Here is a 141,807-nt window from a genome sequence, read left to right as displayed (position 1 = left end):
GGGGAGGGGAGGGGAGGGGAGGGGAGGGGAGAGAAAGAGTCTTGGAATCCAAGGGAGTTAAGAAGCAATAGCCAGGAAGTGCCCCAACCTAGAAGGAATTCTGGCGGGTGGGTTGCAGGCTGGCTGTCATCCAGAATTACATCTTCGTAAGCAGAAGCAGAGATTTAAGGCTCCAGGACGCCTTCTCATCATTAATAGCAGATTGGCACTTTCCCATCATCACCAGTACATACAGCAAAATCACCTCTGTGGCAGAGCATCAGGCATCCTCCTTCCAGATGGCTGGAGAGGCCTCCAGCTCATCCAGGCAGGAAGAGACAATTATATGGAGGGAGAATTATGACGCTTAATCACGGAAATGAGATGGGGGAAAGTCATGAGAGAAACCAAAGTGGAGACCCCTGGGACGCTGAATTGCTAGTTCCTTGTGGAAATTACAGTAGCTGGAGTGCAAGGTTTAGACAAATGCCTTATGAGTGAAATGTAAGAGATCACTAGTCCGCAGATAAGAAAATTAGATATTTGAAAGCAGCAGAGATGAGCAAAGGAGAGTCAGCAATCTTCACAATGTGCAAACAAAGTCCATCAAGTCAACTAAAATCAAACAAAGGCTATTAAGAGAAACGTAGAAGCAGGGCAGAAAACTGGTCCCTGGGTGGGAAGGAAAGAAGAATTCAAACAAGTCTTGTTTCTCTGCCTTCTCTGCTGCTGTCTGGTAATGACCTTGAGGGTTCTCAAGGTTAAGAGGATGCATTCTTCTAAGGCTATGAAGTTGATACAGGAGCTACTAGCCACATGTGGCTATTTAATTATTTTAAATTAAATAAAATTTAAAATTTAGTTTTTCAGTGGAACTGGGTGCTTAGGCAAGTCACATTCCTCCCTGGCCTCAGAATCCCTACCGATAAGTAAGGAGGCTGACAAGAAGGTCTGTGAGATCTCTTCTCATTCCAGTGTTCTCTGTTCTGCAGTCTGCCTTGGAAAACAACTCAGGAGGAGCATCACACCTACACAGTCAAAAACATGTCCCAGAGCTGTCCCATCCCCAGTCACAGCAGTCTGGGAGCAGTCTGTAACTGAAGGCGTAGAATGTGCAAGGTACTCCATTAAGAGCTTTATCCCTGGCTGGTGTAGCTCAGTGGTTGAGCGCGGGCTTGCGAACCACACGATCACGGTTCGATTCCCAGTCAGGGCACATGCCTGGGTTGCAGGCCAGTTCCCAGCAGGGGACTCACGAGAGGCAACCGTACATTGATGTTTCTATCCCTCTCTCCTTCCCTTCCCCTCTAAAGATAAATAAATAAAAATCTTTTTTTTAAAAAAGAGCTTTACATCTATTCAATTCTTGAACCCCCTACAGTAGATGTGGAAACTGAGGCTCAGAGAGGTAAAGTCACTATCTCAAGGTCACAAAGCAGGTAAGTGTCAGAGCCAGGATTTACATGCAGGCAGGCCCCAGCATCTGTGCTCTTGACCTCTGACAACTCACAACATCAAGGACCACCACCAGCACTCATTCAACATAAACATGTTCTGCCCAACCAGCACCCCAGTCCTGGCCACACCGTAAAGAAGCAGGAGACTAAGAGAGGTAAGGAGAAGAGACAAGGAGGGAAGGAGGGAAGGAGGGAAGGAGGGAAGGAGGGAAGGAGTGAGGAAAGGAGATAGGGAGGGAAAGACACACAGACAGATGGCTTGAGTTGTCAGCCAGTGGTGCCTATAAGTCAGGGAACTGCACCATCTGGTTTTCCAGTCTGACACCTGTCCAGGCAATGGCTGAGCTACTCCCTTTTTTTTTTTTTTTTTTTTGCAGGGAGGAGAGAGAAGGGAAGACAGAAAGGGTGGACAGGGGCTGGGGATGAGGATACATGAAGCCCTATTGGTTAGACCCTGGTAGAAGCACTTCTGGCCTGTACTGATTCATTCGATCTCCACCACAAGCCCATGAGACAGGCACTTCATGATCCTCACTGTGCAAGTGAGGAAAGTGAGGGATGGAAGGGTGTTCTCCTGAGTCTCATCTCTAATTAGTGAATTATCTTCAGTTTCCATGATCATGAATTACCACTATAACAGGTGCTAATTCATGGCGGAATGAAAGTACCACTGTACTAGGAGTTAGGAGATCTGATTCTGGGGCCACTGCTGCCCCAGCAAATTCTGATCTTCAGCAGGTTCTTTCCTATTTCTCAGCCAACATTTCCCCATTTATAAAATGACCCACCTGGTATAAATGATGAATGCATGTAATAGCAGCAGTAGTGGTAATATTAAAAGTAGTAGTAACAGTAGTTGTAGTCACAGAAGAAGTGATAGTAGATGCAATAGTAATGCAAGTAATAGTAGTAGTAATATAAGTGACAATAATATAAGTAGTAGTCATAGAAGTAGGAGTAATAGAAAAGAGAAGAAATAGTAACAGTAGTACTAATAGAAGAAATCATAGTAGTAACAATAGTAGTTATAGTAATAAATATAGTAGTGACAGTGCCTAGGTAATAGAATTTGACAAAGCAATAGTAGTGCTGGGAACAGAATAAGTCATAGCAGTAGTAGTAGTAATGAAAGAAGTAATAGTAATGATAGTAGTAGTAGCAGTAAAAGAAGTAGTCATTGAGGAGGAGGAGGAGGAGGAAAACTGCCAGCATTCACTGACGACTTCCTAGGGGCCAGGCACCATGCCAAGAGGCCAAGTGTGTGCACTCACTCCCTACATCTCTCTTGTTAAATAACTACCTATAATTATGCCCATTTTACAGATGGGAAAACTGAGACTTAGAGATGCTGACCTATGTGAGGAGGTGGTAGAGTTTGTACCTTGAAGGTCAGCTGTGTTGCCAGTGACTGGGTGCCCCAACCCAGGCCAAGCTGCCTCTCCAAGGCCTCCTACAGGGGGGCTCCAGAGGGAGTTGTGTCCTTTCAGCTTTTACAGTGCTCATTCCAAAAGTCTTGTTACAAAATCTAATAATCTGATCCCTTGTCTTCTGAATTAGAAGGAAACTTAGAACTCACTTCTCTCAGATAAGGTTCTTTACAAATATTTTCCATGGAATGCCTTCTTTGCTTTGTTTGAAAGATCAGCATGAGACTGGTTGTCACCCAACACCCTGTTGACATTTCCTTTTTAAAGAACATAACATACATTCTTGGGCTAGATTCAAACATTCTTACATTTTGGGTTTTTTTTATGTGTGTAACTATTTATAGAAAAATATAATCATTGAAAATGTTACTTGAAAGCCCACATTCTCTCTTCCTCTTTGATGAAAGGCATAAAATGTCAGCCCTCCACAATTCTAGGATCCTTGCCCCCTCCCCCCACTGACCCAGCCCTAAGGACTGGCACAAAGTTTCAGAATAATAATTAAGAATATTAATTCAGCATTTAGTGTACATCAGACATTGTGTAAAGCATTTGACATGCATCTTTTCTTTTAAATCTCTCCATAGCCTTATGAAACAGTGTGTCAGCCCCATTTACAAATGGTGAACCTAAAGCTTCCAATCACTAAGAAATTCTCCCAAACTCAGGAGTGACAGAAAAGGAAATCTTGAAGGTAGGTCTGTTTTAACCCAAACCAGGACTCCCATATTGACTGTGTATAGCTACCAATAACCAGCTAAGGGAATTTAAGTAACTACAGAAGGACTGAAAATTTCATTCAGCAAATGACCTCCACCACATACACACAAAATAAGCATGAGAGGTAAATGGTAGCACCCACCTAAATAAGATGGGAGGGTAGAGGCTCTGTGAATGTCTTTGCAGTCATTCAATTGTTGTTTATCCAGCAAACATGTACTGATCACCTGGAATGCCAAGCAAAGCCCTAGGAACTAGAGACACAAGGAGAACTAAGACAGATAAAGTCCCTGCCCTCCTGGGAGCTCACAGTTGAGTGGGAGACAGCAAGTCAATAGACAGCTACAATTCAGTGGAAGGATAAAACACTTAGCTTAACACGAAGGATTAGAACAACCTGGAAGGTGACCTCATACAGGCTAGGGGAAGAGTACAGTCAAGGAAGGCTTCCTGCAAGTGGTGACACTACACTGCTATTTGAAGAACAAACAGAAGTCAGCCAGGAGGATAAGGTGGACTAGGAAACAATGTCCTGAGCAGAGAGAATGCCACACACAAAGACTTGGAGGAAAGAGGGAGGAAGGCAAGATGGGGAAGTGCAGATTACCTGGATGGATACGGACCATAGGTCTTGGTCTGTGGGAGCCATTGTTCCCTCTTGCATCCCTCCCCGACACATAGCGCCACAACAGAGCAACATTGGGTTGACCTGCTTTGGCAAATACCTAAGGCTCTGCCCATTACTACGTAACAGGCCCACTGAAACAAACAAACAAAAATATAGCCCAAACGGAAGAGCAGGTCAAAGCTCCAAAAGCAGAACTAAGTGATGAAAAGATAGCCCACCTCTCAGATGCAGAGTTCAAAACATTGGTAATTAGGATGCTCACAGAAATAGTTGAGTATGGTTGCAAAATAGAGGAAGAAGTGAAGGCTATGCAAAGTGAAATGATAAAACATATACAGGGAACTAACAGTGAAGGGAAGGAAACTGGGACTCAAATCAATGATCTGGAACAACAACAACAAAAAAAAAGAAATAAACATCCAACCAGAACAGAATGAAGAAACGAGAGTTCAAAAAAAAAATGAGCAGAGGCTTAGGAACCTATGGAATAACTTTAAACATTCCAATATCTGAATTATAGGGATGCCAGAAGGAGAAGAAGAGCAAGAAATTAAAAACTTATTTGAAAAAATAATGAAGGACAACTTCCCTAACCTGGCAAAGGCAATAGTCTTCCAGGAAGTCCAGGAAGCTCAGAGAGTCCCAAAGAAGTTGAGCCCAAGGAAGAACACAACAAGGCACATCATCATTACATTACCCAAAATTAAAGATGAGAGAATCTTAAAAGTATTGAAAGAAAAGGAGACAGTTACCTACAAAGGAGTTCTATCAGACTATCAGCTGACTTCTCAAAAGAAACCTTACAGGCAAGAAGGGGCTGGAAAGAAGTATTCAAAGCTATGAAAAGCAAGGACCTACATTCAAGATTACTCTACCCAGCAAAACTATCATTTAGAATGGGAAGGCAGACAAAGTGCTTCCCAGATAAAATCAAGTTAAAGGAGTTCATCATCACCCAGCCTTTATTATATGAAATGTTACAGGGACTTATCTAAGAAAAAGAAGAAGACCAAAAGAATGAACAGTAAAATGATGACAAACACACAACTAGTTGTTTTGTCAAACAACTGTTTGTTTGACAAAAACAAACTAAGTAAACAACTAGAACAGGAAAAGAATCACAGAAATGGAGATCACATAGAGGGTTATAAGCGGGGAGGGGGAAAGGGGAGAATGGAGAATAGGTAAAAGGAATAAGAAGCATAAATGGTAGGTACAAAATAGACAGGGGGAGGTTAAGAATAGTATGAGAAATGGAGAAGCCAAAGAACTTATATGTACGACCCATGGATATGTACTAAGGGCGGTGGGGGCGGGGGGGAGAATGCTGGTAGGAGGGTGTTGCTGGGCAGAGGGGAATAGAGGGGAGAAAAAATGGAAAAACTATAATAGCATAATCAATAAAATATATATTTTAAAGTGTTAGACAATAAGGGAACTTATTATTTCACCTATGAGGAAATTCACTGAAGGACCCGGAATCACTGAATTCGGCAGCTCAATGATGTCATCACATTCCAGGTTTCTCCCCACCCCCTACATTTTTATTCTCTCATTGTCTTGCTACAGATCCTGGTGTCATACACAGAACTAACATCCACCAGAAGAAAAGGGACTTATTCTGCCCTATTGTCTTCCCTCAAGTGCCCACTTCCCACAAGATTTTCCTTCACATCTCATTGGCCAGAAATTAGTCACATGTCCTGTATAAGTAGGCCAGAATTTGGTTTAAAAGAAAAAGAGAATTGCTTAGACTAGATTCACTGTGGGGAATGGAGAAAGTGCCTGGCCCATGATTCTATACAGAAGGGCAAAAGTGGACTCACGGGGGTTCCGCAAGTCACAAAAGGTGGGAGTGGTTGAAAAATGAATAGGGGCCATTGTCTTCTGCAGCAACTGTGTGCCTGGCAGACAGTAGGAGTTCCATAAACATTTTCTGAAAGCGGAAAAGGACAAGCAAGTTGGGATGATTGTAAGAGGTGGGGCAGTGTAGGGGCTGTAGCCATGTATTCAACAGAATCCTTTGAGTTGCAAGAAATAAACACCCAATTCAAAACTACTTTCAGAGAAGAATAAGTTATATTTACTTGGCTCATAGAATTGAGATGTCTGAGATTGTGCTGGCTTCAGGACTTGGTTGGATTCAAATAGTATTTTCAAGAATCTGTCTCAATTCATCTCTGGACTCTGCTTTTCACAAGATGGTTGACAGCAGCTCCAGGCCCAGGTGCTCCCAGCTCACCCACCCCAGGAGAAAGGAGGCTGTCTGCCCCAACCTCCAGCACAAGTCCCTGATCTGACGCTCAGTGGCCTGGCTCACAGCCTGTGCCCATCCCAGCCTGACCCAGTCCCTGTGGCCACGAGCAGCTGATTGGTTGGCTCATGGGCAGGGGAAAAAGATGGAGCGGGGGTACTCAGAGGTACGAAGCAGAAGGGAACATGGAGGCAGAGCAGGCACAGGGTAAGGAAAAGGGCAGAGGCTGGTAAAAGGAAGTGACTTGGGCCCTGGCTGGTGTGGCTCAGTGGATTGAGCATCAGACTGTGAACCAAAGGAAGTGGCTTGGCCTCTATGGCACTTTGCATTGTTTCCTCACAGCTTCCACCTGGTTGTTTTCTGGCAGGTAGGAAACAAGTGAACAGTCTGCGCACTTGACTAGTCTCCTCTCCCTGCTAAGCATCCAAAAGCACTTCCGAGAATCATTCCACACCACGAGTGGAGTGCGTGGATGGGGAAAGAAGTTCATGTTTAATGGATGGGCCCGAACGGTTTTCAAAGAATCTCAGTGTAAAAACCTCATTTCATCTAGATTTAGAATGGGAATACAGGAGATTATTAATGAAGTTGAATTCTTCACAGCCACAGTGAAAATGAAGGGAGAAACATAATTAGTGCCACCTGGATAAAAGCTGGCAATTTAATCACCAGGCTCTTATTCGGATGGGGAGGGGTGGGGACAGAGCAAACGCAGTAGATGTTTTCTAATAGCGCAGCCTGGGTTACATCCCAAGATGCCTGCCCATTGGGAAGAGGAGTTGGGTTAGACACGTGAGTGGACTTGGTGTAGTTTGGAACCACCATTAAGTACACTAATTTCAAGAGGATTTCCAAGATGGGCCCCTTCTGCATTAAACATCATAGTCCCTTCAGCCCCCTAGGGTGATCACACGAAAAACATAGAACACACTGCAATGTAGATTTGATGGGACAAGTTCTTTGGCCCAATTTTTCTACCATAAGGCCTTTGACCTTGCTAATCTCCCCAGCTTGAAAGCTTCTTGCTATGATCTGTGTGTGGCTGGCTCATGCTTGGTCTTCAGATCTCAAATATTCCCTCTTCAGAGAGGCCGAGCCACATGAACTACTTCACATGACACTCTGTGAATTCTTGGCACCTCACCAGCTGATATGCATGTGGTTTGTTGGCATGTTCATAGACTTGTTCATCTTTTGGCTCAAGGTTGGCCCCATATGCTTAGACCTCAGTATATGGCCGGTACCTCTACCAGCACTCAAATATTTGTTGAAAAGATGAGCTGATTATCTCTGGGCTCTTCCCCCGATGCGTAATTCAGAAAGGGGCCATAGCAGACCCCTCACTCCTGTATCCCTTTGTGCCTCCAAACCCTTGCATAGACTGCTCCCTCTAGAGGGAGTGCACATCCTACCACACTCATGGGCAACCTAATGAACCCCACTCATTCTTCAGGGCCTAGGCCAATGTCAACTCCCTTCTATAGCTTGCCTCAACTCCCACATCAGCCTGTGATGGTGTCAATTCTGCTCCCACTGCCCCCATCAATGGCAGTGCTCCTGCCTCTCTCTGATCTCACTCAGGAAGGCAACAGGTAGACCATGATAGAAACAGCATAGATAAGAGTCAGCCCCATGTTAAAATCTTGGTTCCAATGCCTACTAGCTCTGGCTGCTAGGGAAAATGCATAGCTTTTCTGGGCCTCAGTTTCCTCATTGGAAAAATGTAGATCACAATAGCACTAACTAATAGAATTTCTAGGAGGACTAACTGAGATCAACTACAGAAAATGTCCAGTCCAGCACTTCATATCATTGTTTTAGAATTCTGGCATTAATCACAGAGATTTGTGGATGTGTGTGTACTGACAGGTTGTGAATTCCTCAGAGGGTAGGGGGACAACATGCTCTTTCTCTTTGTATTCTCATGCCTCGAACATAGTAGGTACTCATAAATGCTTGTCAATTTAAATTGGATGCCACCCTTACATGACCCAGGCATTTGAGTGGCTTCAATATTCCTTCTCTGTGACCTGCAGCTGTCTGAAGAAAGCAAACCCATATGGCTCACATCTTAAGCAAAACTTTAAGAAATGTTGCCAGCCATGAGAAAATGACCATGCCCTGCATTCCCACACCAAACAGGATTGATTTCAATCAAATGTCAAGTCTGCACTCTGCCCTTCTGACCCATGTTTGTCAGTGTGAGCAATCAAAAAGTTACTAAGAGAAATTGCACAGAACAATCAGGAAATAACATTTGCTTGGTATCTGAGCCTCTCATCCCTCTCTATGGATTTATCTTCATGGTCACTTCTCAAGCAGAGGTCTGTCCTCGCACTCCTCCCCCCCGAAAAAAAAATTGTTCAGAAAACACAAGACCTAATGTCCTAGCTCTTTGCTGCCTAAAATCGCCAACTGTTCCCTTCTTCGGCCTCAGGAACTGTGTCAACTTTAAGATCCTAACCACAGGGCCACAGAGGAGCCAGACATGCTAACAAAATATTATTTGCTTCCCTGGTTTCTAGTGCATTCTACAGGAACCTTCAGCTCCCAGAGTCCCAAGACTGCAAATTCCTACCCCAACCCGTAACTTCCCCACTCACCCGGGCACCAGTCATACTCTCAGACACCTAAGGTGGCTCCAACGTCTCATTCCAAGTGTTGACTATGCTTTCTTTTTTCCAGCATTATGAATGTGCTCCTTTTTTAAAACATATTTTTCTTGGAAAGATCTGTATGTCCTCATGACAAGTCTTTCAGACTTCATATTATGCCCCTTAAAAAGTCAGCCATAACTGATCAAATAGCTTCAGTGCATACATGTAACAGGAAGGCAACAAGATCGATTACTTTGTTCAAAGATGGTAGAGGGTTTGGGAAGGGAAGGCAGTGATGGGCATAAGGTCACAGATGGGCCATCCAGGGACCATTCTTCATTCAGCAAGTTATCGCTTACTTGGAATACCTCTTCCATTCCATGGATTTTAGGCATATTTTCTTGTTCAATGAGAAAATGGAAGGAATTTTGAGACCTTTCATTTTTCTCATTCTTGTCATATAAACATGAAGAAACTGCCCTCTCTAAAAAGGCTGCTAAGTTAGGGCAGCCCAGGGATATTTCAAGCCTGAATTTCTGGCCATTTCTCTCTGTTTTATGTGGCTTCCTGCTCTCACATCTGATGAAAATAGCTCTTTCCATAGCAACACCACATAGAGATATGGCAGATTTTGGGTTCTTTTTAAAGCAATGCTGTTTATCTTGAAACTGAACCGAGTTCTCCCCTTTTTACTCTCACTTCTCAATCACACCAGTGTTGGCAAGCTCCCTTGATGCTTGTGATGGCGTGTGAGGACACCTCAGCCATCTTTACCAAGAGACTATAGTTCTTTCTCTAGCCCCCCATCTGACATTAATCCCATGTACTTGTAAACAGTTCTTAACTTTGAGTGCTTGAGTCCAAGGGTAGTTCTTAGCTTGATGTTCAAGGCCATTTTCACAGTTGGCCCAACCTGCTTGTAAGTTTCCATGTCCTAACACTGCTACATTTTACCTGGAAGGTAAACAATACCAAGCTGCTTATCTGGGACTCAAATGTACCTGGATTTCATGGCCAGCCCACCACTGCATTACAGTCAAGTTCAACATATCAACTCCAGCCAAACACATACATACTAACACATGCATAAACACAAATACACAGACACTCAAATACACTCCCTATAAGATTCAGACAGTAAAGAAGAATTTTACTGAAGGTCTGTGGAGAGAAAACTAAAGAAGGGCATTAGATGGTGTATCATTTGGCCAAATCCTTTAATAATTCCTTTAAAACTATTTCCTCAGAGTACCCTACCCTATGATAACTGCTAAGAGTATCCCTCCCCTCTTTATGCAAAAACTGTTCTGTGATTGAAGTTAACTCTCCATAGCCTGTCCTCTGCTCAAATATCCACTGGACAAAACAAGAGCCAGTAAACTAGCTGACAGGTTTCAGTGAAACCAGATTACTAGGCATATCTTGGTGACCCAGCATTTTCAGTGAGAGGTGGCTGCTGATGCTCAATTTGCTGTGTAGAGTTTACAAATACATCAGGCAGAGTTTACAAATACTCTGACTCCATGAGTGCACATGCTGTTCCCTCCTCCTGGAATGCCCTTCCCACATCGCTTATCTGATGAACCATTTAAGGCTTTAAGACCCAGGTCAAGAAGCACTACTTCTGAGAAACTATGGGGATTTCAGACAGGTTTCCTCATGCAAAGGGGAAGAAAATAGGAAAGTCCAGAGCTGACTGACCACTGTGACTCAGCTTGACCTCAGTGTTTCATCCTCGTTGACAATTCCTTTGACTCTATTATACCATAAATTCCTTAAAGGGGGAGTCTTCCTACTTAAATCTCAGCTCAGCACAGTGCATAGCAGAGAATATAAATGTACCAGTAAATGTTTGTTAGATATAATTTTACTTTAACCACACACCTAAGAGGAGAGTGAGGGCACATGAGTATACAAATAGAAATCACTGAGCAAATTCTACCTTCTTTCCGAGCCACAGGCTATATTGTGTGCATGCTGTAAGCACTTCCCGTGCGTTCACTCATTCAGACATCACAATAATCCTATGAAGTGAACACCACTATCATCCATATTTTACAGATGGTGAAATTGAAATTTAAATGTCCCTTCCACAGATTTTTTTATTGTTCCAAATACTTGTTGCTTACCCTTGGTGTCTTTCCCTGTAGGAAGATTATATGTTCATGTGGGGGGCTCCAATCGTGGGACCCCCTGCTGCCACAGATGAGAATAAGTCTACCAAGACATGATCTGCTTGGGAAGGAAAGGTGGCTGATCTCTCAAAGGAGAAGGGCCCAGAGCCTTTTCCTCAATGGGCTTTCATTAGGTTCATTTTGCACAGTAATACAGGTAGTATTGTTAGGTAGTAACATTGTATTGTTAGGTAGTAAGTATCAATCAGTAGATAACATACAAAAAACTCTGAGGGCTTATTCTGAGTCAGGGTCTGTTACCTAAAGGGCTACAAAACTTTGGGAAACAAACTCATTTCCTGCTCAGACCTTTATCACTTAATTGAGAGCATTCTTAACAAAGCAGGTTTCACAGGATTTTATGTATTCTTTCTTAGGCCTGATCACCCAGGGAGCGCACCCTCTGTCATTGTTTCAGGCTTAAGTCAGGCAGGGGAAGTAAGGCAGCCAAGAAATTAGACTTCTAGCAGACAGAATGAGGACTCAGGCTATGTCAAAGCCGAGGGGCGAGGGTTCATTACCCTCTTTCTCCATAACCCCCCAAGTCCTTCCCTGGGGCCTCCCCGTGATTGTGCCTGTGTTAGGTTGTTCCCCCTTTGGGGAATCTTACCTGTCATTGGCTATCCAATCAAGCACTGGGGGCCAGTTATGGATGAAGTAAAAGGAGTAGAAGTGGCACTCCTGCCAGGGAGGTTAGCTTTGTCTCCTTAGTGGCTTATGGTCCAAAGATTGCTCACTCAGCCTTAGACATGGGGAGTGTTACAGCTTCTAAAACCAGGCAGGGCGGTTCCCAACATGTTCAGGCATGGCTATGTGACTTGCTTTGACCTACAAAGAGTAAAAAGTTATGTGTCATTTCCAAAGCTGCTAGAATCACTGTCTCCTCTCCTTGCCCTATGAGCAGCCTCTGCTCCATCACCCTAGCCCCAGAATAAAGATGACATGGAATAGAAATGGAGCTGACCCTGTGATCAAACAGGATGGCAAAAAATAAGCCTTTGTTTTGACCACTTTTGGGGAGTCATTTTTTTACCTCAGTATAACTTAGCTTAAGCTGACAAATGAACTGCACAAACTTGATCTTTTTTTCAGTGAGATTAATATTCATATATCCACATAAGCCATGAATCTGGAATTTGTCTCTGATGCCTTGTCTTCCTCCCCATCCTCCTACAAAAAATTCCGAGTCCTGTCAGTTCACTTCCTAAATCTCCTAGGACTGAAATGTCCCCATGTCTCTCCTCATCTGCAATACCACCTTCTTAGGTCAGGCCACCATCCTCCCTCCCCTTGATTGTTGAAATGATATATCTGAACTTCTCAGCCCCACATTCCACCACCTTTTCCTCCCTCCATACTACCCTCCACAGATGCTCTAAGGAGCATCAATCATGCTACGCTCACACTTGGAAATCTTTGGTGACTTCCTATTGTTCTCGGGAGACTGAGCAAGGTCCTTAACTTGGTGACAGGGCCCTCCCTCTATTACCTGGCTCCTGCTCACCTCCCCGTCTCATCTCGCCCCACCCTCTCACTTAGTCTCAGTGACCCAGCCACTCTGACCATCTTTCCACTCTTACACAAGTGTCTTATCTTCCACCTTCAAGTCTTGCACAGGTAGAAGAAATGCTGTTGTCTCAGGTTTAAGTCAGGCAGAGGAAGTAAGGCAGCCAAGAGATTAGAAGACTTCTCACAGACAGAATGAGGACTCAGGCTATGTCAAAGCCGAGGGGTGAGGGTCCGTCGCCCCCTTTTTTCATAGCCCCTTTCATAGAAGGAATGCTGTTCCTTCTACCTGGAGTTCTCTCTTTACCACCTGCCATCATTTTCCATCCCACTACTCAAATGCCACTTCCTTGGGGAAGCCTCCAGGACCCCCATAGTTTGGGTCTGGCCCCTTAATGAGGTCTTTCATTGGACCATGTACTTCCCTTTCATAATATTTTTCACAGTTGCAATTTTAGATGTATTTATAGGATTGTTTTATGAACCTGCCTTCCCAACTAGATTATAAGTTTCATGTTAATGAGAATCACACCAAATTCATCTTTTAATATGGATACCCAACAATTTCTGAAACATGGAAGATGCTCAAATAGTTGGTGAGTGAACAAAGGATTAAAATAAAGACCCTTTCCATGTCAATATTCTGAGGTTCCTTGTAGTGCTTCAAAAATACACCCACATACTATCCCTCCTAAGTAGAAAAAAGACAGTCCTCCCCATTTGGTTTGTTGGGTCAGAAAACCCCAGATACAGTAGTAATATTTTGTCAGGGTTTCTAAAGGTCCTTTCACATGCAAACTCATCTGTTTAGGCCCTCTGGCCATGCAAATAAGTTGAACTCAGGACTGCTCTGGACACTGGCCCTGGCAAAAGCAAGTAAGATGAACATGAGTACTGACAAGCAGGGCTGGATCTCTGTAGTCTCAAAGTTAACTTGGTCATGAGCTAAAATGGACTGTTTGTCTCTTGGAATGTGTACAGATGGTGACCAGAAATGGAGCACTAGTTGATATTTTCCCTCAACAAGCAGCCAGGGATTTGGGCATCCCAGGGGCATGGTCTGAGCAGTTTCATATAAACAGTACCAGAGGCCCATAGCAGGGCCCCTGTGTTTTTCTAGGCCACTGATCATGACATTGGCTGTGCCACTGCTCTTACTGATGGTGTTCAGAGGAAGGAGGCCTGGGCCAGCTGCCAACAGATGCTCTGTGATCAGCAAGGCTGTTTATTTCACAGAGTTCCAACCTGAGTTCCAGAAAGCAGCCTTGTTGAAGTTCACAGGACAGGGAAGCCCAAGCATGAGCAGCATGGTACAATGAAAAGAACCAAGGTTTGCCTGTGCTCCTGGGTTCAAATCCCAGCATAGCCACTTACAAGTAATATAAAATCAGGCAAGTCACTGCATTTCTCTGAGCCCCAGTATCCTCATCTGTTGAATGGGGAGAAGGGTAAGGATGATTCTACCTCTGGGATGATTAGATGCATCTGAAGCACCTAGCACATAGAAGGTACTCTATAAACATCCCCATCTTCTCTCCATCCCTAATTCATCTTCCAGGATTGTAGCAGAGTCAAATTCTCAGATTTTACCTAAATAGCTAAAAGAGTGAGTCCTTAAACCTCATACTCTCATCCTCAATTTCATGGAAAAGATGAAGGTTTTTTGGTTGCTAGAAGTACAACAATTAGGGGTGAACTTTATAAGAACCAATGGAACATTAGAGAAATGATTGAGTATTAAGAAGTATCTCTCTTCATGTTGCAAAAGCAATAATACCAATGTATATCTTTTCTTGAGTGCCTCCCAGGACCAGACACTGAGCCAAATGATCTGAATCTCCGCCCGCAGTATGACCTTGGACAAATTACCTAGCTACACCTAACAGCATCTACTGCAGAATAGGGATAATAATGACATAGGGCTTCATCATAGGTCTGCTTTGAACAATAAGTGAAATATTCTATTTCATTTAGGTTAATTAAAACTGAGTTCATAGAAAGTCTTCACTAAATGATAGATCCTGTTTTCATGGTGAACATGCTGGAGCAAGTGTGAGTGGTTACCAAGAGCAGGTTGCACATACTTGTCTCCAACGAGGCACTTAGTGACATCATATAACTTGAAATCAGCTCTGCCCTGGCCCATGTGGCTCATTTGGTTGGAGTGTCACCCCATGAACTGAAAGGCTGTAGGTTTGATTCCTGGTCAGGGCACATGCCTGGGTTGTGAGTTCGTCCGGGTCAGGGCATGAGTGGGAGGCAGCCAACTGGTGCTTCTCTCACATTGATGTTTCTCTATCTCTCCCTTCCTCTTTCTTTGCAATCAGTGAATATATCATTTAGTAATAATTTTTTTAAAAAAGAAAAATTAGCTATAGTGGAATTTATACCACAGAAATCATAAAACACTACAAATAAGGTTTTCACACAGTTTGTTATCAACTATTTATAAGCACAACATTCTAATTATTCTTTCTATTTTACCCATGAAGAAAATGATGCTTCTGGAGAGGTTAAGTGAACTTTCCCAAGGTCACATGATCAGTAAATGGCAGAGTAGGGGGTTAAATCAAGTTTGTTTGACATCAAATTTCAGGGTTTTTTCATAATAGATGTGCTAATATATAAAGAAGGAAGAGGAAGCAACTTGCATTTGTAATAGGTTCCACATATAACATGATTCTAACAGAGAATCAAAATATCTACTATTTTTAATTTACCAAACACCTTTATAACATTTACTTTTACTCTCTAATGGTGCTTTACAAGTATTAATCCATTAAATCCTAGTAATGACTTATGAGATCCTTCTTATTTTCATCCCACTTTCTAGATGAGAAAACTGAGGCAGAGGGAATCTAAGTATGTTCAGGGTCATGCAGCAGAACAGAGATGCAATCCAGAATCTCTAACTGCAGCATCTGTGCTCTTAGCCACAATGCTAGACTGTGCCTCTGTGTTAACAAGGAGCTTTGCTTCAAGCTGCAGCACAAAATCTGCCCCATTCCTTTGCCTCGGAAACTTAGTGGCACTGTTTTTTCACTCCTTGAATCAACCAAAAAAAAAATATTTACAGAGGCTTCATGATTGCACCACGAGAGCACAAGTCAGTTTGCACAAGGGCCGAGCATGTGGACTTCTTCCATCAGCGAAATTCTAATTATTCCACAGCCTCCCCTTTGGAGTAAGCCCTCCTGTTGCTGAGGGTTGACGGCTGGAGCCTCTGACAGCACAGCCTGAGGCAGTATGTAGGAAAGATCTACACTGTCTTTTTAACCTTTTATTACAGAAATTTTCAAGCATCCACAAAACTAAAGAAATCGGACATTTTCAATCTAAGGGCTGATTTCCTTACCTAATGAACAGTGTTCAACTCGTGCATTTAGGAAGTAAATGAAGCGAGCCCAAATAGATTCCAATCCCAATCATTCCTCCCCACGTGAACTACTGTGACCTTGGACCAGGTGATGGTATCACTGCCCAGAAAATTGTGGTCGACTTTAGATGGGTCTCCTGGCTTCCATTCCTGCTGTCCTAAACCCTTTTTTCCACAAAGCAAACACAGTGAACCTTACAAAGTATAAACTGAATTGTATAACATCCCTACCAGAGCCCTCCAGTGGCTTCCTGTCACACAGGAATCAGATCCAAACTTTTGCCATGGCCCAGGACACCTCAAGAGATCAGCCATCAGCCAATATCCTCAACCTCATCTCCCTCCATCTCCCTTTATTCTCTCAGTTCCTGACAATGGGCTTTCTTTCAGTTACTCCACCAGGCCAAGTTCCTTTTAACCTCAGGACCTTTGCTATTTCCTACCTTAATTTTTCCCCCCAATGGTGATATGGCTTGCTCCTCATAATTATCCAAGGCTAAACTTAAATATCACCTCCTCGGAGCACCTTCCTTGATCGCCTCATTTAAAGGGCTTCTCTAGCATGTTCTGTTCACACTTTATTTCCTTCAGAGAACTTGTCACTTGCTTATGCATTTCTTGTTTTAGTTGTTATTCTCTATCTCTCCTAGCTAGAATATAAATTGCATGAGAGCTAATTTTGTCAAGTTCATAATTGTCTCCCCAGTGACTGAAACGGTGTCCAGTACCTGACAGGTATTTAATCGATACTTGTTGGATTAACTAATGATAAGTAATGAAAACAAAATATTCGATGACACCCACCCAATGTCTGACAGTCTTGGAGTTCTTTTCCCGAGTAGCAGGGTTGTTATGGAAATGTCCCATGGTATCTTTTCTGAATGAGGAAGTGGTCTCCAAAACTGAGTAACATCCAGCTAGAAGTCCTCAGGAAAGCAAAGTCATTTGTGAGACTAAGAGGTACCTGCCATTCTGCCCACATTACATCTTCAGATTGGAAAAAGGAGGCAACAGACAGAACATCCTGCTAGTGAGGCCTTTGTATAAGTGTGGCAGGACCTGTGACTTGCTTCTCCCTGAAAGAATAGGCAAAGGCAACGGCACTGCGTTAGACAAGACTCCATCTCAGCAGGCTGGAGGGAGAGAGACACTCTCTGCTTCGCTGGCTGCCATGCTGTGAGAGGGCCATGTGTCAAGGACCTGCAGGTGACTTCTAGAAGCTGAGTGAGCCCCAGATGACAACCAGAGACAGACAAACAGGGACCTCAGTCCCACAACCACAGAAGGTGGATTCTTCCCACAACCTGAGGGATCTCAGAGTGGTTCTTCCTACAGTCAGACCTCTGATGAGACCACAGCCTGGTAGACACCTGGATCGCTGGTGGTAAGATTCTGAGCAGGGGACGCAGCTAAGGTGTACTCCAGACCCACAGACACCATGAGGTCACTAACACTTCTGTTGTTGTAAGCCACTAAATATGTAGTAAATTGTCACACAGAAATAGAAAACATACCCAGAGGAGATTAAAGTCATTCACTCATTTACAGGAAAAAAGGCCCCTTTACTAAAGATGGTGGCACTAAGGCCAAGTCAGAGGCACTCAGAGTTTACAGAGTCTTCAAACAAGAAAATGAAGAATAGGATTTTTTATTTATCATTTCAAAGACAAACTTTGTTAGACAATGGCCAATATAGTTGGAACATCCCCTGGTCGTTTGCATTAACTTAAGCAAAATGTCCTCATGGTCTTGTCTTCTGGAGCAACAGGGAAAACGGAGTTGGGGAGACTTGCTCCCTGCCCTAGCCAGGCCTGCAGGGAGAGAGTTAAAAGGGCTGTGTGCATCCTGAGGAGAGAACAGGGTAGCTGAGACGTGAGGGCCTGTGAGGAAGGGCAAGAAGGAAACATCGTACTGTGCATGACATGGCCCCAAATGTCAAGGGGGCTTAGCCAGAAAGGATCCCGGATGGGCCCCAGTGTGGCAGCTACCCTCTCTTTTGTCTCTCTCTGCCTCTCCCTGGGGACAGCTATAAACATCTGCAAACCACCGACTTGCTTGGGCAGGAGCTTACGGTGTGCTGGGGCACACATAGTCTTGGCCTCCCTGGCACTGCATTCACTGGCTGAGCTGGGCTCACTGGGAGGTCCATGAGGATGCAGGACAGCACTGGCACTGGGCTGAATTATGAGCCTGGGTTAGGTCTTAAGTCCAACCACTTCCCAAACTCCCAGGTAAGTTTCATAACACTTATTATGAACCGATGGAGACCATCTTCATCTCTCACAAGTCATTAAAGTCAGTGCCTTGAGACGGCTGACACCAGGCACCAAGCAAATTTTGGAAGTGAAAGTACAAGACATAGCATAGATGCAATAATAATAATAATAATAACAATTAATAAACCATCATTAATAGAGCCAAGGGACCCATCTACTTCCTAGGACATTATCTTCACATTGACTGGTGATTTCCATCCACAACGGGGAGTGTTTTCCTCCTGGAGGTGGTACTCCGCTGCCTGGCTACGACTGGGGTGTGTCTCGGGAAGACTCCAGTTATACCTTGGGTTCAATGGTCTTCCAGGAGCAAGGAGAACACACATCAATGGGCTAAGGAGGAGGCAAAGGGGAGAGGAGCTCTCTGGGAAAACAGGGCTGTAGAACCAAGAAGATGAGTGGGATTGAGGGGCAAGAGGTGTTGGAACAGGCTTGGCATGGAATCAGAGCAGAAAGGGCTAGATCGAGCTTAGGCTGGATCATCACTCACAATCAGCAGCTTGCCTTCAGTAATAACTATTTGGCTTGAGAAGTGGTTCCCCAAATATAGCTCCTGAGTGAACCACATCAGCATCACTTAGAAATTTGTTCAAAGTACAAATTCTTGGGCATTACTGCAAACCTCCTACATCAGAAATTCGGGAGGCAGGGCCCACCAATCTGTGTTAACGAGCCCTCCATGGAGTTTTAATGCATGCTAGAGTTTGAGAACCACTGATCTTGGGTACCCAGTGCCCTCACATTGTCTCCCAGGTGTCCAAATGCTACTCCACTGGGAAAAATAATGGGGCTTTGCCTGTATTCTTCTCACCTGCCCTCTTGGAATTGTATGAGTCCTACCTGCCAGGCCTCCTCATCACTGCTCTCCATTCTCCCTGGTCTGAGTCACCTAATAGTTAGGTGTTTATGCTTGTCACAGATCGAATTATTGATCCAAATTTGTCATCCCTCCCTATAACTGGTGCCTTTTGCCATGAAGTAATATAGTCCCTCCACAAAAGGCAAAACATATCAGCCCACCCTTTTTCTTTGGGCTTGGTCATGTGACTTGCTTTGGCCACCAGAATTTTAGCAGATGTGATGCAAGCATGGACTTAAAATGTGCTTGTGCACATTCCAGCTTACCCTCTGACATCTCTGCCCTGCCCATGAGAGGAGCTCCCCCAGGGACCCAACATGACCTCAGCCTTGACCTAGAATGGACACATGTACAGCAGAGCCCGTGCCATCACATAGTGCAATGAACAGACCTATAAGCAAAATGTGCACCACACGACCCCAGGTTGACTTGTTACCCTGCATTAGCTGACCAGTACATTAGGCACCTGTGGATTTGGGTGCTGGTCTACCTGGCGATCTATTTCCCTATGACATTAGACTCCTAAAATCCCAGTGTCTTATGGCAGAGTAGACTTTCAGGCCCTTTCAAAGAGACAATAAGGAATAAATTTAAGGGGGATCAGTTTGGAACACGGGGAGCTCTCCACTCCTCTCTTACCAACTAGGTCTCTCCCACGAGACACTATTCAGTCAGACAATGAGAAAGACACCGAGGACCTAGTGGGGGACAAGATAGGAGGGAGAGGCAAGAAATGGTTTGGACAGAAAGGGACAAAATGTTAGGATGAGAAAAAAGTGACCAGCGATAAGTGTCATGTCTTGTCCTGGCTATCTCCCAGAGCGACAGCCCCCAAAGGGAATTTGTAGGTGTCTCTGCTCCAGACAAACCCATCTCCATTAACCCTCACTCTGGTCATGCTGCCTTGTCATCGCCTCTTACTTTGCCAGCCTGAGCTGGAGCAGGGTGAAAGCTGCATCTCCTTGGTAGGAGGTAGGTGGGGACCATTTGCATTGAGCAAATTGCTCCCATCCCGATTCCTATACAGCAATCGGTTGTTGCTGAAGTCCCTTCAGGGGGGGTCACAGCAGTGCAATGCACATGGGCTTCACACTCAGAGCTGCCTGGGAACTTCGATGTCCAAGAGGCTTGTGCTAGCCACCATGATACCACCTGGCCATGCAGGAAAAGCTGAGGCCACCCCTGGTCTTCAGCACACGGCTCCCTTCTGTAGCAAACAATGCTTGCTATGAGCATGGCAGAGACGCCACCCTGTAAGTCAAATCCTGTTCAGAGAGGAAATAATTCAATGAGCACTTTCTGGGTGCTCGGTGGTGGGGATCTGGCAGCGTCCGGTACTGCAATGACAATGTCTGAGGTACGTTGTGAAATATCTTCTCTTCTTAACCCCAGTGAGTTCAGCTAGTTTGTGCCATACCAAAATCAGCCACTCCGTTCACAGCACAAAGATATGGGCTTGCCCCAGCTTCTCAAAAGGAAAGGGAGGTACAGGAAAGTGACATAGGTGGAGCACTTTTTTGTGGCAGGCATTGTGCCAAGTGGTTTACATAAATTTGCCTCCTAACTCTGCAAGGTGGTATCCTTATCCCCATTTTACAGGAAAGAATAGTAAGTCCACGCAGTTGTTAGTGGAGAGACACATTTGGAATCCAGACAGCTAAAAGCCAATATTTGCATTCTTGCTATAATGTTACTACGGGGGCCTGTCTATTTTATTCAATGTTAATTCATTGAGGACAAAGACTGTGCCTGCCTTCTCACTGAGCTAAATTTTACACTCATTGTCACCTCTAGTGTTCTCCACACTAGTGTTATTCTCATTTTACAAATAAAAAAAATAAAGTTCAGAGAGGTTGAGTAACTTGCCTAAATCACACAGCCAGTAAGTGGTAGAGCTAGGATTTGAACACAAGTCTGAATCCCTAATCAGGTTCCATTCCTTAGGCTGTGGGTATCTACACATTGTGAACCAACTGTGCTAGTTGAGAAATGGTTACCAGTCTGGAAAAGAACTCTCTAAACAACATAGCTTTCTCGAAGCCCCAGTAGACACCCCAGACTTCTTAGAGACATGTGACCTTGCTAATGTTTGTGTCTATGGCAATCTTGAAGCCTCAAAAATACTTTGGGAATGAATTCTCCCCACTCTTGTAGTTGCCTTGACCCAGACTCTGGAGCTCACCTTTGGAAACACCAAAAATGAAAACAATGACAACAGCAGATTTGAACGAGTGTCTATAAAAGTAAGTCACTTCTTGGATGAGAAACATTATTAAAAATGTATTCCAAAGGGTCACATTTCCCTACCCTGAAAATATCCAAAAATGGAGATGAGAGATAAATTGGAAGAAATAGAAAGCTCTAAGATGGTTTTCCTCTAGTTAATCCAAAACGTCCATGAGCTCAGAGAGAGACACAGGAGTTTCTATGTGGACATATCGGGGACTCCCTACCTAAACTCATATCATAATTAATAAAACCATTTTTTATTTCTAAAGACTTTATTTTTCTGTTTGGTTTTGTTTTACCTGCCTACCATCTATTCTCTCTTCTGAGAGCATCACCCTAGTTTTCCCGGTGGGAAGCTACCATCCCCCATTTGTTTCGGGGGGTTGGGAGAGGAGAGTTCCGCTCCCACTGCCAAGGGCACCTGACACACTCAGCTCTCACCCACTGAGGACAGTTCATTGGCTGGCCACAGGGATTGGCTCAGAACCAGCTCTCAGTCCCATCTGAGTCGGAGGGAGCCTGAGGCTTCTGGGGGAAGCCCCAGGAAGAGCATCCCTCCCCTCCTGCCTGTGCGTGCAGCTGCACGCGGGCATGATGGGAGGGAGACGGTCAGGGGCGCCCTGCCTGAGGAGCAAGTGGAGAGATGGGTGTGGGAACTGACTCCCGAGTATTTGAGCCCCTTTGGCCAAATCAGCAGGAGTAACCTCACTTTGCCTGTACGGCCAGAATTGTACTGTGAGAAATTTGTGCTGTTCTGTACCCATGGCTACCAAAAAATCTTAATTAATATAGTGTTAATATGATATTAATGAGTAGAATCCAGGAGAGACATACAAAGAGCCATCCCCTATATCCTGGGGCACTGGACTGGAAATCTAATATTAGTCAAGCACCTCCTATGTCCCACATCCTGGACCAACAGTTTAGTTTGCTTGTTTTTTTTTTACTTTGAGGGCAACTATATTTGCTTCTACCCAAGTGGTCCTTCTTACTGTGATAATCTCTCTGCTCATCTCCATCCAGTGCACTCCTATTCACCCTGCAAAACCCTCCATCACCTCCTCTGGAGTTAGATGCTACCCTGTTAGGCTCACACAACCCCAGCCCACAACTCTGTTATCTCTGTCACGCTCCCATGTTTTATACCTGACATGCAGTGGTCCTTTCATTACCGAAGTATGAGATAATCGATGTAAAAAAAAATCCTAACAAAACATGAAGGATACAGTGAGATAAATCTAAGATAAAAAGTGAGACAAATTCTCCCTTTCAACCCAGGGTCTCTGTCCAGAAGGAAACATCATCAACACTCAATGTGACTCCATCCAGACACTTTCAATCACACTACACCACAATGTTTGTCTGCCCCAGGACACATGAACTCTCTGAGGACAGGACTTTGGCTTTACTCACTTTGTAATAGCATGATGGGGCCATTCAGCCTGGACTCCAAGCCTGGCTCAAACATTTACTAGTTTGTGACCTAGGATGAGTTAACCCATCCAGACAACTTTCCAAGACCATGCACACTTTCACTGAGGACAGGACAAGATAAAGTAGGCATCAGCAGGGCACATTCCTTCCTCAAAGCCACAGGCACATTGGCACTTACAAGCAGTAAGAATTAAGAAATCAGACATAGGTTTACAAAGCTTTGCTGGAAGAAAAGCTATCATTGCATAGATGAGGAAACAGTTGCCCAAGGACATATTGGACAAATCCAATGCCCTCAGCCTGCTGGTGTTACAGCAGGGGCAAGAAACAGACCTCACAGCCCAGTCCAAGAGTTTTCAGTAGGAAGATGGCATGGTCCTGAGTCTTGGAAATACACTGAGGACACAGATTTGGCTAATCAGGCCCTATGTGGATAGCTACGTGACCTTGACCAAGTAGGACACCACTTTCTCCATTGATAAAATCCAGATATTAATTCTTTAACTTAAATTAGTAACAAGAATATGTGAAAGCCCTTTTAAAAATCAGGAAGTAAAATAAAACGAATGCAACAGGAAAAGTAGGCAAAATAAACAGGCAACTCCCAAAAGAGGAAACATAGGGACAATATATATATAATATATCATATTTATATGTATATGAATTAATGTTCAATATCCTTAGTGGTCAAGGAAGTGCAAATCAAATGGGAGACCACTTTTTATGTCTATTAGCTTGGAAAAATTTTCAGACATGATAATTCCGAACACTGCACTGGATGTAACCTAAGGGCTCTTTGATATGTTGCCAATAAGTGTATAAGTTGGGGCTACCACTTTGGAAAACCAAGGTGCAAAAGAATGTTCGAAGACCACTCTGTTAACAAGAGCAAGAGTCTGGGAATCACCCAAAAACTTCTGAGTAGAAGACTGAATGAATAAACTGCGAGACGTAGTAGTAATGTGTAGAGTAGTAGGTAAGGTAATTTTCTGCAGCCATCACTATGGCTAGAAGTGCACCACATGCATGGATCTCAGCAAAGTGTTACACGGGAAAAGCAAGTCCCTAAAATTAGGTAAAATATGGTAGCCTTTTAAAGTTAAGCAAACTAAAATGAAATATACACATGTATATATGTTTGAACATACGTAGATGCATACGATTTTGTAAAGCGGAAAGCCAGCGGGTGGTGGACATGGGGTGCAGGACACCGGTCACCTCTGATTGCGCAGAGGAGGGAGCCACACTCTTAGATGTAAGTGTCAATGGCTGAGCCTTTGTTTTAAAGCCCAGGTCATGAGTGTTCATTGCATTATTAAAATATGTAATTTTTAGTGTCTGTTATGAACCCAGAGTCATTATTGATATAATTCTGTGAAGCTGAGGACCAGTGACAACATGGATAAAGATTCCACTTGGCAGGAACGTCACGAGGATTCAGGAGGGGCCCAGCCCCTAGGCACCTCCATAACAGCAGCCAGATCTGTGGTGGTGGTTGTTACACGCACACGTGGCTCAAACCCGCACGTTTGAGCTCGAAGGGATCTGGAGGAAATAAAAGTCCTTTCACTCTCCCTCCCTCCGCCTGGGGGCCCTACTGATTTTGTGAATCAGCACAGTCTCTTGGAAAATTTTTCAAATATGACCATTTCAAACTCTGCATTGGGTGTTTCTGAGGGCTCTCCAGGCCTCCTGGTTTAAAGATTGCACGACTCTTGTCTGGTAGGTAAGACCCAGCCACTGCCAAACATCTTGAACTGACCCTTTTTGAATGGCAATTACCCTCTTTAAAGTTCTGTGACTTGTCTGCACCACCCCCCCTCCCTTCAGAAGGGACTCTCATAGTGAGTGGGTGTCTGGCTTTGTCCTTTTGAAAGATTTTACCCAGCCAAGACTTTGGGTTAAAAGAAAAACTGCTCTCAGCAGGAGTGAGGTGGGGACACCCTGTTGACACTGCTCTCCCATGGGCTGTAGGTGAGTTTTCTTTTTCCTCCCACACAACACAAGGAACAGAGGAGTCATTTAAGCCTTATAAATACTGGCAGGCTCAAAAAGCAAGTCGCCAGCCTTAAAAACATGTCTCTGTTTCTTTTGGCTAATTTGCAAATCCAGTCATATTTTCAGATAAGAAGGTAAACAGAGGATGGAGGAGATTAAGAAGGCCCATCTTAAGACAGCATCTGTATAGGAGAAAACCAAGAGAAGAAATGTTACTGGAGTCTTTCCCTTTCAGGGAAAAGAATAGTAGCCAAACACGTACTAGCCCCACCCCAAACCCAGGAGGGTAATAGGAGTAAGAAAAAACCAGAACACCAGTGAAGAGGGGGCCAGACCTCTGTGCACCAGATCCCCGTCTCGAAGCTCAGAGGCAGGGAACAAGGTGGAAAAAAATTAGTTGAGTCTGTAGTCTACAGAGCCCTGGGATGGAATAGGCTGCCGAGAGAAGTAGAAAGTGCCCCATCTCTTTGGGAAAAAATCCCTACCTTGTGGTAAGCCCCCATCTTAGCAAGGCCACTGAGGAATGTTCTCAAGAAGGTAGAACCAGCTCCATTGCAGGAAGATGGGGAGGTAGGGAAGATGAAACTGAAACTCTGTGAAAATGACGTCTGGCGTTTGCATAACTCAGGTGCAGGTTCACAGCTCCTATAATATTCTCCAAGAAGCATGTGGCCTTTAGAAAGATAATGAACCAAAAGACTAGATGATCTTTAGTTTTTTCCCCCCGGCTCCAAACCCCAGGACTTAGAATCCTTTATGCCTCTGAATCCTAGCTGGGGCAAGCAGACATTTTATAAGACTTAAAGCTATACCCTACCTGGAATGTGGGACCCACGCAGGCAAGGAATTCGGAGTGTTTGCTTTGCCGCAGCACCACCAGCGTCGGCACCAGTGGCCAACACTAAGTACTTGGGAAACATTTGTTGATGAATGTGGAGGAAAGAACCCCAGCCAAAGCCTCTATTTCTTTTCTGCTGGTGTTCCAAGGACAAACGATGTCCCATCTGGCTGCTAGTGGAGGTGGCTGTGCCTCAGCAAACGCTCATTTTTGGACCTTCTCTGCACTGATTCAAATAGATCCCCCCTCCCCATAATTCTAGCCATAACCATACCTGAAATCTAATGTCAGCTCCTGATTAAGTCATCTTTGGAACAACCCTGAAATATCTCACTACTTTGAGACCAGAAAGGAAGGTGTTAACTGTGGCCCTGAACACCAGATGAATAAAAGACTTCCACTGCCCTGGACTTCAAACCTTCCCATGTTGTTGACATTGAAACCTAATTGTGTTGACATTGGTCTCCAAGGTAAACAAGGCTTTACAGGGGAAATGTTTGGACCTTAAGATTCCTGTTTGCTCAAAGTTTGGACTAATGGCCGGAATAATGAGCATTTCCATTCATTTCCTTTTAAAGTGTTGCTGATAATGGAGCTAAAGGGACAGCCCAAAACCATTCCTATTGGTCAATCATCAAAAACAGTCTCTGGGTTGCAATCGATGCTTCCCACCCCCACGTATTTCACCTAGAGGAGATGCCAAGGATACTACCTCCGTGCAGGCCCAGATCCTGAGAGTAAAAGCAAGGGGAGAGGGGAGAAGGGAGGGAGGAAAGAGGGTGCCGGGCAGCAACAGCTAATCTGAACTGCTGCCCTCCACTCATAGCGTGAACCTGGTGAAAAATTTAAACTATGAAGTACCTTCGCTCATTGAAGGCTTTGACAGCCTGAGAGAAAGATTTTCCATTTTCCATTTAATAGATGACAAAACTGAGGCCCAGAGATGTGTCTAAGGTCACATAGCTGAGGTGTGAACAAGCTGGGACTTATGCTAAAGCCTGCACTCTTAACCACTCTATCGCACTGCCTCTCTTTAGACCCCAGCCCTCCTTCTCCTGTCTCCATGTGCATCCTTCCCCATGATCTGAGGATAATTTCTAAATTACACTGTGACTCCTCAGGCCTGAAAAAAGAGAGAAAGTGAGGAACAAGTGGAGGTTCCACTTGGGTGGGTACTAGATTATAACGGCTAGAGATGGAAGTGAGCTTTGTGGGTAAGCCAATAAGCTTGACCAGGGCCAGGACAGGGTTTGAAATGGGGGAGGACCATGGCCAGGACTGTGTGCTAGAAACAGCATGTTGACTGTGGCATGCCAGTCCTGATAGGGCCCCAAGCGAGACAGAAACCGCTAGGCTGAGGAAGTCAGCTGGCCCATGGCACTCCCGGAAGGGCAATCCTGGCCAACCCCAGCCTCATGTCCCAGTCTGGGAAGCTGGCCCCTACAAGCTGGCTCCTCTGGCAAGGAGACCTTCATGAGCTTGGCAGGAGAGAATGCAGAGTGTCCCTGGTTTAGAGAGGAAAGGATCCGCTACCCAAGAGCACAGCTGGGCCATCACACAGAAGGGCTGGGCAGAGAGCTGGAGCTACCTTTGTTTCTGACAGATGTGGTGTCACACCCAAACTGGACTCAGGCTCATCCTCAGCACATGAGGGCTGCACTCTCTAAAAATGAGCCCCACTATGCCAAGTATTGTCCAGACACCAGCAGCAGCAACATCACCTGGAGACTTGTCAGAAATGCAGAATCTCAGGCTCCACCCCAACCAGCTGAGTCAGACTGTTTAAAGTCAGAGAAACACTGTCCTAGAGCAACCCTGACCTAGGATCAGAATCCTTAAGAGCTAAATTTCTCAAATCTGCTTGACATATTAAGCTCCCCACGTGAACTGGATACTTGCTGAATTTTAAGAACCAGTAGGAGAAACCTGTGAAATGTCGTAAGGACATCAATATGGTGGCATTCAAACCACATCTTTCAGATGCTGCCCCCACCCAAGAGTGTTACAAAAATTCCCTTTCAGACAACATGAAAAAATACCATCAGTAGATTGTAGCCTACCTACCTCTAAAAAAGGATGTCTGACAGATTATAAACAGAGCAGGTGGACAGCGAAGTAGAATGGATTATAGAAAAACTCCACAAGCCCATTACATATTAAGCACCTTTCTCCAATTTGGGGTATTACAGAGCCTAAAATCCCACCTGTGGGCTATCTCCATGCTTCTTTTTTATTATTATTATCATTGTTTAAATACAATAGTCTCCATTTTCACCCCACCATGCCCCCCCACCCATCCCTACCTCTCAACCTCCAACCTACCCTTCTTTGGCTTCGTCCACCCGTCTTTTATACATGTTACTTGTTGGATATTCCCCTATTTTCCCCCATTACCCCTCTCCCCCATCCTCTATGGTTACTTTTCACTTTGTTCTTTATTTCAATGTCACTGGTTGTATTCTACTTGTTTGTTTTGTTGATTAGTTTCCACTTATAGATGAGATCATATGGTATTTGTCTTTCACCACCTGGCTTATTTCACTTAGCACAATCCTCTCCAGTTCCATCCATGCTGTTGTGAATGGTAGGAGCACCTTCTTTCTTTCTGACAAATAGAATTCCATTGTGTAAATTCACCATAGTTTTTTGATCCACTCATTTACTGATGGGCACTTAAGTTGCTTCCAGCACTTGGCTATCGTAAATTATGCTGCTATGAACATTGGGGTGCACGGGCTCTTTTGTATTGGTGTTTCAGGGTTCTTAGGGTATAATCCCAGCAGTGAAATTGCTGGGTCAAACAGTAGTTCTATTTTTAGTTTTCTAAGGAAATTCCGTACTGTTTTCCACATGGCTGCACCAGTCTGCATTCCCACCAATAGTGTTCTAGGGTTCCCTTTTCTCCACAACCTCACCAGTACTTGTTTGTTGATTTGTTTATGATGTCCATTCTCACTGGCACAAAATGGTATTTCATTGTGGTTTTAATTTGCTTCATTCTAAAATTACAAGTTCTTCTAGGAAGAAAAAGCCCATTTACATTCAGACTAGGTTGTCGATGACTTTTCAGAGCCCACTCTTCCCAATGGCAATCTTTCCCCCAGCAAGTCTTTCATTCTGCCCCCAAAGAAAATCTAGAATGTTCCACTTCCCACTACCTCCACTGCTAAGTCATGTCTCGTTTGCATGCCCACCAAGAGCTTCCCAGCTGCTCTCTGCTCCTACTCCTTCCCATCTCCAACCTCTGCCCCATGTGGCACTCAGAGTGGTTGGTCACTGAAAGACAAAATTCATGACATGTCACATGTTCTTAGCCTTCTACCTGAAAGCTAAGAACTGCCTGTGTCAGTTTCCTTGGCTGTAACAAATTACTACAAATGTGGTAGCTAACAGTCTCCTTGTCTCACATTCTGGAGGCCAGAAGTCCAACTTCACAATCGCTGGGTTGAAATCATTGTGTTGACAGGACCCTGCTCTCTCTGGAGACCCTACAGAAGAAACCTGTTCTTTGCCTCCTCCAACTTCTGGAGGCTGTCAGTATTCATTGGCTTGTGGCCACGTGAGTCTAATCTCTAATTCTGTGGTCAATTGACTTTTTTTCGACCTGTGTCAGCTCTCCCTCTGTCTCCCTCTTTATACAGATACTGGTGGGCACTTAGGGCCCACCTGCAGAATCCAGGATAGTTTCCCCATCTCAAGATCTTTATCTTAATCACATCGGCAAAGTCTGTTTTTGTCATAACGGATAACATTTACAGGTTCCACAGACTAAGATGTGGGTATCTTTGGGATTCACTATTCAGCCTGCTACACTACCTTTCCATTGCCATTGATAAAATCCAGTCTTTTATTTATTTATTTATTTATTTATTTATTTGATCCTCACCCAAGGACATTTTCCATTGCTCTTTTAGAAAGAGAGGAAAAGAGAGAGAGAGAGAGAGAGAGAGAGAAACATCACTGCAAGAGAGAACATAGATTGGTTGCCTCCTATACACACCCAAACTGGGGGCCGAACCTGCACCATAAGTATGACCAGGAATCAAACTTGTAACCTTTTGGTTATGGGACAATGCTCTGACAAAGCCATACTGTTCGGGGCTAAAATCCAAAGTACTGACTGTGGAACCCAAGGTGCTATGTTACCTAGCCGTTCGCCACCTCTCAGACCCCCATCTTGCTCCACTTTCTTCGTCTTGCCTCTGGTCTGCTTTTAGATCTTCACATAAGTCTGTTTCTGCCACAGGGACTTTGGTCAGGTAGCTCCTTTATCCTGGAAGCTACTACTCATGACCTCATTTGCCAAATGAATGAATGTAGTATTCCCAAGAACTCAGAAAACAAGGTGGTAGAAAAAAATAGAAACAGCAGGATGGGTAGAGATTAACTTCACCTACTATTCAATCTTGCTTAGAAAGTTGTTTAGCTAAAGGTACTTACACCTGCTCTTTTCTTCCGTTGCCAAATATCTCAAAATACCCACAGCTCTTAGTTACCTGAAGACTCTCTGGGAAGGAGTTGCTTAGACAGTAGCAGCCAATCTAGAGCTGGGTATTGATAGGAAAATGTCACAGGGAATGATCTCCAGCCTCTTGTTCTTGGAAAAATAAGACAGTCCTCCATATAGAAAGCTATTTTGACTCCTAGCAGTCAATGAACGTTCATTGTTGGTTTTGGTGGCAATTTTACAAAAGCCACTACTAATGGCTGCATTCCACTCTGCAGATAGGAGCCCTGGCTGTAGTTGAATGACATTTAATTATCCCCTGACTCTGAGAGCAGGTCTATCATTAAATGTAATCCCTAGGGTGCTATTGGGATGAAAATGTACACAGAAGTTATTTCTTGCCCCAGAAAGAAGTCTGAGTTCTGTACAGTTATCTAAATCAACCGCAGTCACTATATTATAGATAGTGGGAAGTCTAGAGTGATCGATCCACTGGCCTTGTCCAGTTTGCCTGGGTCTCTCTCCACCATCACTTTAAATCACGCATCCCAAGAAATCCTTTATTTCAAGGTAAACTGGGATGACTGGTCACTCCACTGGTAGCTAACAGGCATATCCCTAACTCTTGAGGGACCAAGAATGAAAGGGTGTAAGTAGAGATCTTTATAGCGAGCATATGTCTAAGTGTATAGATGTTATAAATCAAGCTAACACATTTCTAAATAAAAATGTGTTCCAACCTCCTACCATGACAAATGTCTTCAAAATAACCTGGAAGGCCATGTTTGAGTTCTGAACTCTGGGACACCCCTGTGGCTTCTGGTCTATGTCTATCTTCTCTTCCCACTCCAAACTCTGCCACCCCCCAGGGGGTCTTGCTCAATTAGGTGCAGATACTCAAATTCCATCCACACCCCATAAAGAACTACCTTTGTTCCCTCCTCCAAGGGCCTAGGGGTAACTGTGATAAGGTACACCCTTGAAGGAGAATGGCCCTAGAGAAGAAGCCCACTCTGCTCTGGTAGTGGGATTATGGCCCTTCAAGCAAGGCATTCTGGGCTCCTGGGAACCTAAGCCTGCCTTAGAAGGGATCGGTGACCAAAGGGGCAGAGTGAGGTCCCAGGACAGGAGTCACTCTTGCCTGAGCCTATAGGCAATACTAGGAGTCACCATTCACTGGAAAACCCTTGGAGTTTGAAACTATGGGATAGTTTTCAACTACCAAATACACCACCAGGTCTTCCTGGCCAAAGGTGAGTTGTTCAACCTCGAAAAACAAATTTTGCATAAAATCTTATGTAGATGCCCCCAGACTATTCCTAGAAAGAATTAATGTCCTCACTAGAGGAAACAAAATTACTAGTAGAGAAAAGAAGTCATGTAGCAAAGAACTATTTAGAATGCCTCTCTTCCTTGGAGATGGAGAAGAAAAGTATCTGCCACAGAGAGGAGATCAGAAGCTTAAAATTCATCCGAGTCCATGCTAATGCAGTAGTACTTCTGTATTCCTTCATAAGATTTACTCTGATGGATGATGTAGACTGTGGTCAAAATACCAGTAGGTTAAAAGCACTGCACACTGAAAATGACTAGTCTGTTCTCACATAAGTGTGGCAAGTCAGATAGCTCCTTTATCCTAGAACTAGGCAACCAGTGTTACATAAATAACAGACAGAGGTAATAGGTTAGGAGGTGGTAAAAAGATCATGAAGGCAGAAAACACTGATGCCACTATTAAAAGCATATTGTCAGATCAATTGGATTTAGATAAGGCCTTTGCCACTAGGTGAGTTTCTTTGTTTATCTAAGCCTTGGTTTTTCTTCTTGAGCAAAATCGGGATCAACATAGCATCTACCATATGTGATTGGTACAATAATTAGTTGAGATACAACATATAAAGAACTTCACCAGTGTCTCTAACATTGTAAGTGTTCCAAAATACTGCCTGCTAGTAGTAAGAGATGAGGCAGTGATGGTAGTGGTGGTAGTTGTGGTGGTGGTGGTGGCAGTGGCAGTAATGAATATGATGGTGGTGATGGTGGTGATGGTGGTGATGATGGTGGTGATGATGGTGGTGATGATGGTGGTGGTGATGGTGGTGGTGATGGTGGTGGTGATGGTGGTGTGGTGGTGGTGGTGGTGGTGGTGATGGTGATGGTGATAACTGCAGCATTACACAAGTAGAGTAGCACTAGCTATTGTCAAGAAGAAGCAGTACCATCGCTGTTTTATCAAGTTTAGTCAATTTGTTGCATTCTGAGACTCACTATTCTTGAGTCTGGAAAGAAAGGAGACATCTTTATTGGTAATGAGACATTGGGTAAAAGAATCTCTTTGGGAAAGGACATGATATCTGAACAAATCCTGTGGTAACTGAGAACACCAAGTAGAACTGACTGGGAGACACACAGAAACATGACTCACACACCCTCATTGAGAATTAGTGGCATAAACTCACAGTGCCCGTGGGCACAGAATCACCACAGACCACGTGAGCGACACCATGAGAAGCTGCCGAGGGAGCTCATCATTGTATTCACGGTTGTAAGCTCAAACTGAGTCACTGTAGCAATTCAGTGGCATCTCCAGTGATAGAANTCTTTATTGGTAATGAGACATTGGGTAAAAGAATCTCTTTGGGAAAGGACATGATATCTGAACAAATCCTGTGGTAACTGAGAACACCAAGTAGAACTGACTGGGAGACACACAGAAACATGACTCACACACCCTCATTGAGAATGAGTGGCATAAACTCACAGTGCCCGTGGGCACAGAATCACCACAGACCACGTGAGCGACACCATGAGAAGCTGCCGAGGGAGCTCATCGTTGTATTCACGGTTGTAAGCTCAAACTGAGTCACTGTAGCAATTCAGTGGCATCTCCAGTGATAGAAGATGGATCACTCACAAGCAAGCCTGAATCATTACCACCCCTAGCAACTATTCACATCGCTGGCCAAACTTAGGTACTACTCAATTTTTAGATGAATCATTTCTAAATTAAGCATGAAGATTTCCAAATTAGCTCAAAATGATCTAACATCTGGACAAGGGATACATATTACTGAGTTAGAGGAAGAGACATACAGAGCAAGAAAAAAATAGAAGGCTATGTTCTCTAAGAAAACAATTTTCTTTCGAAATATTGGGTCTATTTTTATAAAATGACTGAGTCACTTTATTTTTCTGATCATCGAAAAGGAAAGAGAGTATGTGTAATAGATTGCTTTACAACCAAATAAAGATGTCATGTGGACTTTAGGCTTTCTAATTCAGTTTATATTATTCTAGCTGCATTTAAAATGCACATGCGAGCACAAGATTAGTTCATTTCTCAGTTGGATTGCCTAAGGTCTTTCTATTGTTACAAATAACTTCCCGCAAAGCTGTCTCATGCTTTCTGGGATGCAGGAATATAGCTCACCCCAAGATACTCCCTGACCTGGTTACCCCAAGTTCTCTCTCTTGTTCCATGGGCTGAGAACCTCACTGCAGGGCTCTCAGCTCTTTGGGAATACACTAGAAAAGTCCAGAGGCTCTCTTTGCCCTGACTTCTCAGTGCCTCTTGTTATAGGGTTTCCAGTTCCAGGGTCTGTGCTGTGGGTGGGGTAGGGGGGCTGGGGGATGGGAAACATTAGTAATAACCAGGATGGTTATTACCCTGAGCTCTGGAATTAAGACAGATCGGGGTTCAACTCCTGGCTCTGCCACTTTATTCTACAAGACTATAAACAAGTGGCTTATCCTTTTGGAGCCTCAGCTTCATCACCTGTGAAATGGGGATGGTTAGAATCCCTAACTGAAGACTATTGGGAGGATTAAGTGTGACCATATTTGTAAAGGACTTGGCTCAGTGCCTGGCTACATGGCAAGAACTCCACAAATGTTGGCTCTTAATCTTTCTAATGGAGGAGTATTTGCAGTTATTTATTTATACGCCCCAGGACTTAAGCCATTTGAATCTTATGTTTTAGGTAATAAAACTGTAATCTCCAGCCAAACTAAACTTTTTCCTCAGGGCCCAGGCTTTTCCTATCATAACACTTCCCATTTATCACCTTTTGTTATAATTGCTTGTTTAAGAATCTCTTCCCAAGGAGAATAGATCCTGTGAATCTTTTTTCTCTGCTGTATGCCCGACATCTAGCAGAGCTCTTGGAACAGAAAGAGATAGGCAATAGTAATTTGTTGAATGACTGAAAGTCTGAACGACCAATGGACCAGTGGAATGACAGACTGAATGACTGAACCATAGACCAAATGACTAAAATAACCAACTCAATGAACGAATGTGACTGAATGACCAAATGACTGAATGAATGTGTCATCCAAATTCAACAGTATGATATGAAAATACTTCCCTGGCATGACAAAAGACCAGCAAACATGAGATTTTAACTTGAAAAGTTAGGATCAAGGGGTGGGGGGGAGTATACAACTGTTTTTGAATATTTTAGAGTTCCATTCTTTCCTTTCCCATCAATGATGGGATAGGTGTTAATACCCTCCTGGAAAGCATTACTCACTCCACACTCACGTGGCCCTCAAACTGCACATGCTGCACTGCCCCCCGACCTCCATCATAATCCACGATCTACTTGACGGCTTCTGGCCTCTGTGTGTCTATCCATGTCAGATGACATCATGGCCAAACCATGCATCTTGGGCTGTGAGAACAACCAGGGGAATCAACAGGAAATGCTAGAATTTCCACCAAATGATTTCTGATAACTAAAAATCTTTCCTGAAATCTCCCACCCACCCCTTTCTCCTGGGTGAGCTCATTCAGTCTTTCCAGAAAGGCTGGTCAGTGGCAAGGCATTGCTGGACTTTGTCAGTGGGATTTGGTGTCTTCATACCTTGTTCATCAGACACAGGACACACTCATCTTTTGGAAGTTCTGGAATTCTGCCCATGAACGTCTGGACATTCCTTTGCATTCCCGAAGGGCCTCTTAGGATGTACATGGTTAAGCCATAGAAGATCCAAATTGTTTTTAAATTAAAACCTGCCTCAAATGAACATACTTAAAATGACCATTGAACAGTATTTTGCTTATTCTATCCTTCTTCAAAGAATATGTGGTTGTAATAAAATAAGTGAAACATTTATTTAATGCCATTTTCCAGGTAAAAGGGAAGGAAAAGACTCCTGATCCAGGCTGATCAAAATCCTAATGGTCACTGAGAAGATTTTCTAAGAAAATCAAACATGGTGACTATCTACCTGGAAGTTAGTGAATAATAATCACACAGTAGCCAGGTATCAAACACCTTCTCCATGCCAGGCACTATACAGGCATGTTTGCTATATATTAGAACACCTAACCTGGTATTCTTGTTTCCTGTTATGGAGAGGTAAACTGAGGTTCTCAGCAGGTGCCCAGGCAGAAATCTGAAGCAAATTTATCTGATTTCAAAGCCGGTGCTCCTACCCTCCACAGGTTATACCATGGTCACCAAAGTTGGAGAGAAGGGTGACTGACAATGAGGTGGCATGGAACAGTGGCACACAGGCAGAATAAAACATCACCTAAAATCTGGAGGAAAGAATGGCGAGATCTTGTGAATCATGTGAGAAGGGGAGAGCCCCTCCGATAGGTTCCAAAGGCTGGAAAGCACAGGTGAGTGACAGCTCCAGGAAGACAGATGTCAACCCAAGGGAACGAAGCACCTTCGAACAATGACAGCTGTCCAAAAGTGCAGGAACTGAGTGGTGACAAAACGACCTCTTGGCCATGGGAAGCATCCAAGCAGAGGGTAGGAAATAGCCTGTAGGCTGCCATAGGAGGGAGAGTGGGAACCTCTGAGGTTCTGTCCTATTCCCAGTCCCTCTGTTTGCTTTGGGTAAATGCTCACCAATCATCTAAGGAAGCTCACCTTTGCCTGCACTCAACCATTATCTGTCACTGACATGCAGAAACAGTCTAACATGACAGTTTCATCTCCTTGAGGATAGAGGAAACAACCATGAGGAACTGTTATTCTGAGCCTATTTGTGATAAACAAAAAGAAATTAAAGCAATAAACAACAAATGTTGGAGAGGATGTGGGGAAAAGGGGACTCTAGTCCACTGTTGGTGGGATTGCAGACTAGTACAGCCATTATGGAAAACAGTATGGAATTTTCTCAGAAAACTAAAATTGGACCTGCCTTTTGACCCAGCAATTCCACTGCTCGGATTGTATCCTAAGAACCCTGAAACACCAATCCAAAAGAACCTATGCACCCCAGTGTTCATAGCAGCACAATTTACAATAGCCAAGAGTTGGAAGCAACCTAGGTGCCCATCAGTAAATGAATGGATCAAAAAACTATGGTACATATACACAATGGAATTCTATGCAGCAGAAAGAAAGAAGGAGCTCCTACCCTTCACAACAGCATGGATGGAACTGGAGAGAATTATGGTGAGTGAAATAAGCCAGGTGTTGAAGGACAAATACCATATGATCTCACCTTTAACAGGAAGCTAAACAACAAAACAAATAAGCAAGCAAGATATAACCAAAGACACTGAAATAGAGAACAGAGGGACAGTGACCAGAGGGGAGAGGGGAGGGAATTTCAGGGGAAATAAGGGAGGAATTTAGAGGAACAAATATAAAGGATACATGGGCAACAACTAAGAAGGGTGGAAATGTGAGGGAGGGGGGAGCACGGGGGTGGGGTGGGATGGGATGGGAGTAATAGACAGAAAACTGTACTTGAAAAATAAGTAAATAAATTAAAAATAAAAATAAAAAAAGAATTGAGTAGGCATTGCAAAGGAGAGGGATCTTGGAAAGGAAAAAAACTATGAGTATTACTGTGTGGCAATAAATGAGTCGAGTGCTCTATACAGGTTCCCTCCCTAAAGGTGGGTACCACCCTCTTGAGGTAGGGCTGATCACTTTCATTTGAAAGCTAGAATAACCTAAGAGAAAGGTTTACTTGGTCATTGCCACGTAGCTAATATATGGTAGAACCAGGGTTCAAACTCACGTATGCCAGACTTCAAAACCCTCAGTCTTTTCTCAGTAGTACACTGTCAAACCCAGTGAGTGAGCTGAAGGCTGGGAGGGGCATTGAATGGTACTGAAATCAGGTAGATTTTGACGGATGAAAAAAAGAATAATAAGGCTGCAGCATGGGGTGAGGCACAAGAAAGTAGGTCAGAACAGGATGCTCAGACAGGTCAATTTAATCATTGAGAAGAGACAAGAGACAGTGAGGAAATGGACCAAGCCAGACATCACCTCCCTCACAATTCAATCTAATCTCAGCCTCGAGCCTAAGCTCAGAACTGGTCCCAAATCACAAATGATGTGGGTTCATACACAGAACCTCAGATATTTTAATCTGAACAAAATTCACACATGTCAAGTCTGCCCCAAAGGTAACATCCTGAAACATCCTCACCATTATTTTCCAGTATAGGATGATTTCAATATCTCAGGAGATGTTACCAGGTAACACAAGTTCATGAGGCTCTGGGAAATTAAAAGGCCAGCATGGCAAACAGAATGGAAACTGTGATAGTGGGAAAACATGTTAATGACAACTTTAACTACGTTGATTTTTATCTTCTGTCTCCTAACTTGTGAGAAACAGGTGCCACAATGCTCTCTCCACCCCTTACTGATTACAGACTTTCTGATAGATTGAGTAGACCTGATTTTCCCCATTATCTGATGAGTAGAATCATATTCTTAAATTAAATTTCACTCTAAAGGAGGGTTACCTACAGTGAGACCAGAGGTGTTAAGTGTGTGTGGTAGGAGCAGATGAAATTTTTCTTACTTCCATGCTAGGGATGCAGACGCTACAAGGTAGGGATCACATGGGATCAGCACAGCATGGCACAGGGTAGACACTCCATAAATGGTTCCTGTGCTTTCATCGTTGTGTTGTAGGTTCTATCAGTACTAGCTTTGGAGTCTGGTTCATGTGGGACCAAATTCAGGCTCTGCAACCTGAATTGTGACCTTGGTAACATTACTCAGTGTCACTAAGACTCTGTGTGCTCTTCTGTAAAATGGAAATAAAACCACCTTCCTCAGGAAGGTGTTAGGAGGTTACAGTAAACCTCCCTTGGGTGGAAACTGGTAAATTCATGGTGATGGTAGCTCAGATCTGGCACTTGCTACCAATTTTCCTGGGCATGCCCATTGAAGCTAGAACATCTCCCCTTTGATAGGCCATTATAATCCCACTATCCGGCCCCCTCCAAGCTAGTCCACCTTTCCCAAAACACCTTCCTCCAAAGATCAAAGCCATTCTAAGAAGTCTAGAAACTTAGAGCATCACTACTACCCCCTAAATCTATATGCTGAGTCAAACCAACACTTCACTCCCAGTGGACACCTAAAACACAATATGTATTTTGCCACTGTATTTGCCAATATGTATTTTGCAGCTACATCTTAGCTGTAAACTCCATGCATGTCAACAAATTACAGTGATTAGAGCTAAGAAAGAGGGTCCATCTCAGCAAATTGCTCCACATTCCCCAGTGTCTCACAGTCAAGCCTCATCCCCCATAATTTAGGTCTACACTCACGTTAGTTGGCACCCTGGCATAGAAACACTCTACATTTTGAAAGGCCATCAGGGCTTAGACCTGCTTCTGCATAGAGTCCACACTTACTCCTCGCAATAAGCCCTATTTTTACAGATGAGGGGACCGAGGCACAGGGAGTTAAATACCTACAGTCACTGGCAGTCACCCAAGGACAACTTCACAATCTCCTCATGATGTGAGAGCAGCCAGCAGACCCGCCCTCAAGAAGGCCCCCCACATTTCTGCCTTGCCTCTCCCAGCACCTCTAACTGGTTTTTCCGTTCTAATTAATTGCCAAATCCCAAATCCTCTTAGTGAATTCACACGCCAGTAGACAAAAAGACTATATAAGAAACACACAGGGCAGTCTATAGCTCAACAACCTAGCAAAGGCTGCATAGGTATTATCTAAAATCCACTTTCGCTCCATGTAGGTCAGGGTTCTCGGTGGAAACCCTCCAAGGTGAAACTGAAGAGAGTTTAACGAAGAGGCTATTGATGAAGGAGAAAACAGGGTTCAATGAATTCACTAAGGAGGAGGAAGCACCCCAGGAGCCAGTGACATCAGGAAACAGGGACCACCCTGGGCCCCAAAGTGACCAAGGGAGAGAGCTGTTTCAGGCTGTCAGAGCTGTGGCTATAGGTAGAAAACATCACGACCTTTACAATCCGGGCCAACAGGGGAGAAGTGGAGGGGTTTAGTACACTCACCTCTGATCTCCTGCCAGAGCCTACCGTGCCAGCTGAACCTGATGGGAAGACAGCAAAGGAGCCTGTTTCTGGATCCCGGCCCAGCCTTCCTGGCAGAGCTGGCAGATGAGGGGAAGAAGTGGATCTGGAGGGCTGTGACGGACACCCAGAATGGTCCCCGGGGGGTTGGAGTTGCGTCTCTCCACATTCATCCGGGCTCAGCCCTCACTCCAGCATCTCCTCAATGATCTCAGCTGGGTTTGGATCCCAACTGGCTCTAAGACCTTCAGCAGAGCTTCAGTTTCTCACCTGTAAATAGGAATCACAATATCTACCACCTGGAGTTGTTTTATGGATGAAAATAGTTTAACCTCTGCTCTGGAAGTACTCTCCACAGGTGGCAGTTTCTGTCCTGTTTATGAGTAGCGTTTCCTTTGTGTGGGACACCTTAGCAAGGCTGCAGCGGTAGCAGCTGCTCTCGGAGTTCACTCTGCCGCCCAAAGATCACAAGAAGATGTCGGAGAGTAGGCCAAGAAAGGCAAACACCCAATGAATAAATCTGGGGAAAGGCCCAAAATGAAGAAATGGCCCAAAGGCAAAGTTTGGGACAAGCTAATAACCTAGTCTGGTTTGATAAAGCAACATGACAAACTCTGTAAGAAGTTCTCAGCTATAAGCTTAAAACCCCACTTGTTTTCTCTGAGGGACTGAAGATCCACAGTTTCTCGGCCAGGGCAGCCCTTCAGGTGCTCCTTAGTAAAGGACTGATTCAGAGCACAGAGCTCAAGTAATTTACAGCAGACACACCAAGGGCGGGGATGCCCCAGCTGCTGGTGAAGATGCATGTATAACAGATCCCACCCAGTTATTCATTTTGAAAAACAAACTATTAAACAAAATTTTTAAATGAGCAATTTAACCTCCAAAAGTATTGAGGGCACATGGAAAATACCAGGCACACGTTCACTTAACCTGTTCACTTCTGCTACCCAAACACCGGTGGCTGCAGAAAGCCAGGTGAGAAGGATTTGCTCAAACACACACACACACACACACACGATGGATAGGCTGAGTGTAGCATTAAATATCATACCTATACAAATTAAATATGCAATATGGTTCAGTCCCATGGGACCATTAACTAGGATCCTTTTTAGATGAAAATAAATGCTATTTTTAAAAGGAGATACTCAACTCATGTAACTTATTGCCCCAGAAAGCTTTAAGAATTAAGAGGACCAAAAAGAGATACTGAACTTTTTCACTCCAAGAAGTAAGAGAGAATGAAATCTTTAAAACAGACCCAAGAATCATGAAAATGAAAGTGTTTTCTGTGCTGTGTAACAACAGACCACAAATTTAGCAGCTTAGAACAATATGCATTTATCATCTGATAGTTTCTATGGTTTCCATCACATGGCTTATTGGGGTCTCCTGCTCAGTGTCTCACACAGCTACAATCCAGGTATCAGCTGGGGCCGGGGTATCCTCTGAGGTTCAGAGCCTCTTTCAAGTTCATGCAGTTGTTGGCAGAATCCATTTCCTTACATATGTAGAACTCATGGCAGCTTCTTTCAGGCCAGCAGAATCTAAACAGAGATTTCTCCTTACCTTGTTTTAAAGGGCTCACCTGACTAAGTCAGATCCGCTCAAGATGATCTCCCTTTTGATTAACCTATAAAGCACTTCACATCTGCCAAATCCCTTCACTTTTGCCAAAAGGCACAATAGAATCATGGGAGTGAAATCCCACCACCTTTGCCTCATTCTATTGATTAGAATTCTGCCCACTGCAGATAGTTAGAGATGAACATGCAAACACACTTTGTAAGGCAGGGAGAGTAAAGGTCATCATCCCTGTTTCTCAGAGACCCGGAGACTCTCTTCGATGCATTCCCCAGATCGGTGAGCTCACCCCCATGATGGAGCTGAAAGACAGATATTGTCTGGGTCTACATCGTGTGTTCTTGCCACTCCCTTGTCTACCTGGCAAAGAAGGGAATGGCTCCATTGTACCGTCAGGTGGGATGGGATGCATGTCTGATCCTCAGAGCAAATGGACACTTGCTCCCAGTAGATAATAACAAATCTGAGTTGAAAGTGGCCTTGCAGATGGTGGTCAGCCACACCATTTTTAGCAAGGCTAGGATCAAAACACAGGGCTCCGGACTCCTCGTCCAGGGCTCCTTCACCATGGGCGATCTTTGTGTCTTTCACGGTCCCTGTCAAAGACAGGCTACAAGGCAGGAGAATACTTGGGTCCAAAAATCATGTTTTGTTTTTGTCCAGATGTTTCAGCCTTAAAGCCAAAGCCTTTCTTGATCTAGGAGGGCATCCAAAAATCTGGAGAAAATTAAACAGTTATTCTAAAACTAAAGTCACTGTAAAAATGGCAGGAAAAAAACTAAGTTTTTAAGTTGTGAACAATTCACATATATATAGTATAAATGATGGTCTAAAGTGATACAAATTAAGATATATTATGTAGTTCATAGTGTACATGGTAGGGCAAAAGTAAGTTTACAGTTGTTCATTTGGAAAATAGTACATGAATAAATAACAATACAAGAATAAACTCTGTGTTTTGCATACTCCCAACTCTAATCCAGCTTTTGCCCCACCTTGCATTTATATCAATTAATACACATTAAAATATACTATGTGGTTCATGGATTATTTATATCTACCAGCTCTTAAGTGTAGAGTGTTTTTAATGAACACAATATGTTTCTTAAAAATCATAACCAAAAGAAGCCATCATCATTCAACTAAGCCATGCTTAGTTGTAACCATGTAACAATAAAAACATCATTGTGAGCTAGGATTATTGGGGTTTTCCTAAAGTGTCTGGCATGAAATCAAAAGAGCTGGGTTCAAGGTTTTGCTTGGCCTCTCTCTAGCTTTGTGACTTTGGGCAAGTGACTGTCCCTCCCAGCAAAGTGCTTGAAACACAGAGTAGACCAGGCACTTAGCTATGTGTCCCCAGACTCTTGGTCTCACCATCTGATAATGAGGGGTTTGGTGTCCTTGCTGGGTGTTAAATAGTAAATCAGATATTGCCACACCCCTGCTTAAAACTCTATAACTCTCTGTCCAATATGGTAGCCACTGGCCACATGTAGCTATTGAGCATTCACAATGTGGCTGATCTCAACTAAGAGGTCCTGAAAATATAAGACCCACCAAATTTCAACGGTGTAGCTTGAAAGAATAAAATATCTCAATAACATTTTATGTCAGTCACAGATGGAAATGACTAGATTTTGGATAAATAAAATCTAAACAGTTCACCTGTTTCTTTCCACTTTTTCTAATGTGGCTACTAGAAACTATGAAATGGCATATGTTATGCCTCAGTTAGAAAGCAATGATCTATAGCTTCTCACTGTTGTCAGACAGAAATTTAAGCCCCCGTTGTGTGACTTCTGGGCCCAATACGATCTAATCCCTGACTACCTCTCTCAGGTCCTCTCATGTGTTCTTCCTGTCCCTCATTACCCTCCAGCCACACTAACCTTATGGTCTCTCTAACATAGCATGCTCATGTCCATCTTAGGGTCCTTGTACACATGACTCCAACCTTCTGGAATGCTCTTTCCATGGTGGCTCTACTCATAGGTGACTCATTCTCCTTCTTCTGGTCTCAGCTCACATGTCACCTCTGTCTTCAGGCTTTTCTGGACCACCTGATCTGAAGGAATGGCACATCCAGTGCATCCCTACTCCTTTTGCTTCCTCTAAGATCCTCTGTGTGTAGTTACCTTATCTAATTGTCTGTTTACCTATTTAATGACTGTCTCTGCCCACTAGGAAAGAAGCTATGTGAGGGCAGGAACTTTCCTGTCTTATTCACTGTCTTCTGAATCCACAGCTGAGGGACTAACCCAGTGTAGTTCTCAGCTCAATGTTTGTTGAATGAATGAACGAATGAGTGGTGAAGAGAGCATGAGTCAGAAATCCCAGATAGGACAAATCCAGTGATAATGATGAGAACAACACCATCATCTTACTCCAGGTGCCTACTCTGTTCCTCGTCATCAGTCCTCAACAATCATTTTAGGAAGCAGTGGAGTGTAATTGAAAGGCCACCGTCTGAAGTTAGAAGTTCCGAGTTCGAATTTCAGTTCTTGGTTAGAGTCCTTGACTGTCCCAACCTCTCAGAGTGGTTGTCTTGGAAGTTCAAGTAACAGAGAGCTTTGTCAACGAGAGAGCCCCACAGATATTTATTACACCAACATGTTCTTAAAGGAGAGAAATTCTTTAATTTACCTGTGTGTCCCCAGCACATAGCACAGAGTTTGGCTAAAGGCAGGTGCCCCCAAACTGCTTGATGGATGAATGAAACTTCTAGTAAGTTCCAGAACCACAAAGTAATGAACCTTGGAGAAGTCAGATCTCTCTAATATTCTAGCCTGGGAAAGAGACCCTGTTTTTTTGTTGTTGGTTTTTTTCCCCAAAGAGAAGCAAATGGACCTCAGAGTTGGAGTGAGGCTGGGGTGTAATGGCCACATTGCCCCCATTTTCCAGAACAGTCCAGATTATAGTAGTCTGTCCAGGTGTCCAGCCAAGTTGAAAGCATCAGAGTCAGCATCCTCAGCTGGGGAGAGAGCACGCTCTAGCAGGGAGCAGGATTATCTGTCTGCCACAACAGGCTCTTTTACAGAAAGAAGAGAGAGGGCTACTCCAAGCAGCAGCTCCAATCCTCACACTCTGAGACACAGCCATGATATCTGACCCCTTAACTGAAACTGAGGCCAAAGGTAAAAATAAGGAGAGGGGAAGGGGGTCTTGGGTTTGGAGCCAACAGTGTTAAAGTTAATAAAATTAAAACTATTCCATGGAACAACAATTTCTCAAGATGAGGCATGAAGGTGCCTGGGAAGGGAGTGGGAAATGACTTCACTGGAAAGGCTTCTGCCTAGTTTGCAAGGGATAAAGCTTGCCTTTGTTATTCTCCTGGCTGCTGTTCCCACACCTCTGAAATATAAAGGCTTTGGGCATGACAACCCAGTACAGCACTATTGTTCCACGGCTTTGCTACAAAAAGGGCTACTCACGTGGAAACCTCTCTCAGGCCAGGCTTCTGTTGGCTGTGGATTATCTTGCACACTGGTTTAACATGCAGCCCACCTTGGAAGCCTGGACAAACCAGACCAGGTGTAGCAATGCCCCTTCTCTCCCTAGTCTTACCTTGCCAGCTCACTGCTGATTAAAAGCCCGACTCCAACTTCCGTTCGTTCCACAAATGCATTCTGAACGTCCGTCATGTGTGGGTATTGGAACTAGAGCTGGGAATCGAGCAAGACAAACCCCAACTAGAGCAGAAATTCACAAAAGAAAACGGCCATCCCTCATCTTGGAAAAAGGGAGTCCCAGTCAGAAAGCCCTTTCTGGGAATGTGAAAAAGGAATCACAATTTAGGATCATTGGTTAAGATCTGGGATTGCTGGATATGATGGTGTGTAAAGAACCAAATGGATGGGACTTTACAAAGGAAAAGTGCCTCCAATAAGAAAGTCCTAGAATGTGACCTGCAGCTCTCCCTGTCCCCCCAAATCAGTCCCACATGTTGTATTTTGAAACAAACCCATTGTCCCATCTCCCTGCAACCTGCTTTCATTTTAGCCACTTGAGCCCTGGTTTCTGGCAGGTAGCACTACCAATGTGGGCTACAGGACAACACTCACAGGACAGCAGTTTTCTCTCCTGGGTGAAAAGGGGCTTGTGTTTCCACCTCCATCCAGGCAGGGAAAATGCCTCTGGAAACCCATACACAGTAGGGTTTGTGGAATTGACTCAGGAGAGGAATGCGGATTTATAAGCAGACAGCATGGCATAGTGAGGGAAGAGCTGGCCAGGGCTCTCCAGGAGTTATGTTAGATGCTGCAGCAAGAATTTCCTAGATCATGGCTTTATCCTGTGCCCCTTCTCCCCAGGTGAGTTCTCCCTGGCTAGGGTTAAGACCTTGCTGAAGAGTTCAACCTCAGTCCAGTTAACCTCTCTGGTCATATTTCCTCATCTGTTAAATGGGAGTGATCGTGTTCATGGTAATAATGAGAAGACCACAAGGACACAGTAAGAAAACATGCCGGCAAGGACTTAAAGTGTACATCTTAGCATTTATAAAATCAGGACACTCTCGTCTTCCTCGATGAATCAGGAGGATTTACAACAGAGCAAGTTAGGAAAAGCATATTAATACTTCACAAACATTACGTTAAAAAATTCATAACTCTCTGGACTTTCCCTTCCTCTCTGGTGATCGGAGATTTGCCCAGGTTTGGGAAGCGCTAGTCATAAGGCAATGCCCCTGCATACTACCTGCCTCCCGCGACAAGGCAGAAAGGGTGGGAGGGGAACACTGCTCAGCATTTATTTTTGGACCCGGCTCACTAAAAATACCTCCGCCTTCCTGTTTGATCACTCTCCCTTCTGACCTGAATGAATCGCGGACCCCGGGGCCCGCCCCACCCTCTGTCCATTGTCCTTTAAAGGAGAAGGGCGTGGGGACGGATTCCTGCCGCTCCGGGAACCGCGGCGAGCCGACTGGGCAGGCGAGGGCTGCAGCACTGACGTCAGGGCAGCGCTCGCTAAACTGTAGCCTCAGGCCCAGCCCTGGATTCCCAAAGTTGGGGGGAGCGGCGCTCCGGGATTGGCTGGCCAAGTGCGAGCTCCCGCGCGGATTGGCTGGCGAGGTTTTAGAGGGAGTCCCACTCTCCAATTAAAGGGCCCGCCGCGCCCCGCTGCGCGCAGAGCTCCTCCTGGGCCCGCGAACTTGGTTGGCCAGTCAGCCACCGCTGTCCCAGCTGAGCGCCCTCGCGCCTCTGTCTGAGAAGCCGGGCGCTGTTTCTCCAGCCCATAAGAAGATGGCAAAGGTGGCCAAGGATCTCAACCCAGGAGTTCAGAAGGTGAGTTGCTATATGTCTGTATTTACCTAGGCACTTTCTTTTCCCCGTTTCTCTTTCCCATGTGTTCGCGGAGACTTAGCTAGTAGTGAGAAGGAAACTCATTAAATTCCAAGACTTCACAGAAAACCAAATAGTTGGGAATACTTGCTTAAACTAAAAGGCAACCCCCGCCCCGCCAAAAAAAAGGGGGGGCCGTCGTGTAAAATATTTGCAATGGCTCTTAGTTCTTTGGTGATGCAAATTAAAATTTAGGTAAAGTAAAACCTAACTTTTTACATGCTAAACCAATGGTCTGTGGGGGGAACCCTCCCTTCCTTCCCTCCCTTCCCCCTCCAGCGATTGAGGTGAGCGTTGGGGGGAGGAGTGGCGTGTGCTATGTACTCACAAGGAATCCCCTCTTTTTCCCTCACCTTAGTGTTTTGTGTTTTCCACACACATGTTTCTTTAGTGGGTGATGTTGGCAATGGCAGCAGTTCCAGAGCACGGGAACTAATTTCTGTCTCCAGGGTCTGCACGTTTCCCTTTCAAGAAGGGCTGGCCCGGAGCCCAGAAGGTCACGGGTGAATTACTGCAGGAGGGGCCTGCAGCTGTGCCTGTAGCTCCAACACCCACCGGTTACTTACCTGAATGCGGTTGGGAGAGGGCACAGGCTGTCAGAACATGAGCTGGAAGGGAGCAGAGACAGCCTAGGCCAATTGAGAAACTGAGTCAGAGAGCCCAGGGTCAGAGAAAGTTGGTTCCAGCAGGCAGCCGAGCTTATGGAGAGCCTTAACATTAAAACGCTGACACTTCTTAGCTGCACCCTACTGGCCAAGTCACTTTTCTGAGTGCCACTTTCCCTTTTCCCAGTGCCAGGATGATAGTCCCCACCTCCCTCCCAGCAGCAGTAACAGTAATAGTACACTGTGGGTTAATCTCCCAAAGCAGTCTCCGCCCCCACAACCCACCTTTTAAAAAGGATCTAATAGGCTTTACTGAGGGATTCGTGAATCGGGATAGTACCCTAGGTACTAATTGGAGAGGTACTCCAAGAAGTTCTAAATCAGTTATTTTAAAACTCTAATTTCAGGGGACTTGGTCTTGCAGGGCAAAGTCTTCCTTAGACATTTGCCATTACCTGTGGGGTAGAACAAGGGTGGGGGAGAAATTATGTCAGAATCAAAATAAAAATGCAAGCCAGCCATTTAGAGGCTCAGCATTCATGCGTCTGATTTATAGCTGCACCACTGCACAGCTGACCTTCGCAAACTCCCACAGAGTCCAGTGGACCCGTCTTAATGTGTATACCGAGTCAGACTTCATCAGGGCATTTCTCTGGAACGTACCATGCCGCCTTGCATTTGCCAGACTACTTGCAGAATCAAGTCATCTCTCCTATGGAATTCTCATAACACTTTAGACCATCGTAAGATACCTATTAATTTCTACCTACGAGTGAGTCAGGCATGCACTGCTCTTAATTCTCTACACATCTTTCTAAACTCCTTAAGGGCAAACCACCTCTGTTCCAGCAAAGCATGTCATACACAATAAGATTCAATAAATCACAAGTGAACCTTTGAATATCCGTTCAGCTAAGACCAGAATGTTCGCGAACAGTACATTTTGTGCATTATGTTTTTTAACTTGAAGCTCCAGGATGTTTGTCTGAACTACCTCACCAAATTCATTCCAAGTACAAGAGTTCAGGGCTAAATAGGCAGAGTCCCACTTTCCTCTGGAAAGTCAGATGACTTCAGTGGCTTTAGCACCAGCTGACTGGTGGTTGGTGTATAATACAAGACAGGGTCCATGCAAACCCCCCTCCTCTCTGAAAATTAAGACCACAGTTGGAGGAAGCCTTGTTTTATTTTGTTTTGCGCTTTTATAACTTGATTTCTTTTGTAAATTGAAGTACAATTGATATATATTAGTTTTTGGATGTATGACATTTACAGGGTGGGGCAATAGGAGGTTTATTGTTCATATGGAAAATAAGACAATAATAATATAAGAATACACTCTTGTGTTTCACATACTCACAACTGTAAACCTACTCTGGCCCCACCCTGCAGTGGCCTTATACCTTATGATGTGATCCGCATGATCAGTACCCATCTGTCACTGTACAAAGTTCTTACGATATTTGAACTGTATTCCCTTGTCTTGTTTTCATTTTTCTTTGCATAGCAGATCGTGATTATCTAGGTTAGAGGTGGAACATGTTCTCCTTCTTGCCCTCTCTGGTGCCAACTTTCTCAGCCTGCAAAGGGTTTATTTTTCATTTAGATCCAATTACAGGCTTAGAGAAAGAATGTGGTGGGTAGAGATGAAAGGACAGATATTTTTTACCTCTTGGGACTGTGACAATCAGTAGGAAGATCGCCACTTTGTAGCTTAACCAATGTCTTCAACTCAAAAAGTCAAGGGAAGGGAGTAGACTCTCTCTTGGCTGAGCATTCCGGCAGTGATTAAACATTGTGTCCTATCGACAGCATGCTGAAAACCTTTTATTGCATATTTACTTGTTAAATCTGTAACAGTGTGGGGTTTTATAACGTTTGGCTTCAGGGCGCATAATCACACTTAGACATTTCAAAACGATTTCATAGGCTCTGAGAGCTGCAAGGGACCTATTGACAAAATGAGAAGTGGTTTTAAATGGCATACGAGCTGTCCCCACTGTCCTGCCCCCAAGGGAAGGGGGTGCAGGGAATCCCCAGCAGCTGGAATGTCACAAAAAGTCTTCCAGAGAGAACACAGAGTAGTTTTAGATGCCACGAACCAATCCCGGGCAGACTGAGGGACTCACCATGGGTCACAAACACAGTAGCAAAGCTTAGAAACAGTTAAGGCAAATGCTCCTATTGGATGGCTGCTCTTCAGTTACTGATTTTTCTACTGGGAAATAGCAGTTTTGTAGCACAGAGAATCCCCTAGAATGATGCAATAGCCAACAGTTCTTGGTAACAAAGGGCTTTGAAGGCCTAATGCCATTTCTCTTGGTGGAATCAACCATTATTGTGGATTTGTTTTTCTATTGTTTATTAAGTGCATTTAAGAATTTCGAGTATTAATATTCCTGTAAACAGCTGGGTTCAAATCCCAGCTCCACCACTTACTAGCTGTGTGCTCTTGGGCAAGCTAATTAACTTCTGAGTCTGTGTCCTTGTCTGAAAACTGGGGAGACAATATCAGCAGCTACCCCCCCACGGTGACTGTGATTATTAGATGAGATGATGTATATAAATGGACTCAGCACATGAACTCTTGAACAGAGTTGGCCATTACTGTTGCCAGTGGCAGCTTACTTCTGTGGGTATGTGAATGCTGAAAGGAGTCTTTTGGTAAATGAAGGACACCCCTGTCTTCATAGCTGCTTTATAACTAGAGCAAATAATTTTCATTCAGTATAACCAAAACCCATTGGTCAGCCAGACAAGAACCAAAGATCATTCTAGCTCAAACGGATATAAAATCCGCTTATACAGAACAAAGATGGCCAATCATTGAGCATTTTACTCTGGAGTCATAGAACTGTCCTGGAAAGGAACATGGGGTTCTTTTCACTTTTGAGAGAGGAAACTGAGGTTCCCAGGGCTCAAACCCCTTGTCGGAGTTTGCTGAGAAGGTGTCCTGAAGCCTGTTGGGCCCTGTAAGAATACAGGCCCCTTGGCTGCCAAGGAACTTGCAGGAATTCGGAAAGGACTAGAACAAAGAGATCTAAGAGCATGTGCACTGTTGACTAAGCATGTGCCAATGGACTGGCTCCAAAAGGTTCTATTTTTCACCCCTCAGCACAATGTTGGAGGAGTGTTCAATGACAGTTCTCCTAAGTGCATTGCCAGGTTCAGCTGGGCGTCTCCCTCCACCCTGTCCACATCACATCCCTCTTGGCTTTCCTGTCCTTCGACTTTCTCCTCCCCTCTGTACTCAGCCCTTCCTGCTTTCACCTCCAGTTCCTTCAGTGTGCAAAACCGCTGGCGTGTCGCCTGGGCCAGCCAATCCAACATAAACACGGCTCCTCGAGAACCGTCGCTGGCTCCCTCAATCTTAAAAATATATTAAGCTGTCACTTAAAAACCTTAATAGACAAGGCATTGGAGACATGCCCATAGGTGTATAAGCAATTTGGCCCCAAAGAAAGCCTTATTTAAAAAAATAAATAAAAAGAAAGAAACAGAAAGAGAGAAAAGGAAGAAAAAAATAAACGACCTAAGACCTTCTTAAACAATGTCCAAAAACAGATGCTGAAGCGATTACTTGGTAAATTGCTGATGCTTGTCATATTATGCAGACATGTCTGAATATGTGGAGCTGGGAACTGATGACTGAGTTTCCCCTGTGGTGACAGGAGGCAGGGAAAGGCCTCATCACAGAGCATCTCTAGGCTTTAATCTAATCCGTTTAAACTCCAAGACCTTCTCCTTGCCCAGGGCTTACAACAGTTCTCCAGGTAGGACAGTGGAAAAATACTTTACTATTCCCCTCCAAAGATCCTACAATTTAATCTCTCCACATTAACTGACCAAAGATGACAAGTAAGAAAAAGAATAGAATTCAGCAAAGGCTGGGGACCAAGAAGGAGGGACAGATGCACAGCCCCTTATGTGTATCCTTCTTTCCACCCTGACTCCAGCCACTTCTAGTGAGAACAAATAAGGAGCAGAGAAGTGAGGGAATGTACCTTCCTGCAAGCCACTAGAGTCACATTTAGTAGAGGCATTTGACTTGACTTTTAAAAGTAGACTCTTTCTTTCCAAGTTGCATATTCAAAAGAACATGTATGAAATAAAAATACGTTATTTAAGTCCAGACCTTGGGAGTTCTTATGTCCCTAGTGTTCATCCAATATTGTTTAACTATTTATTCTGAGACAACTTTTCTGGGAAGGAGTTGAGTCATTACAATAACTGCAGGCATTTATGCACTGGGTGACTTTGGGCGGGTCACTTTTCCTAGGAAGTGGCAGACCATGAATGAGAAATTCTAGCACACTGACCCTTCTTGTACACCAGACTGTCTCCCAAATAACAAATGATTATGGAAAAATAGACCTAAAAGTCTGTTTCACTGGAAGCAGAATTGTAAAATAGCTTTTCAAGACACCCAGAAGAAGAGACAGCTGTTGCTTTTTAAGTGCCTTTGTCTGGAAACCTACCCCCCCCCCCCCCCCCCCCCCCCCGCCCCTTTTATTTGGCTGGCAGCTGCCACAGTCTCACCAGATTCAGGGCCAGTCACTTCTACAGGAGTCCCTCTAGAGCATGACATTTCGTTAACTCCTCATGGAACATTTGGTGTGTCCTGCACCCATTGTGGAGCTTTGCCCGTATCAGTGGTACAGATCTACAGAAGCTCAAGAAATGTTTTCTGTAAAGCTTTTATGGAAAGAATTAAACAAGAACTTGGGTCTCACATGTGCCCCTATAGACTTTTTAGTGGCTGAGATTTACATTTTGCATCTAAGTCCCAGTATCTGAAGTGTAAATTCACAAAGTTTACACAAAAGTTGTTTTCACAAAAACAGAAACAAGGATGCAATGACAAAGCCTTGTGAAGTTCCCAGATCACCTTTTGACCCATTGTCTGCTCTTTTATATGAGAAGCAAACCTTTTTACATTCTTTTTCTCAGAAGGGACATGTTTGGCCTTACTTTTACCATTTGTATGTGTTCTTGTCCCCTAAGAACTCTGTAGGAAGACTGATTCATCTGTCCTCTGTTAGGACAGACAGATTGGAGGAAAGATACAACCGAGGAAGGAAAAATACTTCTTGAACGCACACATCTTCTCTCACTTCATCTCCTGTATCCTTAAGGACTACCATGCAAAAGTATTAATGTCCTTTTTACACACGAGTGAATTAAGGCCAAGAGTTTCAGTGATTTGCCTAAGATCACATGATGGCAGGTCAGGGACACAAACCCAGTTTTCTCTAATTCCGAAACATAAGCTCTTTCCACCACAAGAAGAAGCAAGAAGGTTTTCATCAGCAGCAGAAGTCAAATGGAGAGAGACTATGGTTATTACTATGAGTTTCATAGAGATCGAGGTCTTCCTACACAGTGATAGTCTGATTCAGGAATCACCCAGCATTTGCTGACTGTTACTAGGCCTCTGTACCTCTCTGGTATCTCTTGGTCACTACCAGATAATAAACCGCCACCCACACCAAGTCAAAGCCATTCCCCAGGGATATGTAGAGCAAGGGCTTTCCAGAGTTCACCTGGTTCCTGTTTGTCTATAGACTGGTAGGCTTCTTTAGGGAAGAGTTCTAGGCTGATGGGGGGACAATCTAAGGAGTCCTACAGCGTTATCCCGAAATCACTGAAGAAGCAGTAGCACTTGACAAGAAGGAAAAAAGAGATCCTAGAGATCTCAGGCCCAGAGCTTCCAGGGAATTCTAGCCTAGGAATAAGCTTGTGTATCCCTGCCTGGTCTGGCTGACTCATGGTCTACCCAATAGCACGTGAATCAGGACCAAGCAAAACATGGCCCAAGCCCCTACCAGGACATGATTTCAAAGGGATAAGATTGCTGAGGGGGCAGAAACCAAAGGCTCCATTTGGCAACTGGTTCTTGCAGGACAAAGGAGCACCAGGGTTCAGCGTGTGAATCTGAATTTCAAATCCACATGATTTCTTTATGGATCGTTTTTCTTTTCCTCCTGTTTTAAAACATTGGCTCCTTTGTGAAACCAATCTTTGGAGAAAATGCAAATGAATTATTATATAAAAGAGCTGAACAGAATCTAGTGATTTTTTGCTTAATCAATCCCTTAATGTTGCAGATGGGACATGGGGGAGAAATGGTGTATCCAAAACTTACCTGTGACATAATTGAGGGGCACACTGACTCTCAGTATCTTTGATGAATGAAGGAGAAATGGGTATGTTCTATATTCCATCACTTCCATGCTCAGAATACTCTGATTTCATGTCCACTTTATGCCCTCAAACTTCAGAAGGTCAAGTGAACATTTTGGCTATGAACTTAGCTTTGGCCATAAGGCTGAGGCCATTTTGAGGAGTGGTTAGTCACATGGCAGTTGCAAGCACAGACACCCAGATGTGACTCGTATTCTGCCATTTACTATGTCTGCAACCTTTGCCAAGTCACTTTTTCTTTCTGGACCTCATGTTCCTCATGTGAAGAATCATGTCCTGGTTCTTCATTGGAGGAGCGTGAGGTCCAGTTAATAAGTTCTATATTTAAACAATAATTAATGAGATAAAGCACGTAAATTGCCTAGGTGCATAGAAAGGGCTCAAAAACTATTTCCTCCTGCTGTTATTGGAATCCTCCCCATCAGCACACAGCAGAAATCCCAGAGGTAGTTACATGCTGGAACTTGGAAGACCAAGTCCAGCTTACTTACGTCACATGTGGCTTCTAAGGTATCAGATTACAGGACCTTCTCTTTGTAGCTAAACTTAGACCTAGCCATAAATATATTCAGGCTTCATATATGCAAAATCATGACAATGACAACAGTTTGCCCTGAGTATCTGGTTGCCACATTTCCAAAAAGCAGCCCTTCCCTTGCCTGGAGAGGCAGCCAGTCATTGGCCCCAAACGTGATCTTACACAGGCACTTACCTTCACCAAGCCTCAGATGTCTTATTTATTTATTCAGCACATACTATGTGTCAGGTGCTGTGCCGAGTGCTGAATACAGGACAGTGAATAAGAAAGTTTTGGTCCCAGCCATGTAAACTTGAGTCTGGTGGAATTTATTTCTCATAAAGGTGGGGAAATGCCAAGTAATGCCAGTGTTCTATGATCTTTTGTGCCACCACACACACACACACACACACACACACACACACACCCCTCTTTCTCCTCCTTTGCTACCCTACCTTCCCTCAGATCTTCTAGCACAGCACACATCTGATCCACACCCCAACCCTGGTCGTCTCTCCAGTGTAACAGTGGAAAGAGCATAAATCTTCTCCCAATTGTTGCATTTAAACAGCATTGAATGAAGGGAAGTTTGGGGCAAGGGGGACTGACCACCACTGGCAGCTCCTAGATGCCACTAGTAACCAGTGGCCACGTCAGCCTCCTTGCAGACCAGTGGTGGTAGACAAGTTGTCTGTGCTCAGTCTATGTCTTCAGAGGCTCTGTCCTTCATGGTATTGGTATCGGGCACCAAAGGGCAGGAGCACAGGGAAAGGGCTCCTGTCTGACTAAGACTCCATAATAAACCTGCCTTAAGAAGACAGCATCTATTTGGGCTGTATGACTAAGTGGCATTTCCAGGTACTGATTTATGAGTCTGAGCACTGAGGTGACTGACCTTGCTCATCTGTTGGCTGGTAGAGGTGGAGGGAGAGTCCAGCCCTGCCCTTAGCCCAGAGGAAAGCTACCCACCCACCTCCCGCCACCTGTCCTCCCCACCCCAGCCCTGGCCCTGTGGTCAGTGGTATCCTTGTTAGGATGATCTGGCCTTAATATGGGAAGGGGTCAGCACTTGGAGCTTCTTATTCTAGAGGAAGTCTGGAAAGGATATTTTTTTTAATCTTGTCAGGAGATAGAAGAGAGGTTAAAAACCAGGGATCTGTGGATAGAGTTGGGGTACCAAGAAATGTAAATTAAGAATGTTGCATCTTTATACCCACAACCTCTAACTTAATTTCAGCATTTCCTTCCATTGTGAATGAAGACAAAAGCCCTGGCGGTTTAGCAGCCCCTGTGCTTTTTTAAAAATATCAAAGCTATTGCACATGACATTTACATTAGGAAAAGAGAGCTAGATGCAGGCTCTGTGCCCTTGATACCAGATGGAAAACTCAGATTTTCATAACCTATCCCGGTGGTGGCAGGTGCCCCATGTCCTTATCTCCCGTCTGCAACAGTAGTGATTAGATCCACTGGTAGATCTTGTTAATTAATTTAATCAAGACATGAATGTTACTAAATCGCACATTTGTATATTGATATTATTTCAGTAAAATCAGTTTCCTTTGTAGTTCTATGTATTTTATTATATGCACTTAAAATATTGTTCTGAGAAGGGATGCTTTTGTGTCAGTCAAAAGAATCTAACTATCTTAAGACCTCTATTGAAATAAAACTTTAACAGTATTCTGCATACTCATACACAAATATATACATGTACATATATAAACACACACATGCACACAACTCGAGAAGATTGAGATCTGAGGTACTTGGGGTAGAAAAACTGAGTTTGAATCTCAGTTCTGCCACGTTTCCTATTACCTTGGACAAGTTACATTAACTCTGAGCCTCAGTTTCTTCATCAGTAAAATGGGCCTAAAATTGTTTTCCTCACAACATTAATCTATTAAGTTCTTAACCCAGTACTTGACAAATCATGAATGTGTATTAAATATGAGTTGTTTACCACTGCTAAAGGGACTCATGAGAGTGAAGTGGTAAAGAGAATAAAAATATTTTCATGAAACTTATTTCTACCTCTGCTTTGCCCAGCTTTAAAAATTCATTTTGTGTAAACATATTATGCAAGCATTATATGCCAGGGAGTAAGCTGGGAAACAGAGAAGTAAAAGGAAAGGAATCCCAGAGGCTGATGTTGTCAGAAAAGGAACAGCCAGTTCAGCCATCGAAGATCACACCAGTGTCTAAAGACCTCGAGCAGAGGCACACATGGAACTCCGTGATATCAAGTTCTTCACCTTACCTGGAGAGGTCAGGGAAGGCTGACTAAAGAGGTGACATTTGAGCCAGGTGTTGAAAGACAAGGATGAATGAGCTATTAGGATCAGGTCACCGTCCAGTTTTATGCCTTCCAAGCCTGACACCCGTGTGTGCCATCCTGTGTAACTTCTAACTGGGGAGTATCATCCATCTTCCACTTTGGAGAATCACGTCCTTCTGTATCAATCCATGATGCATGTCTGTTACTCTCTCATCTGAGATCTTGTTCTTCTTGCCTCGCAACCAGAACCCTTTGGGGTCATAGGACGGCAGGGCCTGCTGAGCTGGCCTGCAGAAAACGTCTTAACTCCCCTGAGCCCAGCAGTGAGCACCAGCAAACCCAGCCTCACGGAGTTTGAAGTTTTGGCAGGAAAATGTAGATTCATGTTGTAAGAGAAGAAAACAAAAGATAACTGAAGATAGGCAATAAACATTGGAAGCAAGGAACAAAACACCACCACCACCACCACCCCCAGATTCAGCACACTGCCTGTGTGAAAATGTGAAAACGTTTCAAAGAGCCTTCACCTGTAGTCTCCGATGCCATTTCAATGGTTATTAGAGGAGCAGAAGCCCCAGGAGGATTCCCCAGTGAACTGTGATGAAGAAAACCAGCTTATGAAATAGGGGGACTTGACAGACAAGATCCAGAATGTTGCACTGCTCCGATTTCAGATTTCTGACTTGGTCTATAAATACGTGTGCTTCTTTGTCCTGTGTTAGAGCAGAGGATGCATCAAAATAAAAAAAATACATAGTCCAGTATCAAAATGCCACTGGGATGATTGTTCTTGATTTTTGTCAGTTACATATGGTACATTAAACCAAGGGGGGAAAAAAGATTCCAGATGATTCTGTGCCAAGTAACTGAGAAAAGGAGATTATGAGAATCATCCCTGTGTTTGGAAGGACCTGAAGAAGAAGAAAGTTTGGGTAGAAAGCTGGGTTCCCTGTCCTTTTCCACGGCCAGCAGGCCCAAACAGCCTGCAGGGGGAACACAGCTGTAAGGTGCACACTGATTAGGACATCTGCTGTCACCTGCTCTGTGCCCTTCCTTGGGCCCGGCCCTGACTGGGGCCATCCCAAGGGAAATAATCATATACCCATTCACATAATTCTTGTACTGTGTATTTCAACAATCAGAATTTATTTTTAAGCAGTGGAATGGACCTTAGAGATTCTCCAGGTCAACTTCCTTGTTTAACAGACAAGGAGCTATATCTGACAGTTAGTGACTTACCCAAGGTCACAGAGCTTGTTAGTAGAAAAACACAGATTAGAATTTAGGGTTTCATAGTATTTCAAGTCCAGAAAGACTTCCAAACTCTATTTTTGTCCAAGCTCCCCATCTAAAACCTTAAACGTGAGATGAACTGGGCAGCCAGATGGGTAAGAATACCACTGGTGAGCACTTGTACCTCCTAAAGAGATCTGGTTTTTTGTAACCTTTCTAATTATTAGCTCTTTCTGATTTGAGCTAAAATCTCTCTCTCTCACTTTCCAACTTTTTCCCATTGGTTCTCTCTGCTGCCTTAGTTCAAGATGCACTGGCCACTGTTTAAAACATTTTTGTTCTGATTCACCAACCATCTCCTACTCATGAGTCAGGATTAAGGCGAGACCATCTATGTTGGGGTTACTTCCTGCCTTTCAGGAGACCGGACATGCTTTTAGCTGAGTGAGATGACCGACACACAACCCCCGAGGTTTGTTCAGCATCAGTTTTGTGACCCGTGGCCCCTCCTCCATCTGGGCAGGTGGTTCCCTCTCCTCCCATCATTAGCCAGTGGGCAAGGCCACTTCCACACCACCAAACTCTCCTGCGTCTTAGAAGAGAGTTTTTTGAGTGGAAAATGTGCCAAGGGAATGGAATAGGAAATTTCAAAGCTCTCTGACAAGTGCTCCAAACCCTCGTCATAAATATTAATGCAAAATTAGCTCTGTTTCATGTGCAAAGTACTTAATTTATAAAACGGAGGGAAGGGTAATACGAAATCAGAGAAGGCTAGGTAGGAAAAGCTGAAAACCTTGGAAAATAAAGAAAATACCTTTTAAAGGCTTTTTAAAATGACTTGCAAAGTTGTCGTGGCTTATTACTATATGGAATGCCAAAGGAGTGGTAGGATCATCTGAGTTTTCTATCCTTGTGACCTTTCCATCTGGAGGAAATGAATATGAAATGTTCATTCCATATTCAATAAATATTAAATGTTCATTCCATATTCAATAAATATGAAAGCTTGTCATTAAAATTAACTCGCTTTCATTAAAAGATACCACTAAGACAGTGAAAGACAATCCACAGAAAGAAAATATTCCCAATACATATATCTGACAAAGGATTGTGTCCAGAATATGTAAACAACCTCTAAAATCAATAATTTTAAAAGGCAATCTAACTTTTTTAAAAAATAAGTGACTTGACATGTCCAAAAGGAAGGTGTCTAGATGACTAATCAGTGTAGGAAAAGGTAAAAAACCTCATTACTCATCAAAGAAATACAAATTAAAATGATAATGAGATAGCACTACATACCCAACAGAATGGTGAAATTAAATAACGACAATGGCAAGTGTTGACAAAGATGTGGAGCAACTTGAACTCATATATTGCCAGGGAGAATGTAAAATGATACAATCATCTTGGAAAACTGGTTGCTTATAATAAATTTAAATGTATACTTACCCTCTGGTCCAGCAGTTTCACTTCTAGGTATATAGCCAAGAAAAAGGCTCACTACTGTCCACACAAAAAACTTGAGCAAGAATATTTGGACCAGCTTTATTTATAATAGCCAAACACTGGAAATAATTCCAACCTCCATCAATTGGAAAATGGATAAACAAATTATTTTTATATTTATACAACAGAAAACTAATTAGTAGTAAAAATATCTAATATTTGCTACAAGAATAATCTTAAATATGTTTGAGAGATGTCAGACACAAAAACCTACGTACTGTGTAATCCCATTTATGTGATCCTCAAAACCAGTCAAAATCAGTCCATGGCGATAGAAGTCAGGATAGTGAGTCTGTTTATAATGAGAGGTGGTTATTGACTAGAAAGGGGCGTGAGGGGACCTTCTGGGGCCCGGGAAGTGTTCTGTCTTTCTCTGAACGGTGGTCAAAGGGAATATACATATAATCAAGTGAATACTTGAGATCTGTGAATTTTTACTACATGTAAATTTTCCTTGAAACACTGTTAGAAGTAAAAAAAAGGCAATATTTGAGAAATAATTGGAAAGTGCTATGTGTCCAAACAGCAGCAGGATGTGGGGGCAGGAGGCGGAGGGCTAGGTTCTCGCTGCAGCCCGTGGAGCGCTCATGCCGATGGACAGCTTTGTCCCAGGGATCTGCCCCTAAGGGTTCTTTGGGATGTTCCCATCGACTGTAGTCTGGAACTAAAGTTTCTGTGTGGTTGAGTCCCTTTTCAGCCTTACCTCTCACTGCAACATTCTACTGCCCCCATACTGATGTGTCACTCGTTCCCTAGCCATATGTTTTCTTCCTCACGCGCATGCTGACAGCACTTGTCCAGAGGACACACTCTGTCCATTCCCCAGCTCCCTCCTCCACGAAGCTGTCCGTGCAGACCAGGGTCTCTCTCCTCAGAACTCCTAGCATGCATTTACTCTCCTACTAACAGACTTGTTTTCTGAATGGTGCTGGAACACATGCAGGCAGCCCTGCCGGATTAACTCCTGTGCCGTCATATCCTGCAGGTGCCTAAATCCTCAACTTACAGGCTTGAGTCAGGGACCACACCTTATGCTCCTTTGTGTGCCCCCAGAAAGCCTGGCATACAGCAAGGGCTCGAAAATGTCAATGGACGGAAAAGGAAATGGAATAAAATAAGGATAAAGGAGCGAGAAGGGAGGATATGGAAAGAAGCAAGAGCAAGTCGGTTCTGCTTCCTGGAGACAAGGGATCTTGGGGGATAGAAAGAGGGAGAGAGAACATGAGAGCAGAGAACACAAGACAGACACAGAATAGAGTCGGTGAGACCATTGACCTCTCCCAGTGCCCAACACATGTTGCTCAACCTAAAACCTGATTCATGGACCAAGATCAGAACTGGTGGGGTAGGAGTGGAGCCAGGGGAGTGGGGAGGATGTTTTCCTTGGTGATGTTTAGGAATGATCTTAAGATGAAAAGGAAATGAGAGTGAGAGGGTTGGGGAAGCAGGATTCCAAGCCAGACTCTGAATTCTAATGTCTAGTTCCAAGTTTATTATCTCCTGCAGACTTGTCTACAAAAGGATTGATTTCGGGATGGCGGGTGAGCCAAGCGTTTGACGTGTTTCCTTCCTTCAGACCCCTAACTCGAACCTTCATCTGAACCCAAGGCCCCCTGTTTCTGGCTGGAAGTCTCTGGAGAACAAACTCCAGTGGTTTCCATGGTCTGGGGAGGCTGTCGGCTCAGGTCTCTAGACGACAGCAGCCACATCTCAGGAGACCTGGCCCTCCTGAGAGACGAGAGCCAGCGAGACAACTGAAAATTGGCTGAAATTTAATCCAAACAACTCATAGCTCAGACCGCTATCTACTTTAAGTTTCTCGTCCTTGATGAATATTTATTCCCAAATAGGGCCAGTGAAAAAGTTCCATCCATGTGGATTTTAAGAGTTTTGCCTTTCCTCAGCCACGTTGACCAAATTCAGGAAAGTTGTAGAATCATTGCCAAGTACATGCTCTTTGAAGTGCAGGAAATTCTGAGAAGGCCCTGGGCCCATCATATTTCTTCTTATCCTGAAGACTTAGAGTTGGCAGTCTCTTTTTAAAAAACACTTAATATCAACACCTCTAGGTGCTTTATAATTTTAGCCAAGTCCTTGACACCGAGCTGACTGCAAATACTCTTTTGAAATAGTGAATAATGGTTTGGGCAAAGTTTTGGTGGGGGGGGGGGGAGGATTGCTTTGGTTGATATTTTTCTCATCTTCTAAAAATTATAATAATTCAATTAATCACTTTAATTCGGTTCTTTACTTTGCTAGTAGAAAAATAGCCCGCCACATTTTCTCCTTAGTTTTATTGATTATCCCATACTCCCCAGAACCAAGACACCAGAAACTTCAACCATGTCCTGCCCTTGATATGAGGGGCAAAAACAGAAGCCTTGCTCTTGCACTAGGGCCTAGTAACTGCTCTTATCAAGCATGGGCCCCAGGCCTGCATGGTTCTGCACAGTTCTACAGTGTTTTCCTAATGTTTCCACCAGTCCCATTTTATAGAGGAGTAAGCTCAGATTCAGGGACTAAGTAAATTGCCATGACGATATGCATATTTTGCTGTGTAAAATGTGCTCCTATGTATAACACACACCCACGGTTTTGTGCACACTATATACAGGATTATTATACCCATTATTATAACCATGGTATGTGATCATTAGACCCATGTATAATGCGCATCCTTATTTTTCCTTCAAAAATGTAGGCAAAAAGGTACACATTATACATGGCAAAATCTGGGAACTAGTGTGATGGATGCAAATTAAATGTAGGAAACCCAGTCCACAGCTGCACACTCTTCCCTCTGTACCTTTTCCCACCTATACCCAATGTGTGTACAGAGTTCAAGGATGGACTGTGCACATGTTGGTCACAGATGGACTTAGCTGGTACACAGACATGCATTTACGAATTGAAACACATTAGAATGTTCTCCCTCTTCAGCCCTCTCACCCTTCAGATTATGTCAAGGAAACAGTCTCCACCTGGTGCTGAAATGTCTCTGAGGCCTCAAACGCTCTCCCCAAGTCCACTTGAAACACACAGAGGGTGCTTCTCAGGCTCAGAGCTTTGAGAAAGCAATAGTATTAGCTAGATTTTAATAATAGTGTTTCATAGTTACTGTATTTTCATGGTTACTTTATAGTTTTCAAGATTTCATTTATTTGTTTTTAGAGAGAGGGAAAGGGAGGGAGAAAGAGGGAGAGAAACATGGCATGTGAGAGATACATCCACTGGCTGCCTCTCACGCCCCCTGCTGGGGACCTGGCCTGCAGCCCAGGCATGTGCCCTGACTGGGAATCGAACCGTGACCTTTTTGTTTGCAGGTGGGCACTCAACCTGCTGCCACGTCAGCCAGGCTACTTTCTATTTTTTATATATTTTAGGGATAAATGTATTTTTTCAAGAAATAAGTTTTGAAAGTCATTTGTTTAAAGAAAAAATATAAATAAGTAACCACCCTCATGGTATATTGAGAACAAAATTAATGAAGGAGGAACACGGAGTCCCATAAATATATCTTATCTGATAGTCCCTTATGTCTATAGAACTTCAGTTTTCAGAGCATTTTACATGCATCATCATAGTTGATTCTCACAACCACCCCATGAAACCAATAGGGGTTCTGATCCATTTTAAAGATGAAAAAAAAAAAAAAAGCCTGGGCTGGTGTGGCTCAGTGGATTGAGCGCCAGCCTGTGACCAAAGGGCCACTGGTTTGATTCTCAGTCTAGGGCGCATGTCTGGGTTGTGGGCCAGGTCCCCAATTGGGGGCACATAAGAGGCAACCACACATTGGTGTTTCTTTCTTTCTCCCCACCACCCCCTCTCTAGAAATAAATGAATAAAATCTTTAAAGATGAAAATAAATCAAGTTTCAGACAGCAGAAATTGCTTGCCGGGGTCACACAGGTAGTGAAAAAAATAGCCAGGGCTCAGGTTCAACTCCCCAAGCTCCAACATGAACAGTACTCGCCCAGTGCTTTGCCAGCAAATTATTTCAAGGGCAGGCGTGGATAAAGGGATATTCCAAAGCAGAGAGCCAAGGCCAGAAATGCCATGGAAAGTCTGCAGAACTTAATGATTCTCATGGATTGGCCTGGGTTTTCACAATTTCCTAGTGCTTGTATATATTCTGTTTCATGGAAAGCCTGTGTGTGGTTGCTACATTCTGAGTTTCTCTAAAAAGAGTCTGATTTTCTCTAGTGAGTCACCTTCCAGAAGGTTCAGAAACTGGCTCTCCATCAGGGGAACATTTCCTACCTTCTGGGGTACACTGTGAAAGGAATTGACACAAACTAGAAACAGGTGTCTCAGTGAGGGAAATTTGGGCTCTGCCCAATCAGAAGAGCTTTCTTTCCAAGGCTTCTTTCCTCGAGCGGTTGATCGGTGTTCAGACTGCAGGTCCGTGTGACTGCGTGGGCAGGGATACCGTAAACATGCAAGAACCAGTAGGTTTGGGTGGCAAAGAAGGTGAGCTGGCAGTTCTGTTGATCTATACATGAAGAGATCCCAAGCACTGAAGACACTCCAGGAGGTAAAGCTAAGAGCTGGAGGGAATGGTTGAAGCCATTTGAGTAGATTCATGCATGAGAAAATAACATGATGAGAATGTAGAGAACACAAGAGCCAATGCTAGAACCTTAAAAGGAAGAGGGAGCCACCAAGGGAAGCAAAGAAGTTGGCTAAAGGGGTTGGGTAACCCCTTCCCTTTCAGGGGAGGCTAGAATCCTGGAAACCAGAGGAAACCAGGGTGGTTCTTTTTTCTTCCAGCCCCTCCTGCAAGCAGCAGCCTCAGATGTGTTAGCTTTTCATGCACCAAGAAACACTGGTGAATGGCAAAAACAGAAGTATAAAAAAGAAGCTTTTCAAACAGAAGTTGACGGAAGATACTGCAAGGCGTTGTTTTAGGCACTGGTGATAGAGCAGTGAACTAGCTAGGCAGGGACCCTGTCCCCATATACTTGCAGTCTAGCAGAAAAGAATGACATTCAGAAGTTCCATCCATGATTAAATAGTTACAATCATGATGGGTACTAGGAAGACATATGAGATGCAGGGTGTTCTCAGACTGTGTGTTAGAGGTTGAAGGAAGATTAGGAATTCATTAAGTGAAGAGAGAAATGGTCCAAGCACACAGAACTGAATGTAGGCAGACTCAGGCATTACAGGAGTCTGTCGTCATTCCTGGGGCACTTGGTAAATGCATAATTCTGAATTTACTCAGGAGGTCATTTTCTGAAGAAGAGCCTGGCTTCTGCGGTTCTGATTTTACGCTTTAAGTGTGTTACATGAACTTCAAAGGTGAGACCTTACAAGTGAATCATTTGCAAAGTGAGTAGCCATGGACCAATTTCTGTTTCATACAACTGCACTTAGAAAAACCTGACCTAAGTATTCTCTAAATTACTTTCATCTCTAAGAATCTGTGATTTTCTTATGTCAGATTTTCTTCAACATGGAGTTCAACTATATGAAGTCTGTACAACTACTGCATTGTGTAGGGGTAAAACCAGGAAAAGGAAGTATTTGAATGTGTGTTGAATGTTAGTTTTAAAAACATACGATAGCACGAAAGAGAAGAGGGAAGCCATTTATAAGAAGGATACTTGTTTTAAATGGAAAAAAAGGTTTTGCTAAAGGCATTACACCAAAACACAAGTGTTTTTCTTAACATCAAGGCAGCAATATTGGATGAAAGGGTGGTGTGTGCGCACATGTGTGTGAATGCCTCCATTGTCAAACCTCGTATAAGTTACCCTAAGAATTTGGGCCTGAGATTTCCCAGCAGGAATCATCTGCACAGCAAAGCCTGCAGACTTCTTAGTAACAGTGCTGCACGTTCACACACGGCACGCTTCCTTTTAAGATAGTAAGATTCAAATAGGCAAGAGTGAAAATTCTCCAACTTGGTTTGCTAAGTCTCCCCCACTTCCAAAGTTATTCCAATAACAGCGTGTTATCCTTGGAAAGATCAGTAATGCTGCAAGTTAAGAAATCAGACATGGGCACTCACACATGCGCACACCAAATTACATCCTTATACGCAAACATCTGGCCACTGAAATCAGGAGAGTCTTATAAAGTATGGGAGGTACAACAAGGAAGTACTGGCCTCAAACTTACAGTTTTCTACTTGAGGAGTCAGTCTATTTGGAGCCGAAACCTAAGAACCATGAAGTCAATTAGACTTTACTTTCCAAGTGCAACCTGAAGATATTAGGCCTGGCAACACCAACAGCTTGTTCTCATTTAGGAAGTGGGAGAGTCGAGAGACCCTACTCAGACTTTATTTTCTTTTATTGTGACACCCCCCTCAACAAGCTACTTGGTAAATCTCTAGATGAGATTCCCCAGGGGATCTGGATAATTTCTAGCCCATAGTGAGGCTGGTGACTTAACTTACATCTCCCAAAAAGCTGGTAAGGCCTGCCCAAGAAAGGAAAAAAAGACCATTTCAAGAAAGAAAGGGGGAAAAAGACTGCATTGGAGCCCCTGGAAACACTTAGTTCAGCAAGCAATGCCGGGACAGCTCTTGACCTGCATGGATCCCTCTCATTGTCAGAGAAAGTGCCCCCCCCCCCGGGAATCTGGCTTGGAAAGATCCATAGGGAGTCTGGAGTTGTGGGGGGCAGGAGGACCCTCCTCCCACTGACTGTATCAGTTCAGCAGGGAACCCCTCAAATAATAGGCTGACTTTTCTAGACACTGGGACGTTCTCAAAAACAGAAGAGAAAGGTTTCACCCCTCAGCTGTTTTTGTCAGCCTGCATATATGCAGTTCCCCGTGCACGCTGTCCCAGTTGGTGGCCACATCTCCTTCAGCCCAGCAGGGTCCCTTATACATCAGACTTTTGGACCTGTGTTGGGTACAACCACACGTAAACATCAGCTATCGGCAAGACACAGGCACAGAAGAGGCTGGCTGCTTTTCTGCCTGGGCTCTGCCAAAAGAATGTCAAACAAAGGAGTCCAGAGTCCTAGATTCTCCTTGACCCCTCACACAGATCTGATCATGTAGCCCCATTGCCTTTGAAAGATAAAAGCTATTCTGCAAATACTTCGCTGCTGCCCGCTTCAAGCTGAGAGCAGGAGCCTGGCCATGCAGACTGTTTCCCAGAATTGCTACACTTCTTCTGTCCAAATGTCTTTTGTGTCAGCCTTTCCAAGAGCTGCAAACCCCTGAAAAATGTTCTGATTTGAGTCTTATCGCTGCTTTGACTGTTTTTTTTTTTATGAAAGTGCTAAAAAAACAAAAAAGTAATCGAAAAGGCAGACAGAAGAACGGAAAAGAAAGGGGGCAGATAATCCCCTCTCTTGGCTGGTGGAGTGCTCGGTGTCTGCTCCATCGTGCCAAGTGATAATGGGGTAGGAGGTAGACGATACTAACCGCCTCTGTTGGCCACCAAACAGCAGGAGGAACTGTGGTTGTAAGAATTCATTTTTAATCAGGAGGTTTCCAGGATTCAGACAGTTAAGAATGGGGTCATTGTTGGGAAGGGGTGAGGTTTTAGAACCAGTCACCCCAGGGCAGGCCTCAGCACTTACCGCTGCTGCGGCCCAGGGTCTGGACGTTCCTGCTTTCCTGGATCCAGCTGGAGTCGGTGAGGCTTCACTGACCAGAGGCGGCGGAGGAGGCAAAGGCAGGGTCTTACTTAAACAGAGAAACTTTTATTTTATATTTTCTTCCCACATCTGGGTTTGCTTTTCTACTCGGTTTTCATGGCTAGATTAACTAACCCTTTTTATCCACGTATGATGTGAGCCTCAGGGATCTCTGAGAATTTCCTCCCCTGGAGGGGAAGAAGGAACCACACAAGTGGTTAGGACTGTACAAGTGTTCTGTACAGGGCCGGGCCTGGTGGTTAGGAGCTTATGGGGGGAGGGGAGGAGGTCCCTAGCCTGGGGAAATCAAGGACCTCCCTGAGGAAATGACAGTGATAGGGGGATGGCTTCCAGGACTTTCCCAGGGGCATGTTCATCAGGGAACCTGAATAGATGACGGGGACCCACTTCTGGACACCTGGTGTGGGAGACACAGGAGCAGCAGGCCCCTTCCCCCACCCCCAGAGAGTCAGGGGCCACCATACATCCTGTGACCTTCTGTGAGATCCAGAGCAATATGTTAGGTTCCTTTGAATTTGATGCTCCTTCCTGGCCACCCTGACTTTAACTTAATTCTATCTGTTAAACATGATTTTTTGAGAGAGGGAGGACAGTAAGGAGAATGTGGTATAGTTTGCCCCAAATCCAAATTCTCCTAGAGTTGAACGTGAACAAGCAGACAAAAAAAAAACAAAGCCCAGCCTGGCCCAGTTGGTTGGAGCATCGTCCTGTGCACCAAAAGGTTATGGGTTTGTTTCCTGGTCAGGGCATGTGTGGGAGGCAGCCGATCAATGTTCCTCTCTCACATCAGTGTCTGTCTCTCTTGCTCTTTCTGTCTCTCCTGCCCCCCACCTCAAATCAATAAACATATCCTCTGGTGAGGATTAAAAAACAAACAAAATAAAACACCATTTCTTACAGAGAGTAAAAACTACCCTTTTGTTGGGTATTTTTGCAAAACTTTATCTGTGGCATCAGACACTCCTAGCATCTCAAACTAAATCATCAGACTAACTTTTTCTACCACAACCAGTCCATGTGATAAATTTAACACACACAAACCATTTAATAGGAAAATAATTGAATATGTACCTTGCAATACCAACAACCCAGTCACCTCTGCAATCAGCTCATGACCCAGCAAACATTTTCCTACTCTGTAGCTTTAAATAGAATTGGTCTTGGAAGGAAGGAAAGGAAGGAAGGAAGGAAGGGAGGGAGGGAGAGAGGGAGGGGAGAGGAAGAGAAAGTTTTCCTTCCATAGAATTCTAAGTACTAGATTGCTTGATTTTTATCTCAATTTGTTTAGCCTGTGCATTTTATTCCTCATTACACAGTTCAGGAAAACAGTATCTAAATTAAAGAGATTTCTTAACATCTGAGCTTGTCCAGAGAGAGAAGTAGAAATGGCCAAGGGGGCAACCCTAGGGAAGAAGGGACACATAAACACACACAGACCCCTGTCACCAGATATTCCCTCTAATGCAGATGAGGACTTTGCTGCTACCTGTGAGAGCGTAGTTGTGGTTTTAGGAAGCATTTTATCTAAAGCGGTTTCTCTGGCCAATTTGCACATCATCATAGAGACCTCTGGTCCATGGTGCAGAATGAACATTTGAACAAGGAGAAAGGCTGCCTGCAGCCAGTTCTGCACCCTTCGGCCTCATGCTACCACATTCTAAGCCTGCTATCTTAAGGCGAGATGGGATAAAAGCTAGAACCCTCTAGGATCTGGGCTACAAGGCCCACTTTTTCATCTCATGTTTGGGGGAAACAGTTCTCTTGGCCACAACCCAAGGCCTTAGCTTGAGGCCCCTCCAACCAGGGGATCCTCATTAGGGAGATAAGGAACCAGAGGTCAGGAGCAAACAGGGCAGCAGTGCTGCTTAAGACTGGAGGGGCAAGACTGGGAGCATTTACTTTACATTAAAACAGGAAAAAAAGATTATGGAAATGCATGCCAAAAGTCACCCTAATTAAAAGCAAGCAGACTGGAAAGAGCCAGGTTGTTGGCCTTCCCCCAGCATCCTTGGGGGGAGGGGGTGGTTCTGGGCCCCACCCTCAACTACTGGTGACAGGAGATGTAAGGGTGGCAAGTGGAGAGAGTTACCATACTGGCAGGTATATTGATTGCATGGCTGGGCGAAAAGGGTGAAGGGAAAAAAGAACTCATAGACAGCAACAGTGTGGTGAGGACCAGAGAGAGAAAGGGGTGGAGGAAGGTCAGAGAGGGTAAAGGGGGCGTAAATGGTGATGGAAGGAGACTGGACTTGGGGCAGTGAACACAAAATACAATTTTTAAAAAAAAGATTTTGTAACCCCTTTTAGCAACTCATGTTTTCAATTGTTGGGGAGCTTCAAAATTTCGACAAAGGCCAGGCCCCTGTTGGAATCCTGGGGTCCTTGAGCAGGAAAGTGAAGAGTACACCCCCTTTTACACCTCCCAGCCAGGCCACTCTCTGAAATGACCAGACTTCCTGAGGAAAAAACAAACAATCTCTCCATGATGCAGCTAATAGCCCTTCTGGGCCTTAGGTGTTCCCAGGTTGGGTTCCTCCATCTGATGGGATCGCTCAGTTCCCAACCCCCATGGCACTGGAGGGTGAGGAAGCCCACCCCAACCTCAGGCCTAACAGAGGGTCTCTATCCCGGAGAGCCCTCCAGAGGAGTCAGCCAGCTGGCGGAACTTAGAGGAAGAGGAAAGGGTGTAGCTTCCCCTCTGCACAGATGTTAAGAGAGTTACTGCATTTGGCACCAAAGCCTAGGAGGCAGGCTTGTGCCAGGGCAGATGGGACCAAAATGAAATGACAATAACAAAAGTCAGACGTGCTATAAAAAAACTCAACTTGTGGGAATTGTGATCTGCAAGCTGAGGGTGTGGATGTTAAGCCAATGATGTTAAAGATGTTAAAATTCAAGTTGGAGCAGCTGAAGGTACATTGATGTCACGCAGTTGTTTCCAAACTTGTCCGTACTTTGGAATACCACAAGAAACTTCTAGAATGATTGTAGCCTTTGACCTGCCCCCAGAGATTGTGGTTGAATTGGTCGGGGGTGTGGCCTGCACTTTGGAAGCGTTAAAAGATCCTCAGGTGATCCTCAGTGCAGACAAGTCCCTCCCTACTCAGGGTGGTCCCTGGACTTGCCTAACCCCAATCGGCATGTTAGCTAGATCCCAAGGGACCTTATGCTAATTCATGTCAGGTTAACTTGAGACAAGCTGCTTTATCTAATTCTGTATTTCTGTGGGTTACTTGAGAAAAAAATGGAATGGCCCCCAAATATCTGGAAAAGACCTCTTGGCATCATCTGCTGTACATTGGTTAAATTTAAATGGAGATTCAGCATTCAGAGAAATCTGGGTTCATATCCAACCTCCAGTGCTTTCACTTGACCTCTTTGAATCCTCTTAATGGGGGAACCCAACTCCTCCTTGGTTTGCCTGGAGTTTTCCTGGTTTTGTCACTGCAAGGGTCTCTCCGAGGCCCTGAATTAGTCTCAGGCAAATCAGCACAATCGGTTCCCCTCCCGTGGACTCGTGCACAACCTGGGGATACCAGCTAAGATCAGTGGTTCTCAGACATTAGTTGTGCATCCAAATCACCTAGAGGGCTCAAACAGCCATGGCTGGGCCCCGCCTGCAAAGGGCCTGATTCAGTGGGTCTGGGGGACAACTGAGGATCTGCGAGGCTAACAAGTTCCCAGGTGCTGCTTGGGGAATGCACCTTGAGGACCACTGCCAAGATAACCTGTCTCATACAGGCGCTGTAAGATTTGCAGGAGCTCCGGCTTAGCACAGTGATGGAAAACCACAAAGCCTGATACTTGTTACAGCTGTTCTTTTTATAATGGAAACGATGAGCCTTAGTGTAATAACTATGTATAATACCAGGTGGGTACTAGACTTATCAGGGGAATCACTCCATAAATTATGTAATTGTCTGACCACTATGCTATACACCTGAAACTAATGTAAAATAATACTGAATGTCAACTGCAGTTGACACATTTTTTTAACAGATGGGACTTACCCTGGTCCCTAAAGAGTGAGTGGGGTTGTAGCTTTCTGAGGTTTAGATGACCACGAACAAAAATGCTGAGTGTATGTTTAGGAGAGCTGCAGGGGGCCCAGGCAACTGGGAAGGGAATCTGGGTGGAATCAGTAGAGGACATGGGAAGCGGAGATGGGCGAACGCAGACAGCTGAGGGGCCACATCATGGGAGCCCCATGACACCGAGCGCTCAGCAACTTCTGTCCCTTTAAAAATGGTTCACCATTACTTCAGAACAAGATGGGTGCTACTATCCTCAGTATAGGCAAACTCTTAAGAGTTGAGAATAAACCCAGAAATGACTGGCAAGTTGCTTATTATCCAACCACCTTCACAACTTGGGGCACAGTGCGCACTCCTTCTCCCCGGAAGTACTGAGCACACCTGGCTGGTAGTTGGCTGGTTGTTGTGTCAGGCTTCCAGGGAGAGGCTGGTGCACTCTGATTCACTCTCTCTTCCGGCCACCCCCCCCCCCCAACAACTGCCTTGAGGACCGTCCATTGCCTTGAACATCTATTTACACTTTAGTTTATTTAGCAGAACAGGGTTGGATGCTGGAAATCCCAGGACCAAGATGATCATGACCTTTTCCTACTGCCCCCAGCCCTAGCCCTTCCAGGACTTACCATCCCTGCAAACACACTCCCCTACCCCTTCGGATCCAACTGGCCTGATGCCCACAGTCAAGGCCAGACTCATAAGAGGTTGTCTGGGGTCTGGGACTCCTGGTGTGGTAGAAAGTCACAGGATCTGGATTCCAAAGACATGAGTGTGAATCGTGTTCTGAGCAACAAATCCCATCAGCCCTATGCTCTTGCTTTGCTCATGAGCCAAGTGTGATAATAAATCTGCAGCCCAGGGTTGATATGAATATACTTTGTAAACTGTAAAGTGCTTGGGGGAAAGTGCTGTAGCAGATCGGATGAGAGCATGGCTCTGAAGGAAGACCTACTTGGTTTCGAGCTATTGGATTTTAACCTCTCTGGACCGCTTTCCTCATATGAAAATAAGGTGAGTGAAAATATCACTCCGATAGGTTCACCAAGAAGCTTTGGTTACGTATCATAAAAATGCTTGACGTTTTCCTGGCACATAAGGTGTACTCAGTAAATGTTAGCTACAGTCATAAACCTGGGGAAAGATCAAACGTTCTGCTTATGGGCCAGCACAGATAAGTGTAGATTTAAAAGGTGCCCCCGCCCAGAAGCCCCCGCCCAGGCACTGTGAACGGACAAGCTGCGTCTCCTCTCTCAGACCCAGACAGGTGTCGCCAGTTGACCAGGAGTAGTGAGGACACCTCCCAGGGTTGTCATAGTGGTTAAGGAAGAGAATGCCTCGGCAAAATCACTCCGTCGACTGCCAAGCTGTTACTACTTGAGGGTTGTTGGTAGTGGGGCAGTTTCCAGGATCATTTTCTGTATATGACCTCAGTTCTCTTTGGACCTTCTCATAACTTCACCCCACCCCAGTCATCTCCACCCTCTCTCCTGGGAACCCCTAGGGGAAGGTTTGTTTTTAAGTAACAAAGCATGTTGATCAATAATCTTCAGCAACATGTATGCTTATGGAGCTTACTTGCAAAACACATGTCAGTAGTAGACTTGGAGTAGAATGGAGTGTCAGTTTGGAACACGCCAGTTCAGAAAGCTAACCCGTGGACAGAACGGGGGGCATGTGGTGATGTTAGGATATAATTTTCAAAAAGGTAAAATCATGACTTTTGTGCAAATATAAATTAGAACTTAGCAAAGATTTTAGTCCATTCATTCTTTAAAGAAGGACTCAGTGAGAAATTTAGATCAATTCAAAAACCATTTAAGGGGCTAGGTATTTATAGTCAATTTAAAATTGAGATGGATGGGTTAAGTATGTAACTAGTCCATGCCCTGTTGGACAACAAACCATAGCCTTTGGGGCTGTCTTTTTCAAAAGGAAAAAAAGTTATTTGTATTTATATTTTCTGCTGGAGAAAAAGCTACAGTGTAACACCAAGTCTTAGAGTAGAGCAAAGTAAATTTTTCTAGATAATCCTTGGAGGCTTCGGGACAGGGTGCAGTGTCATGTGGCCATCGTATGACATTGAAAGGATCCCCACCCATCTTTCTGTCTTACTGCTAAGTTCTGGATAACTTTTTAACAATCAATGCTAAATTATTTTACTTTACAAACAACCTTTCATTCTTGCATGATACTTACAACAGCCTTGTTGAGACAAAATGGGCAAGGAAAACTAATTTATCGTAGGAGGACACTGAGTTAGACAAGGAGAGAGAAGCTGACCTGGAAGGAGAACCCCCGTTAATAATTCTAGCTCCCGTGCTCGCCCCTAAACTCCATATTTCATTTCCCCTGTCTGGTTCCTCTTCATCGAAGGCCTACATGGTTCTTGGTGCCCCCTTTGAGACTTCTCTTGGNAGAACTTAGCAAAGATTTTAGTCCATTCATTCTTTAAAGAAGGACTCAGTGAGAAATTTAGATCAATTCAAAAACCATTTAAGGGGCTAGGTATTTATAGTCAATTTAAAATTGAGATGGATGGGTTAAGTATGTAACTAGTCCATGCCCTGTTGGACAACAAACCATAGCCTTTGGGGCTGTCTTTTTCAAAAGGAAAAAAAGTTATTTGTATTTATATTTTCTGCTGGAGAAAAAGCTACAGTGTAACACCAAGTCTTAGAGTAGAGCAAAGTAAATTTTTCTAGATAATCCTTGGAGGCTTCGGGACAGGGTGCAGTGTCATGTGGCCATCGTATGACATTGAAAGGATCCCCACCCATCTTTCTGTCTTACTGCTAAGTTCTGGATAACTTTTTAACAATCAATGCTAAATTATTTTACTTTACAAACAACCTTTCATTCTTGCATGATACTTACAACAGCCTTGTTGAGACAAAATGGGCAAGGAAAACTAATTTATCGTAGGAGGACACTGAGTTAGACAAGGAGAGAGAAGCTGACCTGGAAGGAAAACCCCCGTTAATAATTCTAGCTCCCGTGCTCGCCCCTAAACTCCATATTTCATTTCCCCTGTCTGGTTCCTCTTCATCGAAGGCCTACATGGTTCTTGGTGGCACTGCCCCCTTTGAGACTTCTCTTGGGGTTCACCTGAAGGTAAACGCTTAAAGGAGGGAGGAGTCCCAATTGGCCCCGCCCCTCGCATCCCCAGGGGACCCCGGTCTAAGTCCTCTGCAGTCCCTGCCCCCATGATTCCGCTCCACAATATCAAATGAACTACATCCTACTACCCGAACCAAAGAAAATTGTCGAAACACTTTATCTTCCCTCAAAAAAAAACAAATTAGGTGCTACATTCCAAGAACCCATTTTTTTAAGTGGCAGGTCCTTTTAAGTGTTTCTCTTCTTAGCTACTGTGAGCCACTATGGGCCACTGTGCCGTCTTTTATCAGAGACGCAGTCCACATCAGACAGACCCACTGTTTATAAACTAGAATATGTTGTTTGAAACACTATTTCTGGTTGATGTTTTCCCCTCCTCAATAAACAGGGTCGTTTTCTGTGTTGGAGGTAACTGGGTCTGGATGAATCACATGCAGTGGACGAGTGGCTATTTATTGTGTTAACAGTCTGCCAGGAAGCCAGCTGCAAGTGTGGCCTGATGGCCCCAACGTATTTCTTCCTCAAAAGGCCATTTATTTTTCTCTCCCACAGACTTCTGTCACCATGGAAACTGTCCCACTAGCAGGATGGAGACTAGAGCCAGCCCTCTGCTTCCTACACTTAGTCAGAGAGGCCACACATGTCCGTGAAACTAAGGAGGTGTGCAGTTAGAAAAAGAGTTCCTCTAGAGTTCCCTAAAACTCTGACGCTACGGGGGGAAAATGTTCTGGGGAACACCTGGTGCAGGAGGCAGGGTCTCTCAGATGGTTGGCGTGAGGAGTGATGACAGGGACGCACAGCAAGAGATGAGTGCAGGCAGTGCCTTTTCCGAGCAGCGGCCGTTCCTGCCTCACAGGGACTGCCTGGGGCAGGTTGGTTTGTACCACTCCCCTGACACAAACTAGAAGCTGAGACTCCACGGGTCCATCACCTGCCCACGTCCAGCAGCAGGAAGGCACAAAATTGAGATTCTCACCACCTCTCTTCTCACTTCCAGTGCAGGCTAGCCCTTGAAAGGCTCTGGAAGCCTTTTTGCACCCAGTGTTCATCGTTTTCATTCAATCATGCAATCTTTCCTGCCTCTGGCCCCTCAACCCCTTCGAAGCATTTCACAGAACAAAGATTCTACTGACTGAGATTTGGGCAGCCCCAGTTCCGGCCAGTTTTCTCATTTGACAGAGGAGCAATTTAGGCCGGGTAAGGAAATGAGTTGCTTCTAGCTGCACAGCTAATAAATGTCAGAGTTGGCACTGCAGGGCCACCCCCCCCCCAGCGCCCCCACCCTGCAGGGCAGTGCTCTGCTGTGCTGTGCTGCCTGACATCACTGTTTCTAAACCAGACCCTGAGCCAACTGCTCAAGTCTTCTGGCCAAGCATCAGGACTAATCCCCTCAAAGGATGACTGTTAAATCAGCCACTCATTAGAAGAACAATGCTCAAGCTTGCAGGGTGCTTGGCCACTTATGAAATGCTTCCACACAGCTCTTCTGTTTCCAGGCCTCACTGCCTCTGGGTCTATTTAAAACAACCCAATTGTGGCACCTTATTCATAAGTTGTACACCTCCCAGAGTAACCTTTGAAGCACTCAACTATGAAGTCTGAAAGGATTGCTGAATTCCAGCTAGGAGAATCCAAGGTCTCAAGAACAAGTGTTTGCACGGAGCAAAGTTCTGCCTGTGAATGAAAGCTCCCACCCAGCTCAGGATAAGAAAGGGGGGTGGGTACACATTATCTTGTGTTTCAGTTGTAACACAAATCGAACACTGGACAGACACAAATATGAAGGTACTTCCCTTCAAACAGGTGTAACGTGGCTCTGACTTGCCAAAGCTGTGAGTGTGCATTAGAACCACGAGCACTCACACGTCCCAAAGAGCGTGTTTAGACTGTGCGTGATGCTGCCCACCAAGCTCGCTTGTTCCTTTCTGTCCTTGCACATTTTCTTCTGCCAGGAATCCCCTTCTCCTTTGCTGCCAGTTCATCATCTCGCACTGCCCTGATCCAGAGTCGCCTCCTCTAAGAGGAATCCCTGGATTCCCCATGCAGTTCTATTGACACCTTACTCTGTGCTCCTAAAATCTTTGTGAAATAATACAATAGTGGCTGATTTTTTTAGTGCCCGGTACAGTCAGACACTACACACATTATCTCTGTACCCCTCTGACAGGTGAGAAAACCTGGCTTGTTTGGCCCAGGTCAATGTGGTTGTTGAGTCATGAAGCTGGGTTTGGAATTCAGGTCACTCAGACTCCAGAGTCCATGGGTTTCTACTGTATAATCAACGTTCCTCAAAATTACCCTTTCTAGCAGGTGATAAGTATGTTTTTCTTTCTCCATCTCCCCCTAAACTATGACTTCCTCCAGGGCACACCCTGTCTTAGGAGTTATCCCTGTGTGTAGCACATAGTAGATGCTAAATAAATGGTTAAGTGGATTCATAGCTTGCGAATGATGAGCTTATCCCTTTACTGTACCAGCTGAGAGAGCCTGCTTTTTGATACAATCATAGTACATGTGCAAATTGTCCGCACACACCCCCACGCCCAGTGGAGCGTGAGGCAAGATTCTCAGCCAGCAGATCTGTATACTGACAACCCACTGCTTCTCTAGGTCTGATAGAATACAAGTCTCCTAAATTTTGTTAAACTGCAGATTCTGATTTAAAAGGGCTGGGGCGGGGCCTGAGCGTCTGCACTTCTGCAACCCGCCGGCGATGCTGCTGGTACGGAGGCCTCCTTTGAGAGCCATTCGGCTCTAAACACTTCAGCAGCAGCCATTGCACTTCTGCCTTTGGCTGGTAACAAAAAAAATAAAAACTGACTCGTGTGTCTTTCTCTTTCCAAAGCACAGCCTGATGTTCTATGTTTCAGCAAAATATTTAAGTTATGCTTTGGGCTATAAACTTTTGGCAGCGTGAGTATTGGTTTGCACCTTGCTTTAATCGCACGCCATCAATAAATTACAAATAAATGAGGGAGAGGAGACATTTGCTGGGAGATTCCGTTTCAGGAACAAGTGACTCCGAGGAGCGGGGGAGGGTAGAAGAAGGAGCAGATGGCCCCTCACAGCAGCCATGGTAACTGGGGACAGCATTGTTAGTTGTGAATGAGCACCCCCTGCATTTTTATTGAGAAGTGCCCCACCCTTCCACACGTGCCTGCCCTATGGCCACTTTCCCAGCTGGTCATCTGGCAAACAGTAAGTGGTGGTAAACAGTAAGTGTTCCTGGTAAACAGTTGGTGATGGCTTACTGGTCTCAAGCACTTTGAACCCCACACAATCCCTTTGCTGGTATGCCAACTCCTTTAGAGGTCAAGCATCCCTGGTCCAAGATGTTTAGAAGGAAAACACCCTCTTTTCTGCTCCTTTTCCAGATGTCCCTGGGCCAGCAGCAGTCAGCAAGAGGTGTGCCTTGTCTGAGATGCAAGGGGACATGTTCGGGCTTCGAGCCACATTCGTGGAGGTAACCGAGTTTGTCAGGAAGGCTCTGCCTGCCTTCACTTCTTGGCTGTCCTTTCAGGGAACCCGGGTCATTCTCTGCTGGGACTGCTTAGGATGCACGTTTTGGGGAGGAGGCTCTGGAGCGAATGCACCCCACTTGGCATAACCCAGCAATGCCAGAAAAGTCCTGGGGGTCCAAGATGCAGAAGGAGCTTTGCACTCCATGAGCTGTTCCGAGGTGGAGGCTCAGCCCAGCAAGGACTGCGCTGGGAAGGCGTGGGCAGTGTTAGCTGGCTCCTGGTCCACTCTGGGTAGAGCTATCTGTCCCGGGGTTTGGTGCATGGGGCCGATCTCCTCCCACTGCGCATCATCCCTGTTGGTGTGCTCTGATCTGAGGGTGCCCCTGGGACAAAAGTAAAAGTCAAGGTGTCCACACCCTTAGGAACCAAGACGTGGTATTCACATCCACACGGGAGGACCGTAAGGGCCAGCTGGACTTTTCTTTTTCTTACTGAAGACTGAGAACTAGAGGTAGGCCCGCCACACTGCACAATCGCAGTTCGCATCGGCATCTGTGTGGATGGCACCCCCAGAAGTTGTGTGGGGCGCAGCATGCGTGACGGCCCCTGCAGTCCTGAGACTTTGTAGGGCACCAGAGCAAAGAAGGAGCTTTTGTCTCCACTGCCAGAACAGTGCCTTGGGCACTCAGTGGGGGAACAAAATTTGGGAGGCTTTTGTCTCAGAGATGTTGGCTTCCACGGTAAGAAAGCAACTGTAAAAATATTTATTGCACTGAACTTAATCTTTTGTATCTAAGTGTTGAGATAACCCTAATTAAAAGGTATTACTGTCTCCATTTTGCCCATCAGGAAACTGAGGGTGGTGAGGGGGAAATGGCTACTACATGGCAGGATTCCAACTCGGGTCTGTGGGAAACCCCGTGGTGTGCTCTCAACCATTCTGCAGTGCAGTGCACCATGAGAGTGCAACGCACAAAACCGTCTTTGACCCCATTCCCTGGCCTTCCTTCGAGGTCATCCAATCCAAGACCTTCAACGCCATCCAATCCTGATTCCTGTCCCCTGCACAAATTCCTCCCAGGAACACACTCCCAGGATGGGGAACCTCCTTCTGTGCATCTATTTTGGCCACCCGAGCTCTTTCCGGCCTAGAGGAGAGTCACCTTCCCTATCACGTCACTCCACTGGTCCTGAGGCTGCTGTCAAACAGTGTTTGGAATCATCAGCGTAGGGTCCCTCAGACAGCCTCGGAGGCCTCCTTTCAGAGTCCTGGGCAGGGAGCTGATGCTCCCGGAATGCACCCAGAGTCCATTCAGTCACATTTTCCTTATCACAAGGATCACGCCCCAGTGCTTCCTGTTGTCTGACATCTCAAAATAATCATTTAATATAGTTTGTCTGGTTTTCTAGATGTTTAAGGATGGAGGGAAGTTCTGGACACCCTGTTCCTCATAGCTGGAAGCAGGAGTCTCTCAGCATTATTTTAACCCCTACATTTCTTCATCACTTGAACATCAAGCAACTTTATCCTTGAGAAAGACAGATTGCAGCCTGCAGGTCCTTCCTGCATCTCAGGTGTCATAAACCACTTTTATGCTCCAGTTCCCATACTCTCCGTAGTTTGAAATATATGTAAAAATCAAAGTGGTAACCAGCTGGTTGAGTGGGAAAGGCCCTTAACTAATAATACAGGACAGAATTCACATGCTGACTCTGTCTGAACAAGACACTTCCCTTCTCTAAGCCTCAGGCTTCCCACTTGAGAAGTAGGGGCTTTGGGGCTGATTTGCTCTGGGGTCCCCTTCTGACTTTACTATTCCATAGTTTCAGACAAACTGTTTACAATCAAGTGAATGATTCGTATGGTTAGTAGAATTAGAATGGAATTAGTATCAGAAGCACCGATAGCATTACATAGAGAGGAGGGTACAGAAGCAGCCTTTCAGGACAAGCATATTATGAAAACAGGGAGGAGCTCCCCCAGCGCCTGTAGCATCCTGCACTCCCGGGAGCCATGCTGGGCTCCTTGCCCATCTGGCAACCTTCACAAGATGCTGCATTTCCCTGCAAGGAGGAAAACACACCTGTAGGACGCTAGGTGTTTCAGAGAGAGCCCAATGCAAGCTCCCTTCCCAGCACACATAGATTTTTTATATTGTTAATATTCTAATTAGCTGTATTTTTTCCAATATACACTGACTTCTGTGGATAGAGGGGGGAAACTGATTTAAGGAAAACAGGGGACATCCTATGAAAAATGGAAGTGAGACCACAGACTCTTCAAATTACAAAATTTTGCATTCTTCAGGGAGTTGCTCTTGATGGACTTCCCCCAAACTACTCATTATAGCATTTCTTCTCACAAGGTGCTCTCTCCAGGCCAGTGTCAGCAGCTGCTCTGGGATCTGTAGTGTTAATTCTGCCTCTTCTCACCAGGGCAGGGGATCTTCATCAATAATGCTGCCGTCACATGACAGCTGGGCTTCCTGAGCCTTTCGAGGGACAATATAGAGAAAGTCAACCTGAGCTGCTCAACTTCCTGAAAGGGAGGGGCAGTAACTCTAGTACTTTTGTGTCATCGATCACCTCGGGAACAGGATCACAAATGCTGTGTCTGACTAGTGGGGGCCCGGGCAGGGCATGTCCAAGTTCACCCAGCTCCCCAGATGATCTGGACCCACGTTCGCACCCAGCAAAATGTGAAAACTCATCGACCAGACCAGAGGTCCGCAGACTATCTGCAAAGAGCCAGAAAGCAATCGTTTTAGGCTTTGCAGGTCGTAAGGTCTCTGTCACACCCGTTCATCTTGGTCCTTGTAGCCTGAAAGCATTAATTTCTCTAAGGACAGGATATTCAAAATGTTTTACCTATTTAAAAATGTGAAAATGATTTTTAGTTCATGGGCCGTACAAAAATTGCATTCGGCCTAATTAGCCATGATTTGCCACCCCTGGTGTAGACCAACCCTCTCATTCGATAGGTAAGAAACTTAATCATGTACCTACGGTGGGCTAACGTGTAGGCTGGGGTCAGATTCCAAGGCTGTGCCTTTTGCACCATGACAGGTTGCCTATGACAGATTGCAGATGTGGCCGTTTTTAACATCACTCAGAACCTGTGTATCTGTGTCCTCTATAGTCCTGGTACCTGGGAAGAGTGAGACAGACTTCTGTAAGTCCCGGCCATGTGCTGGGCAACATGAAAAACATGAATAAAAGAGAAATAACATGGACACGCTCTCAAAGAACATATCGTCTTTGTCAACACTTTCCTTTTCAAAGTATTTACATTCTCAACATCTCTAATAGCAACCTGAGAGTCTGTGTTAACCAGGAAAGCAAAAGGCAGCTTCCTCACCCAGCTTCACGTACAGGAAGCATTGGGGAAGTCAGAGGACCAGGGAGAGACAGGCATTTCCTCCACTTCCTTCCTCTTCCTCCTCCTTCCATTTCCTGCTGTCACTACCCACATTAAACCAATGTGGGTGCTATCACCTGTCTTCTCTGAGAAGCAGTCTCCTTCCTGCCTCATAAAAAGGAGAGGCAAGGGAATATTACGGATCATAATTAAAATGCCCCAATTCCACAAAACAAGCAACCCCTTCTTATGAGAATGAAAAGACCTTGTTTTTATCCTGTGTCACCTTTAGGTGCTAGAATCATCCTTGAGATCACCAATTTTGACTTTTCTCAAATTGCAGCCCACCGAGTGGGAACTTGGACTGCAAGCTTCTCCTCAGATAACGGTGGGAATGCTGCCTCTTTCCCCAGCAGGGGCCATGCTGCTGGTCAGTGCATTAAAGACAAGAGGCAGCCTCACACTAAAAGATGTGTGTCACCTTCAGTAACCCACTGTTTTTCGACCTCACCACTGAGCCCTTGTCCACATGCTGCATACGAACAGCCTGGAGAACCGGTCCAGTCCAGCAGAACCGCCACACCGCACATGCAGCGCTCACCCGGCCCAGCTGATTTTACTTCATGCTATAGTTTCCCCCTGATTCTCCCCGCTCTCCCAGCTGGAAGTTCTTTGAAGATTGTGAGGGGATCTCCTCTTCATGTCACACGGGGGTTTTTCAACCTCGGCACTTTTGACATTGGGAACTGGATTACCCTTTGTTGCAAAGGGAGCTATGGATTGTAGGATATTTAGCAGCATCCCTAGCCTCCACCCTATAGAAGGCAGTGGCACCACACTGTGACAATCAAATGTGTCTCCAGACATCACCAAATCCCCCTGGGGGACAGAATTGACCTTGGTCAGGAACCACTGATGGAAACCATCAGGGCACGCCCTTTCCTAGCCCCACAGCCAATATGTATGATCTGTGATTAAATATGTCAGTCTCCCAAATTTCAGACAGCCAAGGAGGGTTTCTTCAGGCATGTCTGGCTGGGAAGGACTCATGCAACTACAGTGACATCTCTTTCGTAGACTGCCCAACCCCTGCGTTAGGTTTTGAAAGAGGTCACTTGACTTAACAAGCTCTTAAGTGGTGTGCGCGGTGCCTCTGGGATACAGCCTGCCCGTGGTGACAGGCCAGAAAGGCAGGGGCATTCTTTTGCTTTCAGGGCATAGAACTCTGGATTCCTAAACATGACAGTGTGATACAAAGTAGCCAATCACTTCTGTGTTTGTCAGAGAGAAGGCCCAGGCTTTACAGTGAATTTGCAGCTTCCTCAGGATGCCCTTCCCCCTCCCAGCCTCACCACCAAGACTTGCCAGTGAACACCAGTCTCTTCAGCCTGAGGGTTTTCTAAGTTCTTTCTCTTCCCACTGGCTCCTATCCACCAGTCTCCTGAAGAAAGTTCCCAGCTCTATTCTAACTTCAGAATGAGTACTCAAGAGTTTAAAAGTTGCTGAAGCTGTGAGGCTCAGGAATCTTGGGAGACCATATCAAATTCCTTAAAGCCGGGGGTCCACAACTTTGTTTATAAAGGGCCAGATAGTAGTTACTTAGGCTTCCAGGGCCAGATGTTCTCTGCTCAGCTAAGTGAGTCTGCCATTACAGCCCCAAAGCAACCACAGGAGATATGCAAATGGCTGACCATGGCCTTGCTCCAATAAAACTTTGCTTACAGAAGCAGCTTATAGGCCAGGTTCAGCCCACAGGCCCTGAAGACTCCTGCTTTAGGGCATCTCTAATGAATGAACCAGCCTTTGCCACCACAACCACCAGGAGAGTAAATGTGCTGCTGTTTTTTTCCAGCAAAAGTCGTACCCCACAATCTCCACCAGCGGACGAACTGATAGACAGACTAGAGCCTCCCAAATGCAGTCCCAAGCCCAAAAAGGCCCCATGGTCTCATGTTACCACGTGTTTGCTGCTAACCTTTCCGAGTCACTGAAGTTAAACTGTGTGCTGCTTTCTAAAGGGTAGGTGCAGCCAGTAGAGACTGCCTCTCTCTTCTGGAGGTTGATCTCACTTGTCCCCATCTCTACCTCACCCCAGGAAAATATGCAAGTCATGCAAATGCAGCCAGGAGGACCACTGCCTGAGCTCCGACCTGGAGGATGATCGGAAAATTGGCCGCTTGCTGATGGACTCCAAGTATTCCACCCTCACGGCCCGGGTGAAAGGGGGGGATGGCATCCGAATTTACAAGAGGAACCGGATGATCATGACTAATCCCATTGCCACTGGGAAAGATCCCACCTTTGACACCATCACCTATGAGTGGGCTCCCCCCGGAGTCACCCAGAAACTGGTAAGAGAGCTTCCTCCAACCAAGTGGTTGTTTTCTTACCTTCATAAATGTTAGCCCTGCCACAGGTTCCTGAGTTCCAAGGACAAGATAAGAAGAGTTCAAAGTTACAGAAATAGTAGGGATGGCTGTGGTTTCCTTTCCATTTCTACCTCACAGTGCGATCTTGAAATGAAGGCTGTCTGATCCTCAGCTTTCCTCTCCACAGAAAGGGTAGAGCTGTTCATCTGAACTCTAAGGGCCCTTCCAAGTCTAGTCTGGGGCTGCTTATGGTTCCCTATGGGCTCCTCACTTCTAAACAGAGGGTGGCTTACCACCCAGAACTCTCCAGGTGCTTGTCTTTATCTGTGTCATCTTCATTTCCCCTTGAAGTGGCTGGGGTGTGCCATTTGCAAGCCTCTAGGAGAGCAGAGAAATAGCCCTTCTGCTTAGCAGCTGAAGTTTCTTGGGCTTAGAAGGGAGAACCAAACTAGCTTTTCACAACTGTGGGGAAGAGACACACAGAGAAGGCTTGGGCAAATGGTTGAAGAAGCTCTGAGGAGGATTTAAAGGATAAGGCCCACAGAGAACAGGTGACCTGCACAAGGTCATGCCCTGACTATAGGGAATCCTCTGAGGACCCATAAAAAGTCCCCAGGCATTGGCCTCACCCCAGACCATTAAATCAGAAGCTCCAGATTGCAGGATCAGAATCATCACAAGCAAGCAGTTAAATGATGGTCCCAGGTAACACCACATGTGGCCCCCTTCAAGACCAAAAGGCCAGTCCGATTCTGAGTAGACCACTCAGAATTCAACAAGCATATAAATCATCTGGAGAGCCTGTGGAAATGCATCCAGTAGGCCTGGGCAGGTCCTGAGACTCTGAGCTCCTGACAAAATCCCAGGTGATGCTGATGCTGCTGGTCCCCAGGCCACATCTGGGGTGGCAAAGGCCTTGACAATCTCTGCAAGTTAATGAGCTAACAGAGATCCTATACTTTTAGAGATGCAAGCCTGACACTGTACACTGTTCTATCTGGTCTCTTGCACTGTGCAGGTCACGTAGTGTAGTGCCACATCGCCCTCCTGGCCAGTGACATTGCGCATGCAATCTGTGGACTGGCGCCACTTCTCAAAATCCTTGTCACTGGTTTACCATGAGAAGAAGTACAAAAACCGAGAATAAATGTGGGGAAATGTTTGTAGCAATTGACATCCAAGTATGTGATCAGAGAACTCTCATTCCCTGTGGTCAGATGCACGTGAAAGTCTCACGTGTCCTGTGCTACCTTCTCATCACGTGCAAGAGGCTCAGACTGGTGGGAAAACTGACCAAACAAACTGATCCTTCACCATAGAGAGTTTGAGCAGCATGGTTCTAATCTAGAGCATAAGGGGGAAGAAATCCCTTCTAGATAAAGTGATAAACAGAGGCGAAGATTTATTTTTTAAAGCTGTGCTTTTTAAAAAGCGTGTTTTAAAAGAGCGTTCATGAGCTCAGCTTCCCTACAAGGTGGGAGTTATTGTACATGTAAGGAAACTCAGAATGGTTCATTGGCGTTTGCCAGCAGGGCTGAAACGTGCTGGCTGGGTCTGAAGGCGGGCCATCACGTGGGTCTCTGGGACGTCAGTGGAAACTAAGGCACTCAGCTCATAAAAGAGCCGGCTGTGGGTGTCAGGATTGGACTGGTAAAAACCCCAAATGCTTGGGCCCAAAACTAATCAGAGGAGGGCATCGTCAGGCCGTGATTAATGATGCCTCATAAAACACACAGTATAAAAGCCATTCTGGCTACCCTGCGTCTGGCCTGCCGAGTAAGTCACATTTTTGAGACTGGACAACTCTCCCTTCCTACTCATCTTCCCAACTCTTTTATTTAATTCCCAAGTGTTTGGGACTGATTATATTTTGGAAATTGGACTGAATCTTGTTATTTGTCATCCTTCCCAACTATGAAAGCCAGAAAAATTCTTAATCCATTAAGAACTGATTACAGAAAACCTAATTGCTAACATTTATTGAGTACTTATTATGTGCTAGGCACTATGCTAAGAGCCATCCATGTACAATCTCACCTAAATTTCCAATGCTGTTAGGCATGTACTATTTACCCTCATCTACAGAAGGGGCAACTGAGACTCAAGCGGTGGCACTGCTAGCCAGATGTCCCACAGCCAACTTAAACGGCAGAGGCAGGCCTTGAGGTCCGGCCTCCCCTACTCCACAGCTTGGGCTGTTCCCCTCTAGGCCGGGCGAACTGGGCAGGTGGAAGGGGAAGCACCTATCTTGGGTTAGCAATTCTAGGGAAGGCTTCCAAGAATTGAGTGTGGGGGGGCGGGGGTGCAGAGGGGACTTGAATAGATCTTTGAAAGCTAGACAGGATTTGGTGGGGGGCAGGCAAGATGGGGAAGATGAAGGGAACCAGCATCCATTGAGCATTTTGGATATGACGTCAACACCTCAGCACTCCCTGTGTGTGGGTCCATTACTGTCCCATTTTCCTGGGGAGCAAACAGAGGCTTGTGAGGAGCCTCTGCCGAGGAAGCCGTCACTCATAGCTGACCCTCCACTGCTGCACACTCTGGCAAACACTGGTGATGAGTCAGAGCACTCTCTCCTGCGGGCCCCTCACTGGGCCTCAGAATCCTCAACACAGCACTCCAGGTAGCCACTATCGGCCAGGATCGACATGGGACATGAAGCCCATTTCTGTCCTTGTCTGGGAGCTAGAGAAGAATCGGGGAGAGCAGGATCCAAATTGGTTCTTCTAATTCCAGGGCCCATGTGTGCGCCACTGCCCGACCTCAACGCCAGAGCTGCTTTCCCTTCCACTTTCCTGTCTGCATTTTTTTATTTCTCTCCTTATAAAGCCTTATTCCAAGAACATCTTCACCCAAGATGTCCCAGCCAGACAGCAGAGCACCAAATGACTCAGAAAGATTCTCATGAAAAACTTAAAACCTAAGCCTATCTTTCCAGCTGGGCTGAGGAAAGGTCTCTTGCTAAAAAGGCTTTTGGAACATGACTAGTCAGCTTCCTGGATACCTGGGCATCCTCTTATAGGCTCTGAGTGGCATAAGCAGCTGGCTCAGACCCTCTTCCCACCTCATCCCCTTCCCCAGTCTATGTAGTCCACAGTGATTGCCTGAAGGGCTGTGATGAGGTGGATTCTGAGACCCTCATTGGGGTGATTAGTAATACTGTTCTAGGTGTGTGACTAAGAAGCACAGGCAAGAGTCTCAGGCCAACTGGGCAGGCATCACAAAACACATGTGGCAGCCGGATGTGGTAGCCTTGACAGTGCAAAGGCAGAGAGATGGTACCCAGCTGGGGCTCGGACCTGCAGCAGGAACACTGGGTCCCTGGGAAGGAAACCACTTGTCTCCAGGGCCCCAGCCAGGAACCCATGCACTCCTTAGGCCACACCCACCCACAGCCAGGACAGAGCCAGGAAAGGACACTGAATGCAGGGATCAGAAGGAGACTGGCCGGTGAGGCCACTGCTCCAGGACTTGTACCACAGAGTTTAATTGTAAAGCTGAGCAGGAAGGGGTACAGGCCCTTTAAGGCCAGAGCCACAGATATACCCCAGGACTGGGGAGTCCAGGCACCAGGCGATATGTACCCAGTCCACCCACCTTGATGTGATGACAACGGTAAACTCCCCCAGGGAAGAGGGGACACTTTTTTCTCTTTGCAAGTCATCCATATTATAGAGAGGCAGAATGAAAGGGGTTGAGACCCAAGCTGCTGAGTTCAAAGCTGTTTCTACCACATACTAGCTGTGTGACCCTGGGGAGTGACCTAACCTCTCTGTGCTTCCGTTTCCAAAGAGGTAATATGAGTACCTTCCTCGAAGGGGTGTTGTCCGAATTAAATGTGTTCACATACATAAGGCATCTAGAAGAGTGCCTGGGACATCCTAATTACCATGTGGGAGTTACCCTATCATTCCCAAACCACTCAGCCTTAGGGAGTAGGCGGCCTTCATTGAAGAGGTGACTCTCCCATGAGCTGAATCATCCATGTGACTGAGACAGTTCCAACACATCCTGGCAAAGGAAGCAAAGGCCCCATTCCACTACTCCAAAAGCCTTTCTTAGGTCCTGGGGGCGGGGCGGCCCCAGACAAGAAATGGGGAGAGCCGGTATGGGAGTCTGCCCTCTAGGGACTGTCCCCTAACTATCTCCCAAGGGCCCGAGCTCTGCTCCAGCCTGTTGGCTGTGGGACTGCTGCTTCCCCTGTCCTCTGGGTGATCACATCCACTCCCCAGCCCACTGTCCCCAGAAAGTCTCTGTCCCTCAGATGCCCTGCTTCAGACATACCCAGGAGGACCTGTAACAGGGCTTACTTCCACGGCCTCCAGACTCCTAAGTCAGAGTCTGGGTGGACTCAGGAAGTTTTGTACAAGGTCTCCCAGTAATGCAGCATAACATTGGAGACAGTGTTTCTCAGATGGAGCTGTCTGGCATGTTTGTGCTGGAGGCCCCCTGCAGTTTCTTACTGATCAGAAGAAAAATGATGGGTCATCTTGGTCTTCCCAAGACAGGTTCAGAGAAAAGCCCTTCCTAGACGAGGAGTCAGATTCCGGTTCCTTCCAGTGTTGTGTGAAGGATCTTGGCCTCTTTGGCCAACAAGAAACCATCACCTCCTTGGGCCCCTTCACAGGCTGTAAACCCAGGTTAATGCTGCTGCTCATCTCTCTCAGTTGTGGTCAGGATCAAGTGAGGCCACCACAGGCTTCTCACGATCATCAAGACCGTAACAATCATGCAGGCTGCCCTGAACTCTGCAGATGAGGACACTGAGGCCCCGGGGGGTTGGGTACTCTGCGTCTTACACGGAGAGTAGCTGCAGGACTGGAGCTGGAAACCAAAATTTCTTAACACCCCAGGACTCTGTTGACCATGTAGGCCATCTCCCGCATCTGGGAAAGCACCTTGAAAAGTGTTCGGGACTGTGCCAACGCACAGGGATTAACAGGGTGTTCTATGAGTCCACAGTGCCAAGATGCGTCTGAAGCAGGGGTCCCCAGAATCTAGGACAGAGCCACCAAGGGGGCATCCATAGTCACCCTTCCATTGATGAGTCTCACAGGAACCCAGGTCGCCGCCTCTTCCTTTTCTAAAAACACACTATCCACAATTCTTTCATGATGAGATTCAGCAAATACCAGTCTCTGGGCTGGTACCCCCTGCCCAGGTCCCTCACCCCTTCCCCCTAAAAGCAGAAAACAGCGGGACTGTTCATTATAGATTGCAGCATAAATTTTCAGGCTGATTCACACAATTTCAAGATGAGTCCAGCCCCAATAGTGCAATATGAAGCAGGCAAGTTCTAAAAGAGTAAATAGGGCAGAAGCCACCTGGGCAATGGGAATCAGGCAACCTGGTGCATATGTCAAGGTCATGGTTAAGGTCAGGCACAGAAATGGAGAAACTTTGTCAAGGATATTTTACCTTTCACAGTTTCTCAGGATGTTTTGGCCTTCACATTTATTCTTCCCTATCTCCCCATCCCTGGGACCCACCCAAGTAAAAGATTTCTGTTCAGCCCTGGTCAGGTGGCTCAGTTGGCTGGAGTATTGTCTCATACACCTAGGTTGCAGGTTTGATCCCTGGGAAGGGTGTGTATGGGAAGCAACCAATCAGTGTTTCTCTCTCACATCCCTGTTTCTCTCTCTCACCCCCTTCCCTCCCTTCCTCCCTCCCTCTTCCTATTTTCCTAAAATCAATAAATACATCCTTAGGTGAGGATTTTTTAAAGATTTCTGGGTTTTTGATTTTTTTTTTAAAAAGGCCAAATTAGACAGTGATTCTGAACATGTTAATATTCAGGACTTTACCATTCACATCCATATGGAAATGTTATTGACATGAGACCTTGTCCATTCTACTATTAGTCAATATCTTTTTCATAGTTTAAATCAATAAGCCAGGAAGAACCTTATGTACATAACGATTTAATTATACTTTTCTAAGAAAAGCATTTTTAAACTAGATTCACTTCTTTTTTAAATTAGGAGCATTAACATGAGGTAAGTAAAGTAAAAATACTCCATTTTTTAAGGAAACAAAATATATGTCACAGAGTCAGCAAATCTGAAATGAACATCCACTTAAATGACACCGTTTTCATCAGAAAATGACTGTGACTACAACTTGGGCAGAGTGAAAGCTTATTCAGGGCTCCCTGGGGCATCACCAAAATTCACAACATTCCTTCCCCGAGGATCCCTGGGTCCCTCAAAAGCCTGAAGAAGCTGGTAATTGTTCACCAGGTCTCAGATCTCTGCCTGGGGGCATGAGAATCACAGTGGGTTTCTGTCATCCTGCCCAGGGCCTGCAGTACATGGAGCTCATCCCCAAGGAGAGGCAGCCAGTGACTGGCACCGAGGGTGCCTATTACCGCCGCCGACAGCTCATGCACCAGCTCCCCATCTATGACCAGGACCCTTCTCGCTGCCGTGGACTTTTGGAGAATGAGCTGAAACTAATGGAAGAATTTGTCAAGCAATATAAGAGCGAGGCCCTCGGCGTGGGAGAAGTGGCCCTCCCTGGGCAGGGTGGCTTGCCCAAGGAAGAGGGCAAGCAGCAGGAGAAGCCAGAGGGTGCAGAGCCTGCCGCTCCGACCACCAACGGCAGCATTGGTGACCCCACCAAAGAATATGTAAGTTTCCCCCAGGCTTCCGGGGCTGCCGCAGCCACCCCAGCCAGGGTAGGCCTCTTCGCCTCATTCATGCACACCTTCATACACTCATGCCTCCAGAAGCTTTTCGGTGCTCATTTACTCTGTCCTATTTTCTACTGTCCTGTGGAAAATAATGCAAGGTCACTGTCCTTTAGAGTCTCATTGTCCAGTGGCAGTCACAGACAACCAAACTGTTGCAACTTAGAGAAAGGGCATGTAACTTGCTTGCAGTGAAGGTAGGTTTGCATTAGAAGCTGAGGCCCAAGATGGCCTCAGAAGAACTAGGAGCCAGCCAGGCCCTATTTAGGCTTTCAGGGGAAGACTTGTGCCACCCTGAAGAGGTGAGCATGTGCAATGAAAGTTCTAGAGAGCACAGCAGTCAGAAGCACAGTCCCATGTGACTGAAAGCATGGTGAGTTGGGGGAAGCGGACACAAGGCTGGCCAGGTCAGCAGGGGCATACTTCCTGAAGAGTCAGGCCATCCACCCGTTCACTAAGTATTGCTCAGCCTGTACTGTCTGCCCAGCCCAGGAAACCAAACAGTCAGAGGTTATTGACCCCACATTGGAGAAAGCCATGGGTTTATGGCTTTACTCTCAGTGTTGTGGCAGGCTTTTCATGGGAGGTACCATGGTATCTGAGCCCTGCTTCTGAAAGTTTCCTGGAGTGGGAGGGCAGGTGACAGGGCAGGTGACATGCTGTGGGGCTGAGCCACTGGAGGCTGTTAAGAACAGAGGAGGAGCCAGGGTCTGAGGGTGAAACCTCAGGGATGGCTTTGCCTTATTCTGTCCCCCAGAAAGTGAAAGGATGAGCGTGAGACTGGTGTCACTGGGGCTGATATTTGTGAAGTGTGGTAGCTGCCAGCTCCCTTCTACCTTTTGTACCTGTACCCCAGCCCCCTCATCAGTCAGCTGGTTTCACACTTCTATTTGACATTTGGAGATAAAAGTACACAGGGCCCTCAAGCAAATTACCTGGCCTGCTGGCAAACAGGCTGGCAGTTACCATATTTTTAGGAGTATAAGATGCACCTAAGTTTTAGAGGAGGAAAACAGAAAAAAAACATTTGAAGCAAAAAAATGTGGTAAAATATTTCATAACCTGTGACCCCTCCCCACCCCCCCACCACAGCAAGCCAGGTAAGCTACATTCAAATTATAAGACGCACCCCCATTTTCCTCCCAAATTGGCAGATGTGTCTTATAGTCTGAAAAATACGGTACCTGCCTGAGCCAGATGTCCCAGGGGAGTGCCAGCCCAAACAGAGCTGTCTACCCATCCGGAAAGAGCTGACCTCTTTCTTCCCGATGCAGTGATGCAGACTTGCTATTTCAAACTCGAGTCCTGCATTTCCAACCCCCCATGTCGCTGGCACGTTCACTCAGGATTACCATCCAATACACTGTGCTCATCTGAGAACTCTAAGGCAAAAGAACGAAACTTATTTTCTCCACCACAGATTTGGCAATGATGCTGATAAGACCCATTCCTCAGGAAGAGTGTATGTCCCAGAGACTTCTAAAAAATTAGATTTAATGATCATGTTTTATAAACAAATCTCTTCCCCAACTCTGTCTTCTATCCACCCTCGTATAGCTACTTGTCCTTGAGGATAAATACTGTGTAATTCCAAGTTGGGAGGTGACTTCTTTAAGTCATGACATTTCCCAGTTGCCCTTCCCAAAAGAGATATGCAGATCTGAGAACACATTTTATCTCTCTTCAGTGGGGAAGCAGGGCAAAGGCGGCTTGAGATCCCATGTCCCTGCCTGCAGTCAGCTCCAGGAAACAGTTCTGACACTTAGGAAGCATTTAAACAAGATGAGACAGTTAAATGGCAGATTCCACAGTCAGAAAATAAGGTGGGGACTCCAAAAGAAGCCAGTATTGATTGGCCTGGGCTGGTTTGGGAAGACAGCGTTCTCCTTCCTTACCCTAACCCCAATCTAAATTCAGTAACTAATTTCGTAATTGTTGGCCTCAGGTCTGTCACCGCCTAGAGGCTGAGGTCTAGTCTTTGTGGCTGTATCTGCAGCAGGGCCCTTCAACAGAGACAGTAGGTGTTCGATAAGTGTGTGACCCATGAATGAATGAATGAATGAATTTTCAGACTAAATTAAGCCTGAAAAGATGGGGACAATTTGGATGCCCATTTTGCCTAGGAGGATGAGGAGATCTCAAGGTCATCTTTATTAAGCACCTGCTCTGTGCCAGATGCTATGCTCACTCTTTCAGGGTCTTCGTTTAATTTGCACAGTTGCTGGATGGGGTGAATGTCACCAATCCCATTTTACAGGTGAGGAATCAGATTCAGAGGGGATAGGTAGGTAACCTTTCCAAGGTACCCCAGTTTCTCTGCAGAACATCATGGATCCAGTAGTCTTTCTAGAGTTACAAAACCCTTGTTTTGGTCTGTTCTAGGAAGAAAGGAGATAGGGTGCTCTTGCTGAACTCCCTTTTTATCTCCTGGAAGCCAGGGAGCGAATCCCACGAAGGTAGCTAGATAGCCTGCCAGGCCATAGACTGTGTGCCCCCAGCAATGCTGCGTTTAGGTGTGGACGTGGGCTGCACCCCCTGCCCTGCCCTGCTTTACCCCAGTCAGTGGCCGCATTACGTGAACACGGGCGCTGGCCATCCTGGGTGCTGTGCTCCCACCGTTTCTCATTGCAGGACAGTTACCGATGCCGAGAATCAGGCACAAGGTCTGATTCACTGCCCTGATGAGGGCAGTGAACTTTACTCGAAGTGGTCAGGGCATTCAACTAAAGAACCCGAGGGTGAGAAGGAAATTGTAAGACTCAGTCCGACATCCCAAATTGGAACAGAGTTGTATGGGAAAAATGGAGGCAAAAAGAGGGGCACGTGATGTGATGACACTAGAACTATATTGGTGACGTATTGCTGTTTATCATCCTATTAACAATCACTGTTGCTGTTGCTAGCCCCTACAGTTCGGTGGGCATTTCTGTGAGCCAAGGGCAGTGCTAAGCACTGTAGCATGTAATTTAAAGCTCCCAGCCACCTGGAGGTGTGAAGAAAGAATGTTGGATTCAAACCAACTCCTGACGGACCCCAAGTCCATCTTTCCTGTTTCCCAAGGCTTAGTTCTCAGAAACCTAATGAATATTGTGCTGCAGAAAGGTCATGTGGCCATGCAAGTTTGGGAGATACTAGAGGGAACAAGACTCAGTGGGTTCTTTACTGCAGGACTTCTCAGAGCCTTCATGGGCTAAAGCCATGGTTCTCAAATTAGAGTCACCTAGAAGACTTATTCAAATTCCGAGAGCTGGGTCCCACGGTAGTTTCTTACTCAGTAGGTACAGATAGGGCCTGGGAATCTGCACTTGTATGGAGTCCCCAGGTTGCTGCTGACACAATCTGGGGGCTACACTTTAAAAGCCTCTGCTAAAGAGTGTTAAAAAAAAAAAGCCCTGATCTCAAAAATGAAATCAGCAATTTGGCCAGGAGACGATAACCCAGGTGCTTCCTAGATTTAGTTGGCTTCTTGGCTTCAGGAGCCCAGTTTGCAGAACACTGCACACCACTCTCACATTCTTTGAGGTGTCCACAGAGAGTTCTGGAAACACAGGCACGGGATCCAACCCACTGCCTTGCAGCTGGCCCTGACCACCCATGTCCTTGACCACACTACACTCCACAGTCGGAGACCACGAGCTCTCACTTTTCTCCATGCTGCAGCTCAGCCTGGAGGTCACAGTCATGACCTTCTTCAGAGACCTTGGGAGAGGCTCGGATTGGGGCTGGGAGGGTCAAGCTGCCGAGACGTCCCCACAGCCCCTTCACCAAAGTGTCCTTGGAGAAAAGGGGTATCTAGACCAGACGAGCCTTATTGCCAAAAGCCTTTCCCAGCTCGCCCATCTGGAATTCCCACCCGCGGGCTGAGCTGTGAGTGAAGCCAGATAACAGAGGGCCAGCCAGGTTGCGGAGACAATGGCATGTAAGCCCGACTCATCCTAGTGGCCAGAGCTGTCCAGCTTTGTGGATCTGATCACAGGTCACAGATCTGCACTCCACCCCCGGCTTTCAACCCTGGGGCCTTCGGACGAGGCCCCCTGGCAGGGCAGGGTGGGCTGAAATCAGCCCCCGGCACATCTGAGAGAAAACCCAGGGGCTGTGGCTGCCCACGCCGACCGCAGAGCAGTCCTCAGAAAGCATTACTATCACTGAGGGTAGGAGAGGCGGGGCACCATGGGTAGCGCCTTCGGGGTAATCCCTCTGCGGGAGGACACACCATGGCAGAAATATCCCAGGTACCAACTCACCGCCTGTCCCTCCCAACGCATGTCCTTTAAAAACCCAGAAATCCTCAGCCTGCCTCTCTTGCCCTCCCTTGCCCCACTGTGTGTGTGCATGGATGAGAGGGAACTGTTTACTGCAAAGCAGGCCCACTCGTCTCTGAATCCCCCCGACAACCAGCAAGAGAGGCTGGGGTTGCCATATGCATGTCACAGATGTGGGGCCTGAGACACAGAGAGGTCCAGCAGCTTGCTGATGAGAGATCGGGCTGGGATTCCATCCCAGGTCCTGCTGCACCATAGACCAGTGGAGTCTGGGGAGCCCTGGGTGGGGCCAAGCAATGCACATGGGTACAACAATGCTAGGGGATGTGTATTTAGGTTTCCTGCCAGTGTTCAGAGTAACTCACAACCCAGCCCAGTGGAGAATTTGGGGGCCCCTTGTCTCGGTGCCCAGAACAACAGAAGAACTGGCCTGCCCTAGCCGACTCTCAGGGGGTCTTGGGGGCTTCAAAGGGTTCCGTGGCCAGATAGCTTCCAACTCCAGTCACCTGGACCCTTTCAACACCAGAACAGCGAAGCCCCAGACTCACTTTCCCAGCCCTACGGTCCCTGCCTCTCCCACCAGGATGGAACCTGTATGTGCCTGAGTGCCCTGTGGGCAATGGCCTCACTGCTCTGACGGCTAACGTCTCCACAGCTTCCCTGTGGCATTCAGAGAGCTCACTGGATATTCTCTCAGAAATTGAATACACAGATATTTCCCTAGCATGGTCATTTTGCCCAGGCATTTCCACCCTTCCCTGTACCCCAAACTTGTAACTAAAGATGGGGGAAAGAAAGCCAGAACATAACATTTAATGTAATCTCCCCCCTTTAGTATTTATTTTTCCTGCCATTCCCCCCCCCCTCCAGGCCCTTCCTCACACCACACCTTTTTCAGGGCAAGCCGTTCCAAAGAGTGACTAAAAGGAGGGGAATATATTGAGAAGTGAAGACCTTTCTTGAAATTGTAAAGTTTTCTTCATTTGGTCCAAATTACAGTGTGGCCCCACCTCCACCTCCCTTCCCACAAGAATGCACAGAGGAGGGACCCAGAGACCTGGGTCCCCACCCTTCCACCAAGGTCTGCCTTGCAGATGGAGACCCGCAGCAGCTGGCCGCTCACTGGACTCCAGTCCCAATAAGGGGCATATTTGTGGTCAAGGACTTCCAAGTCATTGTCCGAGCAGATGTTTGGCTTGTGGGCTTGGCAGGACGGCTTGCCTGGCAGGACGGCTCCAGCCCCCATCTGGGAATTTGAGACCACGGCCCTGCCCGCTACCTTGTGCCAGGCTGAGCTGGAAGGCAGGATGGGAAGAGGCCCAGAGAAGCAACCCTGAAAAATCACCATGGTTACCAGGCTTCTCAACATCTGCCTCCCTCCCTTATGGTGGAAATATTTTAATAACATTAAAGGATGTTTTTCCTTTTTCACAGAGAATTCCCTGTATTCCACTTTTTATACTTGTAAATACTTTTCCATGTTGCCACATAGGCCTCACAAGCATTTTTGTTTCTTCTGAAGTGAACCACATAATATTCCATTGACTAAAACAGGGGTTGGCAAACTTTTTCTGTTAAAGGAAGGGAGCGAATATTCTAGACTTTGCAGCCATACAGTGCCAGTCACGACTAGTCGCTTCTGTTCCTGTTGCACGAATGCAGCCATCCACAATATCTGAACCAATGACCATGGCTGTGTTCCAATAAAACTTTATTTGCAGACGTAGGCGGTGGGCTGGATTTGGCCCATGCAGGTAATTTGCTGACCCCAGAACTTGAAAAACCATAAAAAATAGTTTTAACTTTTTATGAATTACTTTGGTTTTGTCCGACTTTACGTGGCTGTCGTAGGTTAGTGGATGGTGCGGACGATGAAGAGGAGGATGCCGTCTACCACTCATGGACCAGGTTGTGCCAGGCACCGAGCGGAGGCTTCGTATTGTTAATTTACTTAATCCTAAGAATTATCCTACAAGTTAGATAATCCCCCTTTTCAAAGACTAAAACGTTGAGAAAAGTTCTTAGTCAATTTAAACAGTGTTTTCAAACTTCAGGTTACAACCTATCAGTGGGCAGTAAATCAATTTAGTGAATTATAACCAGAATGTTTTGGGAAAAAAAGAAATACTTAAGAGGAGGTAAATATTTTTCTGGAAACCTTTTGTCTCAGGGGTGTGGAGGTGTTCATGTGTTTCTGTAATACATCGGGCCATAACATGTATTTCCTACTCTGGATCACAGACCGAAAAAAAAAAAAAAAGAAAATATAGAGTTGAGGAAATCCCGTAGTCACCTAGCTGCTGAGTGGCTAACCCAGAACTGGAGCTCAGGCCCGACCCCAACCCCCAAAAGTAGGAACTCCCACTGCCAGACCCCTGGCTGGAGGCACCATGAGAAGCCGTTGCCTAGCGACAACGTGTGTAAGGCTCTTCCTTCCTCAGCAGCCTCCGTTTGCAGAAAGTCAGTCATCACCCACACGCTACACAAAGCTGCATTCGAGAACACCCCAGAACACCCCAGGCCACCATTCTCCTTTGCAAGTGTAGATTATGAAGGCTTCCCGGTTCTATCCCGCCTCACCCCCACACACACCTCACTAGACACCCAGTGAGGGAGATTCAGTTAGACACTCCTAATGTTTTACCTGGCGTGACAGAGAGCCCCGTATTCAATAACCTGCCCTAAGCAGAGGCATGAGGCAAAGTGGTTGGTTGGCCTTCCACTTCCAGCAGTGACCTTCACGTATAAACTTTTCCCACAAGCCAGGGCCTGCCACGTGTTTCAGGGGAGGAGAGTGAGGCTCAGAGAGGTAGGTGACTCTCCCAGGGGCTGACCAGTGGAGAAGCCGTGGTGCAGACCTCATTCCAAAGCCATGACCCTAAGCATTGCACCCAACTGCCTGTCCTGCACCTGTAGGAGCCTCAGGAAAAGGACAGTTTGGGGAGAAGAGAACACAACAGCCTAAGGATGCCAGAAATGACCCTGAGCCAGAAAAAGAAAAGAAAAGAAATGGAATGGAATGGAATGGAAAGGAAAGGAAAGGAAAGGAAAGGAAAGGAAAGGAAAGGAAAGGAAAGGAAAGGAAAAAGAAAAGAACATAAAAAACAATGACTCTGGAATACGTAAGACTGCATGCAAAGCAGAGATGGTGCATAATCACCATAAGAGGAAATGGGGAGATGCTGTTTATAAATAAATTATTGAGTATTTGTATTTGGAAAGAACCCAGCGCCTGAATTCAAGGCCCTTGTATTAATATTTACTATATTGTAATGGTGAGATTTGCACAAGGCACTCTGGGTTTAGACTGGGGAAGGCCTTTGGATGAGAGCCTTCCAGAAGAGAGCAGGATTGGGACAGAGCTCTGGCAGCCCTAACGGAGAGATTATTGCTGGTTTAGATGGTTCTCCACACCTGCTGACCCTTCTCTGAAGGCCACCATGGCTTGGCCCCTCAGAGACAGTTACTTGGCCATGTAACCCTTGGGCTACCATCCTTAATCTGCTATTGCCTATAACACTCCATGTCTTGTTTACTTCCATTTCAGAAGTCTTAAAAATTCTATATACCCACATATGACGTTCCCATTACTTGATGCTGCCTCTCAAACACCCCCCCCCCCCACGATGCCGTAGCTTAAACAATAACCTCTGTTGTGCTCACAGATCAGCAATTTGGGCGGGGCTCAGTGGGGATAGCTGATCCCTGTCCATGTGGCCTCATTCAGAGCAGCTTGCAAGCTGGGTACTGGGCACTTGCAGCCTTCTGAAGCTCCTTTCCTCATAAGCCTGGCCGTGGGGCTAGACAGACGCAAATAGCTGGGGCTGGGCCACCAGTAGCTTCTGTATGTTTTCCCCACATAGTCACCCCAACATGGAGTGACTGCCTCAGGACTCCATCCCTGCCTGCCCAGGACCTAGGTGTGCATAGTAAGAGAGGGAGCCCGTGGGAACTGTGTTGCCCTTATGACCTTCCCCGGGGATCTATAGCATCCCTTCCATTCGACAGAAGCAAGCCTTTCAGGTGGGACCACATTCAAAGGAAAGAATGTAAACACCCCACTGGCTGGAGGGGGGTCCCAGAATTTACAACATCATTTTCACACTGAGAGCCCCAGCTTTCTGAGGCCTTAGCCTCTGAGGCAACCCAGTCTACAGTGTTCCTCAGCTTTCTCAAAGCAGGCATTTTTACAGATTACAAAGGTCCAAAGTACAGAATTTTGAAACTTTTTCTTATGGACCCTTATCATTAAGAATCTCTCGCCACTTGAACAGGGACGGGGCAAAGCTTCGGTGGCACTGGGGGAAACATCCCATTTGTTCTGTGGCAGACAGGTCTGTGGCAGACATCCTCCCCACAGCAGGGCTCGCCTGCAAACTAAGCTCTGTGGCAACTGTTGAAAGATTCTCATGAACAAGCTCTGATTTGAGATAGTTGGGAATGTGAGTAAGAACCAACTGATATGCAAATGATGACTGTTTTTCTCTATGCCTTTTAACATAGTCCCAACAGACTTCTACTTGACCACACTATCTCCTTAGGCAAAGCGGCCTAAGAATGACCACATTGGGCTTTCTTAAAAATAGTCTAGAATTTAAGCAGGCTAGGAATTCAACTTGGCTTTGGCTGTAACCAAATCGAATTGGTGATATCATTTTTGGTGAGCTTATTTATAAGGTCATTTTTAAACACTCTGACAGTGGTTCTCAAAGTGTGGGCTCCTGACCACACCAGCATCCCCTGGGAACCTGCAAATTCCCGTGCAGCATCCCAGACCCACTGAATCAGACGCCCTGGGGCTGGGCCCAGCAGTCTGTTTGAACAAGCCCTCTGCGGGATGCTGGGGCAGACTGCAGTCTGAGACTGCTGTCTTAGAGGGGGAGGTGTTGGGGAGGATTGGAGCAGGCCTGCCAAGCCAGGTCCCCCTGATTGTAGCTGAGTCTGGGGCAGTGACCAGACCGTGAAACTCACACAGCTCGATGTCAACCTGCATGCTAGCGGTGTTGCAGAAGGAGCCCCAGGCCTCCAAACCAAATGCAGATCCCGCCTTTAACCTGACTTTGTCATCTTGGAAAAGTGATTTAACTCCTCTGAGCCTCAGCTTTCATATAATTTTTTACTGATTTTTTTAAGAGAGAGAAACATTGATTTGTTGTTTCATTTATGTACACATTCACTGGTTGCTTTGGGTATATACCCTGACCAGGAATTGAACCCGACACGTTGGCATCTCAGGATGACACTAAGCAACTCAGCTACCCAGCCAGGACCTCTTGGCTTTATCTATAAAGGGGGCTGGAATAGGGAATAATGAGATTTTGTCTAATTATTACTGAACCCTCATAGACTCCATTAACTCTGTTATCTCATTTAACAACCCTATGATGTTATTATTAGTAATAGCATCTCCAGACTAAGGCACAGAGATGTTGAGTAATTTGTCCAAGGTCCCACAGTGAGTTCTCCTTTCAACCGTCCCCTGCAATTTCAAAACTGTAAACCTCAATACAAAGACTATAGCAGTATAAGTTTGTACAGAGGAAGCTGGGACCAGGGTCCTAGGACCCAAGCAAGCTAGGCATTCTGCTCTTGGTGCCAGCCTGCCCCCATTGGTTGGGGGGCCACCAGGTCCCAGAGCCAGGCCACTGTCAGATCTGTTATTCTTTGAGATGACAGGAAAAGGGTCACAGAAAACAGCTCAGAGGCAAGAAGGAGGAAATTGGTTCCTGACACATGTTGACGGGGCTTGTTACCCAGACATCTTACTTCCATAAAGTGGCAGCGGCACTGTTTACTTAGAAGGGCTGGCTGCTGGGAGCAACGGGCCAGGAGCCAGGGGTGCTGGGGAAACGGGAGAGGAGACACGCCTCATGCTAAGGCACAGAGACCAAGCTCACACGTGCGAATCTCTCCTCCTTCCTCCACTCTGCCGCCACAACTGCCTCCCTGCAGTACAAACCAGAACACAGCACGAACACCCGCCTCAAGAACAAGTCATGGCTTCCCATTACCTCCAGAGCGAACCCAACCCATAACCTGGATGCAGAGCCGCCCAGGATCACCCCCAAACTACCCCTCTGACCTCATATCCCCCATCTCCTCCTCTGGGTCGGGGGCCTGCTGATGCCCCAGGCCCACCCAGGCACACCTGTGTCCCTCTCCCCCTCCCTACCTGCGGAGATGCGCTGCTGGGAGCCCCGCCGATGCGTCGTGGAGACACTCGACCCAGTGTGGAGATCGGCGGCAAGCCCTTCTGTGCAGAAGGGAAGGACTGGAAATTTCAGCCTGTGAAGTTTAGAAAGACAGGCAGACAGAAAATTCCCTTCGTACTCACACAGTCCTCGCCAGATGGTTTACACTCCCAGCTCGGCTGAGAGAGCTGGTGAACATAAATGAATGCCGGTTCATCACTTTGGGTTTAGACCCTCTGAGGAGTTCCAGGCCCAGGGTTTTCGCACCCCGCCTTCGTGTGGGCATAACTGAACCACAAGCCTAGCACATTCTAAGGAACATCAGCAGGCATCCCCGGTCAATTAACCAAACGTATTCTTCCTCCAGACATCTCTTCAACAACCACTACTATGCCTAGGGACCGCCATCGGCGTGGGCATTCTTGGTCATTTGGTTGTCTTTCTCCAGCTTTCACCATTTAAATTTTTATTCCCTCATCATATACAGGTGTATATTATCAATAAGTATGTAATGAAAGTATTTAAATTAAGCATGCTCTGTGTTTAGGCTCTTAACACATGCCTACTTATGTCTCCATGGCAAAGCAATAACTACTTCAGTGGGGGCTGATGTATAACTGGTGCTTAGTAACAATTCTCTTCCAAAGCCAAGGTCAGCAAATATTTTCTGGAGAAGGCCAAGTAGTAAATATTTCAGGAGTTTTGAGCTAAGATCCAAATCGATAATATTATGTAGGTATGCTATGTAACCAGAGAGAAAACAAACTGCCACGTTTTTGTTTTTTGGTTTTTTTTGAAATTCAAGGTGCAGTTGACCCTCCAACAACAGAATTTAAACTGTTTGGGTCTCTTGCAGTTTAAACCCGTGTCATCGAGGTTCAACTGTATCTTTAATCGTGGTTGGGAATCCAAATGTGCAGAGGGTCATTTGAAGTCGGATGCAGCTTTTCTCCTGCGTAGAGGGCTGGTGCCCTCACCCCCCACGTTGTCCAAGGGCCAACTGTGTAATATTGTAATTAAGCTCAAGTTTTTGTAACACAGGTTGTATTAGTCAGTTCGGGCTATCATAATTGGGAACTGGGAATATCACAGACCAGGGAACTTAAACAACAGAAATACACTTTCTCACAGTTTTTTAATTATTTAATTTTTCCTCAGTTTTCATTTTTCTTATGGCCAGTATCAATAGCTATTACTTATGTGAACAAAAAGTCTTTATACACTTTTTAAGAGTATAAACTGTCATGAGAAAAAAAAGTTTGAGAGCCTCAAACTGACGTGCTAAAACAAGTACCTTAGTCCTCACGACAGCCTACTGGGTAGGTAGTATTACCCCACTTTGCAGATGAGAAAACTGAGGAACGGAAGTGTAGTAACTTATTCAAGGTCACCCAGGAAGTAAAGAGATGAGTTGAAACTTGAACCTGCATCGCTTGGCTCTCATGACTGCCTTCTATCTTTGGGGACCTCCCCCAACCCTCCAGGTGTGTGAGCTCTGCAAGGGAGCGGTGCCTGCTGACAGCCCGGTGGTCTACGTGGACAGGGCCGGCTACGACAAGCAGTGGCATCCTGCCTGCTTTGTGTGCACCAAGTGCTCCGAGCCACTGGTGGACCTCATCTACTTCTGGAAGGACGGTGCGCCCTGGTGCGGCCGCCACTACTGCGAAAGCGTCCGGCCCCGGTGCTCTGGCTGTGATGAGGTGATAGGCAGTGGGGCTGGGCGGTGGGGTGGGCACCCCCACCACTATGGGAGAGGACCCAAGGCCAAGGGGAGTGTGGCTTCATTGATGATGTGATCCACAGATAGTGGATCAGATCACCTGAGGCTCAGGTCACACTTCATGCTCTAGCCTGGTTTTGCATCTACACAATGGGGCCAATACTAGTTTCCACCCCTAGGATCATTGGGGTGGGTCAGAGGTAGAGTGCCCGTCCAGCCGTGTCCTTGGCACTTCGTAAGTGCTCAGGAGAACATCACAGGGGATGTAGCAGGAACCTGGTTCTGCATCTGTTAGTTGTGTGGTTGTGCAACTCCTGTGCCTCAGTTTTCTCACTTAAAATACAGGGAGGATAACAATGTCTATCCCATGTGGTTACTATGAAGACAAAAGAGGGACTGAATGAAAATGCTTGGCATGAGCTTGACCAAGTAGCTAATAAATGGGAGCTGCTCTTAGCCTTAGGATAATGTAACATAAAATGACACAGTAGTAGAACATTAACTGTAACACAGCACAATAAATATAAGGCTATGCAGTTGTTAGAGATGTTATGAAAGGGGCTCAGCTGTCCACTGTGGTTTAAAGCTAGAGGAACTCCCAGGTATATTAATAATGATAATAATAACTGTGATAATAATACATAAGTGCTGTGTGCATGCCTTCGGTAGTGGGAAACTTACTACCTTCATCTTTGGCACATATGAGGGTCTTCTTCATTCTGAGCCAATAGCTGGCGCCTACCACCTTCCACAGTTGGTCTCCATTAGAAGTTAAGACCTGTTACCTAGTAACTGCCATCAAGTGACATTTCAAAAGGAAAAGGACTGTCGGCAGGGCTGCACCACAGCCTCACTTCTGTGGGGACAGCAGTGTGTCCACTGAAACAGCACGCTGCCCTTCCTTAAGGGCATGTGAGAAAGGCACCCTTCTCACGCTGGGTGAGCCCATTTATACCTCACAACAACCCTGCAGAGGAAGACAGTCATTACATCCCTCTTACATGTGAGAGAAGTGCAGCTCAGAGAGTGCAGTGATGGCCATGGCATTGGCTTTGTAGCCGTCAGCTCTCCAAGCACTTCACATGTCGTAGCTCCTGCAGCACTCATAAAATCCTATGGGATGGGTAGTATTTACGTCCCCATTCTGCAGATGTGGAAACTGAGGCCCAAGGAGATTAAGCAATCTACCCCAAGCCGCAAAGCTAAGTGTTTAAGTAACACTTTACACCCAGTTCCTATGTGACCCCCAACCTCCAAAGTTACATTTAACCAGTATACTATCCTGCTCTTTCTGAGCCTTGGGTTCCTCACCATATATATATTCCAAAGTGTCACTTTCTTCTGAGCCTGAGTGACCTGAGTGTTGAAGACTCTTGAAGACTGGCCTTAGGCAGCTTTGCTATTATTAGGCTGTCCTCACTGAAGTATTTAATATTGTCTCAGAACACAACTGGGCTTTGCAATTGACCCAAAGAGTGTCCCAGAGATTGGATGAGTAAAACCTGCTGATGGTAGAGGGCTTTTCTTTCCATCCAAGGAGCTAAGATGCAACCATGACCTTCACCAAATACTGCACTTAGTACCTCCGATTAATGTCAGATTTCTCCACTGAGGCACTTAAAGGTCAAAACAAAGATAGGATGAACCACCATCCTACAACTTGCCTTCAATATACTGTCTCTACTAGGTTCATTTCTTCTGCTCTCCTCTCCAGATAATATTCTCGGAGGACTACCAGCGTGTGGAAGACCTGGCCTGGCACCGAAAGCACTTTGTCTGTGAGGGCTGTGAGCAGCAGCTGAGTGGCCGGGCGTACATCGTCACCAAGGGTCAGCTTCTGTGCCCAACTTGCAGCAAGTCCAAACGCTCCTGAAGGGCTGCCTGTCCATGGCCAGAACCCATAGGCACCCAGTGAGAAGAAAAGCCAGATGTGCTGAGGCCATCCTACAGGTCTGATGTGACAACCTGCAAGCAACAAAAACAGTGATAATTGTTTCAGTGAGAATATATATACACATATATTCTAGGTGGGTGGTGGTGGATCCTTGAAGGTCATTAGTTTCAAAGCCAGAAATGTTCTGAGAAGTCTTAGGATGGAGTTATTTTGTTTTTGTTGCTGTTGTTTCCCAGCTACCAACTAAAGACATAATCATCTGCAAGGGATGTCTGGGGGAGTTTCCCAGAATGCAGTTCTGAGTGATGGAATCACGTAGCTGTAGAATGTGCGTGCTTTTCCGTGAGCCTGGGAGCTCCCCCACGAGCAGGGTGGTATCCCAACAATGTTTGTTGCCTCCTTTCAAATGGAATTTGAATTTTAAATAAAAACTTTTTTTGGCATGATAAACATCTTATCAATAAACATTTTACGTAGTCCACATATGCCCTTATCTAATTATTTACACCAAGGCAGTGATTTCATGGCATCCATTTAGCCCCATACCCCTGAATGCTGGTGCTGGCAAAGGCATTACAAATGCTGGTGCGCCTCTTCATCGATGGGTCTCATTGGACTTCTCTGGAGAAGGGAGGTCCTTGGAGCAGAACCCCACCCCCAGTTTCATGTTTCCCCAGATCACTGAGGGAACGTGCATGCTCTACTTCATGATGTACCAAAAAGTAGCCTCCTGGGAACCGATGAGCTGCCTAAGAAAAGGGACCCAACTCAGCTGCCCTCAGAGCCCAGGCAGGTGAACCGCTCTGGGAGTAAGACCAGGTAGAAGGTTGGGGAGCCACCAAACAGGGCCACATGAGACCCTGGTGACTTGTGTGGACAGACCTTAAGAAATACTAGACTTTTATGAGAAAGTTCTCCATTTTTTAAAAAAATATTGCCAACTGAACGTTGAATGAGCCAAACAGAAAAGGTCTTAGAACAAGATTTTCTTTTTTTATGGCCTCTCTGGGTATTTCCAGCCCTCAAGTTTGTTTATTTTCCACAATTTCTAAGAAAAAAAAACATCTTTTTCTACTGCAGATATAAGGGCAAAAAAACTACATGAGTCCTAGGAACTCAATCCCGTCTCCAGTGACCTTCTTTCTTCCTTAAACTTCCCATCTGTCACCCAGTCTCTTGAATTCCACCACCCAAATTTTGCTCTCATCACCTCTTATCTGCAGTGCCCTCATTCATGTGTGCTACAAGTTTGACCAAAGCTACTGCAATATCCTTCCAAGGATATTTCTGCTTCCACCTCCTCAGTAGCCAGTTTCCCTGTCCAGTTTGTCTTAATAAGAGAGAAGCTGTGTGTTGTCTTCCTCACCCACCTTTCATGGCTCCCCATTGCCTCTCAAGTTAAGGACAAGTTCTCAACCTGACATTTGAATCCTTCCAAACTTGGCTTAATTGTCTTTCTGGTCTTGGGAGCATCATTTCTCTAGATTTCTATTTGCCTCTTTCTCCTGGGCATTCAGAAACTACCCTTGATCAAGCGCACCCCGCCATGTTTTTGCTACTTTTGAGCCGGTTACTTTGAAGACCCAACTCCTTCTTTTGAAAATCCACCCGTCCTAGAAGGTACTTCCCAAGCATAACCTGCTTCTTAGTCCCTTCCCAGAGACATCAATGGGATAGTCACTCATTCATTCACTCATTCATTCACTTGTTCTCCAAATCTTCACTGAGTACTACGAGAGTTCAAATTCTGCTGCTAGCTACAGAAATATGACACTCGGAAGATGAAGGCTGCCCCAGATTTTACAGTCTGAAGGAGATGAGCCCTAGGTAAATACTCCCACAGACAGTGTAAAATCACAGCGACTGCGGATGCTATAAAGCGGAGGTACGTGTTAGTGTAAAGTATATGACAGGTACTGGACCTAGTCAGGGATGTCAGGTGTACCCCTGGGAAAGTGACACTTAGAACTGATCATTAAAAAGTGAGTACACCGGAGTAGGCAAAGAGGAAAAGGACCGTGGTTAAAGAGGAGTATGGGGGTGGCATGTGCAAAGGCCCTGGGAATAAAGCAGCAGCAGTTCATTCAATACCTATTAACTGGTGTTACAGACACAGCAGTGGCCATGGCTCATTCATGGGACTGAAAGAGTGTCCCAAGGACGTCCCAAAGCTGTAGCAGGAACACAAAGAGTGGCTGGGCGTTAGATTAGGACTGAGGCCTTAGAGATACTCCAGCTTTGAAGGAGACAGGAAAGATTGGTCTTTGCTCTAGAAGCAATGGGAGCCTTTAATGAGCTTTAAGCAGGGGTTGGGGACAGCTAGACAGGGAGATTATCAGTTACATGATCTCTCCTTTGCTGAAACACCAGCATGACGCCTGGCTGATTTGTCCACACCACTTCGAGCAGGAGTGATGACCCACAACAGAAGCCACGGACCCCACCCAGAGCATGCTCCTGCCTTCCTGTGTCTGCTAATGACACCCCACTTTGCATTTGGAACACCTGAATCCTCACTGACACTCCCCTCCGCTGCTGGGTCCCTTGGTACAATCCTTTCTCTTCCACCATCTCTTTCCCTCCCTCCCAAGGTCGAGGTTCTATATTTCACCTAGAACACTTCCTTTCCAGACTGACAGCAGTTTCCTAATGAGTCTCCCTGCCATGAACTCAGCCTCTGCACACACAGCTGACGTGAACTGATCAGAAACACAGTCTAATTATGCACATTCCTCGTAGAACACTCAGGGCTCCCTACTGGACACACACAAGTTGAAATATCTTAGCTTTGCAATGTAGCTTATTAATTTCCCTGGCCCCAGCCCCCCGTGCTCCCTGCTCCCATTTCAGGAGGTAGATGAACGACGGGCGAGTCCCTGTATGAGCCCCGTGCCTTCCCTACTGAGCCATTGCTCGGGCTGGTCCCGTCTCCCAAGTTCCCCACACTGTGCTCAGTCACTGCATCTTCCATGGGGCCACCGCAGCAGAGTGGGACTCTGTACCAGAACTGGAAAGACACACGCTTTAAAGCATGACAGTGTTAACTGGTACATGATTCACCCCGCCCCAGCCCATCAGCAAGAAAAGTGGTCACTATTCCCATCACTTTTATTCTCTAGGAACATTTCCCTGGCTGTACCCTCCCCTCTGGGTGTCATCTGTGCCACCATCACAATACCCCAGGCTCACAGTGATCGTCACACTGATTCTATTGTGATGCAACTATTGCTGTGTGAAAGGCTCCCCTATGAACTTCTTTGCCTCTCCAACCCTTAGTTGCGGCCTAGTGACTAAATGAAAGAACAGCCTGGGGCTCTCAGTTGATTCCCTGGTGCTGGTGATGGCTCTGCATTCCCAAGTGGCCTACAGCAAGTATAGAAACTTCAGACTGAAGCAGACACTTGTCCACCCCATTTCCTCTTCCCAGTGGGAAAAGCCTACTTCTCGTTACATATACTCACTTGCCAGCCTCGTTTGCAGCTGGAGGAAGGAAATGTGACCCAATCCTGGCCAAGGGGGCTGCTTCAATGGGGGGCTGCCTAAAAAACGTTTCTTCATTGCCGAAAAGAGATGCTCTGGAGGAAGTAGCCCTACTTTCTTTTTCTTTTGATATAATTTTAAACTTCCCAAATGTTATAAGAACTTTCTTCTTGAACCATTTGAGGGTGTGGCTGTCACAGTGCCCCGTCACTCCCGAATATTTGTGTGTGATTCCTACAAACAAGAACGCTCTCCTACATGACCACCAACGACCATCAAAATCAGGAGCTAACGTTCTATCAGCTGACCCTCAGCTACAACTCAGGCTTTACCAGTTGTCCCAATGGGGACTTTTATAGCGAAAAGTCCCGTCCAGGGCCATATGTTTCACATAGTTCTCTGGCCTCTTCAGTCTCTGTAATTAGCAAGTGCTCCTCATTCCTTCTTTGACATTTATGATCTTGACATCTTAGAATATTAAAGGTCACTGATTGAGCAGAATGTCCATCAAATTGGGTTTGTTGGACATTCTCTCATAATTAATATTCAGGTTACACATTTTTGGCAGCAAAGTCATGGATATGGTGTGTTTTTGTTGCACTCTATCAGATAATCAGAGATTTTTAATTGTTTCATTAGTACTGATATAAATTTTAAACAGTTGATCATGCTAGATTTTTCTAATGTCAGGTTTCTCTTTTCCTCTATGTATTTAAAGAGCATTTTGGGGAAGGTACTTTGAGACTATGTTAATATTCTGTTCCTCATAAAAATCCCACCCACTGGTTGTAGTGTACATTGATGTTTTTTGACTGAATTAATGGGTTACTATTATAACTACCGAATGTTGATTTCTCTAATTCAATCACTCCTTCAATATTTATTACTTAGCATTCTAATATAAAGAAAAACTCTATCTTCTATTTACTTATTCATTTATTTATTTCAGTTTGGAGTTATAGATAAATTTCTGTTTTATAAAATTGTTTATCATCTCTTACTACCATTACTTATTTTGATATTCAGATTGTTTGGAATTTGGCCAAAGAAAGCTCCTTCAAGCTGGCTATGACCTTTGGACACGTGCCCACCATTCTTCAAATGCAACTTTACATTCTGTCACAATAAGGAGTTCCCAGCTCATCTTGGACTTTCTTTAGCCCAGCTTTCAAGTCAGCCAGTTCTCAAGGAGTCGCCCTCTGCTTGAGCTGCGTGATGTTGAGTTGAAACTCCCGGTGCCGTCTTAGACTCCCAAGGAGACACGAGACCCAGCCAGTAACTGAGGACTGTGGGGCTGAGAGCTTAGGTCCCCAGGGATGGCAAAGAGCCAGTGAACTCGCCCCTACGCTTCTTGTAGCGTGAGAATTATTTCCTCATTCTTTATGCAGGGTGATACATTTCCACATTGTATAATGTATTTCCTCATCAAGTGGTTTCTCATTAGCAAGGATCTTCTGAATCGCAGCCAAAAGCAATGTGTCTGATACCCAGGAAGTTTCACATTTCAGCGTGGGTGAATCACACCTTTCTGAAGCCATTACACTCCCTACTTTGTTTGGGTCTTTAAACAAGTCTGTCCCACAGAGACGGAAATAATAGTGACATGAGTACTTGACTCACTGGGTTATCAGCTTTGGCTCCAAGGGTTTGGCTTCAAATATGAGAAAGTTACGTGAAAGTCAAGGCTGTGCAATGGCATGTGCACTGGGCACTTGCATGTCTCTGCCTTTGACAAGCCAAGACTGCAGAGGATGCTGCTGGAGCAGGAAGTGTGCGCACTCTACGGTCTCAGCTGCCATCACGTTCAGGCAGCTTCCACCAGTTTGGAGCAGATCGTTCTCTTTCTGTGATAATAAAGCCTGCAGGCAAAGACAGGGAGTATGTCTTTGTTCTGAGTTTGGGACAATGTTGGTTCTTTAAAAACAGAAAGCATTTCAATTTGCAGACAGAAGGAATATTATCTGGGCCTCTCTTATTCCAAGTGAGGAAATCCAATTCAAACCAGTTTAACCATCCCCCCCACACACACACACAAAAAAAATCAGGACTCCACATTCTAGAATTAACATTCTATTCAGAAAGTTCAAGAGAAGAGCCAGCTTCAAGAACAACTGGATTCAATAGTTCAAACTATGAAGTTAAGAATCTGCTTCCTTTCTCCATCTCTCACTTCCGTTTTCCTCCACATCAGCTTCACCCTCAGGCAGGCTCACCCAGAGGGTAGAAGGTGTGGCCTCAGCAGCAATTAGGGTCACTTGTGCCTTGGAGCCAGTGAGCCCAGTAAAAAGGAAGTATCTCCATCTGGGGCTTTCTGAGGATGACCCTGATTGGCCCTAGCTTTTGACCAATTACTGTGTCTAGATGTCTGGGATACTATGATTGGCCTTGATCATGGTGCCAACCAGCCAATTTCTGATGGGTAGGAGAAAGGATTTGAAAAGACAGCCACATCCAAATCACACGAAACAGACCCCTTGTGAAAAAGAGAGGCCTTGCTAGAGCTGGAGGTGGCAAAGCAAAGCCTTCTGGCCAAAGTGGAGCTGGCTTAGTTCTCCAAAGAGAAGAGCGGTGGGTAAAAGACAAGAGCAAAGCACAGGAAAGCGGCAGTCAGAGAAAGTGGAAGAGAACTAACCCAAGGAAACTGAGGGACTAAGACTGTCCCAGGACAGGGGAACGGAGGCTCCTGAGAGGCCGGGGAGGAGCTGCAGCAGAGAGCAAGCATAGAAGCCAAACCACAAAGCTCATCTTGAAGTAATTATCATGCCACTAGAAATCTCATTTGTCTTGATATTTTTTTAATTAATGGCAAGAAAAAAAATAAATGTTTTTAAAGGCCTAAATAAAATGGTAGTCCCTAAAGAAAATGTCTGAAGGTTTTTATTGTGAGCTTTTCTGTTTAACTCTATGGGAGATGATGGAGACTAACTGAACTGTTTTTATGGGAAAAGTTTAATAAATGTGAAGGATGTCCTTCCATGAGTTCAAATATGGAAAGTTTTAAAATAGAAGAGTGACACAAGCAGCAAATGATCCCGATATGTTAGATTATGCAGGCTGCTGGCACAGATTCCACTTTTTAATCAAAAATATGAATTATGAAGTATTGTTGCAAAGATCGCCAGCCTTTGCCCTACAAGGGAATGACTTGTGCTTCGGTTGACAAGTGAGCTCTGTGGAGTTCATCTTCAGCTGATAAGGGCAGCGGGAGCAGGAGCGGACAGGCCAGCATCCTTGGCCAACACGCGGGACCATGTGGTGCCAAAGCTGGATGGAAGAACATGCTCCGGCCAAAGTCCCAGGCCAAGTAGGAAGGTGTTTGTCAGCTCAATGCATAGCCTGTGTGGTCCCCCTCTGCAGGAGAGCTGTCTGTGATTGCTTGGGCCAGAGCTCACACACGATGAGCTTTTGGCTCATGTTCCCACCTAAAAGGCCACCCTTCTGCCACCTCTTCTGGGAAGCCCTTGCTGATTCCTCCAGGTGCTCAATTTCAACCAACTCTGTGATCGATTTGGCCTTGACCAGACTATACTATGTCAGACTCTGTGGTTTGTCTTCTGAACAACAGGCAACTCGCTCACTCACTAGTGTATTCTTTTACTCATTCATTTACTGTGCATTTACTCAGCACCTACTACTTCCCAAGCACCGTGAGAGGCATTGGAAATGCAACAGTGGACAAAGGAGACCTGGTCCTTGTCCTTAAAGAGTTACAATCTATCAGAGGAGAACAAGAAATAGGACTATTATCCTCTCAGACCTGCTTGCATTTCAGCAGAATCCCAGCTTTTGCTCCCTCCTGAGACATCCCCCAACCTACTCGCAGATAGGCTTCTAGCTGCCCTGACCTTTCCACTTGCTCACCAAACAGATCCCATCTGCATAGCAGTGTCGTACCGTCGTGGACAGCGTGGGCTTTGGAGCCGGATACCTTGATTCTAATCCTGAATCCACTGTGTCACCTCAGATACACCGTTTTACTTCGTTCCCTGGTTTTTCCATTATAAAATGGGGGCAGTAACAATATTTACCTTACAGGATTGTTCTGAGCATTAAGTGGGTCTATGCATGTTTGGAGATTTAGAACAGCTCCTGGCACATAGGGCTCATTCAATAAATACCAGCTTTTATCATTATTATTGTTGTTTGTATTGCCCGACAGTGGCCCGTGACAGGAGATGGCTCAGTTGCAACATCCTCTGCTCTTAGAAACAGTGGTGTAAAAAATTGTGTGTGTTTTTAAAGTCCATCAGCAAGCTTCCTTTCCGTATTTCTAATCTCTGAGACCTTCTACTAAACGCTCAAATGCAGCCTGCCCACTGAGAGAGATTTCAGCATCCTGACACACACACACCCACACACACACACACACAGAGAGAGTTGTGAACTGTGCTACCCCTGGCACACAGATTATTTCAAGCTGAAAAAAAGAATCCAACAAGCTCAAGCAGAGTATTTTTTCCCTTCACCTTTACCTGCCTCCAGGGATTCAGAGGAAATACCTACTTCAGGAAGGAAATCTTAGCATACTCCCCTTAGCGTGTGTAAACTGAGAAGGCACACAGGGAGGATCCAGGCAAGTCTGTCTGTTACACTCCCCTCTGCCGTCTCATTGTTTCTGGGCGGCCAAACAAGAAGTTGTTTACCACGTGTTTTCATTTTCTTAACTACCTGTGAAATGTCTGCTTTCTCTTTGAATTCCCAGACCCCTGCCTCCCTCTCCTCCACCCAGCATGGAATATAAGCCTCAGCTGCTCAGTATGTTCTCAGGTGCCATATTCCTGCATAACCCCATATGTACTTACGAAATACATTTTGTCATATTCTCCTGTTAATTTATCTCCTGGTAATCTGATTATTAGTCCAGCCTGAAGAACTTGGAAAGGTGGGACGAAAGGTATTTTTCCACCCCCACAATACTCTTTCTCTACAGGTCTACCCGCCATCTCCAGGCTCGGTCTCGCCTGCCTTGTATTCCTGTCGTGCGTGTGTTAAGAACTGTGAGTGGCTCTGTTGACCCTCAGACTCATGACAGGCCCTACAGAGTCTTGAGAGAGTACCTGAGGGAAGGCTGGGGAGACAGTACGCCGCTGAGAGCTCACGTTTTCTATCTCACCTAACTCACCCTAGGAGTAAAAACAACTCAGGAACTCAAATCCTCAAAGGCCTCCAACTGAGAAGGCAGAGATAGGCATCTTCGATTCACATCACACCAGGAAGATGGTGTCCTAGAGAAGTGTTTCTCAAAAGCAGTGCTTATCGGAATCACCAGGGGAGCTTGTTGAAGTGGGGGTGCTGGTGTGGTGGCCTGGGCTGGGTCTGAGACTCTGCATTTCTGAACAGCTCTGGGCATTCACGCTGTGGGTCTGGGGACCGCACTTGGGATGGCAAGACTACAGCATGTTTGAGTTGAAAAGGCTGATTAGAGGCCAGGTAATCCAACCCCCTGCCCCAGAAGTGGGGAAACTGAGGCCAGAGAGTAGCGTAGATTTGTCCGGGTCACGCAGCAAGCTCAGCGTAGAGCCAAGACCACAACCTGCTCTCCCAACTTCTAAGCCAACATCCTTCCCGATCTGCTAACCAGGGTGGGATTCCATTGCCTACAGGATCCCCGCAGTGAGATCAATGGATGAAGCAGGCCAGGTGCCAACCTCAGGGGCCAAGCTGCCTGTCTGTCTGCTTGTTTGCTTGTTACTTCACTTTTAAAACATCAACCAGGCATGCCTGTGGGCTATGGTGGTCTGCAGGCGGCCAGACTGCATCCCCGGTAACCTACACCGGGATTCAGCAAAGTTTTCCTGTTCAAGAGCCGGAGAGTAACTAGGCTCTGCAGGCCACATAGCCTCTGACGCAACCACTCAGCTCTGCTGCTGTGGAGGGAAGGCAGCCACAGACGGTATGCAAACAGAGACGCATGGCTGGGTTCCAGTAAAACTTTACGTACAAAATCAAGAGATGGTCCTGATCTGGCCAGTGGGCTGTAGTTTGTTACCCCCCGCCTTAGCTGATGGGACACACTGGGGGTGGGGTCGGGGTAGGGGATGGTCTGTATTTGTGCAAACTGTGACATAAAAGACAGTTAACTATGTTGTCCCTGCAGTTCCAAAGGACACAGTAAGCAAAAACACTGCCTTCCTAAAATGGGAATTCATCTTAGAGTTACGACGTCCATTAAATGCGCTAGAGTTTCAACCACCCGCCCCTCCAAGTTTGTTAGTTAAGTGGATGATACGGAGGGTGCGCTAAAATCTGCGGAGAAGGTGCCATCAGATCTGCCTGACACAACTCCTGTAAAGAAAGTTCTCCTCGGAGAGGGAGCTGGTTTAAGGCACCGTGTTCTTTGGCTCCTCAGTTTGCGATGTGACAGGGTTTACAACGAGCCGATTTTCGAAGACAGAGCAAACAACACCTTTCCATTCAGGACATACTCATGACTTGCGTCCGTAAGTGGACTACGGTGGTTTCCTTTCAGAAGCTAAACGTCTCCCCCCCCCACTACTCACACACGCACCCCCTCACCCCCCACAAGTGGTTTTCACGCCATGTGTGACCAGTGTAAGTTCACTAAAGAAAATCAGTTCAGTAGTGGCTGAATTACTACAAACTCCAAATTAATGTGTGGGTCTGAGAGAAGGAGCCTTGATGGTACCTACCCACACTTTTTTTTTAAGGAAAGCATTTTTGTAAATCAGAGGGGTGTTAAAATAGGGACCTGGAAGAAAATGCCCAATATTCTAAGCAGGGCGTCCGACCTTTTGGCATCTCTGGGCCACACCAGAAGAAGAGTTGTCTTGGCCACTCATTAAATACACAAACACTAAGGAAAACTGATGAGCAAAAAAAAAATGTTTTAAGTAAATTTACGATTTTGTGTCGGCCGGATTCACAGCCACCCTGGGCTGTGTGTGGCCGGCGGGCCACAGGTTGGACACCCCTGTGAAGAAACACCCACAGCCTAACATGAAACCCTTATTTTAAAATGACTGCCCAACAATTTCAGTGACCGCAGAGACAATTCTCTGAACTAGTAAGAAGCTGAAACATTCAGGTCAGAACATACCAGACAGCCTGCTGCAGAACTCAGGAAGCCAGCTTTTTCTCGTGACTTACTCTCCTTTCACATTCAGTCTCAAGTACCTTCCGAGGGATGCTTTTATTTGTTTTGGTTTGGATTTTGTTCCACTGCCAGCCTGCTAGTTAGAGTGAGGTATTCTGTCCAAACTGCCATTGCCTTTTATTGTCTTGCAATGGAATCCCCTTGTGGAACATATACATGACCTTATTCAGGCCCTCGGTTTTGTGTGGACAGTGAGGTGGGGACAACTGCACTCTGAAGTCAGGGCACTGTTCACTGTAGGAGATTTCTTGTGTTCCTGAGTTTGAAGGCAGACTCAGTCTCACACAGAGGTTATGTGACATGCCGTGGTGCCCTCCACGCTAGGACACGATCCAAGAGGAAAGCAGTGAGAAGCAACAGAGCTAATGTGGCTCTTGCCTGTTCCTCATAGTACAATATGATACAGAACATGATGTATGACAAAGACACAGAATTAGAGCTACTTTCTCCAGCGATGGCTTCAAAGACCAAGTCAAATGCCGGCAATTGGATGGGGGGTTGATCAGTTATTCTACGGAGCACATTAGAGACGCATGCAGCACCTGGCCTCCTTTCTCTGGGGGAAGTTGGGGGTTACCCTCCCCAGAGAATTCAGGGCCAGACATCTGGTTGTTCTCCCCTTCTACAAACACCCTAACTACAGTGCTGCAGACAGAGCTAGGAAGAGGAAAAATGGCAGACACCACCCCCCAGCACCAAATGGCCCATCAGAGGAAGCAACCTCAGGGATTCCTTAGAGAGAGGAACTTTCCGGGCATTCTGAAGACGAGGGCACCACCCTCCTCTGCCCTGCTACCTGGGCGCTGCTGGCACGTGGCTGTAGGAAAGGAAGACAGTTCTTCCCCTCTACACATCTTAGGTTCATTGGCTGGGGCTTCTGAGTCAAACTGATAGGAGATGAATTTAAAAAGGGGGAAACAACGGTTTTAATCATGTGCCTATAGGTGACTGGAAGTTCACACACACACAAAAATGTGGCTCAAGGAGGCAGCCAGATGAACGATGCTTACAGACCATCTCCGTCTGAACACAGGAAAACGGGCTTCGGGACTTCTGTGGGGGAAGAAAGTTATGGGAAGGCAGCTGGGAAACGCAAAGTAAATGAGAATTGTTTAGTAGGGTGTGTTAGTGCAGATTTAAGTCTGAACTTTCTTCACTGAGCAGAGTTAAGAGTCATCCTCTCCCTACTACCAGTCAGGAAGACATGTTTATAAAGAGAAGTTTCCTTTTAAATGTGAATTTCCTTTTGTGCCCTGATTTAACAGCTTTTCCTGAACCTGTTGGTTCTCGATGACCTTTGGTTCATTTTGGTGCCGGGTATTCTGGGACCCTTCATTAGCTTAGACGTTTCCCAGCCTGACTCCTCTTTCAGCTGCCCAGGGCTCCCCGTTCTTCTTGGGGGTGTTAGAGGTGAAGCCATGAATGAAAAAGGGCCCATATATTAAGCTTGACAAGCTCGGGGCCGGGGGGCGGCACATGGCAGGCCTTAGAGAAGGGCCTTACAGAAAGTTTTTGGGTTTTCCCCAAAGACTGTCAGACCCCCAGGACTTGAGAAGAAAGCTCAACAACTCTGTTTCCTTGACTGTGTCATTTTAAGTCAGCAGCTATGCAGCACGGAGAGGAGGGGAGATTAGGATGGGGCAGATGTCAGGACCGTTCGAGTGAGCAGCGTATTGTCAGTAATACAGTACAGCGGCTCCGAGACCCAGCAATGGGCCCATGTTTTGCCTGCATGGAAATAGTGTTATTAATCTTCTTTTTGCAAATAAGGAAATGCCGGCTCTGAAAGGTTATGGGACAAGCCCTGGACCACTTGACTGTTCGTTGGCACACCAGGATAGGTGCCACTGCCTTTCACAGATGACAAAGTGCTCTCCAGGAGACGGAGGCCCTAAGAACGATTTGTCATGCTCAAGGCCACATGGCCAGGAGGCAGCAGAGCCGCGACTGAAGCCCAGGTTGCCTGGTTCCCGCTCGTGTGACCTTTGTGCTCCTCTTTCAGAGGGGCAGCTTAACTGAAGGGGTTCATCACCACTAAACCGCCCTCAAGAAATACTAACAGGAACCCTTTAAGCAGAAAAGAAAAAGGCCAAAACTAGAAATAAGATAATATATGAAAGAAAAAAATCTCACCAGTAAAGGTAGTAGACTAAACACATAAAGCTAGTATGAAAACGATGAAAATGGCAGTAAGTACATGCCTGTCAATAATCACCTTAAATGTCAATGGACTAAGTTCTCCCTTCAAAAGACATAGGGTGGCTGATAAAAAGACAAGCCACACACACACACACACACTGCCTGCAAGAGACCCATCTCAGATCTAAAAGCACAGATCGACTGAAAGTGAATAGATGGGAAAAGATATTCCATGCAAATGAAAACGGAGAAAAATAAGCTGGGGAGCAATACTTAGGCCAAATGGACATGGAAACAAAGACTGTGATGACACACAGGGTGTGACCTGATGATGCAGGGTCCCTCTAATGAGAGGGTCTGACACCTGTAACCATGTGCACCCGTGTAGGAGCACATATTAACAGGTGTAAAGCAGATATTAACAGGTGTAAAGGAAGTAAGTGGCTGCAACGTGATCACAGTATGGACTTAAACTCCCCACTGACACCCCGTCAATGGATAGATCGGCCCAAGTCAACTGGGGAACACTGGCTGTAAGTGACACAGAGGACTAGGAAGACTTCACAGACATGGACAGAACGTCCCATCCCCAAACACCGGAGCACACGCCCTTCATAAGTGCATGCAAACATTCTCCAGGCTAGATCACATGTTATAGGTCACAAAACAAGTCAATAAATTTGGGAAAAGTAGAATCATATCAAGCATCTTTTCTGACCACAATGGTGTGAAGTTAGAAATCAACTATAAGCAGAAAACTGGAAAGAACACATGTGGAGGCCGAACAATGTGATGCCAAAAAACCAATGGGTTAATGAAGAAATCTAAGAGGAAATCAAAAAAATACTTTGAGACAAACAAAAATAGAAACAGCATTGCAAAATCTATGAGATATAGCAAAGCCATTCTAAAGCCATTCTAAGATGGAAGTTTATAGCAATATAGGCTCTCAAGAAACAAACAAAAAAATCTCAAATAATCTAACCTTATACCAAAAGTAACTAAAAAAAGAGGAACAAAGTCAAAAGTTAGTAGAGGGAAGTAACAGAGACCAGAGCAGAAGCAAATGAAGTTAAAGTTGGAGACTTCACTCTCCCTGATTTCAAACTGTACTACAAGCCTATAGTACTCAAAACAGCATGGTACTGGTACAAAAACAAATACAGACATACAGGTCAATGGAAAAGAATAAAGAGCGCAGTTATAAATCCATGCTTACATGATCAATTGAATTTATGACAAAGGAGACAAAAATACACAATGGGGAAAAGTCTTCAATAAATAATGTTGGGAAAACTGGAGCGCTACATGCAAAAATGTAAAATTGGACCACTTTCTTATACCACGTACAAAAATAAACTCAAAATGAATTGAAGACTTGAATGTAAGACCTGAAACCATAAAACTCCTAGAAGAAAATATGGGCAGTAAACTCTTTGACACTGCTGTTGGCAATATTTTTTGGGATACGCCTCCTCAGACAAGAGGAGAAACATAAGAAATGACGTGTTCTTGTTTTCTTCACCCAGCAGTTCTAAGAAGAGATTGATAATCCCACTGCAGGGAGGAGCTGGAGTGAGGAAGTGGCAGGGCTGCAGTCTGACTCCTCCTCCTGAACCAGGAGGACCTGAGAACTCCAGTGCCTCCCAGTGAGGGCAGAGAGCTGGCCTCTGTTCCCCTGCCCCACCCGGGGCTCACTGGTCCCTCCTGCTCCTCCCCCTCCCACTCCCTGAGCCCGTCTCCAGAGTGCTGTATCATGGTTTGCACACACAAGCCATTCAGAACAGCAACCAATAACCTGGATTCCAGGCATTCAAGTGCAGCTACAATTACGCCTGTGAAATCATAATTATGTTGTGCTTGGCACAGAGGCTATTCATTGGGGCTCTGGCCACAGCTGACTCCGAACATAGTTTAAACATTTTTATTAGTTGCCAACAATGAAAAAGTGTTGTCATTCTACATAGAATATCTAAATATCCATATTCTGTTGAGAAGTCACAAGGTCTGGCCATCTCAGCCTTGAGCAACCTGCACCCTCATCACTACTGATCCTTCCCCCAGACCACTCACACCCAGACCATCACTGCTCCCCTCAGGAGTCCCTGTTCTCACCATCTCCAATTCTCCCTTTCTCTTCCTCCCCAGGGGCTCTACACCAGTGCCTTTGCCTCAGGAACCTTGTTAGAAAGTATCCATTTTATCAGGTCACCCTCTTGCTCTAAACTTTTGATTCTTTGTTTCTCTATAACTGGGTGTCTACGGTTACTGGGGCATTCCCCGCCTGCCCTCTGGCTACCTTCCTCATCTCATTTCTTTTCACTTATTTCAAAGCCATCTTAAATGATCATTATATCCTAACAGGGAAGACAGACAATGAACAAATGAAGAATGAGTGAACAAGATTGTAGATGAGCCATGAAGGAGTTGAACAGGCCAGTGTGACAAATGGTAACTGAGTCACCTTGAGGTAGAGCCATCTGGGCTGGCTTCTCAGAGGAGGCAGCCTTTCAGCTGAGTCCTAGGCAGACAAACAGGGTTGTGTGGTGAGTGGTCCCAAAAGCGCATCCAGATTCCCTGGGGTGGTAAATTCCGAAATGAATTTGGTCCTTCCTGTCTCCCTATCACTATCCACACCCTTAGCAATGTGACTTTGCTGCTCCTCCCATCAAAAGCTGAGTCCATTTCCCTAGTCCTTACACCTGGACTAGCCTTGAGACCTGCACTGGCCACTAGAATGCAAAGACTAAACTTTCCCCATTGAACTGCTTTGGCACCTTGGTCAGAAACCAGTTGCCCCTGTGCGTGTAGGTCTGCTTGGGACTCTCTTGTGTTGCACTGATCTGTATGTCTGTCCTTTGCCAACACTGCACTGCCTCCATCACTATAATTTTGAAGCAAGTCTTGAGAGAAGATAGGGTAAATCTTCCAAACATTTTTTTCCCCAAATTGTTTTGGTTGATGCATTTGCTTTTGTAATTTGCACTTAAAGAGGTAATTTGCATTTGCACATAAACTTTCGAATCAGCTCCTCATTTCAAAAAAAAGTGACTGCTGGGATTTTGATTGGGATTATGTTGAATTCACACACCAATTTGAGATAAATTGCCACCTCAACCATTTTGAGCCTTCCAATCTGTGATTCGGTGTATCACTCCATTTATCCAGGTCTTCGTTCATTTCTTGTATTGTAGATGTCTTCCATTAAAAACGTCTTGGATATCTTTGGTTAAATTTGTTCCCAAATTGTTGATAATATTGTAATTTGTAAACATTTCACTTTCCAACTTTGTACTACTAATATATAAACACAAACACAGTCCATTTTGTTTAGTCTTAGCAGTTTACGACTGACCTGCACGTGTTTGCAGTGCTCAGCCACAGGCATTCGGGCGAATTTGGGATTCTGGGAGTCCCCCGCCTCCAGCCGCTCTGTCCAGGCTCTGCCCTCCGCTCTCCAGGGTCACGGAGCCCCGCAGGACCAGGGAGACAGTGGGGTTGCTGTTGGAGCTCCAGCTACTGTCCGTTTCGCCACGACTGCACCCTGCCTTCGAGCTAAAAGCGTAACAACTGGAAACCACTCCGTGTTGGTCCCTTCTTTCAAGTTTTGACCTTTTTCAAAATCTTCTCACTTTAGTTCACTTTCCAGAGCCTTCCAGTAGTCGTTCTTGTGTTTTATCCGGAGTTTACAGTTGTTCTCTGAGGGAGGATCAGCCTGTTAGGAGCCTGCTCTGTCATCGCGGAAGTGAAACTGCTTGTTGTTCGTTGTAATGCCTCTGGTTACACCGGTGTTACAAAAACAAACATGTCACAAAAAGTGTAGAATAACAAGTGCTGGCAGTGATGTGGAGAAATTGGAGTCTTTGTGTTTGCTGGTAGGAATATGAAATGGTGAAGCCACTGAGGAAAACAGCCACGGGGGAAATGGCAGCTTCTCAAAACACTAAGCACAGAATGACCATTGGATCTAGCAATTCAACCTCTGGGCATTTACCCAAGAGAATCAAAAGCAGAGACTCAAGTAGATACTTTCACACCAATATTCAAAGCAGCGTTACTCACAATAGCAAAAGATGAAAGTAACCGAAGAGTCCAGCAAGAGATGAGCAGATAGACACAAAACATGCTCTACACCTACAATGGAATGTTTTTCAGCCATAAAACCATAGACAGGAAGGACCCACTGATGGGTGCTGTCACCTAGAGCTTTTATAACAAAGGGCCCAGGCTGGGTGGCGTAAACACCGACATTCACTCTCCACAATTCCAAAGGCTGCAAGTCCGAGTCAAGGTGTGGCAGGGCTGGCCCCTTCTGAGGACCAAAAGGGGAGCGTCTGGCCCAGGCCCCTCTCTGTGGCTTATACATGGTCATCTCCCTGCATATTTGTTTGTGTCCACGTTTCTTCTTCTTACAAGGACACCAGTCATATTAGGTAGTGTCCACCCTAATGGCCTCATTTTAATTTAATTGTCTCTGTACAAACATGACCTCCAAATGTGGCTATATTCTGAGGTACTGGGAGTCAGGACTCAATACATGAATTTTAGCTGGAGGCAAACAGTTCAGCTCATACCATGGCACAACAGGGGTGAACCTCGAAAACTTTTAGCTTAGCACATAGCCAGACACAAAAGGACAGATACTATGTGACTCCACTTAGTTCTGCTTCTGGGGTACCTACAGAAATCCAGGTCATAGAGGCAGAAAGTAGAATGGAGGCTAACAGGGGCTGGAGGAGGGGGGATGGGGAGTCTGCATTGGACGGGAAAGGAGTTTCAGTTTGGGGAGACGAGGAAAGTCCTGGAGACGGGCAGTGGTGATGACGGCACAACACGGCGAATGGGCGCAATGTCCCTGAACTGTGCACTTGGAAATGGCTCAGATGGTAAATGTTGTTATACTGTATATGTTTGACCACAATATAAAAGAAACTTTATTTTAGAAAAGCCATAAAAAGAAATTATTGCCTGAAGTTTCTTCTCTTTCACTTCTGAAAATTGGTGGAGCAGCGGCAAGTATTTCTATTTTTCTTATTTCCTGAGAAACAAGAAATTTCAATTTCCTGTTATTTTCTTCTTCCCTTTGAATTATGTACCTCAACACAGTGCCACAGACCATTATTTTAAGACAAGAGACAGGTTATTAAAAGAAAAATGAGAAAGAGAAAACAACTTCTGAACAAGTGTTTTGACAACGAGATTACACTCAAGTCCTCAGTTTGAATAGCCGGTCATCAACAACTCAGGGGTTTAATTTAAATAGTGTACTTGAAACTTCCCAGATGGTGACCTGGGTGCACCGTTGCACCAAAATATCATCTTAGGGGCTACAGATGTAGAAGACAGATTTATCTCTGTGTCACATGGCATCATCACACAGAACACAGAACGCCATGGCCCTGTGGGTGTAGCATACAAGGACGAGCAATTCTTGTTATGGACAGCAGTTCAAGATCCATAGGGCTCCTCAGACTCCTCATTTAATATTCACCACGACCTTCAGAAAATTACAGCAACCCCCCACTGAGCAGGTGAGACAACTGAGGCCCCCCATCTTCCTTCGGGAGGCCACACGCAGCTTAACGCCTGGAAAGTGTTTACAAATAGACACCTGCCTACTGATTTCCATCTGTGTCATCTAACTTAGCCATCTCAGCACTCTGCGGAATAGATCCTCTTCTCCCCATCTTAAAGGAGGGGAAACAGAGGCTCTAACATCAAGTCACTTCTCTAGAGTGTACACAGTCTATTGGTTTTGAAGTCCAAGGTTTTAGAAAAAAAAAACCTCTGACTTTGAAAACGTGGTTGCACAAACAGTCACTGGTTTATGATTGCCAGCAAGTTGCTTTGCCTTCCCCAGCTTCGGTTTTCTCATCTGGAAGCTGTGTGCAGCCAGCCCCTGCCTCCTCCACATATGTGCCATGAACCCCGGATGCAGCTGTGGGTGGGAAGACACCTTCTCATGACTAAAGAATAGCCAAGCTTCCTGTGGGGTCCTCATCTGGTCTGTCCCTTACTGTCCCAGTTCCTAGCACATTGGACGTTACGTGGTAGGCGCCCCATTACAACTAGCTGGATGAATGGGCAACGTAATTGCAATCCCTTCCTCTGAGCGAAAGTGTCCCAGAGCAGAAGTTTCCTGAATAATTCCCCGCTTCCCAGCAATCCTGTGGTCCTCAGAACAAGAGCCTGACAGGGTGATCACAGTACCTGTGCCAGGTTATCTGTGATTCCAAAGAGGAGAAACGGATGCCAAGTCCCAGGAGAGATCTGCCACAGGGGCTGTGACAGAGGCAGACGTGGCTGGTGTCTGCAAAAACCACCAGGTTGTGCCCTGCTTGCCCACGAAGCCCTCTGCGCAGGGAGGGCACAGTCCACGGGTGTCCAGAAACTGAAGTTTACCTAGGAAAATCAACCAGTTTCACTCATGACTTATTTTGGTGGCTGACAGCCCAGGAGCCCTTGTGAGGCCCACACCGAGGTCACAAAGAAAAGCCCTCCAAGTCACTCGCTGGCTGCCCTGTGGCCATCCTGCGTTCAGCCTGGGTGTTTCCTATACTGCTCAACAGAAATCAAATTCTCATTAGTTTTCAATTGTATCTGGAAGGAAGCACATATTTGATGATGAATTATGCTTGGAAAAATGGAGAGAACCCTCCAGAGGTAGACATTTATTTGTTTGCAAATAAAGCTTGAAAGGAAACTAATTAAGGCTTTTATTTTTCATTTAGGTTCAATTTTGAAATGCCCCATTGCTGAGGGCCCAGAGGAATATGTTTCATATTGCAATGACTTGGGCAGCTGGACCAGAGGAGGAAGCAGCCGGGAGTCAAAGAAAATGCAGCCCACCTTCCAGGAACAGGTGGGACCTCCAGGAACTGGGCTGAAGTAAGACCTGTCTGCCCGCAGGAGGATGACCTTCCTGCTCACCGTGATGGGTGCCCACAACGTTATTACACCTACTCACTGCAGCACGCAGACTCAACCACCAGCTCTGCCCCTCGTGAGATGTGGAGCTGGACGAGGTGCCTAGGCCCTGTGAGCCCCCGTTTTCTTATCCCTAAATGGGAACGGTGTTTGCCTACATCAGAGTTGTTCTGAAAAGCCCAGTGATGTGAGTGGCAAAGCAACTTCAGAAACGGGGACGTGTTCAAAAGAGTTTGAGCTTTCTTGTGTCTCACCTTTCCCACCTCTGCCGCCCCTCCCCCAAGAAACACTATACTCTCTCAGGGCAAGATCCACCTCCAGTCCAGCAGTGAAACACAACTCACAATGAACAGGCTTTGAAATGAGGTGTGCCTGGACTTCAGTCTTCTTCCCAGCACAAGGCCATTTTGGCCTTGTCAGGTTAGGCACATTTCTTAAACTGAGACTCGGTTTTCTCTTCTGGAAAAGGGGGTTATGGTATTTTCCTCCTAGAGGTGTTGTGTGGATAAAATGAAACAACAGTGCCTGGCCATTAGTAGACGTTCTAACGGATTCTCTTCTCCTTATTCTTCCTTCAATGCACTAGTTTCTTATAATCCCACAGTTACCAAGACAGCGCCCCTGAATATACTGTGTTCCAGGTTAATGTTTGTGTGATAAATAATTGGTGCTTAATAAATAGGCGTTCTGGACCAGCTGGCTAATTCACCTGAACTTGTAGTTCAGCAAAAGGATCATTTCCCATAAAACCCTCCAGCCCCCAACCCTCTTTGTGGGAAAGCCAAGGGAGCTAATCGAAGTAATATCCATCAATCTGCTATTAAAGGCAACAAGCTATAGATTTCAGTGGTCGGTGTGGGAATCAAAATCACCACCACCATCACCATCATCAAGTCTTGTGCAGCCTAAACTCCGTGGCAGGCACTGTCCTAAGAGCTTTACAGATATTCATTCATTCACTCTTCAAAATGACCCTAGGTACCCGTACTATTATTAACCCCATTTTACATGGAAAATGAGGCACCAAAGCCTTAAAGAAGGTCTCCAAGAATATAAAAGGTGAAATTGTTTAATTCCCAGAGCCATGAAAGTAGTTCCCAATTATGAAATTTTAAGAAAACGCACAAAGTCACATACTACAAGCACAAAGTTAGAGGGCCCCGTCCCCAAGGCCACCTCCACTTCTCACACCAACTGCAAACCCAGGAGGGTTCCCCAAACCCTCAGGTTCAATAATTTGCTAGAAGAACCCACAGAACTCATGAAGGTTCTTGTACTCACACTTAACCATCTATTATAGGGGGAAATGAGGACTAAAATCAGCCACAAAACTGCACAGGGCAGAGCCCATGAGACACAGCAAACATGGGGTTTCCACTGTCCTTGCCACATGGGGTCATGGACATGTTACTCTCCCAGCAGGGATGTTTGACGATATGCACACAGTATTCCTAGCAAGGGATGCTCCCCAGTGTCCAGTGTTCCGTTTTTATCGATTGATTGCCCACCCCCCACTACTTGCTCTAGACAACCGATATTGCATAACCCAGAGCCCACACCCTAAATTTTATTGTGCTTCCTGGCTTGACCAGCCCCACCTTCAATCATACTGTTACTGTCCAGCTGGCCCAAGGCCCCCAAGCAAACAAAGATCCCCCCACCCAGTAACCCAGGGCAAAAGCCAGACTCCTTCTGTGCAAGGTTGAACTTTTCACTGCTCATGCATATATTAATATTTGCATTTACACAGATATGTATGTAAAAATGCATAGAAGAAAGACTGGAAGGAAACACACTAAAATGTCAACAATCTGAATAGAATGGAATGGAACCTAAATATTTTACCCTAGGTATTGTTTCTATATTTCTCTATTGTAAAATCTTTCCCGGTGGGAATATACATGCATATTACTCAGAAGAACAATTCTTTAAACCTTAGAGAATAAAGAGAGGAAATAAAACAAAGTCTACTGTGGCTGCCAAGCTGGCAGACAAGGCGCCAGTTCTGAACTGCCACATCATCCTATAAATAGGGCAAAACCTGCTGACTTAACTTAGCGAGGAAAGGCATGGGCTGGCCCTATCTTGGAATTCGGAGTTGGGAAACCCTCATGAAATAGCGTGATGTTGGGGACTTGGGAGGAAGGGGAAGGAGGGTGACAAATCCAGGAGAGATATGATCATCAGACAAAGGTCATCTTGACCTGCAGCAAGCTGGCATCCAGGCTGGGCTGAGCCCCGCCTGCTGATAAGTGGGGACAGTGACTGGAGTGCAGAACATGGAATGCAGACCTTGGCCTTGAAAATGGGGAGGGAAGCTAAAGGTCAGAGAGGCAGGAGGAATCTTCCCCACTTTGATCCTCTTCTACCCCAAACCCTGGCCAGGGGCCCAGGAGAAGTGAGTGGCAAAGCCTCATGCCCCTCCTGCATGGCACTCCATGACACTTCTGTCCTCTGTCCTGGCAGGCAAAAGTGTTCCCAGCTCAGCACCCCGGGGTGCCCTGATTTACATCCCACTTCTCTGCAGAGCTCGGGGCAGGCTCTGGCCCACCTGCCATTGTTCATCCAGACCAGCTCGCAGACCCCTACTCTGGGGGGCCCAGCTGTCCAAAACAAAGGTGAGGCCTGGGAGGTTTTTACTTTTAAAATGTAGTTACTCTTTGCCCTCCAAAAAGACTTTCTAACAGAACCTAACAATGAAGAAAAACAAAGTTACTTGAATGAGAAGCATGGATTAGAAATCATTTCAAAACCATGATTTAAGTATCCCGTGGGCTCTACATTATTCATGTTCTCCACCATCTTCTTTCTTATTGGAAGAGTCACAGATTATTTGAAAGGCTCTCAGAGTACTATTCGAGGCAGCACTGTGAGGTAGTAAATACAATGTCTGCTCTATGCCAGGAACTGTGCTAGTTTAATGAGCCCTCACAGTAACCAGCAAAGTGTACAAACCCTGTTTTTTAAGATTGTATTTATTTATTTTTAGAGAGATGGGGAGGGAGGGAGAAATACAGGAAGAGAAACATAGATATTAGAGAAAAATATCCACACATTGCCTTTCGCCCATGCCTCAGTCAGGGACTGAACCCACAACCCAGGTACGTGCCCTGATCAGGAATCAAAGCGGAGACCCTTCGCTTGTGGTACAACACTCAACCAACTGAGCCACACTGGGCAGGGCTAACCCCCATTTTACAGAAGCAGAAAACTAAGGCCCAGAGAGGCTCATGGCCACACAGCCAGAGGGGAAGAGCCACTGCTCAAACCCAAGACTGATGTCAGAGTCCATGCTCTCTCTGAAGGCCCTAAAAGCTGCTGGTCCTCCCAGGTTCCCAAAGGAGAAAGGTTCCTGGCCCTAGCTTCCCAGGGTCTCCCAAGGAGACCCTGTTTGCAGTATGGCGCAATGGTCTAGGGCTAGCTGCTCCCTGTCGGGATTTGTCCCCAAATTCAGCAGCATTGTGAATCCCCAAATGACAAACTTTAAGTTCACCTATTACAAGGACACATTTTCTAAACAAGCTATTTTCAACCAGTGAGCTGCAAGGTTTTTTAAAACTTGCAATGCCTGACTATTTAGTCAGGGGCACTGGCCTCTTTTCCCTAAGAATGTCAGATTTTTTTTAAAAATGACAATGGCCAACACAACAAAAGCCGTCTGGTGTGAATAAATCAAAATTACACCTATTTTTGGTCAGATCAGCAAAATATATATATTTTTTGGTATGCTGCAGAATTCTAGTAATTCATTTATGTGTGCTGTGAGGATGAAAAAGGTTGAAAATCACTGCTCTAGACCAAAAAAAAAGGTTGAAAATCACTGTTCTAGACCAAACAACAACAACAACAACAACAACAAGTCCAGAGTCTAAAAGAATTTTATCTTCTTCAGTTGTGAGGGTCAGTCTGGGAATTTGTCATTTGGACACCAAAGTGTAATGATTTCAGAGAGAGTACAAATGGCTTAGGAATAACACAGGACACAACTTCAGACCTTGGGACTCCAGAAACTCCCGTCCCCACAGAGCCTGAGGGCACTTTGTCCCTCCTCTCACCACCAGCAGGCACGGATGTTGGTGACCGACACGTGTCTCACCCGACGGTCTGTGATCTGGAGGGCAGAGGCACTGCAGTAAATGGTGAGTGAGACACAGATGGTGCTCAGAAGGGCCCAAAGAAAAAAAGTCTGTTGCAAGGAAGAATGAAGAGGAAAGGAAACCAGGAGAAGTGGGAAAGAGGGAAGGAAAGGAGCCGGAGAAATGACAGACCTACAGTTGCTCTGATTATGCAGCCACTGAGCCCCACCCCTGGGAAAGGTTCCACAGGTGAGCAGACCCGGGTAGGGTAGGAGGATCCCCTTTGTCCGTACCTGTCACCCAGGGCCCAGTCCTTCCTGGTGACCTCAACCAGGAGCCTAGAGCCTTCACCACCAGGGGATCAGCCTCCAGGAGCCCTGTCCTGCCAACCTGCTGCCTCAGGATTTGCCTCCCCTGGCCTCCAGGGCAACCTAGAGACTGGGCAGCCCTCCAGGCAGAGAGCAGAGGTCAGCAGGGGCAGCCTGGGCTAACTGTGCGTTGGTTACCACAGACCCACTCGTTGTCCTAACAGCAGAGCAGGGAGCCTGCATAGACACAGAACACCCAGGTTGCAGCCCAACTTCCCCAAGCACTCTTGTGAGTGGGTGCAGAAATGGGAGCTGCCTGTAATGTGTAGCCCCCAAAAGGGCGCCAAGTCATGGCTTCACACAAACCTGGAAGGGATGCACTGGCCCAGTCCCACAGGTCATGTTGCTCAGTGACCCCGGGGAGCACAGACTATGCAGAGCCGAGAGGGGCTGCCAATGTCAAATAAGAGAATTTGGACCCCAAAGCATCCAGACATCCTGGGACCATTGCGTGAGCCCCACAAGGTAAAACAATAATGGGGACAGATGGTTGGAAGCCCTGTGCTTGGACCCTAAAACACAGCTGCCCAAATCCCAGGGAGGGTGGTGAGGCTTAACAGCAGCATGTGTGAGAAAGATGGAGGGCGTTTGTTGCTGTGGAGAGCATGGGGTTCCTGCCAAGCCGGGCTGGGATAGTAGACTGGGAGGGTAGGAATAAAGTGAGTGTCCGACTCCTTGCTTCTCAGATCAGTGCCTCCAGGGCCCCAGGCATTAATAAGGACAGTGAAAAGCTGGTATCCATCCAGTGGAAAATGATGAGGACAGTGGTGCGACTGAGCCATGTCATATGAGCAATGGCTGCAAGAGCTATGTTTAGCCTGGAGAAGAAGCTCAAGGGGGACATGAGAGCTGCTTTCAAATGTCTGCAGGGCTGACACAAGGCAGAAGAATTTAAAATGTTGTATGTGGCTCCATGGGATGAAACCAGGGCACTGGAAGCGGCACCACAAAGACAGATTTCAGCAATGGAGAAGCGAGGTTGGCACAGTCTAGAGGTTAGAGTCATCCAATAATGAAACGGGTTGGCTATGGAGAGACTGAGCTCCCCATCACTGGAGGTAATCAAGCACAGCCAGAATAACCAATCCTTAGGGGTGTTAGGGAGGGTATTGGCTGGCCAAGATGACCTCTTTAACCCAAGAACTGAGCCTTTCCGTAAGAGACCTCCAGAGGGAAGACCTTCCTCCAGGGCTAGGTGTCTCAAAGGGCCTTTTTCTTAAATTCTCTGACTGAAGGTGGAGCCAAGCACTCTCAACAGCTGTCATCCCACTGATTCCTTTTCCTAAATTAGGCTCCCTGGGGCCTCACACCGGCTGGAGCCCAGACACAAGGGCCCTACATAGTCCAGAAAGTAATTAAGTCCATGATATCATCCCTCAACTTGTCCCAAAGAACACCGAAGCCCCAGGGGCAGGGGGCCAAGTTTCCTCAAATTACCATTCTTGTAGCAGATTTTGGCCTTTTGTCCCTGAAGCCTCAGGCCTCTGCAAGGTGACACATGCCAAATGGCTACCGAAATAGATCTGAGCACTGGGACGCAGGCTGTCACCCAGGAGGGGGACGTTCAGTCAAGGACATCGGGAAAGTGGCCTCCAATGTCCTGATCCCCTTCTCCCTCAGCTGGAGTCAGCAGGTCGCTTTTTCTCAGGCAGCCGAGCAACGTCGGGGATGGGAGATGACCCTCCAGCCAGGAGTAAGAAGTGAGACACCCCGAGGTGCGCAGGGCTGGCAAGTCCAGAAGGGGCTTTAGCGCAGAAGGGGTTCCCGCGAGCCTCTGATCTGCTCACTCGGCAGATGAGTGAGCACTCGTTACGTGCTAGGCATTTTGCTGCAGCAATTAACAGAGAATGCTAGATTCCAGCGTGGGAAAGAAGGCCAACAGTAAGTGAACAAACATTCTCTCACGTGGCATACGAGGCAAACAGAGCCCAGAGAGGCAGAGTGACTTGTCCAGGGCCTCACAGCAGCGGGAAGGCCTTGGTCAATTCTTAAACCAAACGTCAGCCCCGCTGGGCGCAGAAGCACCAAGGAGCCCTCCCGTCCTGCAGCCCGCTAGCTCTCTCATCTCTGGAACCTCTTTTTTTCAGGGAATCAGAATTTGTTGGGGATGAAAATTCCTCGTTCGGTAGAAGACATACAATCCCTAAGTGCCTAAAGGAGTTGGATGGGAACCCCCAAAAGCAGACAACCCCCAGAAAAAGCTTGGGAGTTCTGAAAATGAATTTACCTTCTCTCAAGATGACCATAAGACGGGACATGAGGAGGCTGGAGACGAGTGGAGGGAAGAGAAACAGCGTGAAGACGCTGCAGAGTGGGTGGACGCCCTTCAAATCCTCAACAAACCAACTTGAAATAAACCTGGGTGTTTCTCAGCAGTTGCAGATGAAGCTACGTACTCTATTCTGGTGGATGAAGTAACACGATTCTAGGATTTCCTCCAAAATAACCTTGTGGGGTAATAAAGGGGGGGTGGTAATAGATGAAACAAGACTGGCCGTGAGTTAATTATTGCTGAACCTTGGTGCTGAGTAGAAGGAGCTCATGATTCTTTTTTTTTTAATTTTTATTTATTTATTTTTAGAGATAGAGGAAGGGAGGGAAAAAAGATGGAGAAAAGAAACATTGTTATGCAAGACATACATCGACTGGTCACTTTTCACATGCCCCCAACTGGAGACCTGGCCTGCAACCCAGGCGTGTGCCCTGACTGAGAACTGATCCAGTGACTTTTTAGTTTGCAGGGCAGTGCTCAATCCACTGAGCCACACCAGCCAGGGTGGGGCTCATACTTATTACTGTTCTCTCTAGACTCTTATGTATGTTGGAAATTTTCTACAATGAAAGATTTAAAAGAGATGTTGCCAATATTTTGAGCATTGCAGCTAATGTCACAGGCTAGAAAGAATTTTACAAGGATAAAAATATTTTGCAGCGGTCAGTTTTGGTGCCCATGATTATGTTACCACATCAGTCTTTCTGGGGGCCATTTGAGCAAATTGGTGAGCAGGGTGGGCACTGAGAAGAGCACACTCATTAAAAACATGGCAGAAAAGGGGCTCATCCTCATGTCTCATTTCCAGGGGCTGGTTTGCTGGCTCCCGCCTCCTCCGTAGGAAGGGGTTATCACTGTGGAAGCTCCTAGAAGATGCAGGGGGTTTTCCGTTCCTCTAACTCCTTCCTGGTGACCTCTGAGCTGCACTGTGGCTCCAGGGTGCCATCCTCAGGCCTGCACTGGGGACTCTGCAGAGCCTGGCCCATCCCAAACCCAGTTGCTCAGATGCCTTCTCTAAATAGAAGCCTGTGTGGCGCTGCCTCCTTCCCGCCTGCCTGGGGAAGCCAGACTGGGAGGCCAAGCCAATTAATCCTGAGCTAATTTTTACCTGTGTCCACCTGTCAATGTCAATTTTCACCGGTCCTGCCCAGTGCAGCCATGTGGCATGGTGCCGAGACAGCCTGTCTTTGGAGCAGGACTCTCCATGGTATAGGGTGAGTCCCACTGGTATTTGGGGGACATGGCTCGGGGTGGCCCACAGACAGAGCATCAAACAGCAGGGCTCCCACAGCGGGAGATTTACCGCATTCCATCATCAATTCTCTCCAAGTCGCGCTGGATGCGGCAAGATGACAGTCTCACTTTGGCGTCTGTATGTCTCTATCACCCTTCTGACATCAGTTAATCTCTCTTTTTAATAACAGCAACATAAAACGGCAAGCCTCAGGCTTGGAGTCTTTGCAGGCAACAGTTAAGTCATTAGCCAAGACTGAGTAACTGTGATTTCCATCATATTTGAATCAGTAGCCGCTTTCTGTTTGTGGAAATGATGCTGGCTTCCCAGGTACAACCGTAAGACAATGCAAAGAAATGTTGAGTCAATATAATTCAGGTGCTCTGCAAACTGAACACACAGACAGGTTTAACCCAGTTGACTGGTTTGCAATGTCCGTCCTGCAGCTGCCCAGCACCACCCAGTGCAGGGACAGCGCACAGGAGGGGTGGGCGCAGTGGGCGGAGAAGGCGATCTTAACCACAGGGGCCAAGATAGCCAGAATCCAGCTCTTCAAATGCTACAAAAGCATAGACCTACATGGATATATTTTGTGCACTTTTTTTTCTTAAAAAGGGTTCCCTCCATCACCAGGCCCAGAGCTCCAGGAGGCATCTCTGACTTTTCCTTTCAATTCCACCCATCGTCTCCATTCTTGGTAGTTATCACCATCGTCACCATCATCACCATCATGGTCATATGCAGCCTCACTATCGCCATCCTCACCGTCCCCAGCACTGTCACCACCACCATCACTATCGCCACCATCTCACCATTATCACCATTACTGTCGATGGATAATAGCATTGACTGAATGTTTGCCACGAGCCAGGCGCTTCCATGGCCGCCCCTTCAGTTATCTCAGGGCGCCCTCCCCACACCACCACCAGTAGAGATACGCTTTCCAGCTGCTCTAGGGATAAAGAAACAGACGGGGGGAGATTAGGGGACGTGTCCTTGTTTACACACCATGAAAGTGGCGGGGTCAGGATTCAAACCCAGGCCTGCCATGGGAGTCCAAGCTCTTAGTCACCGCACTTCCCTGCCTAGGGTGCAATCCCTGACGTAACTTAGGCTTTCAGCATTTCTTTCCCAGCCTGCAGGACTACCTGACCAGCATTCCTGTCTCCTGTCTTCCTCTGCCCCCATGGGAACCAAGCCGTCCTTCGCTCAGCCCCCAGCATGACCTATCTAACACCCAAATCTGCCCCAGGGGCTCCCTTGCTTGAAATTTCCTCAATGGGCTCCACCACCAAAATAGTAAACTCTTTTCAAGATAGTATAAACCTACCAGGGCTTCTGGATGGAAAGCAACAGAATGACCCTGAGTAATCACAGAAAAGGGAAGAGCCAAGAGCAGAGAATTTATTGGAAGAGCACTAGGTAGCTCACTTAAGTCAAACGTGGAGCCTAAGATGTAAATAATAACTACTCACCGTGAGTTGGTTGAAGGGGTAAATGAGTGAGAGAATAAGTGAATCAATGGACAGGCTGCTTGATGAATGTCAGCCATTTCTAAGAAGTGTCGAGATCCATGGACTTACTTCAGGAGTCCCTAGTGGCTAAGGCTCCTGGCCACACACAACCCCTCTCCACTACACCCACCCATTTACAAGTTGAGACGATTCACACAAAACTACTTTTTAAGGGGCCATTTTTCAAACCTCAAGTAAAATAAATAATGCACTGGCCTAGAATCTGTCGACGGACATTCTAGTCCTGGCTCCACAACTCATCGATTAGGTGGGTGTCCTTGGGCTGGCGTGCCCCGTCTCTCAGTCCCAGATCTGAGATGGTCACATCCAGCAACTCTAAGGTGCCTGCACTCGTGAAGAAGAGTGGTACAGGGTAACTTCATAAACCCCGAATATGTCCAAATGCAAGCTCTGCAGATAATTTTCTCCACCATATTTTTTGAGTTAATAGAAACATGAGCTCTACCCAGTCACGGGAAATGGTGAGGCCCTGAGGGTAGTGACAGGAAGGGGGTGTGATCAGAGGAAAGACAGGCTGGGTTTCAATCGCTACTACTACTAACCCACTAAGTACATTCCCCGCATCCGAGTAAATAGGAGGAAGCTGAGAAGCAAGGATGAATAAGAGTTGGAATTTATCCACCAGCCAGCCAGTGGATTACATAATAGAACATATATTTTGGGTGTGCAATTACTGGAAAAGGCACCAGAAAACTTCCCAGCGCTAACCCACACAGATGAGAAAGCTGAGATTCCGTGAGGCTAAATAGCCACTTCTTACACTGCTGTTGCTTCAGTACCAGTGGTTTCTACAGGCCCAGAGCTCCTGACCCACAGCTAGTGCCCGCCTAGCCTTCCTGCAGCTTCCCACACACAAATCCCTCTAGAACACACCCTGCCTCCTTGTGCTCCGAAGGGATCCAGCAGCCCCAGCTACCTCCCGGAGGAGGCTGTGGTGCTTCTGAGCCCATGGGGGGCAGATGCAGACACGTTCCTCCACGTGAGCCCAATATACAATGTGTTTGCTCAGAGTTGGTTGGCACCAACCCACCACCAACCTGCCAAAAATCTACCGTGCTCTTTGGGCTCAAGCCCAAGGTCATCATATCACTTTCCAGGGAGCCATGGAATTGGGCCCAGAGGGGAGAAACATCTGGAAAGTAGAAAATAGATACATATTACTCTTGGAGCCTGATCAACCCTCACCCACTGCACGTGCACACTCCTAGGCATTGGGCTCACCTTTAAGATACAAGCAGGTGGGACCTGGGAGTAGGGCCAGTAATGGGGGCAAGGCCATGACCTGGGGGCGGGGCCATGACCTGGGGGTGGGGCCAGGCCTTGGAGCCAGGTCCTATTCAACTCCACACAGTAAAAGTTTCATAGAGACTTGCACTCTCCTTGGTGTCCGGCAAGAGAAATGGGGCTAGAGCAACTTCTCCAGAAAGCAACTTATAAATACATATCATGAGTCTTTTAAATATTCATGTCCTTTGATAATTCTGCCTTTAAAATCCTGAAAGAAGGAAACAGTCAGAGATGAACACAAAAATGTGAATACAAAGTTTGTGTACAATATTGTGTATATATATAGATAGTTATTATAATACATATCATTATACATGTACTTTTAGCTATCAGAGCAAACAATACATAAAAATTAGAAAAGAAAAAGAAAAATTGCCCATTATCAATGGGAATAGTTACAGAAACAAATTACAGAAATCTGTACAATAGAAAGAGCGTTCTTAAAATATCATGTTTATTCATAGTGTCTACTCATAATGCTAAGCTGTAAGAACCAAACGACTGCAGCTCCACCAAATGAAAAGCCCAGAAGCAAAGACTCTAGGCCGGTAACCGAGTTCGTCTCAGAGGCGAGAAGCCGGTGATCGCTGCTTTACGCCAGGGCTTTCACACGTTGGGTGAGGAACCGGAATCGCTCCCATAATCAGAAAACAGGGGAGTGCCTTTTCGGGGCCGCAGAACCCTCCCAGCTGACTGGCCTGGGGTCCTCTGCAAATGCCCCTGCGCCCGGCCAACTCCAATTCCGTATGTATTCGTCTGACGTCCTCTCTGGCTGACACTGTCTCTGCTCTTAGGCCAACCCCTGTTCCCACTGTCCTACAGCTGTTTCAATGCTGCCGTCTCCCTGATATGGGACATGAACCTCTGACAGCCTCCGTTTCCACATTAATGGAGTGGTCACCCTCAGCATCTCTCAGTTCCCACCTTTTGTGCCTCAGGATCCTGGTCATTGCTGGCCTCCTTTAAAGGAGGAATGCTTTCTGATGGCCCCACCTCGGGGAGTTCCTGGGGCCAGGCACGTTGGGAGACAGACCTTGACCTCAGCTGCATGGGGCCGCCAGGCGGTTCCCCAGAGCTCCTGAGTGCCTGAGACAGGGGAAGTCAGCCCTCCCCCAAGTCTGTGAATGCTGCTTCGAGCCTTGCCCGGGACACAGAACCCCAGCCTTCGTAGGCTCCTAAGAGAAACATACTCCCACCAGTTGGGTCAGTCAGGGTCCTGGCAGGAACCACACACTCAGATTAGGGTCACTTAATGGGTGTTTAATAGAGGGAATTTTGCAAAAGTGTAAAGAACCCCCAAGGGATCATGTGGTTCCTTGAAGCGAGTAACAGCCAACCCAAGGCAAGGAGGAAGGCGGAAGTGAGAAATGAGGGAACAATTATCCCCCAGCGTCACTCCCTGTTTCTCTCTGATGCCCTAGCCAGACAGAAAGGGAAGCTCCCCGGTGGCCAAACCCAAAGGAAGCCGGAGGGCACCACGGCCCATGCACGATGGCCTCCTGGGGCCAGAGGGGCAATAGAAGAGATTCAGCCCACCAAGCTTTGGGGGATTTCTCAATAATTCCTATGGGCAATACATGTGTATGTTCACAGAGAAAATCCACAGCACCCTAAGTTTCCCTTGAAAAGTTCCCCACCTCACATGTGGCATTCCTTACGCCTTCTTAGCAGCATTATTCTTCCCCCCCTCTCCTGCTCTCTCTTTCACAGTGACCAGCCTTTAAAAAACCAGTCTCCTTCCCCAGCTTCAGGCGTCCCCTTCCTTAATCACACAGTGCAACTTAGAGAACACCCTGCCCTCCAGTCCGGGGGCCGCTGCAGCCTTTCCTGCCGACCACACAGTGCCCTGCCCGAGAGGCAGCCTTGCAAACCGTTTTCTCGTCGAGTTTCACGTCGTGTCCTTTGAGCTGCACCATCAAAACCCATTATTATCTGCGAAGCCTTGTTTGGGAGTGTTGCAGTTTCCTTAATTGATCTGGATAAACATGTGTCTGTCCCCACCCTTTGCGGACCATTCCATGAAGCTACACACTCCAGGGCAAAGCTAAGGAGGCTTTTGGCAGCACCGTGAGCAGCCACCAAGTGCGTCTTTCAGAAAACTCTGACCCAAGCCGGAGGAAGAAGAACAAGCAGAAGCTTCGAGCCAGGAGGATTTTGGTGTTTGCATGATCAGAGCCAGTCTGTTCCCCTGAGACAGCCTCAGATTCCCCCGTGCCCAGCTCCACCACCGACCCAGAGCCATCAGCCTGCCACAGTGGCCCAGAGCCACGGCACACTGGCTTGTGCAGCCCGGCCTGCCCTTCCCACTCTCTGCTTCCAAGTGAAGAGGCTGCATCTGCACCACCTGAAGCAACTGGCCTTTTGTGTTCTGGAAATCTCCTCGCTCTGAGGCAGAGCAATCACCAGTGGACAATGTTGGCTGTAGGAATGAAGGGAAATTAGGAGCCTGACCTTCCTACCCAAGTTCAGACTGAACCCAGACCGCTGTAGATGGAGAATCTCCAGCCCAGCCCCTGCACCCTCAAGGGAAGTGTCCCACCCAGGCTCTCTCAAGTTCATGTGGGACACTGAACAGGTCCGAGCTTACTATCTCAGGATGAAAGAGTTTGGCTGCAGGGACCCCTGTGTCTAGAATGTGCAGAAATGCTATCATGGTCCTTGGTGTTTTTTCTGTCTGTATTCCTCTCCCCTTCTGGGCACAGCAACCAAATTTTCCTAAGAGAAGCAGCCTCCCCTCTCTGGACCCAGGAGGTTTCCGGGGGCGGGGGGGGGGGGGGGGGGGCTGGTCCCATTCCCTGGGTCCAGGCTTGGCTCCTTAGTTCATTGTATCACCCCCAACCACGGGGATCGATTGGCTCTGGGCTGGTCCAGGGCAGGCTGTTTGCTCATCGAGTCTCATCTCTGGAACCTTTTCTGAAACAACCAGGAAAGCTGTCCTCCTGGCTGCGGGAGTTGCTGAGAGAGTCTGTGTAAACCTGGAACTAAGGTGGACAGCTCGCCACCAACAGCACGAGAGGTAGAGAGAAACAGGGTCCTACAGGCATTGTTTGAACCTCTGGGCACACCAGACTCAGGGAGTACCGTTCTTTGTGCCAACAAGGTGCATCAGCCAGGGTAGGCATCTCTGGGCTCCCGGGGGCTCGAGCCAGGGTCCCTGCACCCGTGTGTACACCTACAGTCTCCTTCTACTGCAACGGCACCACTGTTCGTGCGTGGCACCAGCAACAGCTGTCCTCGGCACCTCTGCACATCTCCGTCTCCTGTCTTTGGGGATCCTGCCTTGGTCTGGAGGCAGCAGGATGTGATGGACGAGAGTCCTCACTCAGCCACACAGGGTCAGGGGGCACCAAGCCAGCAGATCCGGGGTGAGAGGAGGGAAGCTGGACCTAGGGATGGCCAGGGCTCCGATGCTGGGAGAGGAGACCCAAGATGGTCTGTGCAGTGAGAAGTGAGGTGGGACTGGGCTCAGGACACAGCTAGCCCCAGGGGCCAGCAGTTACAAAAGGGGAGGGAAAGGGGAGGGAGCCAGAATCAGAAACTGGGCTCACGAACAATCAGAGTACCAGGGGCCACCAAGGTGGCGAGGACTGGGAAGGAAGAGTGGGGCACTGGGGAGGTCTGAGCTTCCTAGGACACAGGAGCCTCCTCTTAAAGATCGTAAAGGAATTCCCTTCACTCCCATACCAGAGAAGCCAGAGACCCTGGTTCTGGTCCAAACTGCCATGTGACTTCTGGCAGGAAGATCAACCTCTGTGAGGCTGTTTTCCGGTCTTTGAAATGGGTCTTAAAACAAATGGGCCCCCCAAAATAATAAGCACGATAATAAGCGCATTAGATGGCAACAGTAGAAGGAAAAGTGACTTGTAAACAGGCAGTTAGCTCGTGTGGTCTGAAAGCTCTTTCCCGTGTAACAAGGGGACAGTTAAAAGGACCCTTAGTGCCTTATCCCAAACTCACGGTGGTTATGAGGAAGGATGTAGGATTTGGAGTCCAAATAGTTTGAATTTCAGTCATGACTTCGACCCTTACTTTTAAGGAAACCTTGACCAAAACACTTTGATTTTTTTGAGTTTCTATTTGAATATTTTTCCAATGAGAATAGAAATTCCAACTTTCCCTTAGATCTAGTGGATACAAAGTGAGGGTAAAAGAGCACCATAGAACACAGTGACAGAATAGTCATAATAATAATAAATAATAGAACTACCATTTAGGGAGCATTTTCTCTGTGCCATGCATCTAAGTTCTAAGTTCTAAATTCTAAGACGACTCTCCAAGACAGAAGAAACAGGAAGAATAATACCAATCGCTGACATAGGATGGACACTCACAATCATTGCTGAGGCCGGGCCTGTCCGCAGGCTTCCCAGGCATCTCCTGCCTCTGGTCCTCACCAGAGCTGCAGGCGCAGCAGGCGCCCCTCACAGCCCATTCTGCAGATGGGCAGGCTGAGTTCCCGGAGATCAGTTACTCCAGGTTGTAGGACCTTGATGCCCATAGCTGGGGTTTCTTCAAATGCGGGGTTGATTTTACAATTTATACATGTTGTGAGTGTGTGCACACTACATATATCCTATATCGTATAATACGTAAGCAATTCCAGTCCCATGAATGACTGGCAGGGAAAAGAATCCCACAGGACTCTATTAGTCACCTTGCCCATGGCAGTGACACAAACAGGACCCTCGGCATGGACAGGACCCTGACTTGCCTTCCAAAATGAGGCTGTTTCTGCTCTCAGGTGTGGCTAAACAGGTGGCCTAGGGCCAACTCACTGAGAAGAGGCCACGCCAGCTTTGGCAACAGAGAATGTTGGACCCGAGAGAACAATGCATTTCCCCTCAACAGCTGCAGGGCTGGGGCCTCCCAGAAGCCTCAGCTGTTCCCGGTAGCCCACAGGCAGGCGGCCACCCTGCCCCGCCCCCAGCCTGGGCAGGCCCTGGCGGGGGAGCCCGCTGTCGCTGTCAGCTGGCCTGCACACTTATCCCCTGGAGCCCCTGGGCTCACCCCTTCTTAAACACACACACACACACACACACACACACACACACACACACACACTGTACGGGCACACTACATTTGCACCCAGGATTAAAAACCAGACAGCCTGGTTCTACACTTCCTGGGTTAGAACAGCAGCTGGCACTTGATAAATGCTAATAGATGTTTGCCATGGCCATTTTCTATTGCAATCAATGCAAAAGGGAAAGAGGTCTGGAAGTTGTTGTGGTGCCTGATGAGGCCAGGTTAGAGGGTCCAGGAGGTTTGCAGTGACTCCAATGGGGGGGGGGGGTACAAAACAAGGGCTCTGTCAGAGGGATCGTCTCCTGGGTGGAGTTGTCAGGACTGTCTGGCCACACGCCTCCCAGGTGAGACATGCGGGCTTCTAGGTATCTGGGGACATCAGAGAGAAACGGGCAAGAATTCGAGCATCTCTCCTCCCAATTAGAGCATCTCTCCTCCCTCGAGGAACTCGGGGCACCATCGGGGAGTCAGCAGTCAGACAGGGAGATTGCTGGCACTCAGAGAGGGGATGAAGAGACGTGGTTAGTGCCTGAGCTCCCTTCATTCACTAGATTAGAGCGCTGTGCACACCATGCTCTCGAGGCGCAGGGAAGAGCCCCCTCAGGAAGTTCCCAAAGCTGCCGTTGCTTGGTCTGACAGGGCCTGTCCTCACCTCGTCACGCACCTGGTGAGGGGAGCATCACCATCACCATCTTACAAGGTGGAAAGCGCAGCCCCCAATGAAGTGGTGACCTGTGGCCTCAGGAAAATCAAGCAGAAGCAATCCGTTGGTTAGCATGTCTGATAAATACATATGAAGAAAATGCTTTGAGACTAAAAATGCAGGACTCCGGGCTCTGGGATCCTTAGGGGTTGTGGGGATGGCCGATCATGGCTTTTTGAGACCTCAGAGAAGCATATGGGTTCCGAAGGCAAGGAGAAAGTGTCATCGCTCCTGAGTGCCTCCCCATGGCCAGATCTCTATGTCTCCACAGCCTCTCATTGCATTCAGCCCCAGCACGTTCCTTAAAGGATACAAACTTCAGGGAGATAACAGCATATACGCGGGGCTTCCCCAGAAGCAGATCCTGAGTGAAGGACTGTAGTGGGAATAGTCAGGAGGTAGTCCCAGGAAGCAATAGTAGGAGTGTGGGTAAGTGAGACTGAGCTGGAAGAAGCCAAGAGGCACAGATTACTGAGCAGCGTACTGCCCTGAGCACCTGGAGCCCAGTCCCATTGGGGAGCACTAGAGGGCGATATAGAACACACCTCAGAGTTGTCCCTGTATCCTCCAACTCCCGCCTAGGAACAAGGAGTGATGAGGGCAAAGTCTTTTATAGCTCTCATTGCTAAGTCATTATCCAGCCTACTTCTCCCACGAAACAAGATAGAGTGTGGGCTCTAGAGCCAGACGGCCCATGCCCAAATTCACACTTCTCTCTAGGTATGGGACCTTGATTTAACTTCTCTGGGCCTCAGTTCCCTTCTCTGTCCATAATATCTCCCTGGCACGAGTCACGTCAACTGACACACATAAAGAACTGAGCACAGCACCTGGCCCATGGGCAGTACTCCAGAAATGCTCACTGCAAATCCTCAAGGCCAGTCGGCGACAAGTCCACCCTTGCTTCCCCCGTGCCCAGCCTAGATAGTGCCCAGAACAGGGAAGGGGCTCAGTTCATGTCTACAGTGAATGAATGAATGAGTGAATGAATGAGAGAGAGATTCAACAGCTAACGTGTTGACCTAGACCATTACTTCCGGCTTGGCATCTCAAACCTGGCTTCCTAAATATATCACTTTTGTTTCCTGTGTTGTCCCTTTGGAAGTATAAGACAGTTTTAACTAGAGACTCTAATAGAAGACAAACTAAATGCATCTTTGAAGAAATTTTCTGTAGCCACCCTGATTTTCCTGCAAGGGACCCCACAGCCCAGGGACTGCTGAGAATGAGACCTTCACAGAGTTCCAATTTCACCCCCAAGGAACTTACTTGTAGGAGAGACACCACACTGAGATTTCATGTGCGTACACCTGCTGCCCTCTGGTGGACAGAGTCAAAAGCAGCGGGAAGTCTTGGAAACCAGGTTGTCTTTCCCACTTGCAGTAAGAAAACTATTTTGGTGGGCACTCTGTAGTGTTTGAGAGAATGAAGTTAACCACAACTGTAATAAAGCTCAGGAAGATAGTGAAATGGACCAAGACCCGGGAAGGGTACTGTGTGGGGATGGGAACAATAGGGGAAGTTCCATCAAAGGACATGTATAAAGGACACCTGGACAAAGCCAAAGTGAGTGGGAGGCGGGGATGGGTTGGGTAGGGGGCCCAAGGTGGGGTGAAAATAGAGACAACTGTACTTGAACAACAATGAAAAATCAATAAATAGCCCTGGATGATGTGGCTTAGTGGCTTGAGTGCTTGCCTGTGAACCAAAGGATCGCTGGCTCAATTCCCAGTCAGGGCACATGCCTGGGTTGCAGGTCAGGTCCCCAGTAGGGGGCGTGTGAGAGTCAACCACACATTGATGTTTCTCTCCCTTTCTCCCTCCCTTCCTCTCTAAAAATAAATAAATAAATCTTTGAAAATTTTTATAAAGAATCAGATTCTCTCTTTGTAAATAAATAAATAAATAAATCCAAAAAGAAAAAGAAAAATCATTAATCAATGCTTTTGTCCGCAAAGTGCTTTCACAGTCCAAGTCTTATGTGAGTCTTCACACAACCTGGCAAGGTTAGGCAGGGCAGAATTGTTCCCTAGGGCCCGGGTTATCCTCACTGCACAGATGGAGAAGCAGATTTAGAGAAGGTAAGCCCACAGGGAGCCAAGAACTGAAATTTAAGGCTGAGAGTTCTGATTCCAAAGCCCAATTACTGTGACTCCAAATGTCCATTTCAACTTCTGATC

General features: G+C 46.2%; 1 protein-coding gene across 3 annotated transcripts; it reads left to right on the top strand.

The window, feature by feature from the left end:
* Window positions 1-46,139: 46,139 nt before the first annotated feature.
* LMCD1 (LIM and cysteine rich domains 1) lies at window positions 46,140-103,948 on the top strand. Of its 3 annotated transcripts, XM_037055710.1 has the most exons (6): window positions 46,141-46,345; window positions 76,896-76,984; window positions 82,436-82,691; window positions 89,011-89,340; window positions 101,338-101,553; window positions 103,288-103,948. In XM_037055710.1, exons 1-6 carry the CDS (start codon window positions 46,304-46,306, stop codon window positions 103,444-103,446), a joined length of 1,092 nt encoding a protein of 363 aa, XP_036911605.1. In that variant the 5' UTR covers window positions 46,141-46,303; the 3' UTR covers window positions 103,447-103,948. The 3 variants fall into 3 exon arrangements, with proteins under 3 accessions (XP_036911606.1, XP_036911605.1, XP_036911604.1); XM_037055711.1 differs by lacking the exon at window positions 76,896-76,984 and having other exon boundaries at window positions 46,140-46,345; XM_037055709.1 differs by lacking the exon at window positions 46,141-46,345 and having other exon boundaries at window positions 76,815-76,984.
* Window positions 103,949-141,807: the final 37,859 nt, after the last annotated feature.

Source organism: Sturnira hondurensis, unplaced genomic scaffold (assembly GCF_014824575.4).
Source record: "Sturnira hondurensis isolate 20B ecotype Veracruz unplaced genomic scaffold, ASM1482457v3 Scaffold0008723, whole genome shotgun sequence".
NCBI classification, from domain to species: domain Eukaryota; kingdom Metazoa; phylum Chordata; class Mammalia; order Chiroptera; family Phyllostomidae; genus Sturnira; species Sturnira hondurensis.
Note: the sequence above shows the minus strand (reverse complement) of the source record. Positions and strands in the feature narration are given on the sequence as shown.

Excerpts from the sequence above, each read along its gene's own strand:
- LMCD1 (XM_037055709.1), top strand. The coding sequence starts at position 76,815 with ATGCCAACTCCTTTAGAGGTCAAGCATCCCTGGTCCAAGATGTTTAGA. Across the intron at positions 89,341-101,337 it reads GTGACCCCACCAAAGAATAT|GTGTGTGAGCTCTGCAAGGG; the intron begins GTAAGTTTCCCC and ends CCAACCCTCCAG. Across the intron at positions 101,554-103,287 it reads GGTGCTCTGGCTGTGATGAG|ATAATATTCTCGGAGGACTA; the intron begins GTGATAGGCAGT and ends TCTCCTCTCCAG.